General features: G+C 40.9%; 1 protein-coding gene and 1 pseudogene across 1 annotated transcript; one reads left to right on the forward strand and one right to left on the reverse strand.

The window, feature by feature from the left end:
• The first annotated feature begins 14,925 nt into the window (after nucleotides 1-14,925).
• Nucleotides 14,926-75,188, forward strand: TMX4 (thioredoxin related transmembrane protein 4). Its single transcript, XM_086335159.1, has 8 exons — nucleotides 14,926-15,224; nucleotides 32,505-32,620; nucleotides 41,329-41,374; nucleotides 43,460-43,588; nucleotides 51,231-51,276; nucleotides 58,768-58,869; nucleotides 69,119-69,182; nucleotides 70,807-75,188. Exons 1-8 carry the CDS (start codon nucleotides 15,046-15,048, stop codon nucleotides 71,169-71,171), a joined length of 1,047 nt encoding a protein of 348 aa, XP_086191285.1. The 5' UTR covers nucleotides 14,926-15,045; the 3' UTR covers nucleotides 71,172-75,188.
• A 10,510-nt stretch (nucleotides 75,189-85,698) lies between these two features.
• Nucleotides 85,699-87,724, reverse strand: LOC147361316 (Krueppel-like factor 17 pseudogene; annotated as a pseudogene).
• Nucleotides 87,725-144,179: the final 56,455 nt, after the last annotated feature.

A 144,179-nucleotide genomic window follows, 5' to 3' on the forward strand; every position in this document is an offset into this window, starting at 1 on the left:
AGATTATTTTGTTAGGTAAAAAGCAAAACATTCAATACCTGGCCTGCATTATCTAATATTTTAATGCCTATCTGTATTTAAGTTTAAAAAATATTTAGTAATTTATTTAGCTGCACCTGATCTTAGTTGTGGCACATGGGATCTCTTTCTCTGACCAGGGACTGAACCTGGACTCTAGATGACCAGGAAAGTCCCTGTCTGTTTCTAATTTTGGATTTTGAAATTGTGCATAATGACAGAGGGAGAGGAGTTTGAAATAAGGGTAAAAATTATACTTAGGAATATAAAGTTTATTAAATGGTGAACAGTTGTCTCTTTACCCTCACTGAAATGTAAACAAAACAAAAGGAAACACTATCTAAATACATTAATTAAGTCTTTGGGAAATATCTGGTTCAAATATCAAAAATATTACCAAAATGAGATCTGTAAAGTGAATTCTTGTATCAATACCAAGAACTGATGATTTAGTTAACAGGTTTTCTTGCCTTGAAGCTGAACAATAAACTCAAAGGACATCTTTGCTGCTTTCCAATTTCTTCTTTAGAGTAAAAACATATCTTGACTAAATGTGTTAAGTGCATGCATACAATTAGTTCCTGATTTCCCAGGTTTCAAATACAAAAGACAACAGATATTTGTTCATAATAAACATGGCTTAGATTTTTAGCTTTTCTCTTTAAGGTTGAGAGTTTGGAGGTTTTAATAGTTTCTTATTATCAGGGCATTATCTCCATCTGGAATTTTCTGTTTCTCTTCTTCATCTGTTCTATTCCTGTCTCCATATCCGAGTAGCTCTAAAGTGCAATATGGCATATTCTTAAGTCTTCCTACTACAAAATGCTCCCAATTCAGTTCAGTTCAGCCACTCAGTCGTATCTGACTCTTTGTGACCCCATGGACTGCAGTACCCCCAGTTTCCCTGTCCATCACCAATTCCCAGAGCTTGCTCAAACTCATGTTAATCAGGTTGGTGATGACATCAAACCATCTAATCCTCTATTGTCCCCTTCTCTTCCTACTTTCAATCTTTCCCAGCATCAGGGTCTTTTCCAGTGAGTCAGTTATTCGCATGAGGTGGCCAAAATATTGGAGGTTCAGCTTCAGCATCAGTCCTTCCAATGAATATTCAGGACTGATTTCCTTTAGGATTGATTGGTTGAATGTCCTTGCAGTGAAAGGGACTTTTAAGAGTCTTCTCCAACAACATAGTTTAAAAGCACCAATTCTTTGGCACTCAGCCTTCTTTATGGTCCAACTCTCACATGCATTCATGACTACTGGAAAAACCATAGCTTTGACTAGACAGACGTTTGTCAGCAAAGTAACAGCTTTGCTTTTTAATATGCTGTCTAGGTTGGTCATAGCTTTTCCTCCAAGGAGCAAGCGTTTTTTTCATTTCCTGGCTGCAATCACCATCTACAGTGATTTTGGAGCCCCCCAAAATAAAGTCTCTCACTGTTTTCATTGTTTCCACATCTATTTGCCATGAAGTGATGGGAGAAGATGATATGATGTTCGTTTCTTGAATGTTGAGTTTTAAGCCAGCTTTCTCACTCTCCTCTTTCAATTTCATCAAGATGCTTTTCAGTTCCTCTTTGCTTTCTGCCATAAGGTGGTGTCATCTGTACATTTTAGGTTATTGATATTTCTCCTGGCAATCTTGATTTCAGTTTGTGCTTCATCCAGCCTGGCAGTTCGCATGATGTGTTCTGCATAGAATTTAAAAAGCAAGGTGGCAATATACAGACTTGATGTACTCCTTTCCCAATTTGGAACCAGTTCATTGTTCCATGTCTGGTTCTAACTGCTGCTTCTTGACCTCCATACAGATTTCTCAGGAGGCAGGTAAGGGGGTCTGGTATTCCCAACTCTTTAAGAATTTTCCAGTTTGTTGTGATATAGACAGTCAAAAGATTTGGCTTGTTCATTAAGCAGAAGTAGGTGTTTTTCTGGAACTCCCTTGCATTTTCGATGATCCAATGGGTGTTGGCAGTTTGATCACTGGTTCCTCTGCCTTTTCTAAGACCAGCTTGAACATCTGGAAGTTCTTGGCTCACATACTGTTGAAGCCTGGCTTGGAGGATTTTGAACATTACTTTGCTAGCATGTGAGATGAGTGCATTTGTGTGGTAGTTTGAACATTCTTTGGCATTGCCTTTCTTTGGGATTGGAATGAAACGGACCTTTTCCAGTCGTGTGGCCACTGCTGAGTTTTCCAAATTTGCTGGCATATTGAGTGCAGCACTTTCACAGCATCATCTTTTAGGATTTGAAATAGCTCAACTGAAATTCCATCACCTCTACTAGCTTTGTTCATAGTGATGCTTCCTAAGGCCTACTTGACTTTGCATTCCAGGATGTCCAGCTCTAGGTGAGTGATCACACCATCATGATTATCTGGGTCATGAAGATCTTTTTTGTATAGTTCTTCTGCATATACTTGCCACCTCTTCTTAATATTTTCTGCTTCTGTTAAGTTCATACTATTTCTGTCCTTTATTGTATTCATTTATGCATGAAATGCCCCCTTGGCTCTAGGTGAGGGATCACATCATCATGGTTACCTGGGTCATTAGAGAGGAGAGTGAAAAAGCTGGTTTAAAACTCAAAATGTAAAAAACAAAGATCATGGCATCTGGCCCCATTACTTCATGGCAAATAGATGGGGAAACAATGGAAACTGTGACAGCTTTTATTTCTTGGGATCCATAATCATTGCAGATGGTGACTACAGCCATGAAATGAAAATATGCTTGCTCCTTGGATGAAAAGATATGATCAACTTAGACAGCATATTAAAAAACAGAGACATTGCTTTGCCAGCGATGTCCATCTAGTCAAAGCCATGGTTTTTCCAGTAGTCATGTATGGATGTGAGAGTTGGACTATAAAGAAAGCTGAGCTCTGAAGAATTGATACTTTTGACCTGTGGTGTTGGAGAAGACTCTTGACAGCCCCTTGGACTGCAAGGAGATCCAACCAGTCAATCCTAAGGAAATCAGTCTGGAATATTCATTGGAGGGACTGATGATGAAGCTGAAGCTCCAATAATTTGGCCACCTGATATGAAGAACTGACTCATTGAAAAAGACACTGATGCTGGAAAAGATTGAAGGCAGGAGGAGAAGGTTGGTTAGTAGAGGATGAGATCATTGGATGGCATCACTGACTCAATGGACATGAGTTTGAGTAAGCTCTGCAGATTGGTAATAAACAGGGAAGCCTGGTTTGCCACAGCCCATATGGTTGCAACGAGTCAGACACAACTGAGTGACTGAACTGATAAGATCTTTTCTTGTATAGTTTGTCTGTTTATTCTTGCCCCTCTTCTTAATATCTTCTGCTTCTTTTAGGTCCATGCCATTTCTGAGTAGAAGGACTTGCACTCATCTCCTCTTGGGAGAACTCCAAAATTGCAGCTCTCTGCTGAAAAACTATTGACAGGAGAAAGTTGGGTCCCACCAAATAAAGATACCTCATGTCCAAAGGCAAAAAGAAGCCCCAACAAGATGTTAGGAGGGGCAAAATCACCTTTAGGATCAAACCCCATTCCCTCCAGAGATGCTCAGAGGGCTTAAACAAAACCTTGTGTGCACCAGGACCCAGAGACCCCACAGAGACTGAGCCAGACCTGCCTTTGAGTGTTTAAATGTCTCCTGCAGAGGCATGGATCAGCAGTGGTCTGCCACAGGAACAGAGCCTCTGGCTGTAGCAGACCTGGTACATGCAGAGTGTGGCATAAACCATCTTGCAGGAGGTATCCATTAGCCCCTCAACAGAGCTGCTAAGCAGATGACCCATTAACTGCTGAACAATTATACCAAAGAAATTCTCACACTGTTCAGAAATTTCTAGGCCCCACAACAGATTTCCAAACCCGGGGATCCAGCAAAGGTACTGAGAACCCCCAGGGATTTGACTTTGGAAGCCAGTAGGATTTGATTACATAGTTTAGACAGGACTGGGGAAACAGACTCTTGAAGGGCACAAAGAAAATCTTGTGTGCACCAGGACCTGGGAGAAAGGAGCAGTGTCCCCACAAGAGATTGAGCCAGACTTGCCTGTGAGTCAGACTCCAGGAGTCTCCAGTGGAGGTGTGGGTCAACTGTGGCCTCCTGTGGGGTCAGGGGCACTGAATACAACAGTGCATGGATAAGTCTGTTTGAAGGAGGTCACCATTACTGACATTAACCCTACCATAGTTAAGCCTCAGGACAAACAACAGAGAGGAACACAATAGTCCTCCCACTCCCATCAACAGAATATTGGATTAAAGATTTACTGAGCATGACATCGCCCGTCAGAACAAGACCCCTACAATCAGTCTCTCTCATCAGAAAGCTTCCATAAGCCTCTTGTCCTTATACATCAGAGGGCAGACAGAATGAAAACCACAATCACAGAAAACTAACCAAACTCATCACATGGATCACAGCCTTCTCTAACTCAATGAAACTATGAGTCATGCCATGTAGGGCCACCCAGTACAGACGGGTCATGGTGGAGAGTTCTGACAAAATGTGGTCCACTGGAGAAGGGAATGGCAAACCACTTCAGTATTCTTGCCTTAAGAACCCCAGGAACAGTATGAAAAGGCAAGAAGATATGACACTGAAAGATGAGCTCCCCAAGTCAGCAAGTGCCAATATGCTACTGGAGAAGGGTGGAGAAATAACTCCAGAAAGAATGAAGAGATGGAATCAAAGTGAAAAGAACACCCAGTTGTGGATCTGACTGGTGATGGAAGTAAAGTCCGATGCTGTAAAGAGCAGTATTGCATAGGAACCTGGAATGTTAGGTCCATGGATCAAGGTAAATTGGACGTGGTCAGTCAGAAGATGGCAAGAGTGAACATCAACATTTTAGGAATCAGTGAACTAAAATGGACTGGAATGGGCAAATTTATTTCAGATGATCATTATATCTATTACTATGGGCAAGAATCCCTTAGAAGAAATGGAGTAGTCCTCATAGTCAACAAAAGAGTCCGAAATGCAGTGCTTGGGTGCAATCTCAAAAACTACAGAATGATCTCTCTTCATTTCCAAGGTAAATCACAAGGTAATTCACTATCATAGTAATCCAAGTCTATGCTCCAACCACTAATGCTGAAGAAGCTGAAGTTGAAAGGTTCTATGATGACCTACAAGCCCTTCTAGAACTAATACCCCAAAAAGATGTCCTTTTCATCATAGGGGACTGGAATGCAAAAGTAGGAAGTCAAGTGATACCTGGAGTACCAGGCAAGTTTGGTCTTGGAGAACAAAATGAAGCAACGCAAAGGCTAACAGAGTTTTGTCAAGAGAAGGCACTGGCCATAGCAAACACCCTCTTCCAGCAACACAAGAGGTGACTCTACATATGGATGTCATCAGATGGTCAATATCAAAATCAGATTGTTTATATTTGCATCTGAAGACGGAAAAGTTTACATTGAGTCAGCAAAAACAAGACTGGGACCTGACTGTGGCTCAGATCATGAACTCCTTTCTCTCTCTGGCTATCCCACAATTTGGGTTGCTATTTCACATTAGTTCCCTCAGATTGCCCTCCGGGCATTTGGGCCCAGTCCTTATCCTAAGCGATACAGCCCACGCCTTCCTGTTCAGTCCCCACTTGCTGGTGGTGGCTCCGAGCACTGGGAGTTGCTGTTAGGCACATAATCTGTGGGTTTTATTTATTTATTTTTCCTCCCAGTTATGTTGCCCTCTGAGATTCCAAAACTCCCCACAGACCCGCTGGTGAGTGTTCCCTGGTGTTTGGAAACTTCTCTTTTAAGACTCCCTTCCTGAGACAGATCTCCGTCCCTACCTGCGGGGAGCTGCCCGTGAGAACGGGGTCCTTTGTCTGAAGGACACAGCTCTAGGAGCTGCCTCAGTCCTTGAGTGTTTGCTTGCAAACATAGCTCTCTGTCCCGCCACCCCAGAGATTAGGCGATTATTTACTGCAGACACCTGGAGTTCTGGACAAACTTCTCACGCACACAGAAATGTTATCTGGTGTAAGAAATAATAACAGGGTGCCATTCCCATGCTCTCAAGATTTCTTGTAACTGTTTGTAAGATGTATAGGTCAACCAAGAAAAAAGTTAACTGTCTTGTCTGTCTCACGCTCTCCTGTATAAATATAAGATGCTGAATAAAGCTGGTGTCAGACCGCTTCCCTTCGTGGAGACGTGTCTGAACCTCTCGACCCCATCTTTGTTGTAGAATTCTTTTGCTGTAGTTTTCTTTCTCAGCTGCGCCGTGCACGTTCTCGGGACCTGATCGACTTTGCCGGCTGGCACCGGCACCTACCTCCTTTGTCTCTCTTTTTATCTTTTATATTTTGTCCTACCTCCTTTTGAAGACAATGGGCTGCGTTTCTGGGTGCCTGCTGTCCTCTGCCAGCATTCAGAGGTTGTTTTGTGGAATTTGCTTAGTGTTCAAATGTTCTTTCGATGAATTTGTGGGGGAGGAAGTGGTCTCCCCGTCCTATTTCTCTGCCATCTTAGGACCGCCTCCAGATCATGAACTCCTTATTGCCAAATTCAGACTTAAATTGAAGAAAGTAGGGAAACCACTAGGCAACTAGGTATGACCTAAATCAAATCCCTTATGATTATACAGTGGAAGTGACAAATAGATTCAAGGCATTAGATCTGATAGACAGAGAACCTGAAAAACTATGGATGAAGGTTTGTGACATTGTACAGGAGGCAGTGATCAAGACCGTCTTCAAGAAAAAGAAATGCAAAAAGGCAAAATGGTTGTCTGAAGAGGCCTTACAAATAGCTGAGAAAAGAGGAGACACTAAAGGCAAAGGAGAAAAGGAACGATATACCCAAAATGCTCTAGACCATTGAATATTTAATGTTTTCTGAGCATTATTTCAATCATTACTATTTAATGTTATTAACACCTCGCTCCTTAAGAGTGGAGACACACTTTTACTGATCTCATGGAACCTAGCACAAAGCCTACACACAATACATGCTCCACAAAATTTGTTGACTGAAATGAAGATATCAGCTGGTTTACTCCAATATCTAGGGCCTGATTATTATTAGAGACTACCTAACATCACACTTGATATCTAAACTTGATTCATGAGAGTTTTGTTTTTTCTTTTCATGTACAATTTGCCAGATTTGTAGCACACAATTGCTTTGAATAAAATTTATGCCCCTCTCATTTCCAGTTTCCACTTAACCCTACTTTAAAACTGACATGCTTGCCAGGTTCCCAAATATCATATAATCAGAGAATATAGTCAAACAGTGAGGGGATAAGTAGTTATAGAAAGGGAGCTATTGTATTTAGAGTTCACTGAAGAATTTTTATAATTTTGGGGTGGCTGGTCTTCATCACAGCAGTTTGTACTCCAAGGGAAATCACAGGGAATCATCAAATAAACTGCATTTGCCACTATGAAATGTCCTTTTTGTGACCTGCAGTATGTATCTACGGTTTTTCATATTCATCTGGCATTTGGATTTCTTCTCTGTATTTATATTCTTTTCTGTTTTCTTTATTGGGCTATATATCTTTTTATTAATTATTTGTAAAATTTCTTGAATTTCAGGAATACTAAACCTTTATGTGGTGTAAATATTTCAGGTCATTTTACAGTTTGGCTTTACTTAAAATTATCTAACTGGGTAGCAAATTTATCAGAATCCCTTTATGGATTTAGTGTTTCTTTTGTTACTCAGGAAGGTTTTCCCCATCAGATGATCATAAAAGTATCATCCCAAAACTTTTCCAAGAGCATTTACTATGGTATGCTTTTTTTACTAGTCGATCTGAAAATTATTTTGGTATATAGATTGAGTCAGAGGTATTTATTTTTTTCTCGAAGGAGAGGAAATTGTCCTAACATTATTGTGGATTCATCAAATTGCTCCCACAGATTTGAGATGCCGTTTCTGGACATTATTAGTGTGCATCAATATTCAAGCTCTCATGCATGACCACCCTTAGTATAAGTGCATGCTGAGATGCTTCAGTCATGTCTGACTCTATGTGACCCTAGGGACTGTAGCCCACAAGGCTCCTCTGTCCATGGGGTTCCCCAGGCAAGAATACTGGAGTGGGTTACCATGCTCTCCTCAAGGGCATCTTCCTGACCCAGGGATCGAACTTGCAGTCTCTTACATATCTTGCATTGGCAGGCAGGTTCTTTACCACTAGCACCACCTGGGAAGCCCATCCTACAAGTGAGGCAGTCATAATTAATTCTGGCCAGCGAATCATGAGCTGAACCAGGATGTGCTACTTCTGGACTAAGGAAGCCTGAAGCCCCTTGCAGCCCTTTTCTTTTCCCTTTCCCTGCTGTAATCACGGAGAAGGCCTTGCATTGAGATGGCAGAGTTGTGAGAATGAAGCAGCCTGGATTGTGTAGAGCCTGCGTAATGTTCAGTTTCCCCAGAGTATCTTAGACAGAAGTGGATTTTACACGACATAGAAAGGAGCTTTCTGAGTCAAACCTCCAAAATTTGGGAGGTTTGTTATTTGTTAATGCAACCTAAATCTACCTTATCTTGTTAACTATACCACCTTTAACATATATAAATATCCACATACATATAGTTTCATTTCTTGAGTCTTTACTTTGATCCATCCATCTATTTGCTTGTTCTTATACAAATACCTCCCTGCTTTACTGTAACTTTATAGCAGATTTAATACTCAGGCAAGACCTACATCACTGTTTTTGTTTTTTTTTTTTTTAATTCTGTTAGCTTGACTTAAGCATCAGCTTTTTAAAATAAAATTTTAGAATGCTAGGTAAAAGAACTTGGTTGCATTTTGAATCCTATTGCATTGGATTTATAGATTAATTTGGGAAAATTGACATAACCATACAAAATCCTCTAGCTTTCTTCATATGTCTTGCATGTTTCTCTCCTTCTTTCTTTAGGTAGTTTTATAGATTTTGTTGAGATGTTTGTCCATATTATATTTTAAAACTAATTCTTACTGGTATAGAAGAAGAGAATTGATCTGTGTCTATTTCTGTTGTATGCAGCTTTCACTGAACTCACTTATTAGTTCTGAAAAAAATTAATTGATTTTCCCAAGAGGTCATCCAGGAGTTGCTGTTTCTTAGAGGCCTAGCAAGGCTCCTTATGGGTTCATTTCTAGTCACTATCTTGGGACAACTCAGCTTATTTGAATCATCTATGGCTTCTTCTACCATCTGTTCCAGGAAGTGTCCTATTTAATAATTCTCCCTCTTGTTCCTATAAGACATTTAGCAAATCTGTTTGTGTAATTCAATTCCTGTGCTATTATTACTTTATGGACTAATTTTTACAGCACTGTGTAGCTTATTTAATATTTCCATACCAGTTTCCCCATCCTCTTGTGAAAACCACTGTGCGTTACTTCTATGCCCTATTATTACAGAGTTTACAACCTAAATACAATCTCCTCAACCCGCATTGATTATCTTCATAATATTAAGCCCTATATTACCAATTTTACCTTTTACCAAGGTCTTTGTTCATTACCATGTATTTGAACTTTCTACCATTGGACTATTTGTTACCTCACTTTCTTTTCCTATTAGGAACCATGCACTTTTGTATAACCATAGCTGCCTCATAGTGCCATCATTGGAAACTACCCTAGGGACAAAAACTCTTTTTCCCATTACCATGTACCAATCTTCTATAAACTGTGATCCCATGCTTTAAATGCAAAGAAGGATTGAACACTGGCATTTTATTTATCTCATTTAATCTTAAAGCCACCATCTGCAGTAGGCTCTATTATTACCTGCATTTAAACAGAAAACTGGTGTTAAATGATTTTAGCCCCAAGTCACAAAGGTAAGAAGGGTCAGGCCAGTGCCATCCCTCATGTATGCCACCCCACCACATTCACTTGCCCACACATTCTTGCTAGACACCTTCCTACTAACTCTAGTCTGAAGGCCATTTGTGTTAGAAATAAGAAAGAGCTTCAGCCATGATACTCTCTTTCACTTTGCAAATTTTCCAGCCTACACAAAGGTAGAGAGAATAGCAAAAATGAACTTAGATTCAGCTTTGATTGATGTGGTGCCACTTTTGTTTCATGCATCTTCCTTCTAACCCCCCAAATTTTATTTCTGCTGTACTTTAAAGTGAATTCTAGACATCATATCATTTTACTCATAAATAATTTACCATCTGTAACTAATAAAGACTTTATAACATATAGTCATAACACTATTATCACACCCAACAAAATTAATAGTAATTTCCTAATATCAGATTCTATTTTTAAGAAAAAAAAATTTTGCCAATCATATACATATACAAAAGAAAGACAGTGAAGTCACTCACTCGTGTCTGACTCTTTATGACCCCACTGCCAAGCTCCACTGTCTTGTGGATTTTCCAGCAAGAATCCTGGAGTGGGTTCCATTTCCTTATCCAGGGGATCTTCCCAGCCCAGGGACTGAACCAGGTCTCCCGCACTGCAGGCAGACTCTTTACCGTCTGAGACACCAGTGAAGCCCTTTACATATATAAGGGACACTGAAAAGAATAATAGAATTTCTGTGTATGCTATTTCTTTTTAAAAACAAAATATTTTCCACTGAGTTTATAGGATTGATCTGTAAAAGATAGCTGATTTTTGGTAACATTTATTTCAAGGACTTCATCCAAATTTGCAATGGTTTGTAAATTTGGGTCCTATACTTTGAGGATAAGGACTGATTCCAAATAGAATTGAGCAACTACAATTAACAACTAATTCAGGTATGATATCTTGACTTCCTACTTTTTCATTCCAGTCCCCTATGATGAAAAGGACATCATTTCTTTGGTGTTAGTTCTAGGAGGTCTTATAGGTCTTCACAGAACCATTCAACTTCAGCTTCTTTGGCATTTGTGGTTGGGGCATAGACTTGGATTACTGTGATACTGAATGGTTTGCCTTGGAAACGAACAGAGATCGTTCTGTCATTTTTGAGATTGCACCCAGGTATTGCATTTAGGACTTTTTGTTGACTATGATGGCTATTCCATTTCTTCTAAGGGATTCTTGCCCATAGTAGTAGATATAATGGTCATCTGAATTAAACTCACCCATTTCAGTCCATTTTAGTTCACTGATTCCTAAAATGCTGATGTTCACTCTTGCCACTCCTGCTTGACCACTTTTAATTTGCCTTGATCCATGAACCTAACATTCCAGGTTCCTATGCAATACTGCTCTTTACAGCATCGGACTTTACTTCCATTACCAGTCACATCCACAACTGGGTGTTGTTTTCACTTTGGCCCCGTCTCTTCATTCTTTCTGGAGTTATTTCTCCACCCTTCTCCAGTAGCATTTTGGCACTTGCCGACTTGGGGAATTCACCTTTCAGTGTCCTATCTTTTTGCCTTTTCACACTGTTCCTGGGGTTCTTAAGGCAAGAATACTGAAGTGGTTTGCCATTCCCTTCTCCAGTGGACCACATTTTGTCAGAAATCTCCATCATGACCTGTCTGTGTTGGGTGGCCCTACACAACATGACTCAGACTTTCACTGAGTTAGACAAGGCTGTGGTACATTTGATTACTTTAGTTAGATCTCTGTGATTGTGGTTTTCAGTCTGTCTTCCCTGTAACGAATAAGGATAAGAGGCTTATGGAAGCTTCCTAATGAGAGAGACTGACTGTGGGGGAAAACTGGGTGTTGTTCTGATGGGCGGGGCCATGCTTTTTAATCCAAATTTCTTTGATGGGTGGTGCTGTGTTTCCTCCCTGTTTGTTGGCCTGAGGCCAAATAACCCAGATAACCACAATGGTGTGATCACTTACCTAAAGCCAGACATCCTGGAGTCTGAAGTCAAGTGGGCCTTAGGAAAGATAACTAGGAACAAAGCTAGTGGAGGTGACGGAATTCCAGTTGAGCTCTTTGAAATCCTAAAAGATAATGCTGTGAAAGTGTTGCACTCAATATGTCAGCAAATTTGGAAAACTCAGCAGTGGCCACAGGACTGGAAAAGATCAGTTTTCATTCCAATCCCAAAGAAGGGCAATGCCAAAGAATGTTAAAAGTACCACACAATTGCACTCATCTTAAAGAAGAAAAGTTAAAATTTTACATAACCTCCCACTGCTTATGCCTCTATAACTCAGCCTGCTCCTTGCAAAGTCTGGATCACATAGGTCTCAGAAAATGAGGACTCACAATACAAGGAACTAGAGCTTATTTCACTCACCCTTGTCCTGCTGTTTGCAATCACCCAGCCCCTGCAGACCCACAAGCCTGCTTAATTATGCCTGTTCGTGTGTAAAAACTTTATAACTCCTTTGTTTGGGGCTCAGAGCTTGGATTGTTAACTCCTCTGGGCCAGCCGGCATAATAAACCTGAGATCTCCAACTCTCCAAGTGTGGTGCTTGGTTTCTCATAGTACTGGTTTCTGCAACAATCTCACATGATAGCAAAGTAATGCTCAAAATTCTCCAAGTGAGGCTTCAAAAGTCTGTGAACCAAAAACTTCCAGATGTTCAAGATGGATTTAGAGAAAGCAGAGGAACCAGAGATTAAATTACCAACATCCATTGGATCATTGAAAATGCAATAGAGTTCCAGAAAGACATCTACTTCTCCTTTATTGACTACGCCAAAGCCTTTGACTGTGTGGATTACAATAAACTGCAGAAAATTCTTCAAAAGATGGGCATACCAGACAGCCTTACCTGCCTTCTGAAAAATCTGTATGCAGGTCAAGAAGCAACAGTTAGAACCAGACATGGAACAGTGGACTGGTTCCAAATTGAGAAAGAAGTACATCAAGGCTGTATTGTTGCTGTAAGGAGAGTGCAGAGAAAAAAAGAGCAAGCCGGGCAGTCAGGCAAGAAAAGGAAATTTATTAGAGAGAAAAGAGAGGGCGACTGGCTCTTAAGGAGAACCAGCGTTCTCCCTTTATGACGGAGTCCTTCTTATACCCCACCAATGAAAAATTATTTGAAGGGATGGTCACATAGCCGGAGGTCTGGAATCTGGTCCTCTTGCAGATTTGAGAAGTTAGGCACCAGTGAAATAACATGATGCCATTTGGACAATTTGGTCAGTCTCACAGAACACTGTGATTTATTCTTTGTTTGCGAGGTTGACATAATGAGCCATTTTATCAATGAGACCCCATGTGGGTCCTATCAGTCATCCTGCTTATTTCACTTATGTGCAGAGTACATCATGAGAAACGCTGGGCTGGATGAAGCACAAGCTGGAATCAAGATTGCCAGGAGAAATATCAATAACCTCAGATATGCACATGACACCATCCTTATGGCAGAAAGTGAAGAGGAACTGAAGAGCATCTTGATGAAAAGTGAAAGAGGAGAGTGAAAAAGCTGGCTTCAAACTCAACATTCAAAAAATGAAGATTGTGCAATCTGGTCCCATCAGTTCATGGCAAACAGATGGGGAAACAACAGAAACAGTGACAGATTTTATTTTTTGGGCTCCAAAATCACTGCAGATGGTGACTGCAGCCATGAAATTAAAAGACGCTTGCTCCTTGGAAGAAAAGCTATGACCAACATAGACAGCATATTAAAAAAAGAGACATTACTTTACCAAAAAGGTCCATCTAGTAAAAGCTTTGGTTTTTCCACTAGTCATGTATGGATGTGAGAGTTGGACTATAAATAAAGCTAAGCACTGAAGAATGGATGCTTTTGAAGAAGATTCTTGAGAGTCCCTGTAAGGAGATCAAACCAGTCCATCCTAAAGGATATCAGTCCTGAATATTCATTGGAAGGACTAATGCTGAAGCTGAAGCTCCAGTACTTTGGCCACCTAATGTGAAGAATTCACTCATTGGAAAAGATTCTGATGCTGGGAAAGATTGAAGGCAGGAGAAGGGGATGACAGGGAATGAGATGGTTGGATGGCATCACTGACTCGATGGACATGAGTTTGAGCAAGCTTCAGGAATTGGTGATGGACAGGAAGCCTGGCGTGCTGCAGTCCACTGGGTTGCAAAGAGTCAGACACAACTCAGAACAACTCAGCTGTTGTTGTTATGTCAGCTAAGGTATGATTGTCTCTGCCGGCAAAATTCACCTTTCTCTTTCTCACCTGTAAGTACAGATTGGATACTGATCTCATGTTCCTTGCAATACTCTTAGTTGTATAGTTGTCTTTAAGCCCAGGACAGAAATGACTGTTTTTCATGATAAGTGGACCACACTATGCTTTACATATGTAATAAATTCTTTTAAACCACACTTTGTAAAAGCACACCTGGCCTCTAATGGTAATTGTCATACATTCTTGGGTGTGGTAATCTCAAGGTACAGATGCATCAAACGGGTATCTGGAAAGAGATTTGCAAATAATTTAAGGTTACTCTCATTTTGGATCTGACAAATGTGTAGCCAAGAGGAGCTCGAGGTCCATTTTATTGCAACTGGCACTATTCCTATAAACTGATTCATTTTATCTGTTAGCATCCATGCTTTAAACAATATTTTTTTGTGTGAAATTAAATTCATTTTTGTAAAAATTAAAACTGCACGGTCTGGTTTCATTATTTACTATTAGGCAGTGCTACTTCGTTATACACATGCAAAGAGTACTTAAAATTTCCTCTCCTTTTCAGTAAGGGATGCCCAACGCATCCCTTCTTTTTCATTACAGTAAAACAGTTTATTTGCAGTCCACTGTTGCTATTTTTGCTATCATTGAATAGAGGATGCATATTTTAATTATTGGCCACTTTTCTCTTTAGAAAGAAACCACATGCGCCAACCCGTTACTTGGCGGTAGCCAGTGAGGCTCTGATTATGCAACATTGGGTCACTGCTTATCTTCAACACTGCCGTCCGGAAGAAAGGACGGCCGTTGCCAAGGCAACCGACGCCCCGCGCAACGGCGAGTCTAGGCGGAAGGGGGCGTGGTCTCGGTGGCCCGGGCCTGTAAGAGGCGGGCCGCCGCCGGCGCAGCGGGCCGGGTAGGTCTGCGGGCCGGGCGGGCCTCTCGGCGCACCATCTGGGAAGGCCGGGTCTGCGAGCCCGCCGCGCCCTTCTCCGTAGCTCCGGGAAGAGCCCGGCTCTGCGTCCCGGTATGGCGGGCGGGCGCCGCGGCCCGCTGTTCGCGGCGCTCCTGGCCGCCTGGGTCGTGGCGGTGGCGGAGGCGGAGGCCGACCTGGAGCAGGCCGCGCTGCCGCCGGAGCGGAGCCTGGTGCGGCCCATGACAGCTTCCAACTGGACGCTGGTGATGGAGGGCGAGTGGATGCTGAAATTGTGAGTGTGCCTGCCCGCCCCCGCCGCACGGTTCCAAGCCAGCACTGCCCAAGGTCTCGACCTGGGCCCAGACCCACGCAGACAGGGACTTGCCTGGCCTGGCTGAGCCCAACCTCCCCGCTGCGCAGGCGTGTCTGGCCTGCCCCATGAGGGCCCTGGGTGTAGGGCGTCACCCTGCCTGGCTTCTCCGCTGCTTTGGGAGGAAGTGTTTTATGGCTGGGGTGGGTAAGCGGTTTACCCAGGGGATGAAGGGGAACAGAAATCCTAAGGGATTGGATTTAGGTCCTACCTGAATTGTCTAGTGGTTTTCCCTACTTTCTTCAATTTAAGTATGAATTTGGCAATGAGGAGTTCATGATCTGAGCCACAGTCAGCTCCCAGTGTTGTTTTTGCTGATTGTATAGAGCTTCTCTATCTTTGGATGCAAAGAATATAAACAATCTGATTTCTGTATTGGCCATCTGGTGATGTCCATGTGTAGCATCTTCTCTTGTGCTGTTGGAAGAAGGTTTTTGCTGTGACCAGTGCGTTTTCTTGGCAGAACTCTGTTAGACTTTGCCCTGCTTCATAATGTACTCCAAGGCTAAATTTGCCTGTTACTCCATGTATTTCTTGACTTCCTACTTTTGTATTCCAGTCCCCTATAACGAAAAGGACATCTTATTTGGGTGTTAGTTCTAGAAGGTCTTGTAAGTCGTCATAGAACTGTTCAACTTCAGCTTCTTCAGCATTACTTGTCAGGGCATAGACTTGGGTTACTGTGATATTGAATGGTTTGCCTTGGAAATGAACAGATCATTCTGTCATTTTTGAAATTGCATCCAAGTACTGCATTTTGGACTCTTTTGTTGACTATGAGGGCTACTCCAGTTCTTCTAGGGATTTTTGCCCACAGCACCTGAAGAACTATGGATGGAGGTTTGTGACATTATACAGGAGGCACTGATCAAGACCATCCCCAAGAAAAAGAGATGCAAAATAGGTGTCTGAGGAGGCCTTACAAATAGCTGTAAAAAGAAGAGAAGTGAAAGGCAAAGGAGAAAAGAAAAGATACACCCCTTTGAATGCAGAGTTCCAAAGAATATCAAGGAGAGATAAGAAAGCCTTCCTCAGTGATCAGTGCAAAGAAAGAGGAAAACAATAGGAAGGGAATGACTAGAGATCTCTTCAAGAAAATTAGAGATACCAAGGGAACATTTCAGGCACAAATGGGCACAATAAAGGACAGAAACACTATGGACTTAACAGAAGCAGAAAATATTAAAAAGAGGTGGCAAAAATACACAGAAGAACTATGTAAAAGAGATGTTCATGGCCCAGATAACCACGATGGTGTGATCACTCACTTAGAACCAGACATCCTGCAATGCGAAGTCAAGAGGGTCTCAAGTATCACTACGAACAAAGCTTGTTGAGGTGATGGAATTCCAGCAGAGCTATTTCAAATCCTAAAAGATGATGTTGTTAAAGTGCTGCACTCAATATGCCAGCAAACTTGGAAAACTAAGCAGTGGCCACTGGACTGGAAAAGGTCAGTTTTCATTCTAATCCCAAAGAAAGACAATGCCAAAGAATGCTCAAACTACCACACAGTTGCACTCATCTCACATGCTAGCAAAGTAATGCTCAAAATTCTCCAAGCCAGGCTTCAACAGTACGTGAACCGTGAACTTCCAGATGTTCAAGCTGGATTTAGAAAAGACAGAGGAACCAGAGATCAAATTGCCATCTGTTGGTTCATCAAAGCAAGAAAGTTCCAGAAATATATCTACTTCTTCTTTATTGATTGTGCCAAAGCCTATGACTATATGGATTACAACAAACTTTGGAAAATTCTTAAAGAGATGGGAATACCAGACCACCTTACCTGCCGCCTGAGAAATCTGTATGCAGGTCAAGATGCAGCAGAGAGGGCTGGACATGGAGAATGTTTGGGCTCTGATTCAGGATGACACTTGTAAGCTATATAGACACTTGAGGTCTTTTTAGAAGTTCTCTTTCCATCGAGTTCACTTCAGAATAGGTCAATACAAAGTGAGGCTATAAAGGAAAGAGGATTTAAACCATTATGTATATCCAAATTCAAGAATCTGTGTGCTTATCTTGAAGAAAATTTGGCTCTTTGTGATACTCCTTTGCCAAAATTCAACATTTAAAAAATAAAATTTAACTTCAGTACTATTATAGACCTACTATAAATTTCTAGGAATTTTTTCAAGCATCCAATAAGTTATCACTTTGTTTAGATGAACTGGTCAGAATAAATGGAGATTGTTAAGTATCCACTGGTGATATATTTAATATCTCTAAAGAAGAAAATTAGGAGGCTTTCTGATAATGTTAGGTTGGTGAAAATTTTGTTCACAATGGCCCAACCCAGTATTAAAATTTTAACATTATTTTGAATGACAGTTCTTCATTTGTTCATTTGTTTATATGCTACCTCTCCTCTGGGAATTTTTTCTTTTCTGTCCCAATTCGTACCAAGCTCCTATAACACAATTCTTGGTTAGATCAGTGTCAATAATTTATTTTTAAGGACTTAGCAGTGTCTGTTTTCTCCAAGATCCAAAAAAAACCCTATTGTAAAATTTAATTTGTTGTGTTTTCTTTGTCTTTCACTCAATTTTTTGTATCCTTGCAGTTGAATTTTCAATTTTTAAAAAAGCACTTCTCTGTTAAAGAAAAATATCAACTAAAACTATATTTGTTGTATTTACCATTTCTGTTCTGAAACCTTTTTTAAAACCTGAAAAATTCTCCCCCAAATATATATACATATATATATATATACACACACACACACACATATATATATATACATATATATATATATATATTTACTTTACAATATTGTATTGGTTTTGTCATACATCAACATGAATCCACCATGGGTGTACACGTGTTCCCCATCCTGAACCCCCCCTCCCACCACCCTCCCCATAGCATCCCTCTGGGTCATCCCAGTGCACCAGCCCAGAGCATCCTGTATCATGCATGGAACCTGGTCTGGCGATTCGTTTCACATATGATATTATACATGTTTCAAAGCCATTCTCCCAAATCATCCCACCCTTGCCCTCTCCCACAGAGTCCAAAAGACTGTTCTATACATCTGTGTCTCTTTTGCTGTCTCGCATACAGGGTTATCATTACCATCTTTCTAAATTCCATATATACGCGTTAGTATACTGTATTGGTGTTACAGATGGCTAACAAACACATGAAAAAATGCTCAACATCACTCATTATCAGAGAAATGCAAATCAGAACCACAATGAGGTACCATTTCACGCCAGTCAGAATGGCTGCAATCCAAAAGTCTACAAGCAATAAATGCTGGAGAGGGTGTGGAGAAAAGAGAACCCTCTTACACTGTTGGTGAGAATGCAATCTCGTACAGCCACTATGGAGAACAGTGTGGAGATTCCTTAAAAACCTGGAAATAGAACTGCCATACGACCCAGCAATCCCACTGCTGGACATACACACTGAGGAAACCAGAATTAAAAGAGACCCAATGTTCATCGCAGCACTGTTTATAATAGCCAGGACATGGAAGCAATAGATGTCCATCAGCAGACGAATGGATAAGAAAGCTCTGGTACATATACACAATGGAGTATTCAGATCAGATCAGATCAGTCGCTCAGTCGTGTCTGACTTTTTGAGACCCCATGAATCACAGCACGCCAGGCCTCCCTGTCCATCACCAACTCCCAGAGTTCACTCAGACTCATGTCCATCGAGTCAGTGATGCCATCCAGCCATCTCATCCTCTGTCGTCCCCTTCTCCTCCTGCCCCAAATCCCTCCCAGCATCAGAGTCTTTTCCAATGAGTCAACTCTTCGCATGAGGTGGCCAAAGTACTGGAGTTTCAGCTTTAGCATCATTCCTTCCAAAGAAATCCCAGGGCTGATCTCCTTCAGAATGGACTGGTTGGATCTCCTTGCAGTCCAAGGGACTCTCAAGAGTCTTCTCCAACACCACAGTTCAAAAGCATCAGTTCTTCGGCACTCAGCCTTCTTCACAGTCCAACTCTCACATCCATACATGACCACAGGAAAAACCATAGCCTTGACTAGAAGAACCTTTGTTGGCAAGGTAATGTCTCTGCTTTTGAATATGCTATCTAGGTTGGTCATAACTTTCCTTCCAAGGAGTAAGCATCTTTTAATTTCATGGCTGCAGTCACCATCTGCACTCAGCCATTATAAAGAATACATTTGAATCAGTTCTAATGAGGTGGATGACTAGAGCCTATTATACAAAGTAAAGTAAGCCAGAAAGAAAAACACCAATACAGTATACTAACATTTTCTTTAATGCTGTGGACTTTTTGTACATTCAGTTTTTCTGTTTGTATTTAATTTCATATATTCTTTTATACATTTTACTCCTGTTTCTGCCATGTTTCTATGATTGGCTTGCTGTTTGTTTCTCTTAACCTCTTTTGAAAAGTTTGTTCTTTCTTGGGTTAGGGAAGATTATCTAACCTTTAAATGCTCTTCTGATGTTTTATTTTCTCTATTCTCATTGTTTCATAATATTATTCATTCAATTGCCTTGTTCGGTTCATTTCAGTTGCTCAGTCATGTCCGACTCTTTGCGACCCCATGAATTACAGCACCCCAGGCCTCTCTGTCCATCACCAACTCCTGGAGTTCACTCAAACTCATGTCCATCGAGCCAGTGATGCCATCCAGCCATCTCATCCTCTGTCGTCCCCTTCTCCTCCTGCCCCCAATCCCTCCCAGCATCAGAGTCTTTTCCAATGAGTCAACTCTTTGCATGAGGTGGCCAAAGGACTGGAGTTTCAGCTTCAGCATCAGTCCTTCCAATGAACACCCAGGACTGATCTCCTTTAGGATGGACTGGTTGGATCTCCTTGCAGTCCAAGGGACTCTCAAGAGTCTTCTCCAACACCACAGTTCAAAAGCATCAATTCTTCGGCCCTCAGCTTTCTTCACAGTCCAACTCTCACATCCATACATGACCACTGAAAAAACCATAGCTTTGACTAGATGGACCTTTGTTGGCCAAGTAATGTCTCTGCTTTTGAATATGCTATCTAGGTTGGTCATAACTTTCCTTCCAAGGAGTAAGCATCTTTTAATTTCATGGCTGCATTCACCATCTGCAGTGATTTTGGAGCCCCCAAAAATAAAGTCTGACACTGTTTCCACTGTTTCCCCATCTATTTGACATGAAGGGATGGGACCAGATGCCATGATCTTCGTTTTCTGAATGTTGAGCTTTAAGCCAACTCTTTCACTCTGCTCTTTCAATTTCATTAAGAGGCTTTTTAGTTCCTCTTCACTTTTCACCATAAGGGTGGTGTCATCTGCATATCTGAGGTGATTGATATTTCTCCTGGCAATCTTGATTCCAGCTTGTGCTTCTTCCAGCCCAGCATTTCTGTCTATAAGTTAAATAAGCAAGGTGACAATATACAGCCTTGACGTACTCCTTTTCCTATTTGGAACCAGTCTGTTGTTCCATGCCAGTTCAAACTGTTGATTCCTGACCTGCATATAGGTTTCTCAAGGCAGGTCAGATGGTCTGGTATTCCCATCTGTTTCAGAATTTTCCACAGTTTATTGTGATCCACACAGTCAAAGGCTTTGGCATAGTCAGTAAAGCAGAGATAAATGTTTTTCTGGAACTCTCTTGCTTTTTCAATGATCCAGCAGATGTTGGCAATTTGATCTGTGGTTCCTCTGCCTTTTCTAAATCCAGCTTGAACGTCTGGAAGTTCATGGTTCACGTATTGCTGAAGCCTGGCTTGGAGAATTTTGAGCATTACTTTACTAGCATGTGAGATGAGTGCAATTGTGTGGTGGTTTGAGCATTCTTTGGCACTGCCTTTCTTCGGGATTGGAATGAAAACTGACCTTTTCCAGTCCTGTGGCCACTGCTGAGTTTTCCAAATTTGCTGGCATATTGAGTGCAGCACTTTCACAGCATCATCTTTCAGGATTTGAAATAGCTCAACTGGAATTCCATCACCTCCACTAGCTTTGTTCGTAGTGATGCTTTCTGAGGCCCACTTGACTTCACATTCAAGGATGTCTGGCTCTAGGTGAGTGATCACAACCATCATGATTATCTGGGTTGTGAAGATTTTTTTTTTTTTTTTTTGGTATAGTTCTTCTGTGTATTCTTGGCACCTCTTCTTAGTATCTTCTGTTTCTGTTAGGTCCATACCATTTCTGTTCTTTATCGAGCCCATTTTTGCATGAAATTTTCCCTTGGTATCTCTAATTTTCTTGAAGAGATCTCTAGTCTTTCCCACTCTGTTGTTTTCCTCTATTTCTTTGCATTGATCACTGAGGAAGGCTTTCTTATCTCTCCTTGCTATTCTTTGGAACTCTGCATTCAGATGGTTGTATCTTTCCTTTTCTCCTTTGCTTTTTACTTCTCTTCTTTTCACAGCTATTTGTAAGGCCTCCTCAGACAGCCATTTGCTTTTTCGCATTTCTTTTCCATGGACATGGTCTTGATCCCTGTCTCCTGTAAAATGTCATGAACCTCTGTCCATAGTTCATCAGGCACTCTGTGAATCAGATCTAGTCCTTTCAATCTATTTCTCACTTCCACTGTATAATCATAAGGGATTTGATTTAGGTCATACTGGAATGATCTAGTGATTTCCCCCATTTTCTTCAATTTAATTCTGAATTTGGCAATAAGGAGTTCATGATCTGAGCTATAGTCAGCTCCTGGTCTTGTTTTTGCTGACTCTATAGAGCTTCTCCATCTTTGACTGCAAAGAATATAATCAATCTGATTTCGGTGTTGACCATCTGGTGATGTCCATGTGTAGAGCCTTCTCTTGTGTTGTTGGAAGAAGGTGTTTGCTATGACCAGTGCGTTCTCTTGGAAGCTTTTACTATTTTACACACTTGCTTGCCCCCATCAAATAAGTTCTTGAGAATACTACTTTTGTTCTTTTTTGAAAGTATGCAATATAATACAATTTTCCATACTCTTCTGGTGGCTTTTTTCCCCAAAGACATCAATAGACATCCATAAAGCTTAGTTTTGGCCCATATACTTAAACGGATATCCAGAGGAGAAATGAGTCTTTGTGTTAAATTAACTTATGATAATGTTTCAGAATGGAAATTAGTGAGTCTGGTGATGGAGGAAACCCTGATTTATTTCCCTAGGATCTCTTGGATTTACCGTTGTTTCTCTAGTATCCTTCTTATACTTAGTCAGAGCATTGTTGCCTTAACTTACCCATGTTCAGTTCAGTTCAGTTCAGTTCAGTCACTCAGTCGTGTCCGACTCTTTGTGACCCCATGAATCGCAGCACGCCAGGCCTCCCTGTCCATCACCATCTCTGGAGTTCACTCAAACTCACATCCATCGAGTCAGTGATGCCATCCAGCCATCTCATCTTCTTTCGTATCCTTCTCCTCCTGCCCCCAACTCCTCCCAGCATCAGAGTCTTTTCCAATGAGTCAACTCTTCACATGAGGTGGCCAAAGTACTGGAGTTTCAGCTTTAGCATCATTCCTTCCAAAGAACACCCAGGGCTGGTCTCCTTCAGAATGGACTGTTTGGATCTCCTTGCAGTCCAAGGGACTCTCAAGAGCCTTCTCCAACACCACAGTTCAAAAGCATCAATTCTGCACTGGGCTTTCTTCACAGTCCAACTCTCACATCCATACATGACCACCAGAAAAACCATAGTCGTTAGATAGTTATAATTTCTTGCAGTTTCATTGATTGTCATGATTTGTTGATTGAAAGTATAAAAGATAGTCATTAGATGCCTGTGATGTGTCAGATTCAAAGTTAGGGACTTGAGAACATGAAGATGAATGAATTACACTTCTCAGTTTCAGGAGACTGGCAGTCTACTGTGTGTGAAGGAGATAAGTAGCATAGGAAGTACTTGTTTAGCAAATATTTAATGGGTGCTTCCTTTCTGTTGAGTGTTCCTCAGCAATTCTCACCAGATACTATTGACATTTTGGCTTACACAGCTGTTTGATATGTGAGGATGGCTCACACACTGCAAAACCTTTGGTACCCCTGGTATCCCATGACATCCTAGCAGTCATGTGACATCAACAAAGTTTTAGTCCATCCCCTATACACACTTCTAAGTGCTTCTGATTAGAAACCACTGCCCTGGGTACTGTTATGGATAAACATGCAAAAGAGGAGCTTATAGGCTAACATAGAAGTATCAGTATTTGATTTCAGATTGTTTCCACATCATCTCCATTGTCATCATTGTCATTTCAATCACATTAAACAGTTACATTGCTCACATCACATGTTCTGAATGCCCTGTCTCAGAATTTGAGCATTACAGCAATCTGGTGCAGTATCATTATTCTCATTCTCATTAACCGAGGAGTTAAAACTGGGAAGGTTAAAGCTGTAAGCTGTATCTTTGATAAGTGGTGGGTATGGCTAGGACTAGAATGCTCGCCTGAGCTTTACAGTCCCCAGTACAAGCTGAGGAGAGTAGCTATGCCATGGGGAAACCTGGAGGAAGGCACAGAGCCTGGCTGACTTGTGCTTAGGCTCTCAGTACCTGATGCATGTAAGGGGAAGCCTTTTCCCTAAAGGATTCAGAGGCCCACCTATGGATTTACCATCTCTCTAAATTCTGCAAATGAAGAGCATTGCTTTGAGCTCATTTCTGACACCTCACCATTCAGACAGGTGCCTGCCTTCCCTGTACCCCAACCAATAGGAAACTTCTTTCTCACTGTGCCTTTTTTGTATCTCAGATCAGATCAGATTGGTCGCTCAGTCGTGTCCGACTCTTTGCGACCCCATGAATTGCAGCACGCCAGGCCTCCCTGTCCATCACCAACTCCCGGAGTTCACTCAGACTCATGTCCATTGAGTCAGTGATGCCATCCAGCCATCTCATCCTCTGTCATCCCCTTCTCCTCTTGCCCCCAATCCTTCCCAGCATCAGAGTCTTTTCCAATGAGTCAACTCTTCGCATGAGGTGGCCAAAGTACTGGAGTTTCAGCTTTAGCATCATTCCTTCCAAAGAAATCCCAGGGCTGATCTCTTTTAGAATGGACTGGTTGGATCTCCTTGCAGTCCAAGGGACTCTCAGGAGTATTCTCCAACACCACAGTTCAAAAGCATCAGTTCTTCGGCACTCAGCTTTCTTCACAGTCCAACTCTCACATCCATACATGACCACAGGAAAAACCATAGCCTTGACTAGACGAACCTTTGTTGGCAAAGTAATGTCTCTGCTTTTGAATATGCTGTCTAGGTTGGTCATAACTTTCCTTCCAAGGAGTAAGTGTCTTTTAATTTCATGGCTGCAGTCACCATCTGCAGTGATTTTGGAGCCCAGAAAAATAAAGTCTGACACTGTTTCCACTCTTTCCCCATTTATTTCCCATGAAGTGATGGGACCGGATGCCACGATCTTTGTTTTCTGAATGTTGAGCTTTAAGCCAACTCTTTCACTCTCCACTTTCACCTTCATCAAGAGGCTTTTGAGTTCCTCTTCACTTTCTGCCGTAAGGGTGGTGTCATCTGCATATCTGAGGTTATTGATATTTCTCCTGGCAATCTTGATTCCAGCTTGTGTTTCTTCCAGTCCAGCGTTTCTTGTGATGTACTCTGCATAAAAGTTAAATAAGCAAGGTGACAATATACAGCCTTGACGTACTCCTTTTCCTCTTAGGAACCAGTCTGTTGTTCCATGCCCAGTTCTAACTGTTGCTTTCTGACCTGCATACAAATTTCTCAAGAGGCAGATCAGGTGGTCTGGTATTCCCATCTCTTTCAGAATTTTCCACAGTTTTTTGTTTGTATCTATCGTGGCCTTATTTCACAATTCATAAATTAATTTATATATTTTTGTACTTGATTTTTTTCTTATTCTTCCTGTAGACGATAAGCTTTTAAGTAGAGGAACAGAGTTTTTCTTTTTCCTGTTTATCTACAAAATCATAATAACTGTCAAATTCTAGGTGTTCAGTAAATACTTTTGACTCAGTGAATGAACAAATAATATATTTTAATCTTTAATCAAGATCTAGTGTATCACTGAAGGAACAGTGGTTTCCTGGTATCCTTGGTACCCGAAGATATTCACTGTCATCTCCCCTTTGTTCATTGATATAATACATATTTGTTGTGACCTGGAATGCGCCAGGCTCTGTTTTAGGTTACAAGCAAGGCACCAGTTGCTGCCTTTGTGGAGTATTAATTCTAGTGAAATTATTAAATTTCTCTAGCAGGTGTCATGGTTTTCACAGAGCTGTCAATTTTTATTTTTTCTCTACATTTTATGATAGCATGTCTTAGAAATGATCTTCTAAGAAAGAGAATTGAGCATAATACTTTCAACTCTTGGCTAATAAGAGTTTATCCAGATTTTCCAGAAAGAAGAATAGCACTTATAGTTAAGGCAGTATTTGTTGACATTGTGATTTGGTTTTATATAGAAAGATGAACCTAGTATATGGATGTTGTCTTCAATGTTACAGATTCTTCTGAGTATGTTGGTCAAAGTAAGTTCAAAGTGAAAATTAACTGTATCTGTCATGGTTCACGGAGAAGGCAATGGCACCCCACTCCAGTACTCTTGCCTGGAAAATCCCATGGATGGAGGAGCATGGAAGGCTGCAGTCCACGGGGTCACTGAGGGTCGGACACGACTAAGCGACTTCACTTTCACTTTTCACTTGCCTGCATTGGAGAAGGAAATGGCAACCCACTCCAGTGTTCTTGCCTGGAGAATCCCAGGGACAGGGGAGCCTGGTGGGCTGCCATCTATGGGGTCGCACAGAGTTGGACACGACTGAAGCGACTTAGTAGTAGTAGTAGTCATGGTTCATCTCATGTCTACAAGGATAAGAAACGAGAATGTACTGGGAAACACTGGTAAAGTTTAAGTCAAGACAAAAGAAAAATTGACCATTATTGGGGAATAAAAATTATTTTTCATGAAATTTTATTTCTAGAAAATATATTTAATTCTTTCTCTTGAAACGTTTAGTATGCTTAATGAAATCTCATACAAAATTCAGTGAGTTTATGCAGTCAGAGACTCAGGGGCCTTCAACCACCTTACATGTAGCAGATGTACACGTGTGATTTGTACGTGAATACCAGTATAGAGAACAAAAGCTCGCTGTTGAATTCTGTTTCCCAGTAATGGTTAAAAACACTAGACTGACACCTAAATTCATGGATTTAGCAATATTTTGCTTTCTGGAATATATAATACTTCAAATGTCTTTATGAAGCATACTAATTTTACATGCCACTGTCACCTTCAAAAAGTTTAAAAATGCTCTTTTCCAGTTTCCATGACTATAAAAGTACTAATTCCTCTTGGAGAATTTTAAAGGATTAATTTATATGTAAAAGACAAAATTAGAGCAGGTCAACTCTATTATAGTTCTTAGAAGACTGCCACTATGACCTGTTTTTTAATATAAATGTGTTCAGTCCATTGTAATTAGTCTTATTCGTGTATATGTACTTAAAACAAATTACATTTATCTATGCATAATGAGGGAGAGGAAGGGAGGGTGGGAACGAGGAAGAGACACAGAAGAGGGTAGGGGAGAAGAGGGAGAGGGAGAGAAAAGAGAAACATCATTAGGATCATGGTGCTTTTCCTTCTTTTTATTCTTTTGGGCCCTGGAGGTATTTTACTTATACTTCAGTTTAGTCACTTAGTCGTGTCCGACTCTTTGCGACTTCATGGACTGCAGCATGCCAGACTTCCCTGTCCATCACCAACTCCCAGAGCTTGCTCAAACTCAAGTCCATGGAGTTGGTGATGCCATCAAACCATCTCATCCTCTGTCATCCCCTTCTCCTCCCGCTTTCAATCTTTCCCAGCATCAGGGTCTTTTCAAATGAGTCAGCTCTTCACATCAGGTGGCCAAAGTAATGGAGTTTTACCTTCAGCATCAGTCCTTCCAATGAATATTCAGGACTGATTTCTTTTAGGATTGACTGGTTGGATCTCCTTCCAGTCCAAGGGACTCTCAAGAGTCTTCTCCAACACCACAGTTCAAAAGCATCAATTCTTCGGCCCTCAGCTTTCTTTATGGTCCAACTCTCACATTCATACATGACCACTGGAAAAACCATAGCTTTGACTAGATGCATCTTTGTTGGCAAAGTAAAGTCTCTGCTTTTTAATATGCTGTTTAGGTTGGTCGTAGCTTTTCTTCCAAGGAGCAAGCCTTTTAATTTCATGGCTGCAGTCACCATCTGCAGTGATTTTAGAGCCCAAGAAAATAAAATCTTATAGAATCTTGTAGTAGATTCTAAACTCAGCATTCAGAAAGCTAAGATGATAGCATTGGACCCCATCACTCCATGGCAAATTGAAGAGGGAAAAGAGGAAACAATGACAGATTTTATTTTCTTGGGCTCTAAAATCACTAAAGATGGTGACTGCAGCCATGAAATTAAAAGACTCTTGGCTATGACAAACCTAGACAGCATCTTAAAAAGCAGAGACATCACTTTCCAACAAAGGTTTGTATAATCAAAGCTGTGGTTTTTCCAGTAGTCATGTATGAATTTGAGAGTTGGACCATCAAGAAGGCCGAGCACCAAAGAATTGGTGCTTTCAAACTGCACTAGAGGAGACTCTTGAGAGTCCCTTCGACTGCAAGCACATGAAAACAGTCAATTCTAAAGGAAATCAGTCCTGAGTATTCATTGAAAGGACTGACGCTGAAGCTGAAGCTCCAATACTTTGGCCACCTGATGTGAAGACCTGATTCACTGGAAAAGACCCTAATACTGGGGAAGACTGAGGGCATGAGGGGAAGGGGACGACAGAGGATGAAATGGTTTGAAGGAAGCTTGGTGTACTGTAGACTGCACTGTGGTCCTTGGGGTGGCAAAGAGATGGACAAGACTTAGCAACTGAACAATGAACAACAGACTCTAAATGGGATCATTTAGATACAAAACAATATTAGTAACTTTAAAAGTTGCAACAACAATAGACCAGTTCCCTCATCTAAGACTCAGGGATGGTTTCTCTCCATTAGCAAAGAACACACTTGGTTAATGGATAACCTTGGTACATTCCAACACAATAAACTGATTAAATCTAAGAAATAATAACATTAAAGTGTCACAAACCACTGGGTAGCAGCTACAAAGAAAATGGAGTATCTAAAATTATCTCAATGATATTTGTATTTTTGAGGGTCAGTTTCACCCAAATCCTGATTTATATAATAATTTATCTGGAGATTAGGTACTAGGATTTCATTAGATGATGAAATTTGTATCATTTAATGATTACTGATATAGCAAAGGTGTCCATGAGTTGTATGCAAAAAGAGGTCTAGGGAAACAAAGCAAAAAATATCTAGAGTTCATTAAATTGTACTTCAGAATTTCATATATATATATAATGTATATATATATATAAGTGCATATGCTTAGTTGCTCAGTCATGTCCAACTCTGTGACCATATGCACTGTAGCCAGCCAGACTCCTCTGTAATGGAGTTTCTCAAGCAAGAGTAGTGGACTGGGTAGTCATTCCCTTCTCCAAGGGATCTTCCCAACCCAGGGATCAAACCTGGGTTGCCTGCATTGCAGGCAGATTCTTTACTGTCTGAGCCACCAGGTATGTCTTATTCCTGCTGTCTGTATGTCTGTCTCTCTGTTGGATCTTATTTTCCTTGAACACTTTTATCACAGGAATACCTCCATCTGGGTTCTTGCTCTGTGTGGTCTTAGTGACCTTCAGCAAGTCTCCCTGAACCTGTCTTGTGGCCTTACAGCAGTGAAGTTGTAAGGTTCGGTGAGTTCAGTCATTCAGTCATGTCTGACTCTTTGCAACCTCATGGACTGCAACATGCCAGGCTTCCGAGCCCATCAACAACTCCCGGAGCTTGCTCAAACTCATGTGCATCAAGTCGGTGATGCCATCTAACCATTTTATCCTCTGTCATCCCCTTCTCCTCCTGCCTTCAAACTTACCAGGATCAGGTCTTTTCCAGTGAGTCAGGTCATCACATCAGGTGGCCAAAGTACTGGAGTTTCAGTTTCAACATCAGTCCCTCCAATGAACACCCAGGACTGATTTCCTTTAGGATGGACTGGTTGGATCTCCTTGCAGTCCAAGGGACTCTCAAGAGTCTTCTCCAATACCACAGTTCAAAAGCATCAATTCTTCAGCCCTCAGCCACCTTTATAGTCCAACTCTCACATCCCTACATGACTACTGGAAAAACCATAGCTTTGACTAGATAGACCTTTGTTGGCAAAGTAATGTCTCTGATTTTTAATATGCTGTCTAGGGTGGTCATAGCTTTTCTTCCATGGAGTAAGCATCTTTTAATTTCATGGCTGCAGCCACCATCTACTGTGATTTTGGAGCCCCCCAAAATAAATCTGTCTCTGTTTCCATTGTTTCCCTATCCACTTGCCATGAAGTGATGAGACCAGATGACATGATCTTTTTGAATGTTGGGTTTTCAGCCAGCTTTTTCCTTCATCTCTTTCACTTTTATCAAGAGGCTCTTTAGTTCTTTGCTTTCTGTCATAAGGGTGGTATCATTTGTGTATCTGAGATTATTAATATTTCTCCTGGCAATCTTGATTCCAGCTTGTGTTTCATCCAGCCTGGCAGTTCGCATGATGCACTGTGCATATCAGTTAAACAAGCAGGGTGACAATATACAGCCTTAACGTACTCCTTTCCCAATTTGGAATCAGTCTGTTGTTCCATGTCTGGTTCTAACTGTTACTTCTTGACCTCCATACAGATTTCTAAGGAGGCAGGTAAGGTGGTCTGGTATTCCCATCTCTTTCAGAATTTTCTATAGTTTGTTGTGATCTACACAGTCAAAGGCTTTTGTGTAATCAATAAAAGAGAAGTAGATGTTTTTCTGGAATTCTCTTGCTTTTTCGATGATCCAGCGGATGTTGGCAATTTAATCTCTGGTCCCTCGCATTTTCTAAATCCAGTGTGAACATCTGGAAGTTCACAGTTCACGTACTGTGAAGCCTGGCTTGGAGAATTTTGAGCATTACTTTACTAGCATGTGAGATGAGTGCAATTGTGTGGTAATTTGAGCATTCTTTGGCACTGCCTTTCTTCGGGACTGGAATGAAAACTGACCTTTTCCAGTCCTGTGGCCACTGCTGAGTTTTCCAAATTTGCTGGCATATTGAGTGCAGCACTTTCACAGCATCATCTTTCAGGATTTGAAATAGCTCAACTGGAATTCCATCACCTCCACTAACTTTGTTCGTAGTGATGCTTCCTAAGTCCCAGTTGACTTCACATTCTAGGATGTTTGGCTCTAGGTGAGTGATCACAACATCATGGTTATCTGTGTCATGAAGATCTTTTTTGTACAGTTCTTCTGTGTATTCTTGCCACCTCTTCTTAATATCTTCTCTTTCTGTTAGGTCCATACCATTCTGTCCTTTATTGTGCCCAGTTTTACATGAAATGTTCTGTTGGTGTCTCTAATTTTCTTGAAGAGATCTGTAGTCTTTCCCATTCTATTGTTTTTCTCTTTCTTCTTCTATTGTAAGGTTCAGATGAGCTTGCTAATGCACCATAAAAATGTCTCTGAAACCAAACCACTTATTACAGATGTCATTTACTCTAATGATTTTCTTCATATGTGTCTGCTTTATATGCATCATCTAATCTCTCAATAACCTTCTAAGGTAGCTGCTGTTACTATCTCATTTAACATTTGAGAAAGCTGAGGCAGGGAGGGATTATTAACTTGCTCAAAGTCACATGCTTAATTTGTAGTTGGTCTTTCTGATTCCTTCAGCAGAATTCTTATCCAGTATATTGAAATCCCTCTTGAAATGGACTTAATAATAAAATGCTCCTTTTTACCCTAGAGTTTACCAATTGTTTACCCCAATCTAGTCTGCCATTTGGATATTTAGAAAATAACAAAGTTTCTCAGGTGAAGAATATAACTTTCTTTAAATTTGGCTCATTTTCTTATTCTGTAAACATTTATTGAGCACTTACTATATACCAGGATGTATTTTGCCTTGGAAATGTAGGGATAAAAGTGCCTATAGAAAAATCCACGTTCAAAGATGTCATGTCAGCAGATTGTTCCTTGGACTATGTTCTCTGGTCCCTGTCGCCTAAACATGAGGGTTTGGACAGTGAGCTGTAATAGCATGATTAGTGACTTTTTAGAATGATCTTGGACTTGGCTATTCTAGTCTTTTTTTAAAGATGGAACTAGACAGGGCTGGCCTTCTACCTCTTCTCTTTGCTTCCATCTTATTCTTCCCTGATCCATTATCCACAGAAGTGCTGGGTGAGTTTTACAAAATGTAAATCTGATCATAATTCTCTTACCTCCATAGGGCTAACCAGAGAGCTTCAAATATAGTGCTCACCCCTTATACAACTCTTAAATGCTCATTTCTCTGCATTTTCACATATATTGTTTACTCTGCTTTGATGAGGACATTCCTGATCCCTCTCTGGCTGCTAACTCCTACTTTAGCACAGATGTTCTTTTTCTTTGGGCCCTTCTGAGATCACCCAGCTTCTGAGGGTCTCTACAGCATCTTTTCTGTACTCATATTTGCCTCTTGGATTCTAATTACCTCTTTGAGCTGTAAAATCCATAAGGAGAGGAGATGCATTAGTCTTCTCCAGAGTTGTAGCCTTAGCTTCTAAGGTGGTCCTTGGAAAAAAATAAATGTAAATAGCAGAGTTCTAATTAAAGACACATGTTTTTCTAACTCTTTACTGTCAAGAGTTGGTTTAGCTATAGCTTATACTTTCTTTCTCAAAATGCTTTTCAAAACTGCCACAGAGCTTTGGAAGTGACTCACGTTCTGGGGACCCACTAGCTACAAGTCTTCTGGTCTTTGCTCATCACATTTATAGCTTTTATGGATTTGAAACTGGTTTAGCTAGTTTATGGGTATCCTTTTGAAAATTATCCTTCTTTAGTAGCACTTTCAAAATAATGTTCATCCTCAAATATCAAAAAGTATCTGTAAAGTGATAAAATTTGTGTTGATTATAGCAATAACATTGAAATAAAGTATTTTAAGTGTATAATAATTGTGAAAAATCTTAAACTTGGTGAATTTTTCCCTAGGAAATTGATATTCATGACATTAAATTCTAGGGGGGAAATATACTTCTGTATCAAGCAACTTTGGAAAAACTTGCTTTTGTGCCTCCTTTTAGTTAAGAATTTGTCAGTTTAAATACTCTGTTTCTCTATTTTGTTTTATTGATGTTTTTATGTGTATTGAATAGCTATTATTCTTTTATAGTTATGCCCCTTGGTGTCCATCCTGTCAGCAGACTGATTCAGAATGGGAGACATTTGCAAAGAATGGTGAAATACTTCAGATCAGTGTGGGGAAAGTAGATGTCATTCAAGAACCAGGTACTGTAAATGTTGAACATTAAATACAAAAGTGTGTTGCTTTTAATTTGAATTTTTTCACACATGCAGAAAGTTGAAAGACTAGAATATTGATTACCATAAACTACCTAAAATCAACAAACAATATTTTAGCATATATGTATCTGTTTATGTATTCATATTTACACATACAGATGTGTGTATATATTTTTATGGTTTTTTTGCTAAGTCATTTGAATATAAGTTGCAAACATCGTGAGACTTCACCCTTCAATACTTCAGCATATTAATGTGTCCTTAATTATTTTCCATGTCTTTTTATAGTTTTTTAAACCAGGATCCAGTCAAGATTCACCAGTTACATTTCATTGTTAAGTGTTTTTAGTCTCTATCAATCTAGAATACTCCGTTTTTTTTCCATGCCGTTATTATTCTGAAGAGAACAAGCTAGGGATTTTCCTAGATGTTTCTTTATTGGTGACATTTAACTTGCTCTTATATTTTCTGCATATTCTGTAAACTTGAACTTCTGTCTAAAGGGATGATTTGAGTTAAACACTTCCGGAGGAGTGATGCTGTGACTTTATATTGTATCCCATCAGAAGACATGTATAGTCATGTTGAGTTTGAGCACTTGGTTAAGGTGATGACACTACACATCTCAATTACAAAGAAAGACCACACTTTATAGCTGGCAGGTAATCTATGGGGTGATACTTTGGGGTTTTAAGATCTGTGATGATCTTACCTGAACAAGATATTTTATTAAGAGTTCCAGAATGGTAAGTTTCTAATTCTTTCACCACCTACATTCATTAGTTGTTAATGATGAAAATTAAATAATAATGAAATAATGAATGAATAATGGAAATGAATAATAATGAAAAAATTATAGTGATACAATTTTTCAAAAGAGGGAGATACAGACTTGAATTCTGAAAAAATACAATAAATTTGTATTTATAGTTTAAAAATAACTGTGTAATATATGTAAATTTAGAAGAGTTGGGTTTTTATGATTTAAATCTCAAATTTGACAATTTTCAAACTGTATAAGTAATTTTTTCCTATCTACATTTAATTTCTACCTGTTGCATCCTTTCACAGGAAAGAAAAAGATAGTAGATATAGAAATATAGCTCTTCCTTCTCTGTAGTAGCTGTGAGTCTAACAATCAAAAAATAATGAATTACCAGTTACATGGACAACAAAATGAATGGTGTCAGTTAATATCTATGTGTTGACAAACCCATGGAGAGAGATTTCTGCTACAAGCTCTGAGTCCTTAAGCCTCCGCCTTTTTTAAGCATTTAATCCAAAACCACTAATGCCTATCTGCTATTTAGAGATGGACAGTTACCATTATTGGGCTTCCCTGGTGGCTCAGACAGTAAATAATCTGCCTGCAAGGCAGGAGACCCGGGTTTGATCCCTGGACCAGGAAGATCCCCTGGAGGAGGGAATGGCTACTCATTCCAGTATTCTTGTCTGGAGAATTCCTTAGATAAATTAGCTTGGCAGGCTATAGTTCATGGGTTTGCAAACAGTCGGCCACGACTGAGGGACTAACAGTTATCATTATTAGTTGATGATTTGGGCTATTATATGGGCTTCCCTGATAGCTCAGTTGGTAGAGAATCCCCTGGTTCCATTCCTGGGTCAGGAAGATCCACTGAAGAAGGGAAAGGCTACCCACTCCAGTATTCTTGGGCTTCCCTTGTGGCTCAGGTGGTAAAGAATCAGCCTGCAATGAGAGAGACCTGGGTTCCATCCCTCAGTTGGGAAGATCCTCTGGAGAAAGGAAAGGCTACCCACTTCAGTATTCTGGCCTGGAGAATTCCATGGACTGTATAACAGTCCATGGGGTCGCAAAGAGTTGGACATGACTTTCACTTTGACTTTCTGCTATTTTAATGAGTTTTTATATTTGGAGATCAAATCATTACAATTACATATCTGCTGTAAACGTGTTTTTGTGTTTTTAAAAGTTTGAGTCCAGTAAAGTCAGGTGTAAGTCTTGTTAATTTGTGAGTACCAGACCCATTTTATGATGAGTTTCTTAGCAATGCAGCATCTGGCCTATTCTTATTTCAGCCTTTTGGGTTACCTGCTGGAAATTCACAGCATAGTTTGAATTAAACAAATTAAACAGCTTTGTGATGAATTCATAGATCTAAAACCTAACTATTAATAAGTATAGTCTTTCCTTCTAAAATGTAGACTTATAGCTATTTTTCCCTTATGAATGGATTAGATGTATAATGAAATAAGAGAAATTGACTATGACAAAATATTTTAAGAGCAAATTCATCATTGACTCATAGTATTAATATAAATATGATACATCTTCAGAGAAGGAAAAAAGTCACTGGTCTAGTGTTCCATGAAAATAGGGAAGAAATAAAGACCAAAAAAATCAAAATGTGGTTGTTTTATGTCTTAGTTTTTTTAAAGTAGAAACTCTAGAATTTTTTTAAATGGTAGCTACTGAACCTGTAACTGATTAAAAAAAAAATTAGGATACAAAATTCACACACATGACTGTGTGGCCTAGAGAATATTTCACTTTAGATTATATTATTTTATGCTTGTAATTGTACTTTAAAATACAAATGTAATGCTTTCAAATAATATTTTAATAGAGTTTAGAAATAATGTGTTTCTTCAACAAACTTTTGAGTTGGTATCATGCACCAAGCCCTGTTCTGTATACCAGCAATAAGATCAATGATGCAGGTAAATAAAGATGCAAATGAATAAGAAGGAAAAACGTAGTTTCGCATTGAGTTTACATTCTAGTGAAGGGTATAAACATTCACAAAAGTAAAATGGGAAATAATGTCTGGGGGTGGTAAGGGCTGTAATGAAAAAGAAAGCAAGGTAAAAATGTAAAAATGGTGGGAGCCACTGTTTTAATCGGATGTCCAGGGAAGGACTTTTTAACTGTAGGTCTTTACAGATTAATGAAATGAATTTCAATGAGGTTTAGGAGAGGAGCATTCCAGGTGGAGCAAACAGTATGTGCAGGTAGGGGTACTTGGCTTATTTGAGAAACAATATAGCCAGTGGGGTCCTTGAGACAAATGGGACTGGAGATGTAGCTAGAAACCAGATCATGTAGGCTCTGTTGGCCATGGCAAAGTGTTTAGGTTTTATATCAAGTATGATAGAAAGGAAGCTAACTGGAAGGTTTTTAGTGGGGGAGTTACATGATTTGATTCATGTTTTAAAAGTATTCATTTGGCTGCTATGTGAAAATTTGTAAGAGGTTGGAAGTATAAGCCAGAAGAAAATTTCAGAGGTCAGTTCAGTAGCCTAGAGTGGAGGGATGAGGGCTTGGATGGAAGCAGCAGTGTTAAGTGGGTGGATTGAACATACGCATTTGGCTGGAATACCCAGAAGGATTTCCTGATAGATTGGTTGCAACACTTGTGAAAAGAGTGACAATGGAAGAGACTAAAAGAGGATCAAGTTTGGAACGGGGTTTAGCTTTGAGATGTTTAGTAGAAATCCAAATAGAGATGAGCTAGAGAAAGACATTTAAGAATTATCAGGTAGATGGTATTTTAAGCAAAGGGTTGAATTGAGATTACCTAAGGAATGTGTGCTTCTCTGGTGGCTCAGTGGTAAAGAAGGAAACTTGAGTTTGATCCCTGGGTCAGGAAGAGCCCCTGGAGAAGGAAATGGCAACCCACTCCAGTACTGTTGCTTGGGAAGTCCCATGAACATAGCAGCCTGGTGGGCTACAGTCCATGGGATCCCAAAGAGTCGGACACAACTGAGTGACTAAACACCAACACCAGGGAATATATGCAGAGCAGTGTTTTCAGAATTGAGAATTGGGGCACTCTGACATTTAGAAGCTGAAAGGAGAAAAGCTGAAAAGGAGAGGCTAGTGAGGTAGGAAGGAGATGGAGAAGTAGGCAGTCCTGGAAGCGGAATGAAGAGAGAGTGTCTTATGTGGTACTGACTCATTGGCAAACCTCCGGGACATCTTGTCTGTATTCTTGGAAGCAAGTATTTGCTTCATTTTTATAAAATCTTACCTCTGGAATAAGCAGTGGGAAACCATTGCAATGATATTATTTTTCCCACAATTGAGATGTTTATTGGATATTTCTGTGTACAGTTGAAGAACTGGATGCAAATCTGCATTACTGTAACTTTCACCAGGATTGCCGTGTGCAGGAATGCTAGTAAGGGATAATTTCATTCCTTTTTAAAAAGAAGGGAAAGCAAGAATTTTTGAAGTGTTCATGCATACTCTTTAGCTATGCCTGTAACTCAACTGTTGGTGTTTTTAATAAGAGATTTTTTAGGTAGTTTAAGTAGAAAGTAAGATTTCAGGATTATAAAGACTGGAGATTATAAACACATTGCAGTTTTACATCTGAGATGTAGAAGTCAAAGAGAGCACAGGCCTTAGATTACATATGCTGCCTTTTTAATACTGTGTAGACCAGGTGATGTTTCAATTGACTTTGGAAAATTAAATTTAATGAGTGTCTACTTGAACCTTCTGTTTTATATGGATGAGCTTAATTGCCCAAGACAGAAAACAGCAGCTGCTCAGAAAACATCCATGGCTGTTGCACTAGATTAGAGGTAAAACCATGGCCAAGAGTAAGCATTGTTCTCAGAATCACTAATTTATTATAGAAACTAGTTTACTGTACTTCAGTTAGTGTTGACATTTTAATTTTATAATAATAAAAGTTATTTATATTCTATTATATTGACAACTTCATTTCAGTTTTGAAAGTAAGATTAGTTTTACTTAAAAAATTTTTTTTCCTTCTACTTTTCTCTTTGGTGATAATAACTAACATTTAGTAAGCATTTATTTCAGTCTGTAATTGTGTTGAGCACTTACATACATTTTAGCATCATTACAATCCTAGGAAGAACAAACTATTTATATATTACTCAGAAACAGGCTCAGTGAGGTTAATTAACAAAAGCTAATAGCTCTCCCAATCTAATCACATGGACAACAGCCTTCTCTAACTCAATGAAACTATGAGCTATGCCATGTAGGGACATTCAAGAAGGATGGTCATGGTGGAGAGTTCTGGCAAAACGTGATCCACTGGGGAAGGGAATGGCAAACTACTTCAATATTCTTGCTTTGAGAACCCCATGAACAGTATGAAAAGGCAAAAAGATAGGACACTGAAAGATGAACTCGCCAGGTGGTAGTGCCCAATATGCTACTGGAGATTGGTGGAGAAATAACTCCAGAAAGAATGAAGGGACAGAGCCAAAGCAAAAACATTACCCATTTGTGGATGTGACTGGTGATGGAAGTAAAATCCAATGCTGTAAAGAGCAATATTGCGTAGGAACCTGGAATATTAGGTCCATGAATCAAGGCAAATTGGAAGTGGTCAAACAGGAGATGGCAAGAGTGAACATCGACATTTTAGGAATCAGTGAACTAAAATGGACCGGAATGGGTGAATTTAATTCAGATGACCGTTATATCCACTACTGTGGGCAATAATAATTTAGAAGAAATCGAGTAGCCATCATAATCAACAAAACAGTCCAAAATTCAGTACTTGGATACAATCTCAAAAACGACAGAATGATCTCTGTTCATTTCCAAAACAAACCATTCAATATCACAATAATCCAAATCTATGCCCCGAACAGTAATGCTGAAGAAGCTGAAGTTGAATGATTCTTTGAAGATCTACAAGACCTTCTAGAACTAGCACCCAGAAAAGATGTCCTTTTCATTATAGGGAATTGGAATGCAAAAGTAGCAAGTCACGAACTACCTGGAGTAACAGGAAAGTTTGTTATAAAGCCTTGCAATACAGAATGAAGCAGGGCAAAGGCTAATAGAGTTTTGCCAAGAGAACGCACTGGTCATAGCAAACACCCTCTTCCAACAACACAAGAGATGACTCTACACATGGACATTACCACATGGTCAACAATGAAATCAGATTGATTATATTCTTTGCAGCCAAAGATGGAAAAGCTCTATACAGTCAGCAAAAACAAGACTGGGAGCTGACTGTGGCTCAGATCATGAAATCTTTATTGCCAAATTCAGACTTAAATTGAAGAAAGTAGGGAAAACCACTAGACCATTCAGGTATGACCTAAATCAAATCCCTTATGATTATACAGTGGAAGTGAGAAATAGATTGAAGGGATTAGATCACATAGACAGAGTGCCTGAAGAGCTATGGACAGAGGTTTGTGACATTGTACAGGAGGCAGTGATCAAGACCACTGCAAGAAAAACAAATGCAAAAAGGCAAAATGATTACTTGAGGAGGCCTTATAAATAGCTGTGAAGAGAAGAAAAGCAAAAGGCAAATGAGAAAAGGAAAGATATACTTATTAGAATATAGAGTTCCAAAGAAGAGCAAGGAGAGATAGGAAAGCCTTCCTCAGTGATCAATGCAAAGAAATAGAGGAAAACAATAGAAAGGGAAAGACTACAGATGTCTTCAAGAAAATCAGAGATACCAAGGGAGATTTTCATGCAAAGATGGACACAATAAAGGACAGAAATTGTATGGACCTAACAGAAGCAGAAGATATTAAGAAGAGATGGCAAGAATACACAGAAGAAATATACAAAAAGATCTTTATGATGCAGATAATCACGAAGGTGTGATCACTCACCTAGTCATTCATCCTGGAATGAGAAGTCAAGTGAGCCTTAGGAAGCATCCCTACCAACAAAGCTAGTGCAGGTGATGGAATTCCTGCAGAGCTATTTCAAATCCTAAAAGATGATGTTGTTAAAGTGCTGCACTCAATATGCCAGCAAACTTGGAAAACTCAGCAGTGGCCACAGGACTGGAAAAGGTTAGTTTTCATTCCAATCCCAAAGTAAGGCAATGCCAAAGAATGCTCAAATTACCACACAATTGCACTCATCTCATAGGCTAGTAAAGTAATGCTCAAAATTCTCCAAGCCAGGCTTCAATAGTACACAGACTGCGAACTTCCAGATGTTCAAGCTGGATTTAGAAAAGGCAGAGGAACCAGAGATGAAATTGCCAACATCAGTTGGACCATTGACAAAGCAAGAGAGTTCCAGAAAAATATCTACTTCTTCTTTATTGACTATGCCAAAGCCTTGGACTGTGTGGATCATAACAAACTGTGGAAAATTCTTAAAGAGATAGGAATACCAGACTGCCTTACCTGCCTTCTGAGGAATCTGTATGCAGGTCAGGAAGCAACAGTGAGAACTTGACATGAAACAACAGACTGGTTCCAAATAGGAAAAGGAGTACGTCAAGGCTGTATATTGTCACCCTGCTTATTTAACTTCTATGCAGAGTACATCATGAGAAATGCTGGGCTGAAAGAAGCACAAACAGGAATCAAGATTGCATGGAGATATGTCAATAACCTCAGATACGCAAGTGACACCACCCTTATGGCAGAAAGCAAAGAGAAACTATAGAGCCTCTTGATAAAAGTGAAAGAGGAGAATAAAAAAGGTGGCTTAAAACTCAATATTAAAAAAATTAAGATCATGGCATCTGATCCCTTCACGTCATGGCAAATAGATGGGGAAACAGTGACAGACTTTATTTTCTTGGGCTCCAAAATCACTGCAGATGGTGACTTCAGCCATGAAATTAAAAGACACTGTTCCTTGGAAGAAAAGCTATGACCAACCTAGACAGCATATTAAAAAGCAGAGACATTACTTTGCCGATAAAGGTCCATCTAGTCAAGGCTGTGGGTTTTCCAATAGTCATGAATGGATGTGAGAGTTGGACCATGAAGAAAGCTGAGTGCCAGGAATTGATGCTTTTGAACTGTGGTGTTGGAAAAGACTCTTGATAGTCCCTTGGACTGCAAGGATATCCAACCAGTCAATCCTAAAAGAAATCAATCCTGAGCATTCATTGGAAGGACTGATGCTGAAGCTGAAATTGCAGTACTTTGGCCACCTGATACGAAGAACTGACTCATTGGCAAAGACCCTGATGCTGGGAAAGATTGAAGGCAGTAGGAGAAGGGACGACAGAGGAATAGATGGTTGAATGGCATCACCGACTCGATGGACATGAGTTTGAGTAGGCTCCGGAAGGTAGTGATGAACAGGGAGGCCTGGCGTGCTGCAGTCCATGTGATCGCAAAGAGTCAGACACAATTGCACAACTGAATTCAACTGAGCTGAATTGTACATAGAATTTCTTGAGTGTACTTGCAAAATTTATGAATGTGCAAAGATTATACATGATTTCATTATGTCATATTTGTTATTTTTAAATATATGGCTGATTTAATATGTATAATTTATTGAATAATTTAATATTCAGAACAATTCAGCTAGGCTTTTATATCCCCATTTTATATATGAGGTAACTGATAATCAGAAAGATTAAGTCACTTTTCTAAGGACACAAAGCTAGTAAGTGGAGAATTTAGCTATTTAACCAAGGTTGCATGTCTTTACAACCTATTCTTTCAGCCACCATACAGTTCTTAGTATTATATAAGCCAGAAAACTCCAGTTTAACACATCGAAAATAAGCAAGTTTTATGTCAGTGACTGGAGAGTATTGGGTAAATAAAGATGGTTAAAATTTTATTTTAAAAAATAGTAAACGTGATTCAGTAATGGGAGCGATTTTACTTATGTGGTTGTAGTAAGATCAAGGCTGCTTGTTCTTAAAACCTAAGTTAGATGCTTGTGTTAGTCTGAGTTTGGCTTATAACTTTTTTGTTTCTGCTTCTTGTAGGTTTGAGTGGCCGCTTCTTTGTCACTACCCTCCCAGCATTTTTCCAGTAAGTTCAAATAATTTTCTGGTCCTGTAATGATTAGAAATTAGTAGGTGCGTGTGTAAAAAGTCTGTCCCGGGATTCTTTTGTTGTTGTCCATAACCTTCATTTGTTCAGCTTAGCGTTTGAAGGGAGAAAGACTAGTCTGCACTGAACGATAGTGATTAGAAGAGAGGGGTGTCCAGGTGCTACAGAGAATCTAATTTTAGGCAGCAAATAGGTGAGGAGGTCAAAGAGGGTTTTTTGACGATATGAAAGATGGGATGATTCTTAATAGATAACAGGTGTATGTGAAGCAGGTAAAGTAGAGAAGATCTTTCCAAATAGAGGATGTATCATGGAAAAGCCCAGGAGAAGAGGAGATGCCTTCTGAGAACTATAGCTGTTTCTCTGTGGCTTGCCTGAGAGGTACAGGTGGATCATCCCAGATGATGGCGCTAGAGAGGCTCAGGTCGTGAGGGGGAAGGAGACAGGCAGGGGTGGTTTCCAGAGATGCTGAGGAGGTGGGATCATTGGTGACTGGTTAGCCATAAGAAAGGGAAATCCTGTGCTGACTATTGTTTAACTAGCAAAGCTATTGAGAGGTTGTTAGAATAAAGTGCAGTTTGGAAGATAGAGACCAGAATGGAAAAGACAGTGTGAAGGTTTTATGCTAATTCCAAATGAGAAGTTTAGGTGATAGTTTAATTTTAGGATCATAAGAAAGGTCTAGACTGGAGGTACATACCAGGGATTAGATAACAGTTGAAATATATACAATGAGAGAATAGACACGGTGGGAAAAGAAGCAGGCTAAGGATTGGTGTGGAGAAGGCAATGACACCCCACTCCAGTACTCTTGCCTGGGAAATCTCATGGATGGAGGAGCCTGGTAGGCTGCAGTCCATGGGGTCGCTAAGAGTCAGACACGACTGAGCGACTTCACTTTCACTTTTCTCTTTCATGCATTGGAGAAGGAAATGGCAACCCACTCCATTGTTCTTTCCTGGAGAATCCCAGGGACGGCAGAGCCTGGTGGGCTGCCGTCTATGGGGTCGCACAGAGTCGGACATGACTGAAGCAACTTAGCAGCAGCAGCAGCAAGGATTGGTGACCACCATTAGGACATCTGCAAAGGGATACAAGAAGGAGCATGGAACTGAGAAGGATTGGAGAGCTCATGTCAGAAAAGCTTAGGGAAAGGAGGGAGGAAGGGACAGAGTCCAGGACACTCACAGAAGAAATGGCAGAAGAGTGCTCCAGGGACACCGCACTGAAGAGTCATTGGAGACCCCCAGTATGAGCATTTTCCATGCAGTCATGGAAACAGGACCCCTGATGGCAGGAGTAGTGAATGAGTTTCCATGCAGTCATGGAAACAGGACCCCTGATGGCAGGAGTAGTGAATGAGTTAACGTAAGAGGAAAAAATGTAGACTCCTCCCTTAGGAAACTTAGCTAGAGAGAAGGTGAGAGGGAGGGAAGACTGAAGGCATTTGCTATTTAGTCACTAAGGCATGTCCGACTCTTGCAACCCCATGGACTGTAGCCCACCAGCCTCCTCTGTCCATGGAATTCTCCAGACAAGAATACTGGGGTGGGTTGCCATTTCCTTCTCCAGGGGATCTTCCCAACCCAGGGATCAAATCCAGGTCTCCTGCCTTGACAGAATTCTTTACCACTGAGCCACCAGGGAGACCCAGTTTTCAGGGGAGGGACTTGGATGATATTGATTTGGAAATGTGGATAGAGTTTTTTAGAACTGCTGTTTTGCTGATGTAAGAGAAAAATTGAAATAATTTGTAGCAAAATTAATAAAAAGTAACTTGTCAGATTAGCCACTGCCAAGGACTTTGCTTACAGTTGCAAATTGTGTAGTGATAAAATAAAATGTTTAATTCTCTCTGCTTTGGAATTTCTCATTTGTAATAAGTATTTGTGCATGCTTTCTTATTTATGCCTAACTATAATATTTCTTTTTTTTTTTTTTTCATTTGAGTGAAGTTAAAATTCAGAGTGGAGTTCACATGTAAAACCAGTACTTATTTTCGTTTTTATTATCTGTAACACTTGTTATTTTAATTGGTTTATTTTTTGTTTTTATAATTTATAGTGCAAAAGATGGGATATTCCGCCGTTACCGTGGCCCAGGAGTCTACGAAGACTTGCAGAACTATATCTTAGAGAAGAAGTGGCAATCTGTTGAGCCTCTGACTGGCTGGAAATCCCCAGCTTCTTTAACGTAACTTGTTTTTTTAATAACAGAGTATTACTAATAGAACAGACAGTCTCAAGTTAACAACCCATAGACCTTGAAAGTCTACATTTCTTTTCATGTTCACTTCTGATTTCCCAGATGACACGTGCTTCTGCTTGGCCCATGGTGTGTTTCTGGTTTTGTGACCCCGTGTGTTTCAGCTGGTTGTTAGGATGCTAGGGTTTAGTATCCAGATTCAGGTGGGTTACAGAGACCTCTCCTCCAACTTTTGCACCGTCACCTCTTTTCGCTTTACTAAATATGGTATTGAACACTATTTACCATGCCTCCTTCTTTATAAATTATTGAGAAGGTAGAGGAGAACCTTTTTCTTGAATTAGAGTTCATGAAGGAATTGCTAAAGTATCTATCTGTGTGGAGAGTAAGACCTATGGTGTCTTTGGCTGCTTAGCAGAATACTGCTGGGGTAACCTTTGGCCATGATGGTAAATTATATAATGCTTGGTGAGGCAGATAATGTCAAGCAATAATACCTTAATCACAGTTTTCATTTGGAATGAATTGTGGTATTTGTAATTGATTTTATGTTGGTATATATAAGCATAAGGAGTATCCCTGCTTAAATAGGATCAAATCATGTTACATTTTAGGAATAAATGATCTGATAGCATCCATAGGAAATACATGGCTTATTCTAAAAGCAGCTCACCTCTGACGTTTCATTCTACAAATTTTCATTCTTTAAAATCAGTGAGCATTGATTTTATGCAGATACTATTCTTGGTGCTAGATGTTTAGCAGTCAACATGACAGATGTGACCCCTCTGGTCTCCTAGGGTGACTTACAGTAAGATAGATGATGAAAAAATTAGGGATGTAAAGAATCACAAAACAAAACAGAAAACAACTCTTACCAAGTCAGGGCTTGACTGTGGGAGCACGGGCCTCCATTAGATGAGTACTAGGAGAGCTGGCTCTGAGGGATCACTGCGGATGGGGTCTGCAGGGCCGCAGGGCCTGGCCAGGTGAGGAGCAGGTGAGGACTGTTCCAGGAATGGAGGTAGCATTCGCACACGCCCCTCATTGGAAAGAGCTCAGTGTATTGAGGAAGAGTCAGGTGGCCAGGGTTAGAGGCACAGTGAAAGAGAAGGGGGAGCAGTATAAACAGAGGGCAGAGAGGGCAGGGGCAGACAGTCAGGCCTGTGGCTGCTGAGAAGCCGGGGTGTGAGCAGTGTAGGCCATGAGCAGAGGCTGGAGGGGACTGTGGGGAGTGGCCTCGCCCAGGGATGGTAGCATGGACCAGGCTGGAGGCAGTGGGAATGCAGAGCATGGGTGGATTTAAAACAGGTTTAAACCTCAGTCCCGCATGCTGGAAGCCAGCTTGTGCTGATGGCAGGGCCCCTGCCACTCTGTGTCCCACCCCTCGGATCCCCGCGGGGTCATCGTGAGACCAGCTCGCCTAAACTTTGAGGGAAATTTTGAGTCACTGTATTTTGCAGAACTTGCTGAAAAGCAGCCATGGTGGCCCAAGGTGTTTGGACAGGAATCTGGGCCTTCAGCCGAAAAGTGTAGCATGGCAACCCAGCTGTTAATTGGAGGTGTCACTGGATGATGTACAGGTTTCATACTACAGAAGGTTAGAAAGTGAGCTGGAAAAGGGACTGATCCACAGGATTTTGGGGACTTCATGAATTCTGAGGATGCAAAGAACTTAGAATTAATTCTTAAACTTGCAGGTGATCCCTTGCAAAATGTATGGTTTTAAGGCATTCCTTTAAAAATGTTTGTCTTTTAACTTGGGACTGATGTATTGAATTTGGAAACTGTAGCTACTAGTAGATGTACATGGCACCCCACTCCAGTACTGGGAGCCTGGAAACTCCCATGGATGGAGGAGCCTGGTGGGCTGCAGTCCATGGGGTCTCGAAGAGTCGGACATGACTGAGCGACTTCACTTTCACTTTTCACTTTCATGCATTGGAGAAGGAAATGGCAACCCACTCCAGTGTTCTTGCCTGGAGAATCCCAGGGACAGGAGAGCCCGGTGGGCTGCCGTCTATGGGGTCACACAGAGTCGGACATGACTGAAGTGACTTAGCAGCAGTAGATGTGTGGAAATTTTAGAAATTCATCCATTTACATTTTCTCCTTATTACAGTAGTATTTTAAGGGAGTGTGTTATTTTGCTTGTAAAATGTATAAATCATACGAAAATCATAATGGTATGAGCCACTTTGTTCCAAATTTTTGTACAAGAACTCAAAATTTTTTTTCACTTTTTATTACAGAAACTTTCAAATATACATAAAAATACAGAAAATAGTATAGTAAACCTCCGTGTACGTATCACACACCTATTATGACCATCAAATTATAGCTTGTTTTATCAATTGTTTTGAAACAAATACCAAGTATGTCATTTTATTATATTTTGGTATGTGTCTGTAAAAGGTAAGAACTCTTTTTAAAAATCGTAAATATAGTACCCTATTATTATGCAATCTGACCCTACTCACGCCAGTGGAATGAGGGCTGCGAAACCTAGCTGAAGTGCCCTGTGCCCCTGTGGGTTGCAGGTGGAAGGGCGTGGCCTCTCTCGTGGAGTGGGAGTGGCTTTTCTCCATCAGTTCTTCCTGTGATTATTGGTGATGACAACAAAGATTAGATGTTGCTCTAAGCTGCTTAGAGTGGGTTATAATAGATATTAATACTAGACTGAAATAGGATTCTAGCTTCCTCCTCAGGGACATGGTTGAAGGCAGTAATGCAGATTGGCCTCGTCCTATCGCAGTGAGAGTGGCTTTGTGTTCTGCTTGCTGAGCAGGGCCATTGCTGGTGGTAGTGCAGAGTGGGTGCTGAGTTTAACAGTGGCAGTACTCTGTTGCACAGCACTGGTGGCCCTTAGGAGAACTTCCTCAGGCGTTAGGGGAGCCTCTTAATGGAAGCCCTGTTGCCTTGTTGCAACTTTGCTTCAGGTGGTGAAGTGAGAGAGATTCCCCACAGAACAGCTGCTGCCCTTCCTGCAAAACTGAGATACCAGGAGCAAGCCCCACACCCGTGTGTGCTTCGTTCTCTGACTGGAAAGGCATGCATTTAACAAGGAAGGCGTGCATTTCTTTTTCCAGTACCGAGAATCCAGTAACATCCTGGGCCTCCTTCTTAGTCATGGAGGCTGAAGAGACAGTGACTTTTCTCGGATGGAGGGATTAAGTGGTTTTAGTCTTCACTCTGACTGTGTTCAGGGCTCAGCTTCCCTTGCTCAGGGCTTTGTACCTGTGGTTTGGCCTAGAGACCTCTGACAGCTTCTTGTCAGAGCACCTGTGAGGCTCTTCTGCATTTTCACTCCTTACCCAGAGCCTCCCTGTGCTGCTCCAGTGCCCTCCCAGCGTCCCTGCCACTCTGAACCCTTGGATCCAGTGTCTCCCCACCACCCTGCCTCGTGATGGCCCTGCTAGGGTGGGGAGCTGTGAGCAGAAGAGTGGAGAGGGATCCAGGGCACTCTCACTTTCCAGCTGCTGCCCACTCAGGCCCACAGGTAGACTCCTGGGTTTATAATCTTGCTGAGACTGAAATGGTTCACATGAGCAGCCCCACTGTCATGAGTTCACTGTCATTATTATAACAAACTAGACTTCCCTGCCCCTGCCCTTGTCTGCTCCCACCTCTCACCTCAGCCTCATGTCTCAGCCTCAGGGACGGTCATCAGTAGGTCTGGGGTGCAGAGTGTTGACTCTTGCACCTGACCTGCCAGCTGGGCGAGAGTCCTCCCTGCTGAACCTGCAGAACACAGGACTAGTTAAAGGAGTGAGTCTTACATAATTCTAGTTAACATACCCTTGTGGTATGGTTTTGAAATGCCCAACTATTGTAAAGATATTTGTTGGACATTGGCCAGAAAGATGGGCATGACTAATGCTTGGGCTTTTATTTGAAACTTTTACATTTGTATAGTTTGGAAAATGGAGTAAATTTCCAGTTGGAAAAAAAATGGTGTAGGGATATATTTGAACTGAGTATCATTAGTGTTTCATGATGATGTCAGTTTGCTCTCTGAGGGAAATTTACTTAAGACCAGTTTTAGACCCTGTAGGCCAAATTAGAGCTGTCTCTGCTCCCTCCATAAACTAATCAGCTTTATTTCTTAGTCATGGATTCCAGGTCTGGGGCCTTCTTATTCACTTATAAAATATTAGTGTGATCTCTTTGAGAACTGGGCAGAAAATATACCCTATTGTGGACCTGATTTCCCAGAAATCATACAGTGTGGCTTACATCTGTGATGTTGGGTTCTTCTTAAGGAGGCATGAGTATCAAGAGCACTAGTTTTCTAGTGAAAACTGACAGTGTTGCACTTTCTTCACATTTTCAGAAAACTGTAAAGTCAGCTTATTGATTCGCCAAAACTCTACCTCTCTGAATTTGAAATGGTGTGCGTGTGTGCGCGCGTGCTAAGTCACTTCAGTCATGTCCCGGTCTTTACAATGCTATGGACTGTAGCCACCAGCCTCCTCTGTCCATGGGATTCTCCAGGCAAAAATACTGGAGTGGGTTGCTGTGCCCTCCTCCAGGGGATCTTCTCAACCCAGGGATCAAACCTGTGTCTTTTATGTCTCCTGCTTGGCAGGCTGGTTCTTTATTACTAGTGCCACCTGGGAAGCCTTTTGAAATGGTAAGAATTGCAATTGCGATGATTGAAAGCAGTGATTTGCATTCTCACTTGCCCAGGGGAATTACCTGTGGACTTTTGAAAACTACCCACACATGGCTACTGTCCTAGAGACTGTGCTGATACTGGTCAAGCAGCCTCAGGTGTTTCTGTGAAAGTCACTCAGTTGATGGCAACCCCACGGGCTATATAGCCTGCCAGGTTCTTCTGTCCCTGGAATTCTCTAGGCCAAAATACTGGAGTGGGTAAGCCGTTCCCTTCTCCAGGGGATCTTCTCAACCCAGGGATCGAACCTAGGTCTCCTGCATTGCAGGCAGATTCTTTACCGTCTGAGCCACCAGGGAAGCCTCAGATGTTTCTGAGAAGCAGCCAAAGTTGGGAACCACTGAACTACAGATTTGGAAGTGAAGTGAAATGAAAGTCTCTGTCGTGTCTGTTTGTGGCCCCATGTACTGTACAGTCCATGGAATTTTCCAGGCCAGAATACTGGAGTGGGTATCCCTTCCCTTTTCTAGGAACCAGTGAAGTTGCTCAGTCGTGTCTAACTCTTTGTGATCCCATGGACTGTAGCCTACCAGGCTCCTTCATCTATGGAATCCCCTTCTCCAGGGGATCTTCCCAAACCAGGAATTGAACCCAGGTCTCCTGCATTGCAGGCAGATTCTTTACCAGCTGAACAAGCTCCTGCTAATAAAATTACAGTTCTGCTGTTAACAAATGACTGCTGAACAGGCCTTTAAAGCTTTTAAAGTTAAATGCCATACAACTTCAGATGCCTTCTGAATACTGAGTATAAGCACAGTTTTCCAGTTAAGTGTTATAGGAACTGTGTGGATTGGATGTGTAAGAGTAGCCTCATGGCAGACCAGGGCTTTTGACATTATGGATTTAAAACTCTTAGAAGTTTGTGGAGTAATGGGGCATTCACATGGTGCCAACATATCACCCCACAAATGACCTAGCCATTATCAAGTGAAAACCACCTTCCAGTGGAGAGGTCTGTCTCAATCACTAACCAAGTGACTTAGCATCACTCAGGCTTCTTAGTCTCTATATGGAGATGAGATCATAGTCCTCACCTTCCCAGCTCTTTCCTGAAGACTGAGATTCAGTGCTAGTCATGGCCCCAAATAAAAGACACTTGGTAAATGTTAGGCTTCTTTGATGGCTTTTGTTTCCCTGTATATCATAATTATAGCTAAGAAGAAAAAGATTGAAACCAATGTCTGTTAATAGATGTTGAATTAAACTCAGACAGGACTGAATTTAAAGATAGGAACAATTGTTTGAAGCTGTAGGAGCCCTAAAGAAAGGAATATACCTAGGGAAAAAATTAAAGCATTCTGAAACTTGAGTAGTTAATAAAAATAAATTTTGTAATAAAGCGCAAGAAAGCAGTCTCTTTGATCATGTAATGATTGCTAATGTGAATCCAACACCACTATCAGTTGATACTTTTAAATGAAATTTAGGTTTGTATATAGTATAAATGTAGTTGTTAAATGTTTTAATAATTGTTTCACTATTAAAAAATAAAATAGGTTTTAAAGGTAGACTCCACTAAGGTGAAGGAAAGGGAAGATCCATACACAAACAGACACATACGCCAAATATGCACACACACACACAACTCAACTCCTGGGTTTTTGGTTTGAGAACTTGATGGTCTTGGTACCAGTTACTGGTTTGAGCAAAAGAAAATCAGGGGTTCAGCATTGGGCATATTAAGTTTGAGATGCAGACTTCTTTGTAGAGCTTCCAGTTTGGATGCATGAAGATAGGTCTCCATGGAGAATTCAGGAACACAAAAGGCATATAGATGGTATTTTAAGTTTTAGAAGGAAGGGGGTCACCTGGAGAGAGAGAAAAAGAAAAGTGCTTGGGGCTGAGCCACAAGACAGTCCAGAGGTAAGAAGCTGAGTAGAGAAGGAGTCAGCAAAAGAAAATTGGAAATGAGTGCCAGGGAGGCAGGAGGGCAGGCAGGGGTGTGCGATTTCCTGAAAGGCAAGTAGAAGGTGCACGAAGGAGAGAGTAGTCCCTCGTGTCTCATGTCTACAAGGGGTTAGGGGAGATGAAGTCTGAGACAGGACATTGAGTGATGGGATGTGATGTCATTGTGGCCTTAACAGGGAGTCAGGGAGTGCAGCAGTGAGGACAGAAGCCGGATCTGAGTGGGTTAAAGGTAAGGCGAGGAAGAACGAGCAGCAGGTGTAGGCACCTCTTTGGAGATTGAGAAGCTGAGTTGGAGGCCATCTGCGGTCCAGTGATGCTCCTTTCAGAAGATGAGTGAGAGTAGAACGTGTTTTCATGCAGTGAAATGGTCCATCAGAGAGGGAGCAATTGCTGATGCAGAAAATGGGGTGAAAGGAAAAACCAAGTCATTAGCAAGACAGAAGGGATGGGATCCAAGGCACAAGTGGAGAGTTTGGACTGTGGTTGGGGGGATAGTTTCCTCCACTGGAACAGAAGAAGCTGGATGCAGGTGAACACCAGGCTAGACGTGCTGCTGAGAAAGGCCACCTGCCAGCTGCTGGCTGCACAGTGACAGATGAGTGTGTGTTAGCTGAGGGCACGGGGTGGAGAGGGTGTGTACAGTTTGAAGGGAGAGAAAGGACATGAGCTCCCATCTCTAGTATGAGCCTAGAGGATTCTAGCCAGACGGTGCCCTCTCAGGTGCCCACTGAGCTTGTGGCCGTGAGGGCAGAGTGTGTGACTTTTCCCCTGAGACCTGCAGCTGCTCAGTGTTAGGAATGTTGCCAGGCACGCACCATGCAGCAAGAAAGGACCAGCTGACCTGATTGGGTTTACTCCTGAGTAATCCAGAACCTGGCCCTGGGGTCTAAGCTCTGTCAGAACAGAAGAGAATCCAGGAGAGAGCATGATGTCTTGCACAAAGTGGAGGAGGAGTCCTTGTGACTTGAGGTTTTGTTTTGTTTTGTTTTTATTCTTTATTATGCTATCCATCACCAGTGATTCTCCTTACCTTTATTTTTTTTTTAGGATGTCTGGAATGGCTGGGCTTTTTAGCATCTCTGGCAAGATATGGGTGAGTAAATAAGGCCTTTTATGATTATATCAGCAGAGGGGTTTTTAAGAGTGAGAAGGTAGCTTCTAAATAATAGGAAAATGAATACTTATAAATGGTTTCATAATTTCACTTTTCTTCTTAAGCCACACAACTACTCTTACCTGGAGTCATAGTGGGAATGTGTCTTTGTGTAGAAGGACTTAAATTGGACAGGGACCAAAAGACCAAAGTCATATTTTCATAGATCAGTAGTGAATCCCTTTGTCAAAGCTGAAAGGGCTTCTGTGGTTTCACTTGCTCTTATTTCTCATTGTCATGCTGCTAAGTCACTTCAGTCGTGTCCGACTCTGTGAGACTCCAGAGACGGCAGCTCACCAGGCTCCCCCGTCCCTGGGATTCTCCAGGCAGGAACACTGGAGTGGGTTGCCATTTCCTTCTCCAATGCATGAAAGTGAAAAGTGAAAGTGAAGTCGCTCAGTCCTGTCCGACCTTTAGCGACCCCATGGACTGCAGCCTACCAGGCTCCTCCGTCCATGGGATTTTCCAGGCAAGAGTACTGGAGTGGGGTGCCATTGCCTTCTCCGTGTCATGATCTCTCTACGAATCAAAGATCTGTTGGGGATCAGCAGACTTCAGCTTGTGAGCGGGCTGGGCTGCCTGTTTTGTTTAATAATGTCTTGTTGGAACATAGTCACATTCACTTATTACCTATTTTCTGTGACTGCTTTCACAGTACAGTGATAGAGATGAGTTGTTGTGACAGAGATCATATGGCCCACAAACCTAAATATTCATGATGTAGCCCTTTAAGGAAAAATTTGCAAGCCCCTTTTATGTGGCTCAGACAGTCTGACTTTTTGTGACCCCATGTACTATAGCAGTCCACCAGGCTTCTCTTTCCATGGGATTCTTCCAGCAAGAATACTGGAGTGGGGTTCCATTTCCTCCTCCAGGGGATCTTCCTGACCCAGGGATCGAACCCATGTCTCACGTCCCCTGCATTGGCAGGCGGGTTCTTTACCACTAGCGCCACCTGGGAAGCTGCTATGTGTGATTATATCATTTTACTGAGTCTTCTCAGTAACTTAGAACTGTTATTATGGTTAAAATGCTGAACTTTTATATAATACTGAATGTATCACGTAACCTTTGCTCCTCTCTACATGTAGGATGATCTAAATCCTGCCAGATTTGACAAAATTGTCAGGGAATTAAGTATATATTTTTAAAGTATTTCAGAAGATCTTTAGATCTGATTACCTCCCTTTATTTGTCTTTTCTAAGTTATGATTATACATCATTTGTCATTTTGGAACTTAATATTCAAGGAAATATTAACAAGACATGGCAAGAATACACAGAAGAACTATACAAAAAAGATCTTAATGACCCAGATAACCATGATGGTATGATCACTCACCTATAGCCAGACATCCTGGATTGCAAAGTCAAGTGGAACTTAGGAAGAAGCATCACTGCGAACAAAACTAGTGGAGGTGATGGAATTCAAGATGAGCTATTTCAAATCCTAAAAGATGATGCTGTGAAAGTGCTACACTCAATATGTCAGCAAATTTGGAAAACTCAGCAGTGGCCACAAGACTGGAAAAGGTCAGTTTTCATTCCAATCCCAAAGAAGGGCAGTGCCAAAGAATGTTCAAACTACTGCACAATTGCACTCATTTCACATGCTAGCAAAGTAATGCTCAAAATTCTCCAAGCCAGGCTTCAACGGTACGTGAACCGAGAATTTCCAGATGTTCAAGCTGGATTTAGAAAAGGCAGAAGAACAAGAGAACAAATTGCTAACATCCATTGTGTCATAGAAAAAGCGAGAGAGTTCCATAAAAACATCTGCTTCACTGAGTGTGCTAAAGCCCTGAACTGTATGATCACAGCAAACTGGGGAAAATTCTTAAAGAGATGGGAATACCAAATCACCTTACCTGCCTGCTAAGAAATCTGTATGTAGGTCAAGAAGCAACAGTTAAATCCAGACATGGAACAACAGAGTGGTTCCGAATTGGGAAAGGAGTACATCAAGGCTGTATATTGTCACCCTGCTTCTTTAATTTATATGCAGAGTACATCATGCAAAATGCCAGGCTGAATGAAGCACAAGCTAGAATCAAGATTGCCAGGATAAATATCAATAACCTCAGATATGCACATGATGTCACCCTTTTGGCAGAAAGCAAAGAGGAACTAAAGAGCCTCTTGATGAAGGAGAAAGAGGAGAGTGAAAAAGCCGGCTTAAAACTTAACATTGAAAAAAATGAAGATCATGGCACCTGGTCCCATCACTTCATGGCAAATAGGGAAACAATAGAAACAAGTACAAAATCACTACAGATGGTGATTGCAGCCATGAAATTAAAAGACGCTTGCTCCTTGGAAGAAAAGCTATGACCAGCTTAGCATATTAAAAAGGAGAGGCATTACTTTGCCAACAAAGGTCTGTTTAGTCAAAGCTATGGTATTTCCATACAAAGTCATGTATAGAGTGAGAGTTGGACTATAAAGAAAGCTGAGTGCTGAAGAATTTATGCTTTTGAACAGTGCTGTTGGAAAAGACTCTTGAGAGTCTCTTGGACTGCAAGGAGATCCAACCAGTCCATCCTAAAGGAGATCAGTCCTGGGTGTTCATTAGAAGAACTCATGCTGAAGGTGAATATCCAATACTTTGGCCACCTGATGCGAAGAGCCGATTCATTATAAAAGACCCTGCTGCTGGGGAAGTTTGAAAGCATGAGGAGAAGTGGATGACAGAGGATGAGATGGCATTACAAACTCAATGGACATGAGTTTGAGCAAGCTGTAGGACGTTGTTAAAGACACAGAAGCCTGGTGTGCTACAGTCCCATGGGTTCGCAGAGAGTCGGACACGACTGAGTGACTGAACAACAACAGTTCATGAAGCTCATGAAAGCTCTGCTTTTTGTGCATATTAGTATATATTTGGAGAAATTTAAAAAGAACTTTTATATCTCAGTTTTTCAGTTGTATTATAGTTTTTGCTTTTTGAGATATACCTACTTTAGGTTTTTTTTTTTTTTTTTTAGCAACAGAAAATAAATTGGTGACTTGAACTTAATCTTTTTTGTTTAAATTCTGTTAATTGTCTTTTTTTGACATTTGTATATCATATTTGGAGAAGGCAATGGCACCCCACTCCAGTACTCTTGCCTGGAAAATCCCATGGACGGAGGAGCCTGGTAGGCTGCAGACCATGGGGTCGCGAAGAGTCGGACACTACTGAGCAACTCCACTTTCACTTTTCCCTTTCATGCTTTGGAGAAGGAAATGGCAACCCACTCCAGTGTTCTTGCCTGGAGAATCCCAGGGACGGGGGAGCCTGGTGGGCCGCCATCTATGGGGTCGCACAGAGTTGGACACGACTGAAGCGACTTAGCAGCAGCAGCAGTATATCATATTAAAAAATAACTAGCATTTGTCTTCTTTTCATATAGTTTCAGTTTCATTTGGTTTTCTTCTGATATTTTCTTTTATTGGTGAGAAGTTTATTCAAAGGTTGAGAATTTTGCATTGCAAACCAGGAACTGAGAGTAAGGATTCAGCCTATTGCAATATTTTGACACTAAATATATTTAGGAGTCATATATTTTGATAGCTATCTGAAAACCTTAAGACATATACTCTCTAAACCAACAGGATAATTATAATAGGTGTCAGGAATCTCCAAAAGCTTAGCAAAGAATCTGTTACAACTGCAGGTCAGGAGAGAATTTGTTCTGAGGGTTAAGAAGAGATTGGGAAATTTGCTCAGTCATGTCTGACTCTTAGCAATCTCACGGACTGTAGAATACTGGCGTGGGTAGCCTTTCCCTTCTCCAGGGGATCTTCCCAACCAAGGGATCGAACCCAGGTCTCCAGCATTGCAGGAGGATTCTTTAACAGCTGAGCCACATGAGAAGCCCAAGAATACTGGAACCCCTTCTCCAGTGGATTGTCCTGACCCAGGAATCAAACTGAGGTCTCCTGCATTGCAGGAGAATTCTTTACCAACTGAACTATCAGGGAAGCCTTAAAAAGAGATTAGATGGAAGTTAATTGTGACCCTCACACATTGTTATAAAGTAGTTTTCTTTTCAAAGACAGTACCAGGGAAAATAAATAATTGTTCAAACTTCTGACAGCTTGAGGAGACTCTTGAGAGTCCCTTTTTAGACTGCAAGGAGATCCAACCGGTCCATTCTAAAGGAGATCAGTCCTGGGTGTTCTTTGGAAGGACTGATGCTAAAGCTTAAACTCCAGCATTTTGGCCACCTCATGCGAAGAGTTGACTCATTGGAAAAGACCCTGATGCTGGGAGGGACTGGAGGCAGGAGGAGAAGGGGACGACAGAGGATGAGGTGGCTGGATGGCATCACCGACTCGATAGACGTGAGTCTGAGTGAACTCCGGAGTTGGTGATGGACAGGGAGGCCTGGCGTGCTGCAATTCGTGGGGTTGCAAAGAGTCAGACACGACTGAGCGACAGAACTGAACTGAACTGAACTGAACTTATAGTTTGAGTGATAACAAGGAGTTGCCATTTTTCATTATGTTATGCAAATGATTTCTGTGTGTGACATTTGGAGCACATGAAGGCCAGGAGTTGATGTTTTACCTCTGTAGGCACAGGGCACAGCCTTGGGCAGCATGGATGGATTCTGTGTGAATGCATTGGACTGCAGAGAAAAGGCTGTTTGAAGAGCAGAACATGATCCATCTCTGAATAACCAGTTAATATATTCTTATTAGTGACTGAGAAGTACAGTATATATGGTATATATATGTATATTTGGACTTTCCAGATTTTTTTTAAAAGAACAAAAAGTTTAATTTTATAAGAAATTGCAAAATTTGACACATAGCAATTGGATTTACATTCTATAAGGTCATTTTTTCCTAATATTAATACTGTAATTTTTTCTTTCTGGTTAGTGCCTACCTGGAATTGTTTTTTTCAACTTTCAACCTTTCTGTTATGTTTTGAGTGAATCTTATAAAAAGCTCCACCTCTGAACCTTGGACACATTATCCTGGCTCCATTCCTCAAATCCATCTGACCACTGGTTGGAATGTCCTCCTTTTTTTCTGCTGTAAACAGTGTCTTCATGTAGTCCTCTCATTCAGATCTGTTCATAGCTAAAAATTAGCTTTAATTCAGTCACTTATTACAAAAATATAATATTATAAGATATTGGGCCCAGCAGGTGACATTTGCATGCATTTTAAGGAAATAATATGATGCTTCCTTGTAATGAGCACATATAATATTGACCTCGGGTCAATATTTTCCACAAGTGAAGAGTTACTTTGCCTGGCAAAGAAACACAGAAATCTAAAACTGAAATAGGTCGGTTTTAATCAGTTATTGCTTGGAAACATGTATACAGAAAACTTCATGTGCCTAGTACAGGAACCCTAATAGTCTTAAAGGTATTCTGAAACTGTTGTGGACTCAGACAAAGTATACGATAAAGATTTGTGGCTACAGTTTTGAAAACACAACTTGATTAATGAGGCTTTAGTAATTTTTTAGTAATCACCTAAAAAGACCACAAGATGGCAGAGTTTCTCTAAGAAGCTCAAGCAAATTCCTTAGAGTATGACAGTACAAGAAAATTGAAGTGGAATCTGTAAGAGGATGTTTTTGAATGCACTGAGAATATGACTTAATGCAGTGATTCAAAGGCACATCATTTACTGAATTCTAGAAAATAACTTAAAAAATTTCTTAAGCATTTCTTAAATCATTTATTTTGCAAAAGGGCTTAAGACACTGTCCAGATGGACTTATAACTGGATGTGTTGTTATTCATTCCAACTATATGGGCAGATACTACTTATAAAGCAAGTTACAGAATTCATATGTCCATGGGTCAGCACATATGCACACTGGCTTTCCATGTCTTCTAATTCCTTGGCCCATTTCAGAGTTTAATTTTGATGATGACATTGAATAATCAAGACAAGCATAAATAAGCTATGTTCAATATGCCAAATTTCCTAGAGAACTGTACAATGCATCTTAAAACTTCCACTGAACAGAGTTTGAGCAAAACAACCTTTTATATCCTAAATATCTCTTTTGCCTACTTGGGCTGCAGAGTACTATTCTTAGATAGTTGCCCTGGCTGAAGATAGAGCAATGACCAGTGCCATCAACAGAAGACGGATGACAGTTTTATAAGTCAGGAGTTGTGTGCATTCCTGTGAATAGTTTAAGGATTTGCTAGTGTATTTTATTTATTCAATAAGTATTTATTGAACACTTTAATTACATGTGTCAGTATTTAAAAACTTGAGGAGTCTTTAGATGTGTCTCTATTGCTGAATAAACAATTGGAGAGAAGAGATCTCAGACTATTCTAGATCAGTTAACAATCTGTTTTGTTTATTCAAAATTAAGCCAGAAGCAGATATATTATCTAATTGTATTGACAGTTACAAACGAGAAGCCAATGGGAGATACTTGAGTGACTTCAGTTTTGAGAACTATTTAAATAAAATCTTGGACTAGTTTTCATTAACCTCATCAGTTCTGAGCAAGTCATTCAGTCATTATTTCTGTTTGCTGGTGGCATTTAGTTTGGAGCCATTTCATTCTGTGCCCAGTAATTTTGTAGATAAACTATCTATAGACATAAAAATATCATAAAACTATTGGCTTTTTAGTGAATTTTTTTGAAGCTAAAAGGGCCTAAAATAGATGATTATAAAGCCGTCATGAGGCAACATGGATCCTTCAAGTCCATGTCTAAATGGGCTTTGATTCCACACTAGCAAGTTCCTATCTGTAATAACTGTATGATTTAGCATGTGATACTTCTAGCTCAGATCGTATCTCCTCACTCATTTTTTACTGTTCGAGTGAAAAATAGAGTCCCAGGGGATAGTAAACAAGAAGGAATGTGCACTTTCTTCAAAGGCTGATGATATCTTATTTGCTCATAATGAATTAAATGAAAAATGTCAATTTTATGGTGATTAGGAAATTTGTAAAGGATCGCTGGGTGTCGAGCAATAAGAATATGACTAGAAAAGGAAAGTATGGAAACATTTAAATGGTTGATGTTCCATAAGTAGTAATTTAGTTCTACTTAAAAATTGATTAAGGCCCAATTAAAAAAAAAGTTTAATTTTTTATGGATATCATATTAGTAATCATTAAGGTATATAAGTTGTTAGGGGATAGTGACCAAAAAAAAAATCTCATGATGGAAGAAGGATAAACAATCCTACCAGAGTTCTGTTTGGTCATGAACTTCAAAGAAGTATAACTCTTACTAGATACGACCTTGATTTTTACTCTCAGATTCTCAGTGTTATAAAATCTGACTTGCTTTTGAAAAATAATATAGATGCATAATCTTTGTGGGAGCTCATATAAATAGAACTGTAGACATGAGTAAAGTGGTAAAGAGATTCAAACATTTTTAGTTCTCTTTATAAATATGTTTTTTTTGTTTTTTTTTTTTTACTTTTTTCTTCTGTTTACAGCATCTTCACAACTATTTCACAGTGACCCTTGGAGTTCCTGCTTGGTGTTCTTACTTCTTCTTTGTGATAGCCACCTTGATTTTTGGCCTTCTCATGGGTCTGGTAAGAGATAACGTGAATCTCTTGTCTTTAAAGCCAGTTGGTTTCATGCAAAACTAGAAAGCAGCCAAGAAAGAAAAAGCACATAAACAAACATCATTTTGTGTATAATCTAAGCAGTTAAATAACATTTGCTTGTATGATACTACTTTCAATGGAAACTTGAGATATAGTGGAAAATTCATTAAATTATTATCCCCCAATCCCCTCTCTTAAATATTCTGAAGATATGTGCCACCCAAAATATAGGCAGTGTTGAAGAGAGAAATAGAGACGTAACTTGAGTTGATAAGTTAGTTTCCAAGACAACTGAGTCAGCTGTGAATTCACACATTGCCTACTTGATTAGAACACTGTTGTGATAAGGCCAAAGCTGTGAATTTGTTCCTTGGATGAGCAAGATGATTTTTCCTATTTGTATCCTCAAATTGAAAATCTAAATGTAACCAGCTTATTATACTCCAGTTTTCCCAAGGTAGATTTTGTAAGATAATGTGGATTTAAAAAAAAAATCACAATCATTGTTACATGAAAAAATGAGATGTAAACCATATCACTATGTCTTCTTTGGATTTGAAAATCCCTATCCATTAGGTATCTGTATACTTTCTTCCTAGAGTTTTAGATAGGGCTTGGAATAATTTTATACTTTATACTTAATTATGTGGGAAATGTAAATGCTTAAGTGTGTTTTTCTCTTGGTTATATATTTTTGAAATCTTTTTCTTTACCTACTCTTGATCAATTTGAGCTTTAAACTTGAGAAGTTCATAGAAGTTATTATACTATATACTAATCACATAGCTCTTAAACACTATATTATAGATAGGAATAATTGATGACTAAAAATTTATAGAAAAAGGATCACCCTTTAGGTAAGTTTGTTAGAGTCTGTCCTTACATTTTGTAATGTATTTCAGCTCTTTTCACAGTCTTTTAAAAAATAAACTTAAGGAAAATGTTAGCAGTCACCTTTATAGCAAGCCATAACTTGGTGCTACAAAGTCATATTCCAGGGTGCCAGGAAGGCTTGCTTTTATTTTGCCATGAGTATGCTTACCTCATATATGGTTTGTATTTGTCATTTGACTGCTGATGTTAACTTCATGGATAGGGATAGAACTTAAGTGGTCCTGGGTAATTCAGTAGTCCTGGGTATGTTCCATTCTGCTGTATTGATCTTATTGCTAATTAACGTGTCCTTAGTCCTCTGGCCTAAAATAATTTGACTTTGGATATAACTTTGTGGATATCAATGTATTTCTCCCATCTGCTGTCTACTCTGGAGCTGCATGAGTGTGTGGCTTCTGTAGGAGAAACAATATGAGATCCTGGGTGATTCTGAGATGGAGTTATTCTGGATGTAGTTGAGTATGGGCCTATTGGAAGTGAAAGTGAAGTCGCTCAGTGGTGTCCGACTCTGTGTCCCCAAAGACTGTAGCCTACCAAGCTCCTCCGTCCATAGGATTTTCCAGGCAAGAATATTGGAGTGGGTTGCCATTTCCTTCTCCAGGAGACCTTCCCAACCCAGGGATTGAACCCAGGTCCTCCTGCGTTATAGGCAGATGCTTACTGTCTGAGCCACCAGGGAAGCCCAAACATTGAAAACTCTTCTCACATAAATAGTTTAGAATTTTATTTTTGAGGTTGACTTTAAGTTGAAAAAGTCAGGCCTATCTGGGCCCTAAGTTTATTTGGAAACTGAGTCAAATTATCAGTGTAGGAAGGTTATTAGAGACTTGATCTGAAGAAGGGAGTTGATTCTAGACTATTCAAGTGACCAAGTGATACTGTTCCTTTAAAGAAGTTGGGAAGAGAACGTTATTTAAGGAAATAATAATTCCAAAGCAGTAATAGACTCATACGTTTTCTATTAATACATTTCCGTAAAACAGCTAGCGTGTATCTCTGCTCAGCGTGCATTTTCTGTACCTCTAATGTGTGTTGAAAGTGACACAACAGCTAGAAGCTTTGCCTTCAGTGAGGTCTCAGGTTCACTGATCCCTATCACCTTTGCCTTTAACTGGGGACTGAAAGCAAGGCGTGGGTGTCATCATGTGAAGCTTGATCTCCATGACCTCATAGGGTCTCCTTCCTTCTGTGAGTCATCAGTTCAGTTCAGTTGCTCAGTCATGTCCGACTCTTTGCAACCCCATGGACTGCAGAACGCCAGGCCTCCTGGTCCATCACCAACTCCTGGAGTTTACTCAAACTCACGTCCATCGAGTTGGTGATCCATCCAACCATCTCATCCTCTGTCATCCCCTTCTCTTCCTGCCCTTAATCTTTCCCAGCTTCAAGGGATTTTCTAATGAGACAATTCTTCGTGTCAGGTGGTGAAAGTATTGGAGTTTCAGCTTCAACATCAGTCCTTCTAATGAATATTCAGGATGATTTCCTTTAGGATGGACTGCTTTGATCTCCTTGCTGTCCAAGGGACTTCTCAAGAGTCTTCTCTAGCACCACAGTTCAAAAGCATCAATTCTTTGGTGCTCAGTTTTCTTTATAGTCCAACTCTTATGTCCATACATGACCACTGGAAAAACCATAGCTTTGACTAGAAGGACCTTTATCGGCAAAGTAATGTCTCTGCTTTTTAATATGCTGTCTAGGTTGGTCATAGCTTTTCTTCCAAGGAGCAAGCATCTTTTAATTTCATGGCTGTAGGCACCGTCTGCAGTGATTTTGGAGCCCAAGAAAATAAACTCTGTCACTGTTTCCATTGTTTCTCCATCTATTTGCCATGAAGTGATGGGACTGGATGCCATGATCTTTGTTTTCTGAATGTTGAGTTTCAAGCCAGCTTTTTCACTCTCTTCTTTCACTTTCATCAAGAGGCTCTTTAGTTCTTCTTTGCTTTCTGCCATAAGGGTGGTATCACCTGCATATCTGAGGTTATTGATATTTCTCCTGGCAATCTTGATTTCAGCTTATGCTTCATCCAGCCCAACATTTTGTGTGATGTACTCTGCATGTAAGTTAAATAAGCAGGGTGACAATACACAGCCTTGACGTACTCCTTTCCCAATTTGGAGGCAGTCTGTTGTTCCATTTCCGATTCTAGCTGTTTCTTTACCTGCGTACTTGAGATTTCTCAGGATGCAGTTCAGGTGGTCTGGTATTCCCATCTCTTTAAGAATTTTCCACAGTTTATTGTGATACACACAGTCAAAGGCTTTGACGTAATTAATAAAGCAGAAGTAGATGTTTTTCTGGTATTTCCTTGCTTTTTCAGTGATCCAGTGGATGTTGGCAATTTGATCTCTGGTTCCTTTGTCTTTTCTAAATCCAGCTTGAACATCTGGAATTTCACATCTGGAACAGTACAGTTCCTGTACTGTTGAAGGCTGGCTTGGAGAATTTTGAGCATTACTTTGCTAGTGTGTGAGATGAGTGCAATTGTCTTGTAGTTTGAACATTCTTTGACATTACCTTTCTTTGAGATTGGAATGAAAACTGACCATTTCTAGTCCTGTAGCCACTGCTGAGTTTTCCAAGTTTGCTGGCATATTGAGTGGTTATCTGGGTCATGAAGATATTTTTTGTGTATCAGATCAGATCAGTCGCTCAGTCGTGTCCGACTCTTTGCGACCCCATGAATTGCAGCATGCCAGGCCTCCCTGTCCATCACCAACTCCCGGAGTTCACTGAGACTCACGTCCATTGAGTCAGTGATGCCATCCAGCCATCTCATCCTCTGTCGTCCCCTTCTGCTCTTGCCCCTAATCCCTCCCAGCATCAGACTCTTTTCCAATGAGTCAACTCTTTGCATGAGGTGGCCAAAGTACTGGAGTTTCAGCTTTAGCATCATTCCTTCCAAAGAAATCCCAGGACTGATGTCCTTTAGAATGGACTGGTTGGATCTCCTTGCAGTCCAAGGGACTCTCAAGAGTCTTCTCCAACACCACAGTTCAAAAGCATCAATTCTTCAGCGCTCAGCCTTCTTCACAGTCCAACTCTCACATCCATACATGACCACAGGAAAAACCATAGCCTTGACTAGACGGACCTTTGTTGGCAAAGTAATGTCTCTGCTTTTGAATATGCTATCTAGGTTGGTCATAACTTTCCTTCTAAGGAGTAAGCGTCTTTTAATTTGATGGCTGCAGTCACCATCTGCAGTGATTTTGGAGCCCAGAAAAATAGTCTGACACTGTTTCCACTGTTTCCCCATCTATTTTCCATGAAGTGATGGGACCAGATGCCATAATCTTCGTTTTCTGAATGTTGAGCTTTAAGCCAACTTTTTCACTCTCCACTTTCACTTTAATCAAGAGGCTTTTGAGTTCCTCTTCACTTTCTGCCATAAGGGTGGTGTCATCTGCATATCTGAGGTTATTGATATTTCTCCTGGCAATCTTGATTCCAGCTTGTGTTTCTTCCAGTCCAGTGTTACTTATGATGTACTCTGCATATAAGTTAAATAAACAGGGTGACAATATACAGCCTTGACGTACTCCTTTTCCTATTTGGCACCAGTCTGTTGTTCCAACTCATGTCCAGTTCTAACTGTTGCTTCCTGACCTGCATACAAATTCTTGCCACCTCTTCTTAATATCTTCTGCTTCTGTCAGGCCCATACCATTTCTGTCCTTTATTGTGCCAGTCTTTGCATGAAATGTTAATATATGCATTGCCCAGGAAGGGCACGACGTTTCCCATAGAGAAGTGATTTCCTGATCAAGTCTTTGTTTCCTATAAGCTTCACCATTACATCTTTCTTTTCTTCCATAATTTTAAAAGATGGGAAGTCAAAGTAGGACTGCTAGTTTGGTTTTTGTTTGCTGTCTTTATTGAGACTAGTAATGGTTGAAATATTTTTCAAGTGTTATTTTTTTTTTGTTAATTAATTTATTTTAATTGGAGGCTGATTACTTTACAGTATTGTAGTGGTTTTTGACATACATTGACATGAATCAGCCATGGGTGTACATGTGTTCTCCATCCTGAACCCCCCCTCCCACCTCCCTCCCCATCCCATCCCTCAGGGTCATCCCAGTGCACCGGCCCTGAGTGCACTGTCTCATGCATCAAACCTGGACTGGTGATCTATTTCACATATGGTAATAAACATGTTTCAATGCTATTCTCTCAAATCACCCCACCCTCTCCTTCTCCCAGAGTCTAAAAGTCTGTTCTTTACATCTGTGTCTGTTTTGCGGTCTCGCATATAGCATCGTCATTACCATCTTTCTAAAGTCCATATATACATGCATTAGTATACTGTATTGGTGTTTTTCTTTCTGGCTTACTTCACTCTGTATAATAGGCTCCAGTTTCATCCACCTCATTAGAACTGATTCAAATGCATTCTTTTTAATGGCTGAGTAATATTCCATTGTGTATATGTACCACAGCTTTCTTATCCATTCATCTGCTGATGGACATCTAGGTTGCTTCCATGTCCTGGCTATTATAAACAGTGCTGCAATGAACACTGGGGTACATGTGTCTTCTGGTTTCCTTGGTGCGTGTGCCCAGCCGTGGGATTGCTGGGTCATATGGCAGTTCTATTTCCAGTTTTTTTAAGGAACCTCCACACTGTTCTCCATAGTGGCTGTACTTGTACCATGTTATTTTTCATATGTAACCCAAGGGCTCAGTTTTAGAAATGAAGTTTCTATATTCTATAGAATATATTTCCATATATTTTTCTGTTTCTATATTCTGCACTTTAAACCAACATGGGGAAGGCCTGTAAATGTACATCAGATTGCTCTGGTTGCATCACTTTCTGATGGCAACTCTGCTTTGAAGGATGGAAAATAGCAAAGCTGCGGACAGGCAGAAAAGCCATGGAATATACGGGCAGCAAACTTTTGCCTGTCTTATCTGATCTCCATTTCAGTTGCTGTAGATACTGTCTGAATTTTGCAACTTGGGTGAACCATTTTTCTATTGCGTTGGCCAGTAGTTCATTTGGGTTTTCCCCAAGATCTTGTGGGAAAACTGGAATGAACTTTTTTGGTCAACCCAGTATATGCTGCTGACCGCTTCCTAGCACAGAGCTTCCACAGAGAGGGTCTCCAGTATCAGGAGGTGTAGCTCTCACTCTCTATGAAAGATGGCAAATCTGTCTGCTCTCCTCTTTTAGATGCCTGGCTGTCTGCTAAGCTGAAACCTGAAAATCTAACTGTTGGAGGGAAGAGGGACAGGAGGGTACCATTCCTGTATAGGCCCTGTTTGTAAACAGCGCCATGTTTAGTGGTTCAGAAAGTGTCCCATCACAAGAGAGTGGTTCTTTAGATTGGAAAATAGATCCTGAACTGATGGAACAAGAGGATTTTCCTCCCAATTTCTGGGAAGGATGATGGTGTAATGGAGTTATGTATGTAGTGTTAGAGACATGAAGCAGCCCTTAGTGGTAGACTGACCCCAGACTTGTCCTTTTGAGAGAATGCAAGTCATGGGAAATAGATGGGGAAACAGTGGAAACAGTGTCAGACTTTATTTTTGGGGGCTCCAAACTCACTGCAGATGGTGACTGCAGCCATGAAATTAAAAGATGCTTACTCCTTGGTAGAAAAGTTATGACCAACCTAGATAGCATATTCAAAAACAGAGACATTACCTTGCCAACAAAGGTCCGTCTAGTCAAGGCTATGGTTTTTCCAGTGGTCATGTATGGATGTGAGAGTTGGACTGTGAAGAAAGCTGAGAGCCGAAAAATTGATGCTTTTGAACTGTGGTGTTGGAGAAGACTCTTGAGAGTCCCTTGGACTGCAAGGAGATCCAACCAGTCCATCCTAAAGGAGATCAGTCCTGGGTGTTCTTTGGAAGGAATTATGCTAAAGCTGAAATTCCAGTACTTTGGCCACCTCATGCGAAGAGTTGACTCATTGGAAAAGACTCTGATGCTGGGAACGATTGTGGGCAGGAGGAAAAGGGGACGACAGAGGATGAGATGGCTGGATGGCATCACCGACTCGATGGACATGAATTTGGGTGAATTCCGGGAGTTGGTGATGGACAGGGAGGCCTGGCGTGCTGCAATTCATGTGGTCACAAAGAGTCGGACACAACTGAGCGACTGAACTGAACTGACTGAAGTGAGAAAACAGTTAAGTGACTTGCCCAGCGTCATACAGCTGACAGGGTTGAGGCTGGTGTCCCGTAAGTCTCTTCTAGGCCCCCTTATGTGCATTCTAGATGGCCCAGGTATCTCACAGGTGGGACTTACTCCCTCCCAGGCTTTGTTGTAAATGCCAATTATTTGTGACTGGAAGGTGTTTCTTCTTTCCTTTGCAATGTGACCAAACCAAAAATTTCTGCTTCAGTTGGTATTAAGAAAGGCAAAAGGAAAAAGAAAGTCACAAAAAAGCATTATGTTCAGTGAATAGCTACTATAAGCATGTGGCTATCATTTGGTTTTCAGACTCTGTCTTTTCAGGTGGAAGTGTTTTCCTCTTTGTTGTTCACATCAGTTTAAGAGCTTGGAGCTTGCTCCTCTCCAACACTCGGTGCTTCGTGCATCCCACTGCCCTGCACGTGGGTTTCCTCTGTCTGTCATTTAGGCGTTTCTCTGGATCCAAGCTCCAATACTTTGGCCACCTGATGCAAAGAGCTGACTAATTGGAAAAGACCCTGATGCTGGGAAAGATTAAAGGCGGGAGGAGAAGGGGACAACAGAGGATGAGATGGTTGAATGGCATCACCGACTCAATGGACATGAGTTTGAGTAAACTCTGGGAGGTAGTGAAGGACAGGGCAGCCTGGCGTGCTGCAGTCCATGGGGTCACAGAGTCGGACATGAGTGAGTGACTGAACAACAGCTGGATCCAACAGCCTCTGTGTGCTGCGTGGTGCTGCTTACATGAGTCAGACCACTGGTGGTGCTCGTCCTCTCCTAACCGTGTCCAAGGCCCCAAAGGCCACCTCTCTTAAGTGGTCATTCTGGATCCTTCCCCACCCCCAGGACTGGTTGTTGTCTCTGTATCTCTGAAGAGCTTTCTTCATTTTTTTATGAGTTGCCTGATACATATTGCTTTACAACTTCTTTTTTTATCTTTTTCTGAACCCTTCCCCCCAGATTTTAACATGATATCTTAAATGTAATGAACCAAGTATTAAGTAAAGTAATAAATAACTATGCAGGTGGGAATAGTCAAAGTGAGTTACTCATTTGATGTTTATAACATTGAATCAAAAGGACATGACTTTAGAGTTTTAAAAGTTTTGAACCCCTTAAATTTATGAAGTACTGTTCCTATTTTAAAGATTGGGCAGTTGTTCACAGTGAAGGTGAAGCCCAAGAGTTAGTTCGGTACAGGAGGACCAGTGCAGCCCTTCTCAACGGGCGGCTTCCTCCCATGCTGGTCTCTCTCTGCTGCGCAGTACTGTGCGGAGGCCGTGCGGAGGGTGTAGGGAGTGAGGGACCCCGACTGCCTCAGTCCCATTTCACACATCGTCCCATCAGTTTCATCACCGCAGCACACGATCCGGGTGTGGAACATGAGCCAGAATGAACCTTCCTCTAGGAAGCTTGTAGTTTATCAAGGGAAACAGCTTAGTAGTAGTAAGTAGAAAGTGAGTCAATGCTGCAGTCAAGGTTGGAGGTGAGGCCAGTCACTCTTTAAAATAAGATCTAGTTCACATCATTGATATGTTTTCTCAGTTTGTCCCTCTAGTAATTTCTTCTTTAAATTATTATTATTATTTTCCCACTGCTTTTTTTTTAAATTGGAGGCTAACTACTTTATAGTATTGTGGTGGTTTTTGCCATACATTCACATGAATCAGCCATGGGTGTACATGTGTTCCCCATCCTGACCCTCCCTCCCACCTCCCTCCCCATCCCATCCCTCAGGGTCCTGCCAGTGCACCTCTAGTAATTTCTTACAGCACTCTTAGTAATTCTACACCCTGAAATACTCTTCCACATAATCAGGAGTTTCCCACTGGTGAATGACAACCCATATACAGACTCATTTTATTTATCATACTGTTGTTCAGTCACCAAGTCATGTCCGACTCTACACGACCCCATGGACTGCAGCACTCCAGGCTTCCCTGTCCCTCACCATCTCCCTCAGTTTCCCAAGTTCATGTCCGTTGACTCAGTGATGCTATCCAACCATCTCATCCTCTGTTGCCTGTTTCTCCTTCTGCCTCAGTCTTTCCCAGCATCAGGGTCTTTTCCAGTGAGTCAGCTGTTCGCATGGGGTGGCCACAGTATTGGAGCTTCACCTTCAGCATCAGTCCTTCCAAAAAGTGTTCCAGGTTGATTTCCTTTAAGACTGACTGGATTGACCTCCTTGCAGTCCAAGGGATTCTCAAGAGTCTTCTCCAACATCACAATTCAAAAGCATTAATTCTTCAGTGCTCTGCCTTCTTTATTGTCCAGCTTTCATATCAGTACATGACTACTGGGAAAACCATAGCCTTGACTATATGCACCTTTGTTGGCAAAATGATGTCTTTGCTTTTTAACACTATTATCTAGGTTTGTCATAGCTTCCCTGCCAAGAAGTAGTCATCTTCGGATTTCATGGCTACAGTCACCGTCCTCATTGGTTTTAGAGCCAAGAAGAGGAAATGTGTCACTGCTTCCACCTTTTCCCCTTCTGTTTGCCGTGTAGTAAAGGGACGGCTCAGAGATTAAAGCGTCTGCCTGCAATGCAGGAGACCTGGGTTAGATCCCTGGGTCAGGAAGATCCCCTGGAGAAGGAAATGGCAACCTGCTCCAGTATTCTTGCCTGGAGAATCCCATGGATGGAGGAGCCTGCCAGGCTACAGTCCACGGGGTCACAAAGAGTCGGACATGACTGAGCGACTTCACTTCACTTCACAAAGGGACCAGATGCCAGGGTCTTAGTTTTCTGAATGTGGAGTTTTAAGCTGGCTCTTTCACTCTCCTCCTCCATCTTCCCTCATCAAGAGGCTCTTTAGTTCCTCTTTGCTTTCTGCCATGAGAGTGGTATCATTTGTCATAGTAGGGTTTTTTAAAGGATCACTTCAGACTTGGCTGAGAGTGTCTGTTTTCTTATACTTGCTTATTATTTTTAGTGGACTGTGTGTATACATTTGACTTTGTGACCTCTGTTTGAAATTAATAGTATTTTCCAGCATTATATCCACATTTGAAAAATAGAAAATTCTTAATTATACCCTTGCCTTGTTTTTTTGAGGACTTTTGACCAATTGCTCTGTATTTATCTATGAATATCTGGTTATAGAAGCAAGGCCTAACTTTAAGGTTGTTTGGTAATAAATGTTCTATTTACTCACTGTTAAATCACTGTTTTCCCTCCAGGTCTTGGTAGTAATATCTGAATGTTTCTACTTGCCACTTCCAAGGAATTTATCTGAACATTCTGGTAAGTATGACAAGTTTATGAGATAGAGTATCTTTAGAAGTCTGTGGTATGCCCTTCTGTGCTCATAGTGAATTTTCCTGTGGTTTGCTGGTGACCAAACATTCACCACCACCAAATTCCTTGAAATGTGTTCTCTAGATAGATTTGAGCAAGCATTCTTTTTTTTCCTCTCTTACATTAAAGAACATTTCATTTTGGCCATTACTTTTTCCCTTGAATTGTATGCTTTTCATTAATCAGTTGACATGTTTTCCTTCATTCAAACTGGGATGAGCAAGGCAGGAGGGGAAGTGGCACTTACTGAGTTTCTCCTGTGTACCAGTAATGACTCTGAGCCATTAAAGCAGTCTTCCCAAATCCTTTCAGTACTTCACACTGTTTCTGGGACCAAATACCTCTGGATTTCCATGTTTTATTCCTGTTGTTTGCAGGAAGACTTTGTTTTTTTGGCCATACTTGTGTCCTGTGGGATCTGTCTTTCCTGACCAGGATTGTACCTGCACTTCCTGAAGGGGAAGTGCAGAGTCCTAACCATTGGACTGCTAGGGAAGTGTTGAAGACTCATGAGACTTTGTAATTGTTGAATTTTATGTGAATTTAACTAAATAAGCTTATATTTCTTTTTTAATTCTTAAAGTTTTTAAGGCTTTCAGACTTCCATATATAATTATAAACTATGTTATATTCCTTAGAATTCTTAAAAGTAACAAAATCCCGGTTTAAAGTAACTTAGGGGAAGAAAGAAAAATCTATTAGTTTACAAAGCTGAAAAATCCAAGGATGTTCTGGTTTCATGCTCAGCCCAAAGATGATCGCTTTCTGTCTCTGTGAAGCTGATTCAGTGGCTTTAAACAGCCCCAACTCACATTTCATCAGTTTAACAATCCCTGTAGAAGGAGAGAAAGTTATCCTCCTCACTCTGGCCAAAAATTCCTGGACAGGATTCCAGCTGGCTCTGCTTAAGTCAGAGTTTGAACCAATTACCATGACCAGTGAGTGTTTTGCTGAGCATTCTACAAAGTGCATAACACAGAGCACAGAGGAATCTTTGCCCTCCATGCCCCTGGGCTGTGCCCAAGTCAGCTCGGTCAGCGAGTGTCCAGAGAGAGGTGGAGACACCCTGGATGGGGCTAGGATGCCATCCAGAGATCTGTCCTTTGCAGTAACATGGTTTCATGATGGAGAAAGCCATCCTGTACCCCATTGTTTCATTTTACAGCAAAATGCAATCGACTGCTGAATGACCTTTTTAAAATTGAAGTATAGTTGGTGTCCAACGTTGTATTTGTTTCAGGTGTACAATAGAGTTGATTCATTATTTTTATAGGTTATACTCCATTTTAAGTTATGATACTGGTTCTATCTCTATGCTGTATATTACATCCTTGTATCTTGTAGATTTTATACCTTGTAGCTTGTACTTCTTTTCCCTTCCCCTGTCTTGCCCCTCCAGTTGGTAACCACTAGTTTGTTGAATCAGTACAAAGCATTAGTTTGTATGAGTCTGTTTCTGTTTTATAATATTCATTCGTTTGTTTTATTTTTTTAGATTCTACATACTAGTGAAAGCATTTTGAATGCCCATTGTTTAATCAGAGAATGTTCCCCTCTCTTTCTTCCACAGAGCAGAATCTCAGGTCAGAGGAGGTTCATTTAACTGAACAGTTGCAGGATGTAGAGGAGGAAAAGGATGATTCAAATGAAGAAGAGAACAAGGACAGCCTTGTAGATGATGAGGATGAGAAAGAGGACCTTGGTTACGAGGAGGAAGCAGAGGAGGAAGAGGAGGACGGCCCAGCTGCTGGCGGGGACGAGGAGAAGAGTGATGCCCGGGACCCGGAGCCCCCGAGGGAGGCCCGGGAGGACGAGGGGTCCAGTGAGGTTGGAGATGACAGCCTGGAGCAGCCCCGCCCGGCTGGCACAGAGGCGCTGGGAGACTCGTTGAGACAGCGCAGAAGTCAGCATGCTGACAAGGGACCGTCGGCCTGAGACTGGAATACAGACCAAAAGAATATGTTAACTTCCCCTTTTGTCTGCAGTTTAAACCAAATTCTTATTTTCTTTTTGAATGAGCAAGCTTCTCTTAAACAATAATCTTTAGCCATTTAGTCTCATGGCATTAAGCCTCGTGTATGTTAGGGAGAATCTTTCAAGCATGACAATCAGGATACAGAAAAGCAAACATGGTGCTGGGGTCTGTTTGGGGCCGGGGGTGAGCACACGTTTACTCGGGGCTACAGAGCTCTGACCAGAGAACGCAGTCCCCAGCGTCAGGAGCACTGTCACGGGCACAGACAGGGCTGCAGGCCCTTACCGTGAGAGCAGGGCAAGCTGAGCACCCCGAGTGTAGCAGCCATCTTGGTTCCTCTTGTTTGAATATTGATTTTTGTCAAACTGTAAGAAACATCAGGCCATCAGGCACCATATAAAGGGGTACTTTTTAGAGATAGAAGTTGAGAGGGCCTTGGAGATTATTGTAGAAAAAAGCTTGGAAATGTTTCTAACTCTGAACCTCCCTTCTTGTGTTTTATTTCTTACCTTTAACATTTCCAGTTTTCCCACCATGGGCCTGTGGGCTCCCCATCCTCTGAACAGTACTTCCTCAGTGAGAGGACTCGGGCAGCAGTCAGCTTGATATTAGCTGTATTTATTTTGCCTTAAGGGTTTAGATAATCAAGCAGCACAGCCCATGAAGCCATGACTGCCAAGGGTCTCAAACAAAATGTTGTAACCTTCAGAGATTCAAAAAGAAGTAGCGGTTTTACAGGAGAGATTTTGGTTGTTTTAAGCCAAAACGTGGTATTTTTAAATTTTTTTCCAAAAGCTCCTTTAGCAATATTCTTTGAAGCCAGAAATCTCCTACGTCTTTGCCAGTACAAGGTAATCTTATGATGAAACCTTGAATACTGTATTGTTTTGTTTCCATTTCAAGGGGTTCCCTGGCTCTTGAACCAGTTTAATAATAACTGAAAAAACATTTCTGATTTTCCTTCACTGATACGCTTTTGATGAAAGAACTAATGAAATTGTGTATCTGAAAATGAAAGGTTTGATTTCGTTTCCTTCTTCCTTAATCTTGTAAAGAATTTTATTTCCATACATCTCAATATTTAGTCTGCTAAAAGTACCCAGGGGGCCCAATGTCCTTTAGAAAATCCATCCATCTATCTGATTTATGCCTTAGAATAAATTCATAATATTAGATTCCAAGCTTATGAAAGGTGTCTAAAGTTTATTGTACACCCCTTGAGTCCAGATGGAATAATAAGTAGTACAGGTTTATGGAATTCAAAAAGCTTCTGTCATTTTTTTCTTTTTAATTTATTTTTTATTGAAAGATAATTGCTTTACAGAATTTTGTTGTTTTCTATCAAACCTCAACATGAATCAGCCATGGGTATACATATATCCCCTCCCTTTTGAACCTCCCTCCCATCTCCCTGCCCATCCCACCCCTCTAGGTTGATTCAGAGCCCCTGTTTGAGTTTCCTGAGCTATACAGAAAATTCCCGTTGGCTATCTAGTTTACATATGGTAATGTAAGTCTCCATGTTACTCTGTAATCTTTAAGAAGAAATATGCAGTACACTCCTATCTGCTGTTTAGATAACCCTTACCTTGCATTAACTTTGAACATGGGCTTACTGGAGGAGGGGGAGGTTCTGAAACTCTGCCCTGATGTGGCTGAATGAGCCTATTGCAAGCCTCACACAAAGGGAGTTTTTATTCTGACAGAATCCAGTTTTTAGAGTTGGTTATTTTTCATCTTTCCCACTTAGTCACCTGATAGTCTCATCCCCCAGTGTGATGACATTAAGAGTTGCCGATAATTTTTCTCTTTAGACAGCAACACAATCTCAAGTTTGAGGCCATCACAGAACTGACAGGCTGGGAAAACCTTGACTTGTGCTCACTTCTCGCCCGACCACCATCTGGGGCTCTGACACCTCACCCAAAGTCCCAGTTCCAGTGGTACCTCCAGGGAGGCAGCTCCATCTCCCTGATACCAGGAAGCCTTTCTGGAGCAGAGACAAGCTGAACCTGCCCTCCTGGCACTGGATTCTGTTTCTTTTCTAATCAGCTGAAACAAAATTTTCAAAGATAATTGAATTCAAGTTCAATAGTATTGGAATAAGAAAGGCTTCATAGTTTGGCTTTTCTGTATGATACTTCTCCCCAACCCCCTGCCCCCATATTGAAATAATTCTTTTTCTGTCAGTGAAGTATTTTACTAAAGGGGATGGAATGAAGAAATAAAATCTACTTTGGCTTTTTATAAATGTAAGGCCAATTTCCAGTTGGACTTCTGATAGTATTTAATTATATAATAAGAAAAATGTATTTTCTTTCTCAACAATACATAAAAAAAATAGAGGAAGAGGAGAAAACAGTTTGGAGATGTGGATTCATTAAAAGTTGAAGTATTTGCTATGGGGACTGTTTTTACAGTTTTTTTTTTTTTTTTTTTTTTAATATTCTGATGAGAGATGCACACAATCGAATTTAATTTCTTTCTACTTGCAACTTTTAGGTTCATTTTAAGTTCTTCCTGAATATAAAACTAAAGGAAAATACCAACCCAAAATAATTTAAAACTAGATTAACATTTCAATAGGAGTTGATAGATTTTTCCTGTAGGTAATAAGTAGTCCTTAATCCAGAAGTCAAGTGCATAGAAATATGATTTTTATTCAAAAAATAAATTATCGTACCTCCCTGTATTGCAATATCAGTTACTTAGTTATAGAATATCAAAGTTAGGTAAATTAAATAAACTGTTCATTTGGGAATGGGTGCAGTGCCTTCTGTGTGAGAAGTGAGAGCAGAATGCCTGTTCACTGGTTAGAGGGAAAGTTTGAAACCTCCAGTTACTGTTTCCTTGATTTCTTCCTTTTATTATTTATCTCTTGGCGAACAACCCCAGCTTGCTTAGAGTTCTCATTCTGAAGCAACATGTAGGCAGTCTACTTCTTTCTTTCCCATTAAACTGTAAGTGTGAATGGATGAGAAGCTGGTTCATTCAACTCACATGGCTTGAACCCATGAGTACAAACCCGCCGCTTTATCTTGGCACAAGATCCCAGTTAGCCACAAGCTTCTCTGATTACAAGAAGAAATCCGAAATTACTACTGTGATAAAAAGCAAGCAAGCTTTGGTCAGGCTGACTCTGATGGTGGAGAAAGCCAAATTTTGACTCTTATGGCCCAAATCCTTGTTGATAGCTGTGGTATTTCTATAAGATTTGTGTATGTGTGATTTGGGTAGATGATAGAAGTGTCTTTTAAGGCAAGTACTTGGCATGTGACTTATTACCAAGTCCTTTAAGAGTGGAGCCTGATTTACAGAATGAGAAACATTAAAGAGTCCAAAGAAGAGTTGAAATGATAAGACGTACCTGAGCTTTTAGCCTAAAACCTTAAATTGGCATGAAGTAAGAAAAGGAAGGGGAGACTGGTGCTTTTTATAATGTGTATCAGTAGTTTCATTATGTCCTTTATCTCAGTGTTAAAGTGTTATTTCTGCCAGTCTTATAAATGTGTGGTTCACCCATCCTTTCAAATAATAACATTTGGGAAAATGGTGATGTAAATCTTCTGTGCCAATAGAAAAGTTCCTTCTTGTTCAGTATCTGTTTATATCAGTCTACATTATGATCCCCTTTAGAAGATTATAGCTTATCTTGAAAACCAAAAGTGGAGTCAAGTCAGATCGATCTGGATGGGGCAGCTTTTTGAGCATCTTTCCTGAGCCAGGAGGTTTGCTTGAAAGGCCTTTGATAGTTTCAGATCAGGACACATGGCCTTCAGATGGCTTATTCTCAGCGAAGCTTCTTGTGAACTGTGACATTGTATATATGTGACTCAAACAACTTTAACATGTTTCTGGTGTATTTTAATCATAATTGTTACTAAACAGTGCAAATGTAGCTTCTTCATGCAAATGTAGCTTTATACTAAAAATACTATTTATTTGTACTGCAATCCATTATAAATTTGTTATTTATATTCTTGTAATTGTCTTAATTTTTTAGCCTAGTGATACTTATTTTTCTCTTCATCTGTATTTTCCTCAAATGGCATCAGCAGCACCTGGAGTAGGAGATCAAGATATGAGCCTCAAGCGTACATTGCCTGAATTACAGATCACCTTATCACAGAATTGTATGTGATCCTTGATGCTATTTGTTTTCATTTTATTGTAAATTTCCACTTGCATCAAAACATAATGATGGTGATAACTAAGTAAAAAGAAAACAAAACAAAAGTTCTTTTTCATACACGAAATTCACAGAAGTCATTTGCCTAGGCAGTGAAAAATATTACTTTGTTAAAAAGTAATTTTCATGTGTCCATCCTCCATCCTGTCTGTTCATTGTTCCTCTCTTCCTCCTCCTTGACTTGATGCATCCCGAACCCTTGCTTTAGCTTCTCTGAGAGGTTCACAAAAACTCAGGAATGAGTGCAAAGATCCAAGGCTTTCTCCTCATCATAGTTGTGTTGTCTGTGGAAACTCACTGCCCTCAGGTCCCCTCTTTCCTGAGGTCTGGAAGTGGCCGGCAGTGGAGCAGATGGCAAGGGATGCTACTAACCCTTTGGGATACTGAACTGACCTGGTCTCCTAGGGCATTCAGAATACTGCATCTGACCCTTCCTGTCAGTATAGCAGTGGAAAAGCCCAAAGGACAGACTCCCTCAGAGACTGGGGTGAAATAATGGAATTAGAGTTTTCATTTTTGAAAGATAGTAGGGACATGTGTGGGCTTTCCTGGTAGCTCAGCTGGTAAAGAATCTGCCTGCAATGGAGGAGACCCCAGTTCAATTCCTGGGTCGGGAAGATCCCCTGGAGAAGGCATAGGCTACCCACTCCACTATTCTTGGGTTTCCATGGTGGCTCAGATGGTAAAGAATCCACTTGGAATGCGGGAGACCTGGATTCGATCCCTGGGTTGGGAAGATGCCGCCCTGGAGGAGGGCATGGCAAACCATTCAGTATTCTTGCCTGGAGAATTCCATGAACAGAGGAGCCTGGCGGGCTGCAGTCCATGGAGTCACAAAGAGCTGGACACGACTAAACAACGAAGCACACAGGGATGTGTAGTAAGAAAAAAATGATTAAACTTCCGTACGACCAAGTCCGTAGAGAAACTTGCTCAGCATGCTAATGGAAGAACGTCCACTATGTGGTATCTTGACCTACTTGAACTTGGTCATACGTCCTTAGTGGGAGCAAAGCCTGCAGCTTTTTAAACCAACACTGAGGTGCAATCCCCTTCTTTGCTCCAGTCTTTGAGGTTCTTTGAAATTTATTCTACAATAATAGGTTAAGTCTTCTTAGGACATGTGACCCTCTTCAGACTTAGAACAGGATTAGGCAGTCTAGCCTGTGTTAGTTCAGTTCAGTTCAGTCGCTCAGTCATGTCTGACTCCTTGCGACCCCATGGACTGAAGCATGCCAGGCCTTCCTGTCCATCACTAACTCCCGGAGTCTACCCAAACTCATGTCCATTGAGTCAGTGATGCCATCCAACCATCTCATCCTCTGTCATCCCCTTCTCCTCCTGCCCTCAATCTTTCCTACATCAGGGTCTTTTCAAATGAGTCAGCTCTTCCCATCAGGTGGCCAAAGTATTGGAGTTTCAGCTTCAACATCAGTCCTTCCAATGAACACCCAGGGCTGATTTCCTTTAGGATGAACTGAGTTTCAGCTTCAACATCAGTCCTTCCAATGAACACCCAGGGCTGATTTCCTTTAGGATGAACTTGAGAGTCCAAGGGACTCTCAAGAGTCTTCTCCAAAACCACAGTTCAAAAGCATCAATTCTTTGGTGCTCAGCTTTCCTTATAGTCCAACTCTCACATCCATACATGACTACTGGAAAAACCACATGGAACCACAGACTGGTTCCAAATAGGAAAAAGAGTACATCAAGGCTGTATATTGTCACCCTGCTTATTTAACTTATATGCAGAGTACATCATGAGAATCACTGGGCTGGATGAAGCACAAGCTGGAATCAAGATTGCCAGGAGAAATATCAATAACCTCAGATATGCAGATGACACTACCCTTATGGCAGAAAGTGAATAAGAACTAAAGAGCCTCTTAATGAAAGTGAAAGAGGAGAGTGAAAATATTTGCTTAAAGCTCAGCATTCAGAAAACGAAGATCATGGCATCTGGTCCCATCACTTCATGACAAATAGATGGGGAAACAGTGGAAACAGTGGCTGACTTTATTTTGGGGGGCTGCAATGCCGAGGTCCAGCCCCAGCTGATCCAGGGTATTCGAAGGAGAGACGGCATAGGCGAGGATCAGGATACAATACCTTCAATTAGATATTAATTAAAGATATAAAGAGTAATAGAATAAGGATAGCTCAGTAGGAAAATTCAGTGGAGAAAAGAGGCTGAGTGGCTTGGTTTATGCGGGAGACCAATAAAACTTCAAGACAAGAAGTTTGCACCACTTACGTAGGCCACAGGCGTCCTTCCGTTCTCCCAAAGGAGAGGAGACACTGAGGCCTCCCCGGTCGGATCTTAGAAGCCCAGGCATAATTAGTAAGCATGGTGGGTTCCACGCTCCAGATGGAGACTCAGCCAGAGTGGGAGAGAGAGCGACATGGGGAGACCAGTATTTCGAGAAACTGATCCCAATTCTTTATTTTCCATGGTCTACTTTTATACACTGAGATGTTATGCAAAAGTCACGCGGGGTCAGCAGTCCTGACTTTTATCAAAGTCAGGTGCTTCATACAAATGTATACAGAGGTCTTAGGGGTGTTACATCATCTTCTGGCCAGGGGGGGCCTGCTGACAATTTACGACCCTCTCCTTGTGACAGCGGTCAGTCAATCAGGACACTTATTCCTCCAGGGCTGATTATTCTCAAAACAGACGCCACCCAAATAAAGTTACATTCCTACAGGGTGAGGGTGTAGTGGGTTTTAGTTAAGGAAAGAATTTACTTAGCCTAAGGTCTAACGTGATTAATATCAAAGGTTAATTCTATATATTCATTAATGTGTGTAAGGGCAGGGGATATGGAGACTTAGCAACAAACATTGGCTCAACAAATGAAAAACCCTTCACCAACACAATTTCTAATTAGCCCATTATACTTATACTAATAGTTTTCTAACTTTTCTAAGGAACCTGTTTTTAGAAGGTTTAAAGCATCTTGTGCTGTGAGCGATCACATGTGGCCGGACAAGCCTGTCAGGCAGGCCAGAGAACCTTCAGAGGAGTTTGTAGGTTAAAACACTCTTATCACGCCCAGGAATTATTATTAACTGGAGCTCTAGGTTAACTCCTTCTCCGAAAGAGGTGGTGGGGGACAGCCCCCCGTAAAGTCAGAGATGTAGGTGAGAGCACAAAGTAGTAAAGTAGGCAGGCTCTGGTTATGGGGGTAGACGCTCGAGGATTTCCAGGGGGACTCCTGAGGCTCAATCCCGCCTTTGCGTATGTCGAGCCTCCTTCCTCATGACCTTTGTCACGGGCGGAGTACCTCACTCTGGCCCCCAACACCCATCGATTTGCCATGAAGTGATGGGACCAGATGCCATGATCTTCGTTTTCTGAATGTTGAGCTTTAAGTCAAATTTTCACTCACTTCTTTCACTTTCATCAAGAGGCTCTTTAGTTCATCTTCACCTTCTGCCATAAGGGTGGTGTCGTCTGCATATCTGAAGCTATTGATATTTCTCCCAGCAATCTTGATTCCAGCTTGTGCTTCTTCCAGTCCAGCATTTCTCATGATGTACTCTGCATATAAGTTAAATAAGCAGGGTGACAATATACAGCCTTGACGTACTCCTTTTCCTATTTGGCACCAGTCTGTTGTCCCATGTCTAATTCTAACTGTTGCTTAGGACAAGCTTAGGATTAAGGATAAGTTTGGAAGATGAGCCCTCTCTCTGAGGCTGGGGTTCACATCTCATTGAAGAATATAGTTGCAGAAGGTGGATGGCAGAAAGTTTGCAGATTTGTAGTCATTGCAGAAGCAGAGCTGGTCCACAGTCACTGATAAGCAACAAGGAAACTCAAGGATGCAGGTGAGCTGTCGACAGGGCTTGGGTGCCTGAGAGGGAATGGAGGTATTAGTGTGGGCCTGAGGCACAGAATACACAGTGTCCATGGTTGGGGGAATCAGAGGAGACAACCCTGGGAGTTAGCAGAGGGACTGAGGGCACTGATGTGGGTGGGAGGCCTGAAGTGTGCAGTGTCTGCATTGACAGGGCTGTGGGAGGGTGATCAACAGGCTCTGCTCTGTCTGCAAAGTCAACAAATAGTAATGTGGAACCAGTGGATGAGGAGACGGGTCAATGGGATAAAATAGAAAGTCTATAAATAAACACAAGGATATTGGGGAATTAAGTATGAAAACAAATCACTGGAACAAAAATGAACTTTAAGAAGTTCTGGGACTGGAGGGAAGGGAGGTGCTAGTGTGTGCCTGAGGCACAGAATACACAGTGTCCAAGATGGGAGGGCTGTGGTGTTTGGGGAGTCAGAGGAGACAACCCTAAGAGTTAGCAGAGGGACTGAAGGTGCTCTGGTGACCCAGTGGTTGAGAATCTGCCTGCCAGTGTAGGGGACACATGTGCAATCCCGGATCTGAGAAGATTCCACATGCTGTGGGATAACTAATCTTGTGTGCCACAAGTTCTGAGCCTGTGCTCTAGAGCCTGTGCTCTGCAACAAGAGAAGTTACTGCAGGGAGAAGCCCACATTTCAACTAGAAGGTAGCCCCTGCTTGACGGAACTAGAGAAAGCCTGTGAAGCAACAAAGACCCAGAGTAGCCAAAAATCAATCAATCAGAATTTTTTTTTTTTTTTTAAAGAGGGAATTCCCTGGCGGTCCATTGGTTAAGACTCTGGATTTCCAAGTAGGGGGCATGGGTTCAATTCCTGGTTGGGGAACTAAGATCCCACATGCTGTGCAGAATGGCAAAAATGAATAAGTAAATAAGAAAAGAAATTGTTCTGGGATAGCTGCTTACCCTACCAGCAAAAGTTGATATTAGATCTATAGCTGATTCCATGAGTAAAACTAATCTCAAATGGATTGAGAATCTAAAAGTAAAATATTCAAGATACAATTACTAGGGGGAAAAATAGGTGAATTCCTCTCTAAACAGAATTTAGACAAAGGGTTCTAACTATGATTCAAATCCAGATTCGATAAAAGTAGGTGACGAAAATTGCATGAAAATAAAAACATTTTACATGGCCATAAGTATATAAATAGTTGATATAATCAAAAGGCAACTCAAACTCTAAAAATGAGGGGAAATGCAAAGACTGATGCTGAAGCTTAAGCTCCAATACTTTGGCCACCTGATACAAAGAATTGACTCACTGGAAAAGACCCTGCAGCTGGGAAAGATTGACAGTAGGAGAAGAGGGTGATGAAAGATGAGATGGTTGGATGGCATCACCGACCCAGTGAACATGAGTTTGAGCCAACTCCAGGAGACAGTGAAGGGCAGGTATGCCTGGTGTGCTGCAGCCCATAGGGTCATCAAGAGTCAGACACAACTGAGTGACTGAACAACAACAGAGGGAGAAAAATAGTAAGTCTCAAAGAGATTCAACTAATTTCAAGCAAAATTCACGCCAGAAATAAAAGCTAACACCACACTTAAAGGAATAAAACAATCCAACAATCAACAATGTAAATTTAAAATTTTCTGACATCCAGAAAAAAATTGTCAGCCATTCAAAGATGGAAAAAAATTTGAATATTACTGATCTTTGGGACAATGCTTCTCAGGTGGCACTAGTGATAAAGAACCCACTTGTCAATACAGGTGACACTAGAGACGCTGGTTCGATCCTTGGGTTAGGAAGATCACCTGGAAAAGGGCAAGGCAACCCACTCCAGTATTCTTGCCTGGAGAATCCCATGGACAGAGGAGTCTGGTGGGCTATAGTCTGGAGGGTCACAAAGAGTCGGACACGACTAAAATGTCTGACTTTAGTCGGAATGTATGTCAGACTATGTGTCTGTATGTCAGAAGGAGAGGAGTGATGACAAAATATTGACAAAATGATGGCCAATTTTTTTCCCAAACTTTATTAAGACAATAAAACTTTAGAGAAACTTAATGAACCCCAAATAGAATAAACACAAAATTCAAAACTACATAAAACCAATCATTATATTGTTTAAGAATACATATATAGTAAGAACAACAAAGAAAAGCAAAGACAAGATCAACCAAAATTCAGGATAGGATGAAGAGTGTATAGAGAGGGGAACTCAAAAGTCTTCAAATGTATTAGTGTGTTCTTTTTCTCAAGTGTCATAAAAGCAAATAAGTTTTTAAAAATTATTTTTAAATATATATATATACATATAAGATTTTTTGCACATATTAAATATCACAATAAAAATAAATAAATGATCTTCATCCAGTTCCCTTTCTGTGTTACTTGCAACACAAGCCAGAAACCTGGGTGTAAGTCAAACCATTTTTTAATGTGATTAGCTCTGTCTCTCTTGAGCTTGAAACTATTAATCTGGCCTCACTGCTATTTGAAGCAGAGATAACTAATTTGCCCAAGGGCTTCCCTGGTGGCTCAGATGGTAAAGAATCTGCCTGCAATGTGGGAGACCCATGTTTGATCCCTGGGTTGGGAAGATCCCCTAGAGAAAGGAACTGCAACTCACTCCTGTATTCTTGCCTGGAGAATTCCATGGACAGAGAAACCTGGCAGGCTACAGTCTATGGGGTCACAAAGAGATGGACACGTCTGAGTGACTAATACACAACACACACACAAACACGCATGCGTGCGTGCGTGCGCGCGCACACACACACACACACACACACACACACACACACACACAGGGTGTGGCAAAGGCAGGATTAAAACCTAGACTTACTTGAGAGCCCAGTGTCTTATCCATCCATTATCCTGCCTTGTGTCAAAACCAAGGTAACATTGGGAGATGCTTAGCCACACCTGCCATAATCACTGAATATAAAGGATAGATTTATTTCTTCTCCAATTATCCTCTTACCTCCTTTATCTTCCTAACTCCTCCTTAATTCTTAACTCTGAGATCAAACTACACTTCCTATGGAATGTCTTCCTAACTCCTATGGCCTAGTATAGTCACCTTCAGATACTTGTCCTCACAGCATGCTGTACATTTCCTACATCCCTCCTCTATGAGGTTGTGACCTCCAAGGGGTGGAGGCCTGTCTTTCCCACCATTGCAGCATACATGGCACAGTCTCACCCACTGATTCCTACCTGCTTCCATTCCTCAGTAAAAGTGATGGGTCACCAACAGATCTTTCTTGTATCCCAACAAACAACTTGTCCTGCTGACCCTACCGGCAGGGCTGCCAACAGAGACCAACCCTGGCCCACTGAGTCTGGGACACCCCACTCCATGGAAGGGACCCAGTGCTCAGGTGGAAAGCAAAGGGACTTCGGATACCTAAGACTCCTGTCCCTGGGGCCAGAAATTAGTCACAAAAGATTCCCCTCTGCCCCCATTTTTTAAAATCAGATTCACTACCTTGGCTCACATTTAGGGTGGAAGCCACCAGGATGTCAGGCTCAGGTATGAGGGGGTCACTTAGGAAACAGACCAAGGTGTCCTGTAGGACAGGGTCAGGGTGGAAGGGGGAGAGGCTGGCACAACCAAGGCTATGAAAATACCCCCAGATACCCAGAAGAAGTCTGAGTCCACAGAGGTTTGACTCTTCTCCTTGGTAGCATGGAGCACTTTCAGAACTTTTGCCCATGATCTTTCTGCCCTCCAGCAAGGCACTGTCATTCTCTGAGTCCTTACTGTCCAGCACAGGGCATGACCAAAGGTAGACATCCAGGAAATGGGAGGCCCAACTAGCCACCATAAACTGTTTAGGTCTGATTTAGGCACTTCTTTGAGAAGTCTTTCTTCCCTGACTCATCCTTTCATTTTCTCTGTGCCCCTCACTATGAGTTGTCCTTACAGCTGTGGTGCTGTATTGTGGGTTAATTTGTATGCAGGTCAGGAAGCAACAGTTAGAACTCGACATGGAACAACAGACTGGTTCCAAATAGGAAAAGGAGTACATCAAGGCTATATATGGTCACCCTGCTTATTTAACTTATATGCAGAGTACATCATGAGAAACGCTGGACTGGAAGAAACACAAGCTGGAATCAAGATTGCCGGGAGAAATATCAATCACCTCAGATATGCAGATGACACCACCCTTATGGCAGAAAGTGAAGAGGAACTCAAAAGCCTCTTGATGAAAGTGAAAGAAGAGAGTGAAAAAGTTGGCTTATAGCTCAACATTCAGAAAACGAAGATCATGGCATCCGGTCCCATCACTTCACGGGAAATAGATGGGGAAACAGTGGAAACAGTGTCAGACTTTATTTTTCTGGGCTCCAAAATCACTGCAGATGGTGACTGCAGCCATGATATTAAAAGAGGCTTACTCCTTGGAAGGAAAGTTATGACCAACCTAGAGAGCATATTCAAAAGCAGAGACATTACTTTGCCAACAAAGGTTCATCTAGTCAAGGCTATGGTTTTTCCTGTGGTCATGTATGGATGTGAGAGCTGGACTGTGAAGAAGGCTGAGCACCGAAGAATTGATGCTTTTGAACTGTGGTGTTGGAGAAGACTCTTGAGAGTCCCTTGGACTGCAAGGAGATCCAACCAGTCCATTCTAAAGGAGATCAGCCCTGGGATTTCTTTGGAAGGACTGATGCTAAAGCTGAAACTCCAGTACTTTGGCCACCTCACGCGAAGAGTTGACTCATTGGAAAAGACTCTGATGCTGGAAGGGATTGGGGGCAGGAGGAGAAGGGGATGACAGAGGATGAGATGGCTGGATGGCATTACTGCCTCAATGGACGTGAGTCTGAGTGAACTCTGGGAGTTGGTGATGGACAGGGAGGCCTGGCGTGCTGTGATTCATGGAGTCCAAAAAGTCGGACACAACTGAGTGACTGAACTGAACTGAACTGAGCTCAAGAACATGTGCTGAATGAAAAGAAGATTGGAGATTGACTCTCCTCAGAGCAGATTACCAGATCCAGTTTCCCTCTGCTTGGACTTCTCTTTTTTCATCTGATGGGTTTATTTCAACACTAAGGGGTTACTAGATGTTACATACCCTCACTTACTGAGCTCCAGGGTCACCTCCTCCAGAAAGTCTTTGACCTTCCTTCTTCAGGTATTCCTCCTCTCCATGGCCACTGCACCAAGGTGGACCTCTCAGTCCCTAAACCAAGATGGTCCCTGGGCCACAGAAACCAGACTGGACTCATTTCACTGTGGCAATCTCCTGGCAGTGCTGGGCCCAGGAGACACCTGTAGAAGATATCACCTCTAAGGTAAGAGATCCACCTCTGAAGTGGTCAGCTCCTGGTTGGGATCCCAGCCCTGCTACTTGAGGACTTAGGCCAGTTTCTATTAGTTTGCTGGTCAGTAAAACAGCCAGCTGAGGTCCAGAAATAAGGTTCCAAACGAATTGTGGTTGAGTTGCCAGGGCAGTCATTATGCCCTTAACCCCAGGGGAGGGGCAGGGCAGAACAGGCCCTGTGATAGCTGATTTTTAGAAGTCCAGGTACCTGGGCTTGGTGGGGTGCAGAGAGGAACTTACAGTGGGTTTCATCCTTCTCTGTCCCTGTCTAATGTCCTCCACCCACAAGTCACCTAGAAAACAGAACCTGGAACATGACTAAGTATCAGTGTTTTATTTGGGTGACAAAAACTGAGGGCATTGAGGATGAGAAAAGAGACACAATGTAAGGTGACAACACACTGGGTCTGCTTCATGACAAGCCTGGAAGAAGCACAGAAGCTGTGTGCACTGCCTGCCTGGGAGGTCTCCCCACTGGGAGAAATGGTCTCCTTGTTGGGAGAAATCTTGCACCAGTTCAGGAAAGGGAGGGAAAAAGAGGGAATTTATCTGCTTGGATTTCTCCCAACTCCCAATAGTCAAACACTATGCCTGGAGCATTAACTCTTTCACACTCCTGGGTTGCTAGTGGCTACTTGAGATGTCAGATCCCATGTCTTGTGAGGAGCTTTTCATCCAAGTTTGGAAATGATGGGAGGAGACAAACTGGATATGTGGCTAGTGAGTGCCATAAGATGTGTTCACAACAGCCTGATACTGTTTTTCTCATTTATCAGAAGAGGAAACCTGGCATAATGGTCAAAAACCTTTCCCAAAGTCACATGGCTAGTAAGTGGTAAATTCAGAATTTGAACATAGTCTGGTTCTGGAAACTGTCAAAGACCAAGATAAGGAACTTGGATTTTGTGTAGCAGGCAAAGGAGAGTCGCTAAAGGGTTTCAAGCTGGGAGTGACATAAAATAAAGAGCTTTTGAATTAAGCTCCCATTCTTTACTTTGCTCCATCTTCCCATGTGGATGAACTTGGCACAAGTAGATGGCCTCAGAGATGTGAAGACATCCAACACAGTTTCTGAGGAGCCCTGACTGGGTCCAGAGCTCATATGGGCTTCACCATTGCCTCATAATCTTAGTGTCTTCATCAAAGCCTACAGCCACCAAAGAGATTACCTGGTCAGAGGCAGGCAGGATCTGGGTGGAGAAGCCGAAATGAAGGGAAGAGCAGATTGACATAAAGGCCAGGAGTAGGAGGAGGACCAGCCATACATCCATTGTCAGCTGGTGAGTCTGGAGATCTTGGCATCCCCATATGAGTCCTTTGGTGTTGCCTAAGAGGGTGAGATCTCATGAACCATCAGCCACACTGGTCATATTTATGTGGTCGATGTTTGGTGTGTATCTGTGTGTGTATGTCTTCCAAGTTCATCAGAACAGAAGAAGGACCAGGTACAGGCTTCCCATGTGCATTTATATGAATGGTCCGTTCACCTGGGGAATGACAAGGAAGAGAAGGAATTTAGAGGAACAGTCTAGCAGGTAGGAAGAAAGGGGTCTGACTTGATGAAGCAGAGCCGTCAATGTTGATCAAAGGTTTTCCTTCTGATTTTTATGTAGGAAAGCAGTGAGGAGATGGCATAACTAGCAGTCTCCATCATCCCAGTACAGGCATACCAGACTGTGGGAAAGCAGGTCAGTGGGGCCAGCAGAGCTTGATCCCAGCCTTTAAAGATAACAGGCTAAATCCAAACCATTACAAACCATGGATCCCCCACAAGTCTAATACCCAGAGATTTCTCCACCCACCCCACATGTCTGATACCTCATTTACCTGTGTTTGCATTGGTGACTCACGAGGTGGGAGTGCTTAGGGTAAGCTTTCTCACAGTTCTCATAGTCACAGCAGTAAGGCCTTGAAACTGGGGATCTCCTCCTGGGAGCCTTTTCCTGGATCCTAGCGTACTGCTGCTCTGCTCTTTGTGGAACAAGTATGGGCTGCTTAGGTAGGAAGGGGTCTTCCTGGGAGACTGGCTGGTTCACAAAAGAGCCCTGGAATTCCAAAGCCAGCAATAAGGGATATACACCTGGGGGCATCCCAATATTGTGGGGCTCTCTAGGAGGCAACATCTGAGCCATAGAAGGGAGCATTGCTTGGGCCTCAGTGGAAGGCACGGTTGGATTTATCAGGCGAGTGTAATCTCCTCGGTTCTGTCTTGTCTCAACAAAAATTTGAAGCTGCAGACATTAAAGCCTTCAGTGTGTCACAGCTCTTGGACAGACCATGTTATAGCTCTCGGGTCTCAAACAGACTGTGTTATAGCTCTTGGACAGATCAGTGTTACAGCTCCGTGTTACAGCTCAGTTTTATTTAGAAAATAGCAGGAAAATACATCCTTGAGGCGTGAGGGCATTCCGACCCAAAGACGCGAAGAGAAGAGAAAGCCCTGGCCCTTTGGCTCGTCTTTTTTATATTTTCTCCTCCCCCTGAGCCTGCCCTATGTAAATTGGCAGTGCTGTTTGTTCTACCTGAGGTCTTCACTCCAGTCCTCGGACCTTCCTTTGACCTTCCTTTGTTCTATTTTCATGGGCTTTTCCTTTCCTTGTCTTTTAGCCACCACCATTTTGGATTCCTGTTTCCTATTCTAACTACCTAACGGATTTAATAACGTTTTAGGTGGTAAAGGGTCTCTGTTAGAAGCTACTGTTGGGAGGCCAGGATAAGATATTCGCATTCTGATGTAGGAAATCATTGGGATTCCACTGGGAGGTGAGGCTGGTGGCATCCTTAGATTCCCACCAAAGGTCAAGGCCATCCTGGAATATTGGGTTCTCCTAAGGGCATCGTCTGGGGTCCCTTTAAAATCATCATTCCTGGCTGCAAATGAGACATTCCTTGAGTGAAAATCATCTGGGAATGGGTGAAAGTCAGTTGAGGGCAATAGCTCACATGGTGGTCAGACAGTGCCATACTGAACTGTGGCCCCATTTCACTGGAGTTCTGCCTGGGTGCCTCAGCAGAAGCCAAGGGGATCCTCTCCAGCTCTGTGCACTGAGGGACATGTTGAATGCCTAATGGACTATGGTTCCAAGAGGTGTGCATTTCACTGCTTCCAGCAGATGAAGACATAGTCAAGTTGGACACTGACTTCTCAGCATCCTTGGAGAAAGAAAGTCAGGGGGATTCACCATAGCTTAAACCACACTTCTTCATGTCCCCATTTCCAGACCTCACCTTAATCCAAGCCCTCATTATCTCTTGCCTGAATTATCCCACCTTCAGGCCATTCTCCAGTTTGGGTTTTCTAAAATGCAAGTCTGGGGGGGACTTACCCAGTAGTGCAGTAGTTAAGACTCCTTGCTTCCACTGCATGGAGCTTGGGTTAGATCTCTCTTCAGGAAACTAAGATCCCACATACCACACAGTGTGGCAAATAAATAAATAAAATTCCAGTTTGGCTGACAGAAGCATGGTGGAAGCCTAGAAGTGACTCATGCCACTCTACCTGCTTGTCATGCTTTTAGCTTTATTTCATAATGTTAGGTAGTTAGAATAGGAAATGGGAGTCCAAAATGGCAGTGGCTAAAAGACAAGGAAAGGAAAAGCCCATGAAAATAGAACAAAAGAAGTTCAAAGGAAGGTCTGAGGACCAGAGTGAGGACCTCAGGTAGAACAAACAGCACTCCTGGCTAGCCCAATTTACATAGGGCAGGTCCAGGGGGGAGGGAAAAAAAAACAACAACATATAAAAAGAAGGGCCAAAGGGCCAGGTTTCTCTCTTCTCTTCACATCTTTGGGTTGGCATGCCCTCACACCTCAAAGATGTATTTCCCTGATATTTTCTAAATAAAATTGAGCTGTAACATGGAGCTGTAACACTGATCTGTCTAAGAGCTATAACACAGTCTGTTCCAGACCTGAGAGCTATAACACAGTCTGTCCAAGAGCTGTGACGCACCAAGGGCTTTAATGTTCGTCGCTTCAATTTTTTGTTGAGACGAGACAGAACAGAGAAGATTACACTCGCCTGACAATAAAAAGTACAGAGACCATAAAATATTCCACAACCTGCACTTTCAGCTAAGACTCTGCGAAAACTCTCAAATTCCATATTATGTTTAAGTGTGAGGGTGAAAGATCATCCCAAACTAGCAGAACAGGTTCAGAAAACCATAAAGGTAAGAAGAATGGAGGGTTCAAATAGGTCTTGGCTTTGGCAAAACTTAGAAACCATTCACAAATATTTTCCTACAGAAGAGGCTCTCAGGACTTCCCTGGTGGTCCAGTGGTTAAGAATCCACCTGCCAATGCAGGAGACACAGGTTGGATCCCTGGTCCAGGAAGATCCCATATGCTACAGAGCAAGTAAGCCTGTGCACCACAACTACTGAGCCCACTCTCCTAAAGCCCCTGCTCCAGCAGAAGTCATTGCAATGAGGAGCCCACTCACCACAACTAGAGAAAGACTGTGTGCTGCAACAAAGATCCACCACAACCAAAAATAAATTGTAAAATTTTAGAGGTAATAATTTAGGGAAAGAAAAAAAAAAAAAGGGCCCTCATCTGAGTAGGAATGTAGTGGTTAAGTCTGAGACCAAGCATTGGAGGAAGTAAAGAAAAGGGGAAGACTTTTAAGAGCACTGTTTAAAAGTGTCAGGGATTGTCTTGGAAGTCAAGGGCAGTATTCCTTGACTGATTGATATTAAGGGAAAATAGAAGAGATTGGTGGTAGTTCCAATTACAGTTCCAATAGAGAGAGCTCTTGAGCTGAGAAACTGGGAACACAACCCCAATATCTCTCCAGAAAAGACCAACACATTCAAATATGAAGACCAAAACATGATTAAAATACAGTATCCACAAACAGAAATGGAAGATTGTAACTTCTCAAAAGAGAAAGAAAATTCACCAGAAAAGTGCTGTTGAATATCAAAGAAAGATTAACAACATTCAAACACAAATTAAAAAAAAAAAAAAAAAAGGAAAACAAAACTTAAGAAAGTAATTGCAGCTTTTACCAATTACAGGAACACCACAAGGCAGACAGAGGAATTCAAAGAAGTTATGTCCAGACAATAGGCTATGAGTAATAATAGAGGGGAGGGAGGCGAGGAGACAATGATAAGAGAAACTATAGGGGGATCCCTGGTGCTAACAATGTTTCCTTTTTTTTTTTTTTTTTTTCCTAACAATGTTTCAAAGGTCTTTATTCTGTAATAATCTATTAAACTGTGTACTTACATTCACTTTTCTGTTTGAGTGCTATTTATCACAATAAAAAGGTTTTAACACAATACTGTGAGAAATCCGGATTTTCAGCATAAGTGAAATTATAAAAATCAGAAACAAAAATAATGCTATATTGAAATAGGAAATGTTTTATACAAACACAAACACCTCATGCTCAGATCTTTGCCTTCAATTCCATTCCTTACTAAAAGGAAGAGTCGGGAGAATTTCCTGACTTCAAGTCTGGAACAAGGAATGAATAAGTGAACTTGGTGCTTCTTATTGTGCCAGAAAATAAGGGAACTTCACAAGATAATTAGGACTGTGTCAAATGGACACAGCTGAAGTGACACCAGGGAAGATAGTCAAGTAGGAAGTACCAGGAATTAACATCCCTGACTGAAGAATTTGCCTGATATAATTACTTTGGAATAATGGAGTCTATTCAATGCTTGTGACTTCAAGGGAAGTTGGGGAAGGTATACTGCAGTTAATTACAATCAGTTTCAGCTCTTAGGTAGTTAGTAGCTATCCCCAAACATCCTGGGTCCCATACTACAAAGCTGTGCACACATTTCTGGAGCAGCCTGTCTCAGCTTGTGGGAGTCAGAATGGGCAATGAAAACCTTGGGTTCCAAACCATGAGTAATCTGTGTTCTAATCACTAATTGCTGCTTCTGATCATGTGCAGACAGAGGTGGGAAGCCATTGTTGCAACTCCCACTGCAATCATAAAAAACCTCTCCCCCTCCAAATGATAGAACCTACAGGGTATTTCAAAGGACTTGCACCTGTTTCTCTCTCTCCCTCTGACCATGTCACATGGCTTGCAGGATCTTAGTTCCCAGACCAGAGACGAAAACTGTGCCCCCTGCAGTGAAGGCACAGAGTCTTAACCAGTGGACTGCCAGGGAAGTCCCTGGCATGTTTCTTTCTCCCTTCATTTTCCCCCTTTTCACCTTTTCAGAACCATACATTTAAGAACTAGTATACTCAAAGGCTTCTCAGGTGGCTCAGTGAGTAAAGAATCTGCCTGGAATGCAGGAGACACAGGGGACAAGTGTTCAATCCCTGGGTCGGGAAGATACCCTAGAGGAGGAAATGGCAACCTGTTCCATTATTCTTGCCTGGAGAATACCATGGACAGAGGAGCTTGGTCTGCTACAGCCCTTGGGGTCACAAAAAGTCAGACACGACCGAAGCAACTGAGTACACACACACACACACACACACACACACTCAAAAGCGACCACATATATGAAAAATTTAGAAAGTCACCACATATACATAAGAAAAGATCCAGACTCATAAAATATCTGGGAAAACTTAAGCTTACCTCTCAGGCTGATGCTGTTATAGAGACAACATACACCAATTTAAATAAACTATAAACAAAATCAGTAAACCCTGAGGAAGAGGAAGAATTTGATTTCCAGAGTTCCTACATCATAAGATTCAAATGTCCTGCTTTCAACAAAAAAAGCTCATGAGTCATAAAAGGACAGGAATGTTATGACCCATTCAAAGGGGGAAAAAAATAAACAAATGTCTAAGAAAGACCAGATGGTGAACTTCCTACACAAAGAATTTAAAACAACTGTCTGTCTTAAAGATGCTCAAAGAGCTAAAAGAAGATGTGAACAAAGTCACAAAACTGATGTATGAACAAAATGATAATTCTGATAAAGAGACAGAAAACCTAAAAATAAACTAAAAAGACATTTTGAAGCTTAAAAATATAACTAAAATAAAACTGACTATAGGGATTCAAAAGCAGATTTGAGTAGGCAGAAGAATCAGCTACTTTGAAGATAGGATAATTGAAATTGTCAAATTGAGGACAAAGAAGAAAAAAAGATTGAAGAAAACTGAAATGAACACCTAAATGACCTGTGGGACAACATCAAGCGGATCAACATATGCATTGTGGGAATCCTAGAAGAGAGGGAGAAAGGAGCAGAGAGACTGCTTGAAAAAATAATGGGTGAAAACATCTCAAATGTGATGAAAGACATACACATAGCCCTCCAAAGAGCTCAGTGAACTTCAAGTAGGATAAAATCAATCAAGGAAACCCACACTGAGACACATTATAATCAAACTGTCTAAAGACAAAGAGAATTTTGAGAGCAGTAAGAAAGTAACTCATCACATATAAGGGATCCCAGATAAGATTCTTAAGAGATTTCTCATTAGAAACCTTGGATGCCAAAAGGCAGTAGGTTGACATATTCAAAATACTGAAAGAAATTGTCTAACCACAAATCTCCTAACTGGTAAAACCGTCCTTCAAATATGAAGGAGATATTGTCATTCCCAGATACATACTGGAAGAGTTTATTACCATTACAGCATCTTTTGTTCTAATGAGGTGACTTTTGGTGACCTTCTGGATAGGGGCTGGTCACCAGAAAGACCAAGCCATCATTAGAAGCTTGGACTTTTGGGCCCTATCCCTCATTCTCCAGAGACAAGAGAGGGCCTAGAAAATGAATTAATAATTGATGATGTCTCGGTGATCAAGTCTCCATAAAAATTCCCAAAGTACAGAGCTCAGAGATCTTCTGGGTTGTTGAACATATGGAGGTGCTAGGAGGGTGGTATACCTAAGAGAGGGAATGGAAGCTCTGTGCCCCTTTCCCATACCTCACCCTCTATGTAGCTCTTTACCTGGCTGTTCAATTGTTTCCTTTAAGGTATAATTTTGTAATAAATCAGTAATAGTAAGTAAACTTTTCCTAGGATCTGTGAACTGCTCTAGAAAATGATCAGATCTCAGGAAGAGGTCGTAGAAACTGGTCCCAATTTACAGACAGTCAGTCAGAAGCCAAGGTGACAACCTGGACTTGTGATTGGTGTCTGAATCAGGGGGTAAAGACTTCCTTGGTTGTCCCGCGGCTAAGATTCAATGTTCCCAATGCAGAGGGCCTGGGCTCCATCCCTGGTGAGGAAACTAGATGCCACATGCTGCAACTAAGAGTTCCCATGCCACAACTCAAGGTCCCACATGCTGTAACTAGAGGATCTTGTATGCCTCAACTAAAAATCCTGCATGCCACAACTAAGATCCAGCACAGCCAAATAAAAACAACAGGGCTTCTCTGGTGGTTCAGTGGTAAAAAATCCACCTGCCAATGCAGGAGACATGGGATCGATGTCTGGGCTGAGAAGATTCCACATGCCATGGAGTAAATAAGCCTGTGCACCACAACTACTGAGCCCGTGTTCTAGAGTCCAGGAGCTGTGACTGCTGAGCCCATGTATCACAACTACTGAAGCCTGAGCTCCATAAAGCCTGTGCTCCACAACAAGAGAGTCCACTTCAATGAGAAGCACTCAAACTGCAACTAGAGAAAAACCTACGCAGCAACAAAGACCCAGCACAGCCAAAAATAAATAACATAAATAAATAAAATTATTTTTTAAATTTAAAAATAAATATTAAAGAAAAGAGGAAATAAAGGATAGGGGACAGTCTGTGGGATTAAGCCCTTAACCTGTAGGACTGGGCACTAACTCCAGGCAGTTAGTTTCTTGTTGTAGAAAACCCACATATCTGATGTCATAAGTGTTGTGAGAGTGAGAATGAAGGAAAACAGTTTTCTTAGGTACCAATGCATAAAAAAATGTGACTACTTTGTATTTTTGGACTCTTAATACATAAAGATGTAACTTTGTGACATTAATAACTGAATTGGAATGGGGACAGGACTGGATGGAGCTTTTATTTTAATCACATTAAAGTGGTAAAAATTCAAATTAGTATGGTATAATTTGGGGATGTCAAATTCAATCCCTACAGTGAACACACACACAAAAAATAGTTATATGATATATACAAAAGGAAATGAGAAGGGAATTAAAGTTTCACTACAAAAAAAATCAACTAAATACAAAAGATATAATACAGGAAACAAGGGGCAAGAAAGCTAAATGCATAGTGAAAACAAAGAGTAAAATGACTGAAGTCCCTCCTTATCATTACTTTAAATATAAACAGTTTAAACTCTCCAATCAAGACAGAGGTTGGAAGAATGGATTCAAATTTATATGTTGTTTACAAGAGACTACTTTAGACCCAGAGACAAAAATAGCCTGAAAGTGAAAAGATGGGAAAAGATATTCTATGAAAATAGTAAACAAAAGAGTTGGCATGGCTATACTAGTAGCTAGCAAATATAATAGACTTTAAATAAAAAAAAAAAGTTTGCAAGAGACAAAGGATAATATATATCAGTATATTAATAAAGGTTAAACACAGCAAAAAGATGCATAGTTATAAAGATTTACACCTAATAATAGATTAAAGTATCTGAAACCAAAATTGAAGAATTGAAGGGACAAATAAACAGTTCTAAGTAACAGTTGGAGATGTCAATATCTCACTCTAAATAACAAATAGAACAACCAGACAGAAGATAAGTAGGGAAACAGAAGTTGAACAACACTTAAATCACTAGATATAACAAACATATACAGAACACTCTACTCAACAACAAGATACACACATTCTTCTCAAATGCACATGGTGCATTCTTCTTCAAAATAGATCACGTCAGGTCACAAATTAAGGCTCAAGAAATTTTAAAAGACAGAAATCAATAATGGCAATAATGCTGGAAAATGTCCAAATTTATGGAATTAAACAACATACTCTTCTTTTTTTTGTGTGTTATACTGTTTTATTTTTAAAAACATACTTAAGATGCTAATATTAATAGCTCTTAGTTCTGGATAGCAAGTATCTGGGGTATTCTATTATTTCCCAGAGTTCAGGCTTCCCATAACAGCATGCAGTCAGGGTATGGGTGTGAGCACGGGTGTCCATGACTCATGGTCCTTTTTTTTTTTTTTTTTAAATTTTATTAACAACATACTCTTAAACAACCAATAGGTCAAAAAAGAAATCACAAGGGAAATTAGAAAATACTTGGACAAACAAAAATGAAAACAACACTAGAAAACTTGCAAGGTTCAGTGAAAGCAATGCTAAGAGGGAATTTATAACCATAAATGTTTATAATTTTAAAAGATCTCAAGCCAACAACCTAGTTTTATGCTTTAAGGAACTAGAAAAAGAATAAAATTAACCCAAAGTTATCAGGAAAGAAATATTAGAGAAATATCACTGAAACCAAAAGTTGGCTTTTGGGAAAGATTAACAAAATTTCCAAACCTTTAGCTAGACTGATCAAGAAAAAGAGAAGACTCAGATGACTGGTAGCAGAAATGAAAGTGAAGGCATTACCACCAATTATATAGAAATGAAAAGAATTGTAAGAATAGAGTACTATGAACAGTTGCATGCCAACAAATTGGATAACCTAAATGAAATGGATAAAATAAGAGAAAAACAATACATACCAACACCAAATTATGAAAAAATAGAAAATGTGAATACACCCACAACTAGTAAACCAGTAACCAAAAACTTCCAGGACAAAGAAAGATCCTGAACCTGATGGCTTAATGCTGAATCGTACACTAAACATTTAAAGAAAAATGTCAATGCTTCTCAAATTCTAACAAAAAATTGAAAAGGGGACTTGCCTGGTGGTCCACTGGGTAAGAAACCACCATACAATGCAGGGGAGTCAGGTTCAGTCCCTGGTTGGGGAATTATCTATACTCTTCAGGGCAACTAAGCCTACGTACTGCAACTACTGAGCCCACGCTCCACAACTAGAGATCCTGAATGATGCAACGAATATTCCAAGTGCCACAACTAAGACTCAATGCAGCTAAATTAAAAAAAAAAAACAAAAAAAAAACCTGATAAAAGGGGAATACTTCTTAATCTATTCTATGAGCTAAGCATTGCCCTGATACCAGAGCTAGACAAAGATATCACAAGTAAAAAAAAACTATAAACCAACATTTTTATGAATATAGGTACAAAAATCCTAAAAAAAAAAAAAAAAAAAGCAAAACCTAGCAAAACAAATCTACCTGCATGTTAAGCAGATTATACAAAATGACCAAGTGGAATTTATCTAAGAATGCAAGACTGATTCAACATACAAAAAGCAATCAATATAATAGACAACTTAAGTAAAATAAAGGTGAAAAAAACACATCATCTCAACTGATGCCAAAAAAGCACTTGAAAAATCCAATACTATTTCATGATTAAAAAAAAAAAAAAAAAAAACTAAAAGAAACTAGGGATAGGAAAAATAAAGTTAACATGAAAAACCCACTGCTAACATCACAGTAAATGGTCAAAGACCAAATGCTTTCCCTCTAAGATCAGAAAAAAAAAAGACAAATTTGCCTGCCTCCATCACTTCTATTCACATAACAATGGAAGTTCCAGCCAAAGCAATTAGGCAAGAAAAATAAATACAAGGCATCCAAACGGGAAAAGAAGTAAAACTATCTCTGTTCCCAGATGATACAATATTACATGTAGAAAATCCTAAAGATTACAGACATACAGACCTGTTAGAACCAATAAATAAGTTAAGCAAACTACCAGGATACAAATTAAGCACAAAAAATTCACTATTTCTGTATGCTGCAATGAATAGCTTAAAAATGAAAGATGGAAAATAATGTACAAAAGCATCAAAAATAATTACTTAGGGACTTCCCTGGTGCTCCAGTGGTTAAGAATAATCTGTCTGTCTATGCAGGGAACAAAGGTTTGATCCCTGGTCTAGGAAGGGATGTGCCATAAGGCAACTAAGCCCATAAGTCACAACTATTGAAGCCTGAGTGCCCTAGACCTAGTCCTCTGCAACAAGAGAAGTCACTGTAATGAGAAGCCCACACACTGTAACTAGAGAAAGACCTAGTGCAGCCAGAAATAAATAAAATTTAAAAAATAATTACTTAGAAATAACCAAAGTTTAACTTAATCACTGAAAACAACAAAATACTGCTGAAGGAAATTAAAGACATAGAAAAAAGGGAAGAAATAATATAGCCAAAGCAATATACAGTTTTAATGCAATCCCTGTCAAAACCTACTTTTTGCAAAAATAGAAAAAAAATCCATCCTGAAATTTATATGGAGTCCCAAATATCCAAAAACAATCTTGAAGAGAAAGAACAAAATTGGAAAATTCACACTTCCTGATTCAAAGTGTACTATAAAACTACAGAATCAAAAGAGTATTTTTGGCATTAAGGGTAGACCAACAGAAAGGAAGAAAGCCAAGAAATAAATCGTTGCATGTATGGTCAAATGATTGTCAAAAGATGGCAAGACCATTCAATAAGGGAAAGGACAATCTTTTCAATAAATGGTGCTGATATAATTGGATATCCACATGGAAAGAAATGAAGTTGGACCCTTACCTAACACCATATACATGTATTTCCCTGGTGGTGGACACAGTGGATAAGAATCCACCTGCCAAGGCAGGGGACTTGGGTTTGATCTCTGGTCTGGGAAGAGTCCACATGCCTCAGGGCAACTAAGGCCATGCACCACAACTACTGAGCCTGCAGTCTGGAGCCACAAGCCACGACTACTGAAGCTTGTATGCTCCAGGGTCTCCAAGCCACAACTAATGAGCCCCTGTGCTGCAACTACTGAAGTCAGTAGACCTAGAGCCTGTGCTCCACTACCAGAGAAGTGATCACAGCTGGGGAGTACCCCCCTGCTCTCTGCAACTAGAGAAAGCCCACATGCAGCAATGAAAACCCTGCACAGCCAAAAATAAACAAATAAATGATATAAATAAATAAATATAACAGTGTGTACATGTTGATCTCAGGCAAGAGTTTAAAAATTTTTAAAAATACAAAATTAACTCAAAATGGATTAAAAAATCTAAATGTAAGAACCAAACTATAAAACTCTTGGGGAAAAAACAGAAAAGTTTCATGATATTGGATTGGCAATAATTTCTAAGAGATGATACTGAAGGCACAGGTAACAAAAGAAAATATAGACAAAATTGACTTTGTCGAATTTTAAAATTTTCTGCATCAAAAGACACTATCAAAAGAGCCTAAAAGCAACCCATTCAAAAGCAAGGACTGGAATAGATATTTGTACACACATGTTCAAGAATTATTCACAATAGCCAAAATGTTGAAGCAAGCCAAGTGTCCATCAACAGATAAACAAAACATGATATATGCATACAGTAGAATATCATTCAGTCCTAAATTGGAAGGAAATTCTGACACAGGCTTCAACATTAAGACATTAAGCCAAGTGAAATAAGCCAGTCAAAAAAACGATGTATGATTCTATTCATGAGATATTTAAGGAAGTCAAATTCAAGGAGACAGAAAGGAGTAATGTGAATGTGTCTAATCCCACTGAACTATATAAACATCACTACCTGTATATTATCATATGTGAAATGGATCGCCAGTCCAGGTTTGATGCATGATATGCTCGGGGCTGGTGCACTGGGATGACCCAGAAGGATGGTTAGGGAAGGGAGGTGGGAGGGGACTTCAGGATGGGGAACATGAGTACACCCGTGGTGGATTCATGTCAATGTATGTCAAAACCAATGCAATACTGTAAAGTAATTAGCCTGTAATTAAAATAAATACATCTATATTAAAAAAAAAAAAACACATCACTACGTATAATATTTTTATGATATACAGATTTTACCATAATTTTTAAATGTTTAAAAAGGGGCACAAAAGGGGTTCCCACTGGCCAAATTTGTAACAATTTGAGAATTAAAAAGAACAATTGTTGATTTTAAAAGGTTAAATATATTAAAATTCATGAACCAAAAGTGACAATGGGTCAGCTATTATCCCAGCTCTGAACATTGTGAACGGAAGTGAAAAATTAAGCATTTATTCTGATAGGAAACCATTATTTCAAATTCACCAAATGATTCCCGTTGTTTAAAAATATCCTAATTTACAGAAGAGTACAAACTAATACATACAGAAGGAATGGTGGAAATGGAAAATCAATTTACAACTACCACACAACTGCACTCATCTCACACACTAGTAAAGTAATGCTCAAAATTCTCCAAGCCAGGCTTCAACAATATGTGAACCGTGAACTTCCAGATGTTCAAGCTGGTTTTAGAAAAGGCAGAGGAACCAGAGGTCAAATTGCTAACATCTGCTGGATCATGGAAAAAGCAAGAGAGTTCCAGAAAAACATCTATTTCTGCTTTATTGACTATGCCAAAGCCTTTGACTATGTGGATCACAATAAACTGTGGAAAATTCTGAAAGAGATGGGAATACCAGACCACCTGACCTGCCTCTTGAGAAACCTGTATGCAGGTCAGGAAGCAACAGTTAGAACTGGACATGGAACAACAGACTGGTTCCAAATAGGAAAAGGAGTACGTCAAGGCTGAATATTGTCACCTTGCTTATTCAACTTATATGCAGAGTACATCATGAGAAAAGCTGGGCTGGAAGAAGCACAAGCTGGAATCAAGATTGCCAGGAGAAATATCAATAACTTCAGATATGCAGATGATGCCAGCCTTATGGCAGAAAGTGAAGAGGAACTAAAAAGCCTTTTGATGAAAGTGAAAGAGGAGAGTGAAAATGTTGGCTTAAACCTCAACATTCAGAAAACAAAGATCATGGCATCTGGTCCCATCACTTCATGGGAAATAGATGGGGAAAGAGTGGAAACAGTGTCAGACTTTATTTTGGGGGGCTCTAAAATCACTGCAGATGGTTATTGCAGCCATGAAATTAAAAGACGCTTACTCCTTGGAAGGAAAGTTATGACCAACCTAAATACATATTGAAAAGCAGAAACATTACTTTGCCAACAAAGGTCCGTGTAGTCAAGGCTATGGTTTTTCCAGTGTCATGTATGGATGTGAGAGTTGGACTGTGAAGAAAGCTGAGCGCCGAAGAATTGATGCTTTTGAACTGTGGTGTTGGAGAAGACTCTTAAGAGTCCCTTGGACTGCAAGGAGATCCAACCAGTCCATCGTAAAGGAGATCAGTCCTGGGTGTTCATTGGAAGGACTGATGCTGAAGCGGAAACTCCAATACTTTGGCCACCTGATATGAAGAGTTGACTCACTGGAAAAGACCTTGATGCTGGGAGGGATTGGGCACAGGAGGAAAAGGGGACGACAGAGGATGAGATGGCTGGATGGCATCACCGACTCGATGGACGTGGGTTTAGGTGAACTCCAGGAGTTGGTGATGGACAGGGAGGCCTGGGATGCTGCAATTCATGGGGTTGGAAAGAGTCGGACTTGACTGAGTGACTGAACTGAAGGGAACTTTTGATTAAGGAAAAATTAGTACTTGTTTAAATGAAAATGAATAATTAGTGGGGAAGGGGACGTTTGGATGGATCCAAGGTAAAATTATAAATAACTTTCTGACAATAAAGCTGAAATATAAGTTCAAATAGATCAGTGAGGCTTTTCTCTGCCCTAACACAAGAGCCACACCTAATGTCATCAAAGGTGGGAGCCAGATGTATCTTTGAATAGTACCTTTGAGACATCTTTACCCCAAATCAAGGATCCAGTTAGCTTTAAGATCTTTATAGAGAGAATACAGTATATAATAATTTATATCAAGCTAAAACATAATGATGAAGGTGAAAGAGGAGAGTGAAAAAGTTTGGCTTAAAACTAAACATTCAGAAAACTAAGATCATGGCATCTGGTCCCATCACTTCATGGCAAGTAGATGGGGAAAAAATAGAAACAGTGACAGACTATGGGCTCCAAAATGACTGCAGATGGTGACTTCACCCATGAAATTAAAAGACGCTTGCTCCTTAGAAGAAAAGTTATGACAAACCTAGACAGCACACTAAAAAGCAGAGACATTACTTTGCTGACAAAGGTCCATCTAGTCAAAGCCTTGTTTTTTTTTTCCAGTAATCGTGTATGGATGTGAGAGTTGGACTATACAGAAAGCTGAGCACTGAAGAATTAATGCTTTTGAACTGTGGTGTTGGAGAACACTCTCTAAAGTCCCTTGGACTGCAAGGAGATCCAACCAGTCCATCCTAAAGGAAATCAGTCTTGAATAATCATTGGAAGGACTGCGTCTGAAGCTCCAATACTTTGCGAAGAATACACCTGATGTGAAGAACTGACTCATTGGAAAATACTCTGATGCTGGGAAAGATTGAAGGTGTGAGAAGAAGGGGACGACAGAGGAGGAGATGGTTAGATGGCATCACTGACTCCCTGGACATGAGTTTGAGTAAACTCTGGGAGTTGGTGATGGACAGGTTGGCCTGGTGTGCTGCAGACCATGGGGTTGCAAAGAGTCATACATGACTGAGTGACTGAACTGAACTGAAATCATACCACAAGAAAGCAGTCTGATAAGTCCACAAGGAGGAATAGTCTACAAGACACAAGTTAATATGAAACGTGAATGATCAGTCAGGGGAAAAAAAAAAAACTCTAATTTCAAAGAGACTTAAATTGGATTTTGGTTTGAATACACTAACGGGAAAGGGCATTTTAGGAGCAACTAGATAATTTGCATAAGAATTACATATAAGTAAACAACAAGGTGCTCCTATATAGCACAGGGAACTATATACAATATCCTGTGATGTTGCAAGAGGGCACAGAGGGCAGGCACACTGAAACCATACTCACAGAAAACTAGTCAATCTAATCACACTAGGACCACAGCCTTGTCTAACTCAATGAAACTAAGCCATGCCCGTGGGGCAACCCAAGATGGGTGGGTCATGGTGGAGAGGTCTGACAGAATGTGGTCCACTGGAGAAGGGAACAGCAAACCACTTCAGTATTCTTGCCTTGAGAACCCCATGAACAGTATGAAAAGGCAAAATGATAGGATACTGAAAGAGGAACTCCCCAGGTAAGTAGGTGCCCAATATGCTACTGGAGATCAGTGGAGAAATAACTCAAGAAAGAATGAAGGGATGAAGCCAAAGCAAAAACAATACCCAGCTGTGGATGTGACTGGTGATAGAAGCAAGGTCCGATGCTGTCAAGAACAATATTGCATAGGAACCTGGAATGTCAGGTCCATGAATCAAGGCAAATTGGAAGTGGTCAAACAAGAGATGACAAGAGTGAATGTCAACATTCTAGGAATCAGCAAACTAAAAAGGACTGCAATGGGTGGATTTAACTCAGATGACTATTATATCTACTACTACGGGCTGGAATCCCTCAGAAGAAATGGAGTAGCCATCATGGTCAACAAAACAGTTCGAAATGCAGTACTTGGATATAATCTCAAAAATGACAGAATGATCTCTGTTCATTTCCAAGGCAAACCATTCAATATCACAGTAATCCAAGTTTATGCCCCAACCAGTAATGCTGAAGAAGCTGCAGTTGAACAGTTCTAAGACCGACAAGACCTTTTAGAACTAATGCCCAAAAAAGATGTTCTTTTCCTTCTAGGGGACTGGAATGCAAAAGTAGGAAGTCAAGAAACACCTGGAGTAACAGACAAATTTGGCCTTGGAATATGGAATGAAGCAGGGCAAAGACTAATAGAGTTTTGCCAAGAAAATGCACTGGTCCTAGCAAACACCCTCTTCCAACAACACAAGAGCAGACTCTACACATGGACATAATGAGATGGTCAACACCGAAATCAGATTGATTGTATTCTTTGCAGCCAAAGATGGAGAAGCTCTATACAGTCAACAAAAACAAGACCAGGAGCTGACTGTGGCTCAAGTCATGAACTCCTTATTGCCAAATTCAGACTGAAATTGAAGAAAGTAGGGAAAACCACTAGACCATTCAGGTATGACCTATATCAAATCCCTTATGATTATACAGTGGAAGTGAGAAATAAATTTAAGGGACTAGATCTGATAGAGTGCCTGATGAACTATGGCATGAGGTTTGTGACATTGTACAGGGGACAGGGATCAAGACCATCCCCATGGAAAAGAAATTCAAGAAAGCAAAATGGCTGTCTGGGGAGGCCTTACACATAGCTGTGAAAAGAAGAGAAGCAAAAAGCAAAGGAGAAAAGGAAAGATATAAGCATCTGAATGCAGAGTTCCAAAGAATAGAAAGAAGAGATAAGAAAGCCTTCATTGGCGATGAATGCAAAGAAATAGAGGCCAACAACAGATGGGAAAGACTTGAGATCTCTTCAAGAAAATTAGAGATACCAAGGGAACATTTCATGCAAAGATGGGCTCGATAAAGAACAGAAATGGTATGGACCTAACAGAAGCAGAAGATATCTAGAAGAGGTGGCAAGAATACACAGAAGAACTGTACAAAAAAAGATCTTCACGACCAAGATAATCACGATGGTGTGATCACTGACCTAGAGCCAGACATCCTGGAATGTGAAGTCAAGTGGGCCTTAGAAAGCATCACTATGAACAAAGCTAGTGGAGGTGATGGAATTCTAGTCGAGCTATTCCAAATCCTGAAAGATGATGCTGTGAAAGTGCTGCACTCAATATGCCAGCAAATTTGGAAAACTCAGCAGTGGCCACAGGACTGGAAAAGGTCAGTTTTCATTCCAATTCCAAAGAAAGGCAATGCCAAAGAAAGCTCAAACTACCATACAATTGTACTCATCTTACACGCTAGTAAAGTAATGCTCAAAATTCTCCAAGCCAGGCTTCAGCAATACGTGAACCGTGAACTTCCAGATGTTCAAGCTGGTTTTAGAAAAGGCAGAGAAACCAGAGGTCAAATTTCCAACATCCGCTGGATCATGGAAAAAGCAAGAGAGTTCCAGAAAAACATCTATTTCTGCTTTATTGACTATGCCAAAGCCTTTGACTGTGTGGATCACAATAAACTGTGGAAAATTCTGAAAGAGATGGCTCTTGAGAAACCTATATGCAGGTCAGGAAGCAACAGTTAGAACTGGACATGGAACAACAGACTGGTTCCAAATAGGAAAAGGAGTTCGTCAAGGCTGTATATTGTCACCCTGCTTATTTAACTTATGTGCAGAGTACATCATGAGAAATGCTGGGCTGGAAGAAGCACAAGCTGAAATCAAGATTGCCAGGAGAAATATCAGTAACCTCAGATATGCAGATGAAACCAGCCTTATGGCAGAAAGTGAATAGGAACTAAAAAGCCTCTTGATGAAAGTGAAAGAGAAGAGAAAAAGTTGGCTTAAAGCTCAACATTCAGAAAACGGAGATCATGGCATCTGGTCCCATCACTTCATGGGAAATAGGTGGGGAAACAGTGGAAACAGTGTTAGACATATTTTGGAGGGCTCCAAAATCACTGCAGATGGTGACTGCAGCCATGAAATTAAAAGACGCTTACTCCTTGGAAGGAAAGGTATGACCAACCTAGATAGCATATTCAAAAGCAGAGACATTACTTGGCCAACAAAGGTCCGTCTAGTCAAGGCTATGGTTTTTCCAGTGTCATGTATGGATGTGAGAGCTGGATTGTGAAGAAAGCTGAGCACCGAAGAATTGATGCTTTTGAACTGTGGTGTTGGAGAAGATTCTTGAGAGTCCCTTGGACTGCAAAGAGATCCAACCAGTCCATTCTGAAAGAGGTCAACCCTGGGATTTTTTGGAAGGAATGATACTAAAGCTGAAACTCCAGTACTTTGGCCGCCTCATGGGACGAGTTGACTCATTGGAAAAGACTCTGATGCTTGGAGGGATTGGAGGCAGGAGGAAAAAGGGACGACAGAGGTTGAAATGGCTGGATGGCATCACTGACTCGATGAATGTGAGTCTGAATGAACTCTAGGAATTGGTGATGGACAGGGAGGCCTGTAATGCTGCAATTCATGGAGTCACAATGAGTCAGACATGACTGAGCGAATGAACTGAACTGAACTGAACTGAATAACCTATCATGGGAAAGAATCTGAATCACTCGGCTGTACACTTGAAACTAACACAACATTGTAAATTAACTATACCTTGATAAAAAGCAAATAATCCTTCCATTTTTGAGGCTTATGGAGACCAGTTTGAAAGCTAAAGAAGGTCTCCAAGAAAGAGAAGTCATTGTTCAGTGGCTGGGGGGAGGTGGTGGTAATAGTCATTAAAGAATATTTTAGAATTTTAAAAGGTGGGACTTGGTAGTAGATTTGAATGGTAAAGGACTGGGAGGAAAAGAGGAATTAAAGGTGACCCTTAGATTACTGAGGAGGCAACCAAGTGCTGACTGCTCCATTTGTTAATACTGAAAGATAGGAATTTGAGAAGATATAGAGGCTGCTGAGACAAGAATGCCACTTTAAACATGTTGACTTGGAGATGACTTTCCTGGTGACTCAGAGGTAAACAACCCACCTGCCAATGGCAGGAGATGCGGGTTTGATCCCTGGGTCGGGAACATCCCTGGAGAAGAATATGGTAACCCACTCCAGTATTCTTGCCTGGGAAGTCCATGGACTAAGGAGCCTGGTGGGCTACAGACCACGGGGCTGCAAAAGAGTCAGACATGACTTAACAACTAAAACAAACAACAAACAAATTAAATATGCTCAGAGAGAGATCAGGGGTGTAAATGTAAATTTAGGTGTTGTCAGCATAGAGATTGTGGTTTTAAGGTCATAAGAAAGGATGATATCAACTAGGGAGATAACAGGATAGAACCCAAGTGCCCTCTACATTTAAAATCAGGTATAACAGTTAGGTCATCCAAAGTCACTGAGAAATAACCACCAGATAGAGGAAAAGTCAGGAAATTATATTTCAAGAAGCCAAGAGAGAGAATTTCCTGACAGTCCATTGGTTAGGACTCTGGGCTTGCATTGTAGGGGGCCCAGATTCCACAAGCCATGTGGTGGGAGGGAAAAAAAAAATCAAGAGAAACATGGGTGTAAAAGAGGAAATGTTAAACTACATCAAATATTGCTAAGAACCAGGTAAGAGCCTTTTAGATTTGACAAGGTGGAGATCCTTGGTGACTTTGACAAAAGCAGTTATAGAGGAGATGGAAGCCCGACTGGAGTAAGTAAGAAGGGAACAGGTGCTGATAAGGTACAGACACTGTCTGGTAAACAACTTTTCCCAAGGAGTCTGAAACTGACATTTAAGCAGAGAGAGGGTTTAATTATAGGAGTGACAATGATAAGGGAAGAACAGACAGGACCCAAGGTACAGATAGACAAGAGAGCTTTTGGTGAGAGCAGGGACTTCTGCTCTATTGTAACAGGTGAGATAATAAGTCTTAAGAATCAGTGTCTTCACTAAGAAGTGTGTGACTGAGAGCAGGCCCTTGAGAAATAGTGCGCCAATGCTTTCATAACTAACACCTGCTCAGGTATCAGCTCTGGTATCACCTCTTTATGGGCCTTCTCTGACTCCCATTTGATGCCTCTTCCAGTTACCATACACCTAGTGTTTCTTCTAACATGGCACTTAGAAAATATTTGTGGAATGAATCATATTTGACAGAGTCCATAATTTTTTAATACCTCATTCCTCTATAGGACAAAATTATTTCATAAATCAAATGCATTAATTAACTTCATGTTAATTTAATAACTGGCTTTGAGATTTGGGATTTCTGACTTAATCTTCCTGATTCTCACTATTAGCAACCAACACTTGAGAGGATTAGCTCTATGATTTATGAACAATCCATTCATGTCTTTATTTCATCAGCCCCCCTTCCCCCAGGGTGAGGCATGACAGGACAGAGACAACTCACCCTTAAGTCTTTTAATGTAGAACATATTTTTGTTGTGGACATCTGGAACACCAGGGACTGGAGAGGAAGAGATTACCCTGGGGTCCTGCCTCCTGCCCCCACCTAAAACTACACTCATGTTCTGCTGACTGTCCTAGAAAAACATGCCCCAGGCCTGGGAATGACTCAGGGGCAGGCATGCCCCCCTATTTCCCCTCAGCCTGGGTCGTTCTGGACTCCAGTCTTGGGTCAGCAGCCTGTCCCTTCACCCATCCACCCCACCATCCAAGGTAGCTCTGATTCTTGTGAGTATTCCAAACACACAAAAAACATGGTAGCAAGCACGTTCCTTCTTTAAAAAAAAATTTTTTTTTTAATTTAAGGTCATACTTTATTTAACCTAATATATCCATATTATTATTTCAAAATGTAATCAATATAAAGATTAAGATATTTTAAATTGCTTTTCATATCATGTGCAAACTGATATGAATACCTTACAATACGTGTCTGTTGGACTAGCCTCATTTCAACTGCTCAATTGTTAAATGGAGCTATGCCCACCTTATTAGATAGTGCAGATCTAGACTAGGAAATACATGATCATTAAACTCAATAGGGGGATGGGGAAAAGTTCTAATAAATATAAAATTTTGTGTGAAGTTTCAATTAAAGAAATTGGCTTTGGGAAAAACTATTTAGAAAAAGAAAGGATGAACACTGGTGAGCTGCTGGGAAGAACTGCTTTAAAAAAAAAAAGAAAGAAAGAAAAGGAAAGGAAAGGATAATGAAATACAAACTCTTATTGGTGGAATGGGAAACGTTTCTTCTTAAGGAAAGGCAACTAGAAATTGAAGAAAGTAGGGAAAACCACTAGACCATTCAGGTACAACTTAAATAAAATCCCTTATGATTATACAGTGGAAGTGAGAAATAGATTGAAGGGCCTAGATCTGATAGATAGAGTGCCTGAAGAACTATGGAATGAGGTTTGTGGCATTGTACAGGAGAAAGGGATCAAGACCATCCCCATGGAAAAGAAATGCAAGAAAGCAAAATGGCTGTCTGGGGAGGCCTTACACATAGCTGTGAAAAGAAGAGAAGCGAAAAGCAAAGGAGAAAAGGAAAGATATAAGCATCTGAATGCAGTGTTCCAAAAAATAGCAAGAAGAGATAAGAAAGCCTTCCTCAGCGATCAATGCAAAGAAATAGAGGCAAACAACAGAATGGGAAAGACTAGAGATCACTTCAAGAAAATTAAAGATACCAAGGGAACATTTCATGCAAAGATGGGTTCGATACAGGACAGAAATGGTATGGACCTAACAGAAGCAGAAGATATTAAGAAGAGGTGGCAAGAATACACAGAAGAACTGTACAAAAAAAGATCTTCATGACCCAGATAATCACGATGGTGTGATCACTCACCTAGAGCCAGACATCCTGGAATGTGAAGTCAAGTGGGCCTTAGAAAGCATCAGTATGAACAAAGCTAGTGGACGTGATGGAATTCCAGTTGAGCTATTTCAAACCCTGAAAGACGATGCTGTGAAAGTGCTGCAGTCAATATGCCAGCAAATTTGGAAAACTCAGCAGTGGCCACAGGACTGGAAAAGGTCAGTTTTCAGTCCAATCCCAAAGAAATGCAATGCCAAAGAATGCTCAAACTACCGCACAATTGCACTCATCTCACATGCTGGTAGAGTAATGCTCAAAATTCTCCAAGCCAGGCTTCAGCAATATGTGAACCATGAACTTCCAGATCTAGAAAAGGCAGAGAAACCAGAGATCAAATTGCCAACATCCTCTGGATCATGGAAAAAGCAAGAGAGTTCCAGAAAGACATCTATTTCTGCTTTATTGACTATGCCAAAGCCTTTGACTGCGTGGATCACAATAAACTGTGGGAAATTCTAAAAGAGATGGGAATACCAGACCACCAGACCTGCCTCTTGAGAAACCTGTATGCAGGTCAGGAAGCAACAGTTAGAACTGGACATGGAACAACAGACTGGTTCCAAAGAGGAAAAGGAGTACATCAAGGCTGTATATTGTCACCCTGCTTATTTAACTTATGTGCAGAGTACATCATGAGAAATGCTGGGCTGGAAGAAGCACAGCTGGAATCAAGATTGCTGGGAGAAATATCAGTAACCTCAGATATTCAGATGACACCACCCTTATGGCAGAAAGTGAAGAGGAACCAAAAAGCCTCTTGAAGTGAAAGAGGAGTGTGAAAAAGTTGGCTTAAAGCTCAACATTCAGAAAACGAAGATCATGGTATCTGGTCCCATCACGTCATAGGAAATAGATGGGGAAACAGTGGAAACCGTGTCAGACTTTATTTTTTTGGGTTCCAAAATCACTGCAGATGGTGATTGCAGCCGTGAAATTAAAAGACGCTTGCTCCTTGGAAGGAAAATTATGACCAACCTAGAGAGCATATTCAAAAGCAGAGACATTACTTTGCCAACAAAGGTCCGTCTAGTCAAGGCTATGGTTTTTCCACTGGCCATGTATGGATGTGAGAGTTGGACTGTGAAGAAAGCTGAGCGCCGAAGAATTGATGCTTTTGATCTGTGGTGTTGGAGAAGACTCTTGAGAGTCCCTTGGACTGCAAGGAGATCCAACCAGTCCATTCTGAAGGAGATCAGCCCTGGGATTTGTTTGGAGAGAATGATGCTAAAGCTGAAACTCCAATACTTTGGCCACCTCATGTGAAGTGTTGACTCATTGGAAAAGACTCTGATGCTGGGAGGGATTGGGGGCAAGAGGAGAAGGGGACGACAGAGGATGAGATAACTGGATGGCATTACTGACTTGATGGACGTGAGTCTGAGTGAACTCCGGGAGTTGGTGATGGACAGGGAGGCCTGGCGTGCTGCAATTCACGGTGTCTCAAAGAGTCAGACACGACTGAGGGACTGAACTGAACTGAACTGATCTAGAAATTAGAATGGAGAAAGACAAAAGTAGTTTTCACTCCTGATATATAACTCCCATGCTGTATGTTGGGGTCAGTAAGTTCTACAAGTAAAAATGTGTGTAAATAGAGTCTTTAGGTGTTTTTTTTAAATAATTAATTAATTTATTTTTTTAATGGGAGGCTAATTACTTTACAACGTTGTAGTGGTTTTTGCCATACATTCACATGAATCAGCCATGGGTGTCAATGTGTTCCCCATTCTGACCCTCCCTCCCACCCTCCTCCCAATCCCATCCCTCAGGGTCATCCCAGTGCACCAGCCCTGAGCACCCTGCCTTATGCATGGAACCTGGACTGGTCATCTATTTCACATATGATAATATACATATTTCAAGGCTATTCTCTCAAATCATCCCACCCTCACCTTCTCCCACACAGTCCAATAGTCTGTTCTTTACATCTCTATCTCTTTTGCTGTCTCGCATATAGGGTCATTATTACCATCTCTCTAAATTCCGTATATATGCATTAATATACTGTACTGGTGTTTTTCTTTCTCACTTACTTCACTCTGTCTAACAGGCTCCAGTTTCATCCACTTCATCAGAACTGATTCAAATGCATTCTTTTTAATAGCTGTGTAATATTCCATTGTGTATATGTACCCGCGCATTTCTTATCCATTTATCTGCCGATGGACATCTAAGTTGCTTCCATGTCCTGGCCATTGTAAACAGCGCTGTGATGAACATTGGGGTACACGTGTCTCTTTAAATTCTGAAAGAGAGGATAGGATGCCTAGGATTTTCTCACGGGTTCATTCTATTGGTAAATTCAAAATGTAAGAGTGGGAATAGGTGTGGAAGAAAGGAGGAAACAAGATGTCAGGGAGGGTCCAGCCCATAAAGATAGAAAGGATAAACCTAGGCTATGTCTGATAAGATTGTTCACCCCATAGTACTCAGCCACTGGGGAACTGGGGGATGGACTTTCATTCAGGGAAAATTGCTCATTGTAATGATTCTGGATGTTCCTGCCCACCAGACACCCAATCTTGCAAGACCATCATTAAAGCCTTTCTTCCCATTGCACCTCGAGTCTCCAAGTCCATTCTTTGAGTTTGGGCTGGTGAGCGTGTTTCCCACATTAATTAACAATAATCTTTTGATGCTCAGAAAACCTGTTCCTTGCTACAAACTTCTACATAACCTAACACCTACCCCTACCTCCTCAGAACAGTTCTCTCTGGGTCACTTGAGATGCTGTCTCCTGGGCTTGAAGTCCTAAAAACTGTCACCAAATAAAACATAACTCTCAACTTCTAGGTTGCGACTTTTTTTTAATTATTATTATTAAGTCAATAATAGGGAATTGAAGAGTGGGGAAGAAGGGGTGAGAGCATTTTAAATGACACTCAGGCCAGAGTCTGGGATATCAGACTCTCCATACTCTCACAGCCACTGAATCCTCAGTACTGTTCTTTCTTGCCAGTTCAGTTCAGTTCAGTTCAGTCGCAAAGTCATGTCCAACGCTTTGCGACCCCATGAATCACAGCATGCCAGGCCTCCCTGTCCATCACCAACTCCCGGAGTTCACTCAGACTCACGTCCATTGAGTCAGTGATGCCATCCAGCCATCTCGTCCTCTGTCATCCCCCCCCTCCTGCCCCCAATCCCTTCCAGCATCAGAGTCTTTTCCAATGAGTAAACTCTTCGCATGAGATGGACAAAGTACTGAAGTTTCAGATTCAGCATTATTCCCTCCAAAGAAATCCCAGGGATGATCTCCTTCAGAATGGACTGGTTGGATCTCCTTGCAGTCCAAGGGACTCTCAGGAGTCTTCTCCAACACCACAGTTCAAAAGCATCAATTCTTTGGCGTTCAGCTTTCTTCACAGTCCAACTCTCACATCCATACATGGCCAGTGGAAAAACCATAGCCTTGACTAGACGGACCTTTGTTGGAAAAGTAATGTCTCTGCTTTCGAATATGCTATCTAGGTTGGTCATAACTTTCCTTCCAAGGAGTAAGTGTCTTTTAATTTCATGGCTGCAGTCACCATCTGCAGTGATTTTGGAGCCCAGAAAAATAAAGTCTGACACGGTTTCCACTGTTTCCCCATCTATTTCCCATGAAGTGACGGGACCAGATGCCATGATCTTCGTTTTCTGAATGTTGAGCTTTAAGCCAACTTTCTCACTCTCCACTTTCACTTTCATCAAGAGGCTTTTTGGTTCCTCTTCACTTTCTGCCATAAGGGTGGTGTCATCTGCATATCTGAGGTGATTGATATTTCTCCCGGCAATCTTGATTCCAGCTTGTGTTTCTTCCAGTCCAGCGTTTCTCATGATGTACTCTGCATATAAGTTAAATAAGCAGGGTGACAATATACAGCCTTGATGTACTCCTTTTCCTATTTGGAACCAGTCTGTTGTTCCATGTCCAGTTCTAACTGTTGCTTCCTGACCTGCATACAGGTTTCTCAAGAGGCAGGTCAGGTGGTCTGGTATTCCCATCTCTTTTAGAATTTCCCACAGTTTATTGTGATCCACGCAGTCAAAGGCTTTGGCATAGTCAATAAAGCAGAAATAGATGTCTTTCTGGAACTCTCTTGCTTTTTCCATGATCCAGAGGATGTTGGAAATTTGATCTCTGGTTCCTCTGCCTTTTCTAAAACCAGCTTGAACATCTGGAAGTTCACGGTTCACGTATTGCTAAAGCCTGGCTTGGAGAATTTTCAACATCACTTTACTAGCATGTGAGATGAGTGCAATTGTGCGATAGTTTGAGCATTCTTTGGCATTGCTTTTCTTTGGGATTGGAATGAAAACTGACCTTTTCTAGTCCTGTGGTCACAGCTGAGTTTTCCAAATTTGCTGGCATATTGAGTGCAGTACTTTCACAGCATCATCTTTCAGGGTTTGAAATAGCTCAACTGGAATTCCATCACATCCACTAGCTTTGTTCATACTGATGCTTTCTAAGGCCCACTTGACTTCACATTCCAGGATGTCTGGCTCTAGGTCAGTGATCACACCATCGTGATTATCTGGGTCGTGAAGGTCTTTTTTTGTACAGTTCTTCTGTGTATTCTTGCCACCTCTTCTTAATATCTTCTGCTTCTGTTAGGTCCATAGCATTTCTGTCCTTTATCGAGCCCATCTTTGCATGAAATATTCCCTTGGTATCTCTCATTTTCTTGAAGAGATCTCTAGTCTTTCCCATTCTGTTGTTTGCCTCTATTTCTTTGCATTGATCGCTGAGGAAGGCTTTCTTATCTCTCCTTGATATTCTTTGGAACTCTGCATTCAGATGCTTATATCTTTCCTTTTCTCCTTTGCTTTTCACTTCTCTTCTTTTCACAGCTATTTGTAAGGCCTCCCCTGACAGCCATTTTGCTTTTTTGCATTTCTTTTCCATGGAGATGGTCTTGATCCCTTTCTCCTGTACAATGCCACAAACCTCATTCCATAGTTCTTCAGGCACTCTATCTATCAGATCTAGGCCCTTCACTCTATTTCTCACTTCCACTGTATAATCATAAGGGATTTGAATTAGGTCATACCTGAATGGTTTAGTGGTTTTCCCTACTTTCTTCAATTTCAGTCTGAATTTGGCAATAAGGAGTTCATGATCTGAGCCACAGTCAGCTCCTGGTCTTGTTTTTGTTGACTGTATAAAGCTTCTCCATCTTTGGCTGCAAAGAATATAATCAATTTTATTTTGGTGTTGACCATCTGGTGATATCCATGTGTAGAGTCTTCTCTTGTGTTGTTGGAAGAGGGTATTTGCTATTACCAGCGCATTTTCTTGGCAAAACTCTATTAGTCTTTGCCCTGCTTCATTCCGTATTCCAAGGCCAAATTTGCCTGTTACTCCAGGTGTTTCTTGACTTCCTGCTTTTGCATTCCAGTCCCCTGTAATGAAAAGGACATCTTTTGGGGGTGTTAGTTCTAAAAGGTCCTGTAGGTCTTCATAGAACCGTTCAACCTCAGCTTCTTCAGCCTTACTGGTTGGGGCATAGACTTGGATTACTATGATATTGAATAGTTTGCCTTGGAAATGAACAGAGATCATTCTGTCATTTTTGAGATTGCATCCAAGTACTGCATTTGCCAACCCTGGGCAAAAAGTCACCATCCCACCTAGTCCTTAGGACCCTGCTTCCTATGTTTAACCCTCTGAACCTCCCCAGTTAGAGCCTCCTCATGCCACCCTTCGGGTGACTTGTCTTAAATATCTAGCCCCTAACTTTTCCATTTCCCCTGTCAAGTGAAAGTAACATGTCTGATCTCTATAAAAAGATACTTTATTTGAAAGGATTATTAAAGAGAAGGTACTATTGAAAGGGAAAGAGGATGCAGCAGAGGGAAAGTACTCTAACCATAAAATCTCTGTGTCTCAATAATTAGGCAAAGAGGGGTTTGTCTTTAAAGGTAGAAAGATAAAAAGAACAGGGGTAGGGACTTAAGATGAAGGGGAGTGACAACATCAGGCTATTAGATGATATTTTACCCTGAGGCCAGGATCCTGTCAGGAGGGGCTGTTGAGGAGGGGCTGTATGTTGGTTCAGGCTGAGCATGGGTCAAATTTCAGGGAACTGAGGGAAGGAGAGAATCTTAAGCAAAGTTTGGTTAACAAGCATTTTGATGATTGGGGGCAAGCGGGGCATCTGGGGGTGTGGGGGGTCTGTGTCTGCTCAAGGTGGAGGTCGCATCTGTGATTCTTATCTAAGTCTTATGGAGAAGGGATCATGGCAGTGTGTCTGAAAAAAAAAAGCACAATCTAAAAGTTAAGAATTCTGTCTTATTTGGCAGATATTCTGAGGACTGAAGCCCAGAAAAGAACCTCCTGTAGTGCCTGCCCATGTAGGTAAAAATTGTGGGTTTGAGCCCTATGTTGGGACGATCCCCAGGAGGAGGGCATGGCAACCCTCCATTATTCTTCCTGGGGAATCCCATGGACATACAAGCCTGACAGGCAGCGGTCCATAGGATTACACAGAGTCAGACATGACTGAAATGACAGCATGCACTCATCCAAAGCCCAGAAAATAGCTTCTCAAATCACTCTGAGGGACTGTGCCAAAGAGATAAAGGAAGAAGAGCCAGAATATATAGGAGTTTTGCAACTAAACTAAGTAGTCAGAATATTAAATATATATATATATATATTATTGCTAATTAAAGAAAAGCAGACATTCTCAGTTATTTAATTTGGTGTTGTTCTATGTATGGGAGAATGCAAGAGTCTTGGCTCATTGAAATCATTCCTTTGATATACACGTTAGTTATCAAGGCGAATATCCTGCTTCTCTCCATCCTGAATCCCTATGGGGTGCACAGTTGGGGGTGAGTGCAGTGGCTGAGAGCTTGGCAACAGAGAGCTTGTTTGTTCCATCCTGAGTTCCCTCAGGGTTCACCATCAATAGTGGCTTTAGTGGTTGATGACTTGATAGACTGCTCATATGGCTGGTAAATTTTTTCATCCATAGCTGCACCTACAGGTCAGCAAGCTCTTTCCAGACTCAAGACATAAGAAAGAGCCACAGACAGCAACAGAGACGTCAGAGATTATTAGACAGGGGTTATTACATGTCCAAAGCAAGATCCTGAGCAACAGCTCCTGTATACAGCCTACAGCAGGACAGGCAGGGCATAGTAGCAATCCATGATATGGGAGTGAGTGCGTTACAGTTATATTCCTTTCATATATGCATTTTCTTTCATATGCACATCATCTATCTGGGACCAATATCCTGTTTTTTACATCCTGAGCTTCCTCAGGGCTCACCATAGGGAGTGGCTGGCTGCAATCTGATGTCTGTTAGATGGCAGGTATTCTTCTCCTTTCCGAGTGCCTTTAGGAATCACCAGCTCATATTTGAGGGCTTCAATCACTGATGACTGTGACATTCTTGTTTATTGATATTGCAGGAAATATTTCATTTTTTAACCCTCACGACTTAAACTATGATCCCCAGAACCACAGCAGTTCCTTCTGGGAATGCAGTAGAAATTCCAGGCACCACCTCAGACCTGCTGAAGTGAATCTGCATTCGGGTGAGATCCCCTAAGAGCACTGTAGCTTGAGAAGCACTGTTCTTAATGAACAGCACAGATCTCACACCTGGGTGCACATTAGAATTACCTGGGAGGTACATTTATTCTTTCAGGGAAGAAGAAATTTTCCTCTACCTTTCTCGGTTCTTCTGGCTGGTTTAAGAATCAAGCTGACATGAGACGATCAACAGGAGAAAATCAAACAAAATTTTAACAACATTTTAAATTGGACAGACCTAGGAGTAACTCACCAAAATGGCCAAAACCCTCACTTTAAACACCAACCCAGCCCTACTAACCCCTGACTTAGCAATTCAGTAGAGTTAAGTAGGAGGAGGGGAAAAGAAAAGTGGTCTGGCACCTACAGCCATGCTGCAGTGAATTGGTCACCTGAGGGCCAGATTACCTGGAGAAAATAGCCCCTTACCTTCAGAGTTGCAGAAGTGGGGGCAGCAAAAGCCTGCATAAGTGAAACTGCTGAGATTGGAATCTTACACTTCCATTTCCGCTAGTGGCTCACAGTTGACCTGGAAACTGGGTCTTTTCAACCAAACCCCCAGGAGATGTCAAAGCTCCTCACATAGTGTATCAGAAATGAAATAATTCCTGCCATATCAGTAAACAAGGATGTCACAATCGTCAGTGATTTCAGCCCTCCAATGTGAGCTGGTAAGCCCTGAATGGACTCGGGAAGGAAAGAAAACCTGCCATTTGACAGACATTTGATAGACATCAAATTACAGCCACTTCTGGGGTGAACCCTGAGGAAAGGAAGCTCAGGATATGAAAACAGGATACTGGCCCCAGATAGGTGATGTGCATATGAAAGGAGTAATTTCAGTGGGCAAAGACTCTTGCGTCTTCCCATACATAGAAAAATGCTAATTTCCTTAACTTGGGATATCTGGTTTTCTTTAATCAACAATAATCTTTTGATGTTCAGACTTACCTGCCCTTTGTTGCAAAACTTCTATATAACCTGGCTCCTCTCCTTCCCTCCTTGGAGCAGTTCTCTCAGGGTCACTTGAGATTTTGTCTCCTGGGCTTGAAGTCCTAAAAATTCTCACTGAATAAAGCATAGCTCTCAACCTTTAGGTTGTGAATATTTTTTAAGTCAACAGGGTCTAAAACAATGGCTCCACATCAGAATCCCATGGGAGCTTTAAAAATTATGATGGCTAAACCCACCCCTAAATCTGAACTAATCATTAGCAAGGCCTAGGCACTAAGGATTTTAAGGAACTGTAAATGCTCCCTAGGGGATTCCAGTGTGCAGCCAGAGTTGGGAATTGCTGATCTAAAATGATGGGATGCTGAGATATCCCTGGGCATCCAGTGGTTACAACTCCACACTTTCAAAATGGCAGAGGAATAGGTCAGGAAGACCAATTCCCCCACCCCCACACAAATACATCAAAAGAGTATCCACATGCAGAGCACCTCCCACAGAACAACTTCTGAATGGGGACCCCAGATGCCCAGAAAAGCAAACCAATCTCTTAAGAATAAGGTAGGATAAAGAATGAAGAGAAAAAGGGAGATAAAGCATTTCAAGATGGAGATCTATCTTTTGGAAGGAGCCATGGAGAAGTTTGCACACACTAGGAGACCCTCTCACAGTTGGGGTCAGTGGGGAGCTTAGGAGAGACGCATAACCAAGAAAATTTGCCACCAAAGGCATGCCAAATGTTAAATACCAGCCAAAAAGCAGCTCACAAGCTCATATCCACCAGCACTGAGTGGGGGCTGGATGGGGAGACTTGATCTATGTCATTGGTCCACCAGTAAAGAATCAGGGTTGAACGCCATGAGGACACTCTGGGGGACTAATGTGATATAGCACAAGTGGAACAGGGAAAACCCAAACTGTGGGATCTTCAGAGAAACAAAGAAAAACAAAGGATCATTCCTTCAAGAAAGCTCTAGCACTGCACTCTAACCCCTGGAGTGCTCATAGAACAAAGGATTGTGCCCTAATGAATACCAAAGGAGGTTGAGCTGGTTGCCCAACCTCAGAGGCAGAGAGGCAGATGTACAACAGCCAGAGGCAGAAGAAAAGAGGCTGCTGAAATCTCGGCCTCAGAGGCCACATCTGCCAAACTATGAGCTGACTGCCAGTCACTACCAACATCTTCCTGGGATCCTGGATGGCTCATATCTGCTGGGAGTGTTACAGCCTGAGACTAGCTTCCCTGAGGAGATGCACAGCCCACCCGGGAGAGTGCCCTTGTGGTGCACACAGGAGACTGAGCTCCTTGGACCTGGGAGTTGCACACCCACATTGGGCGGTGGCAATCCCTGCGTGGTCCAATCCTGCCAGTGCTCCCTATGCATGCCAGCAACAATTGCTTGCAGTGTCCCTCCCTCTCCACAGCACAACTGAGCACATGAACCCAAATAAGTGGTCAGTTTCACCCTCTCATGTCAGGGTGGAGATCAGACACTGAGAGAGAGATTTGCAAATCGATGCATCCAACCTAAGCAAAGAAAAGAAGGAGAAATAGCCCCAGATGTGGCAGATGCAATAGATTAAAATCCTGCAGTTAAACTAAGACTGTGCACTTGAGGGGCAACTATAGACTTTGAGAATAAGTACAAGCCAAAATAAGGGAATATCTAGCATTGAACTGAATTCTACACTGCCCACAACAGCTCCTAGAGACCTTTCTAGATATACTGGAGGATCTTCTGAGTAGGAAATTTGATTAGAACAGAAAAATGGAGGAATCACAAATATTCATCTTACTATCAACATATATATCTCCCTACCTCCTCTAAAAATTTTTTCTTATTATGATTTCTTAGTTTTTCAACTTTATTATTTTAATTAATTTTTATCCTTGTTTTTCATTGTTTTTCCTTTCTTCCCTTCTTTTTTTATTTCCCTCACACTGTCCTAATAGAGTTCTTTATTATTCCTTTACTTTTGTTTTTTATAGCCTACTTTTACCTTTCTTTTAAAAAAAATTTTTTTTTAAAAAGAAATTCGATACTTTAAAAAAAATTTTGTGTTCAATTTTGTTTTTTTTATATTGTACTTTTAAGAGTTTAATTTTTATAATAGTTTTTTTTTTTAATTTTTGCTTCTGGATCCTTTATTATTAGTTTTGTATCTTTAAGACTCTAATTTTTACTATCTATTATAACTTAGGGATTTGATTATAGGCTTGATGGTTCTCTTTTTTTTAATATAAATTTATTTACTTTAACCAGAGGCTAATTATTTTACATTTTTGTATAGGTTTTGCAATACATTGACATGAATCCTCCACGGGTGTACATGTGTTGCCCATCCTGAATCCTCCTCTCACCTCCCTCCCCATCCCATCCTTCCTTTTGGGTCATTCCAGTGCACCAGCCTTGGGCACCCTGTCTCAGGAATCAAACCTGGACTGGCGATTCATTTCACATATGAAAATATACATGTTTTAATGCCATACTCCCAAATCATACCCCCCTTGCCCTCTCCCACAGAGTCTAAAAAGATTATTCTATACATCTGTGTCTCTTTAGCTGTCTCACATACAAGGTTATCATTACCATCTTTCTAAATTCCATATATATGCACTATTTTACTGTATTGGTGGTTTTCTTTCTGACGTACTTCACTCTGTATAATTGGCTCCAGTTTTATTCACCTCATTAGAACTGATTCAAATGTATTCTTTTTTATGGCTAGGTAATACTCCATTGGATGCAATCTCAAAAATGACAGAATGATCTCTGTTCGTTTGCAAGGCAAACCATTCAATATCACAGTAATCCAAGTCTATGCCCCAAGAAGTAAGGCTGAAGAAGCTGAAGTTGAATGGTTCTATGAAGACCTAAAAGACCTTTTATAACTAACCCCCCAAAAAGATATCCTTTTCATTATAGGGGACTGGAATGCAAAAGCAGGAAGTCAAGAAACACCTGGATAGATAGAGTGCCAGATGAACTATGGATGGAGGTTCGTGACATTGTACAGGAGACAGGGATCAAGACCATCCCCATGGAAAAGAAATGCAAGAAAGCAAAATGGCTGTCTGGGGAGGCCTTACACATAGCTGTGAAAAGAAGAGAAGTGAAAAACAAAGGAGAAAAGGAAAGATATAAGTATCTGAATGCAGTGTTCCAAAGAATAGCCAGAAGAGATAAGAAAGCCTTCCTCAGCGATCAATGCAAAGAAACAGAAGCAAACAACAGAATGGGAAAGACTAGAGATCTCTTCAAGAAAATTAGAGATACCAAGGGAACATTTCATGCAAAGATGGGCTCGATAAAGGACAGAAATGGTATGGACCTAACAGAAGCAGAAGATATTAAGAAGAGGTGGCAAGAATACACAGAAGAACTGTACAAAAAAGATCTTCATGACTAAGATAACCACAATGGTGTGATCACTCACATAGAGCCAGACATCCTGGAATGTGAAGTCAAGTGGGTCTTGGAAAGCATCACTACGAACAAAGCTAGTGGATGTGATGGAATTCCAGTTGAGCTATTTCAAATCCTGAAACATGATGCTGTGAAAGAGCTGCACTCAATATGCCAGCAAATTTGGAAAGCTCAGCAGTGGCCACAGGACAGGTCAGTTTTCATTCCAATCCCAAAGAAAGGCAGTGCCAAAGAATGCTCAAACGACCACACAGTTGTACTCATCTCACACGCTAGTAATGCTCAAAATTCTCCAAGCCAGGCTTTAGCAATACGTGAACCGTGAACTTCCAGATGTTCAAGCTGGTTTTAGAAAAGGCAGAGGCACCAGAGATCAAATTGCCAACATCCGCTGGATCATGGAAAAAGCAAGAGAGTTCCAGAAAAACATCTATTTCTGCTTTATTGACTATGCCAAAGCCTTTGACTGTGTGGATCACAATAAACTGTGGAAAATTCTGAAAGAGATGGGAATACCAGAGCACTTGACCTGCTTCTTGAAAAACCTATATGCGGATCAGGAAGCAACAGTTAGAACTGGACATGGAACAACAGACTGGTTCCAAATAGGAAAAGGAGTATGTCAAGACTATATTGTCACCCTGCTTATTTAATTTATATGCAGAGTACATCATGAGAAATGCTGGACTGAAAGAAACACAAGCTGGAATCAAGATTGCCAGGAGATATATCAATAACTTCAGATATGCAGATGACATCACCCCACAGTTATGGCAGAAAGTGAAGAGGAACGAAAATGTCTCTTGATGGAAGTGAAAGTGGAGAGTGAAAAAGTTGGCTTAAAGCTCAACATTCAGAAAATGAAGATCATGGCATCTGGTCCCATCACTTCATGGGAAATAGATGGGGAAACAGAGGAAACAGTGTCAGACAATTTGGGGGGGGGGGCTCCAAAATCATTTCAGATGGTTACTGCAGCCATAAAATTAAAAGACGCTTACTCCTTGGAAGGAAAGTTATGACCAACCTAGATAGCATATTGAAAAGCAGAGACATTACTTGGCCAACAAAGGTCCGTCTAGTCAAAGCTATGGTTTTTCCAGTGGTCAGGTATGGATGTGAGAGTTGGACTGTGAAAAAGCTGAGCACCGAAGAATTGATGCTTTTGAACTGTGGTGGTTTTGGAGAAGACTCTTGAGAGTCCCTTGGACTGCAAGAAGATCCAACCAGTCCATTCTGAAGGAGATCAGCCCTGGGATTTCTTTGGAGGGAATGATGCTGAAGCTGAAACTCCAGTACTTTGACCACCTCATGCGAAGTGTTGACTCATTGGAAAAGACTCTGATGCTGGGAGGGATTGGGGGCAGGAGGAAAAGGGGACGACAGAGGATGAGATGGCTGGATGGCATCACTGACTTGATGGATGTGAGTCTGAGCGAACTCCGGGAGTTGGTGATGGACAGGGAGGCCTGGCTTGCTGCAATTCACGGGGTCACGAAGAGTTGGACACGACTGAGCGACTGAACTGAACTGAACTGAATACTCCATTGTGTATATGTACCATAGCTTTCTTGTCTGTTCATCTGCCAATGGACATCTAGGTTGCTTCCATGTCCTGGCTATTATAAACAGTGCTGCAAGAACATTGGGGTATATGTGTCTCTTTCAATTCTGGTTTCCTCGGTGTGTATGCCCAGCAGTGAGATTGCTGGGTCATAAGGCAGTTCTATCTCCACTTTTTTAAAGAATCTCCACACTGTTCTCCATAGTGGCTGTACTGGTTTGCATTCCCACCAACAGTGTAAGAGGGTTCCCTTTTCTCCACACCCTCTCCAGCATTTACTGCTTGTAGACTTTTGGATAGCAGCCATTCTGACTGGTGTGAAATGGTACCTCACTGTGGTTTTGATTTGCATTTCTCTGATAATGAGTGATGTTGAGCATCTTTTCATGTGTTTGTTAGCCATCTGTATGTCTTCTTTGGAGAAATGTCTGCTTAGTTCTTTGGCCCATTTTTTGATTGGATTGTTTATTCTTCTGGAATTGAGCTGTAAGAGTTGCTTGTATTTTTTTGGATTAATTCTTTGTCAGTTGCTTCATTTGCTATTATTTTCTCCCATTGAAGGCTGTCTTTTCATCTTACTTATAGTTTCCTTTGTTGTGCAGAAGCTTTTAATTTTAACTGCTAAGTCATTTCAGTCGTGTCTGACTCTGTGACCCCATAGACAGCAGCCCACCAGGCTCCCCCGTCCCTGGGATTCTCCAGGCAAGAACACTGGAGTGGGTTGTCATTTCCTTCTCCAATGCATGAAAGTGAAAAGTGAAAGGGAATTTGCTCAGACGTGTCTGACCCTCAGCGACCCCATGGACTGCAGCCTTCCAGGCTCCTCCATCGATGGGATTTTCCAGGCAAGAGTACTAGAGTAGGGTGCCATTGCCTTCTCTGTTTAATTTTAACTAGGTCCCATTTATTTTTGCTTTTATTTCCAGTATCCTGGGAGGTGGGTCATAGAGGATCCTCCTGTGATTTATGTCAGAGTGTGTTTTGCCTATGTTCTCCTCTAGGAGTTTTATAGTTTCTGGTATTACATTTAGATCTTTAATCCATTTTGAGTTTATTTTTGTGTATGATTTTTCCCAGCACCACTTGTTAAAGAGATTGCCTTTTCTCCATTGTATATTCTTGCCTCCTTTGTCAAAGATAAGGTGTCTATAGGTGTGTGGATTTATCTCTGGGCTTTCTATTTTGTTCCATTGATCTATTTCTGTCTTTGTGCCAGTACCATACTGTCTTGATGACTGTGCTTTGTAGTAGACCCTGAAGTCAGGCAGGTTGATTCCTCCAGTTCCAGTCTTCTTTCTTAAGATTGCTTTGGCTATTCGAGGTTTTTTGTATTTCCATAAAAGTTGTGAAATTATTTGTTCTAGCTCTGTGAAAAATACCATTGGTAGCTTGATAGGGATTGCATTGAATCTATAGATTGCTTTGGGTAGTATATTTATTTTCACTATATTGATTCTTCTGATCCATGAACATGGTATATTTCTCCATCTATTTGTGTCCTCTTTGATTTCTTTCACCAGTGTTTTAGTTTTCTATATATAGGTCTTTTGTTTCTTTAGGTAGATATATTCCTAAATATTTTATTCTTTTCATTGCAATGGTGAATGGAATTGTTTCCTTAATTTCTCTTTCTATTTTCTCATTATTAATACATAGGAATGCAAGGGATTTCTGTGTGTTGATTTTATATCCTGCAACTTTACTATATTTATTGATTAGCTCTAGTAATTTTCTGGTGGAGTCTTTAAGGTTTTCTATGTAGAGGAGGATCATGTCATCTGCAAACAGTGAGAGTTTTACTTCTTCTTTTCCAATCTGGATTCCTTTTATTTCTTTTTCTGCTCTGATTGCTCTGGCCAAAACTATGTTGAATAATAGTGGTGAGAGTGGGCACCCTTGTCTTCTTCTGGACTTTAGGGAAAATGCTTTCAATTTTTCACCATTGAGGATAATGCTTGCTGTGGGTTTGTCATATATAGGTTTTATTATGTTGAGGTATGTTCCTTCTATTCCTGCTTTCTGGAGGGTTTTTATCATACATGGATGTTGAATTTTGTTAAAGGCATTCTCTGCATCTATTGAGATAATCATATGTGTTTTATCTTTTAATTTGTTGATATGGTGTATTACATTGATTGATTTGCAAATATTGAAGAATCCTTGCATCCCTGGGATAAAGCCCACTTGTTCATGATGTATGATCTTTTTAATATGTTGTTAGATTCTGCTTGCTAAAATTTTGTTAAGGATTTTTGCATCTATGTTCATCAGTGGTATTGGCCTGTAGTTTTCTTTTTTGTGGCATCTTTGTCAGGTTTTGGTATTAGGGTGATGGTGGCCTCATAGAATGAGTTTGGAAGTTTACCTTCCTCTGCAATTTTCTGGAAGAGTTTGAGTAGGATAGGTGTTAGGTCTTCTCTAAATTTTTGGTAGAATTCAGCTGTGAAGCCATCTGGACCTGGGCTTTTGTTTTCTGGAAAATTTCTGGTTACAGTTTCAATTTCCGTGCTTGTGATGGGTCTGTTAAGATTTTCTATTTCTTCCTGGTCCAGTTTTGGAAAGTTATACTTTTCTAAGAATTTGTCCATTTCTTCCACGTTGTCCATTTTATTGGCATATAATTGCTCATAGTAGTCTCTTATGATCCTTGTATGTCTGTGTTGTCTGTTGTGATTTCTCCATTTTCATTTCTAATTTTATTGATTTGATTTTTCTCCCTTTGATTCTTGATGAGTCTGGCTAACGGTTTGTCAATTTTATTTATCCTTTCAAAGAACCAGCTTTTGGCTTCGTTGATTTTTGCTATGGTCTCTTTTGATTCTTTTGCATTTATTTCTGCCCTAATTTTAAAGATTTCTTTCCTTCTACTAACCCTGGGGTTCTTCATTTCTTCCTTTTCTAGTTGCTTTAGGTGTAGAGTTAGGCTGTTTATTTGACTTTTTTCTTGTTCCTTGAGGCATGCCTGTATTGCTATGAACTTTCCCCTTAGGACTGCTTTTACAGTGTCCCACATGTTTTGGGTTGTTGTGTTTTCATTTTCATTCATTTCTATGCAAATTTTGATTTCTTTTTTGATTTCTTCCGTGATTTGTTGGTTATTCAGCAGCCTGTTGTTCAGCCTCCATATGTTGGAATTTTTAAAAGTTTTTCTCCTGTAATTGAGATCTAATCTTACTGCATTGTGGTCAGAAAAGATGCTTGGAATGATTTCAATTTTTTTCGAATTTACCAAGGCTGGATTTATGGCCCAGAATGTAGTCTTCCTGGAGAAGATTCCATGTGCGCTTGAGAAAAAGGTGAAATTCATTGTTTTGGGGTGAAATGTCCTATAGATATCAATTAGGTCTAACTGGTCCGTTATATCATTTAAAGTTTTTGTTTCCTTTTTAATTTTCTATTTAATTGATCTATCCATAGGTGTGAGTGGGGTATTAAAGTCTTCCACTATTATTGTGTTGTTGTTAATTTCCCCTTTCATACTTGTTAGCATTTGTCTTATATATTGTGGTGCTCCTATGTTGGGTGCATATATATTTATAATTGTCATATCTTCTTCTTGGATTGATCTTTTGATCATTATGTAGTGTCTTTCTTTGCCTTTTTTCACAGCCTTTGTTTTAAAGTCTATTTTATCTAATATGAGTATTGTTACACCTGCTTTCTTTTGGTCTCTATTTGCATGGAATATCTTTTTCCAGCCCTTCATTTTCAGTCTGTATGTGTCCCTTGTTTTGTGGTGGATCTCTTGTAGACAACATATATAGGTGTCTTGTTTTTGTATCCATTCAGCCAGTCTTTGTCTTTTGGTTGGGGCATTCAACTCATTTACGTTTAAGGTAATTATTGAAAAGTATGATCCCATTGCCATTTACTTTATTGTTTGGGGTTCGAGTTTATACACCCTTTTTGTGTTTCCTGTCTAGAGAAGATCCTTTAGCATTTGTTGGAGAGCTGGTTTGGTAGTGCTGTATTCTCTCAGCTTTTGCTTGTTTGTAAAGCTTTTGATTTCTCCTTCATATTTGAATGAGATCCTTGCTGGGCAGTACAGTAATCTGGGCTGTAGGTTATTTTCTGTCATTACTTTAAGTATGTCCTGCCATTCCCTCCTGGCCTGAAGAGTTTCTATTGAAAGATCAGCTGTTACCCTTATGGGAATCCCCTTGTGTGTTATTTGTTGTTTTTCCCTTGCTGCTTTTAATATTTGTTCTTTGTGTTTGTGCTTTGTTAATTTGATTAATATATGTATTTGGGTGTTTTGCCTTGGTTTTATCCTGTTGGGAACTCTCTGGGTTTCTTGGACTTGGGTGATTATTTCCTTCCCTATTTTAGGGAAGTTTTCAAGTTTTCCTCAAGTATTTTCTCGTGGTCTTTTTTTTTTGTCTTCTTCTTCTGGGACTCCTATGATTCGAATGTTGGGGCATTTAACATTTCCCAGAGGTCTCTGAGGTTGTCCTCATTTATTTTAATTCATTTTTCTTTTTTCCACTCTGTTTCATTTATTTCTACTATTCTATCTTCTACCTTACTTATCCTATCTTCTGCCTCCGTTATTCTACTGTTGTTTCCCTCCAGAGTGTTTTTGATCTCATTTATTGGATTATTCATTATATATTGACTCTTTTTTATTTCTTCTAGGTCCTTGTTAAACCTGTCTTGCATCTTCTCAGTCCTTGTCGCCAGGCTATTTATCTGTAACTCCATTTTGTTTTCAAGATTTTGGATCATTTTCACTATCATTATTTGGAATTCTTTATCAGGTAGATTCCCTGTCTCTTCCTCTTTTGTTTGGTTTGGTGGGCATTTATCTTGTTCCTTTACCTGCTGGGTATTTCTCTGCCTTTTCATCTTGTTTATATTACTGTGTTTAGGGTGGCCTTTTCGTATTCTGGCAGTTTGTGGTTCCTTTTTATTGTGGAGGTTCCTCACTGTGGTTGGGATTGGGCGGGTGGTTTGTCAAGGTTTCCTGGTTAGGGAAGCTTGTGTCGGTGTTCTGGTGGGTGGGGCTGGACTTCTTCTCTCTGGAGTGCAATAAAGTATCCAGTAATGAGTTTTGAGATGTCAATGGGTTTGGTGTGACTTTGGGCAGCTGTATATTGAAGCTCAGGGCTATGTTTCTGTGTTGCTGGAGAATTTGTGTGGTATGTCTTGCTCTGGAACTTGCTGGCCCTTAGGTGGTGCTTGGTTTCAGTGTAGGTAAGGAGGCATTTGATGAGCTGCTATTGATTAATGTTCCCTGGAGTCAGGAGTTTTCTGGTGTTCTCAGGATTTGGACTTAAGCCTCCTGTCTGTGGTTTTCAGTCTTATTCTTACAGTAGTCTCAGGACTTCTCCATCTATACAGCACCAATGATAAAACATCTAGATTAAAGATGAAAAGTTTCTCCACAGTGAGGGACACCCAGAGAGGTAAACAAAGTTACATGTAGAAGAGAAGAGGGAGAAGGGAGATAGAGGTGACCAGGAGGAGAAGAGGAGAAATCAAAAGAGGGGAGTGCAAGCTAGCCAGTAATCACTTCCCTATGTGCTCTCCACAGTCTGGATCCCTCAAAGCTGTTCACGGAGTTACACAGAGAAGAGAAGAGGGAGGAAGGAGACAGAGGTAGCCAGGAGGATAAAAGGGGGAATCAAAAGGAGAGAGACAGATCCAGCCATAGTCAGTTTCCTAAGTGTTTGCCACAGCCCAGAACACACAAAGAGATTCACAGAGTTGGGTAGAGAAGGGAAGGGGGAGGGAAGAGATAGAGGTGACCTGGTGGAGAAAAAGGAGAGTACAAAGGGCAAGAGAGCAGTCAAGCCGGTAATCTCAGTCCCAAGTAAAAATTGGTACTGAAGATTGGGTTCTTAAAGGTACAAAATTGATTAAAAAAATTTTTTTTTAATACCAAAAAGCAAAGATTTAAAATCTAGAGTAGAGATTGGATTCTCAAATATATAATATTAAAGAAAAAAACAAAGTCACAAAAATTATAAAATATATATATATGAAGTTTCCTTTAAAAAATAGGGTATTTTTTTGCAAAGTAATAGTAGGTTATAAAACTGAAAAGTAAAGGAGTAATAGAGAACTTAAAAATTAAAAAAAAATTTTAATTTAAAAAATGATAATAGTAAAAATATATCTAGGACTTTCTCTGGTGGTGTTGTGGAAAGTGTAGGGTGAGTTCATTTTCAGGTAGTTCCTTGATCTGGCTTATACTTCTAAAGATCTACAGGCACCTTCCTATGTAGTCGGTGCTAATTACAGGGTTTTAATCTATTGCACCTGTCACTTCCAAGGCGGTTCCTTCTGTTTTAGCTTCTTCTGTTTGTTGTTCTCTTCAGTGTCTAATTTCCACCTTGACACAAGATGGCAGTGGTGGTCACTTTTTTAGGCTCACTTGTTCAGTCGTTCTGTGGGGAGGGAGGAACACTGCCAACAAATATCACTGGCATGTGCTTGCAGTGTCTTGACCACACTGGGTTTGCCCCCGCTCACGCCATGTGTGCTTTCCCAGCCTACACTGCTTAGGCTCTAGGTTGCTCTGCTGGGAACTGTCTGAGGTGGGCCCTGCACTGTATGCACTTCACAGGTCTAAGCCACCCAGGTTCAGGTTTTCGGGTACTCCACAGAGGTGCAGACTTGGTTGGGCCTGCGTTTTGTACCCTTCCCAGGTTCAAGCAGCTCAGGAGACCAGGTGCTTGGTGAACACAGTTGCCCCCCAGGTGGGCGCTGAGACTTATCGCCTCTCCCATCCCTTCCCGTTTGGTTTTCTGGGTGTTTAACCAGCACGCCTTCTCAGGTGTGCCGTGTGTCTCTTCTGGGGAGCTGATTTCTGGCTGCAACCCTCCCAGTGTATGTTGACTGTCCAGAATCCCAGGAAATCTTGGTTAGCAATGAAGCCTGCTTGCAGTTTGGTAGAGGATGCCTCTCTGGGCAGTGATTGCCCTCTTCTGGCTCTGGCTGCCCTTGCCTGCCTGTCTCCGGCGGGGGATGGGCCAGTCCACAGCCGCTAGCTCTACTCAGTTCTTTGTTCTGTGAGCGGGCCTGGTGGTGTCTTAGGTTAGGGCTTTTTGCGGAATAGCTATCCCACAGTCTAGGTTGCTATCTCAAGCTGCTGCTGCTGCTGCTGCTAAGTCGCTTCAGTCGTGTCTGACTCTGTGCAACCCCATAGACAGAAACCCACCAGGCAAGAACACTGGAGTGGGTTGCCATTTCCTTCTCCAATGCATGAAAGCGAAAAGTGAAAGCGAAGTCGCTCAGTCATGCCCAACTCTTAGCGACCCCGTGGACTGCAGCCTACCAGGCTCCTCCGTCCATGGGATTTTCCAGGCAAGGGTACTGGAGTGGGGTGCCATTGCAGGGGCATTCAGGCCCAGTCCTTACTCTAAGCAATGCAGCCTACACCTCCCTGTCCAGCCCCCACTTGCTAGTGGCCGATGCAAGCCTCTGCACTGCTTGTCTGCCGTTAGGCACGTAATCTGTGGGGTTTTGTTATTTATTTATTTTTCCTCCTGGTTATGTTGCCCTCTGAGGTTCCAAGGCTCGCCACAGACTCGCCAGTGAGAGAGTTTCCTGGTGTTTGGAAACCTCTCTTTTTTAAGACTCCCTTCCCAGGACGGATCTCCTTCCCTACCTCTTTTGTCTCTCTTTTTATCTTTTATATTTTTTCCTACCTCCTTTTGAAGACAATGGGCTGCCTTTCTGGGTGCCTAATATCCTCTGCCGGCATTCAGAAGTTGTTTTGTGGCATTTACTCAAGAGCGTTCAAATGCTCTTTCAATGAATTTGTGGGGGAGAAATTGGTCTCCCCATCTTATTTCTCTGCCATCTTAGGACCGTCCCCCAGCTGCTCTCTTTCTGATTCTCCATTTTCTCCTCCTGGTCACCTCATTATCCTTCCTCCCTCTTCTCTTGTCTACATAACTTTGAATCTCTTTGGTTGTTCTTGGCTGTGGAGAGCTGTTTCACCATTAACCTAGGGGTTTTGTCTTCTGTGCTGTGTGGACTGAGAAGTCTTGACACTACTGTAAGAGGCCAAGACTGAAACCCAGAGGCAGGACACTCAACTCCAGAACTTTGTGCCATTATAGAATTCTTGACATCAGGGAACATTAACAGACAAGAGCCCACCCCAAAGCCTCCATACCTATACTGAGACCAAGCTCCACCCAAGAGTCAGCAAGCTCCAATGCAAGACACATCATGCTAATCCTCCAGCAAAACAGGAACACAACCCTGAGCATTAATAAACAGGCTGCCTAAAGCCATGCCAAATCCATAAACACCCTAAAACTCACTACTGGTACTATACTGCCCTCCAGAGAGATGAGATCCAGATCCACCCACCAGAACACAAACACAGGTTCCCTAAACCAGGAAACCTTCACAAGCCACTGGTCCAATCATACCCACAGGGAACAGACCCTCCAACATAGAGGAACAATGACCCTCCAGCCTGCAGAAAGGAGATCACCCCAAAAGCAAGCTAAAAGGCAGAGAAATATCCAGCAGGTGAAGGAACATGTTAAAAACCCACCAAACCAAAGAGGAGATGGCAAGTCTACCTGAAAAAGAATTCAGAATAATGATAGTAAAGATGATCCAAAATCTTGAAAATAAAATGGAGATACAGATAAATGGACTAGAGATATGAATTGGGAAGATGCAATAAATGGTTAACAAGGACCTAGAAGAAATAAAGAATAACAATCAGCAATGGACAATATAATAACTGAGATTAAAACCACTCTGGAGGGAACCAACAGTACAGTAACTGAGGCAGAAGAAATGATAAGTGAGCTGGAAGATAGAATTGTGGGAATAAATGAAACAGGGTGGAAAAGAAAAAAGAATAAAAAGAAATGAGGAAAACTTGGAAGAACTCTGGGGCAATGTTAAGCATCCTAATATTTGAATCATAGGTATGCCAGAAGAAGAAAACAAAAGGCAAGAGCAGGAGAAAATATTTGAGGAGATAATAGTCAAAAATATTCTCTAAAATGGGGAGGGAAATAGCCACCCAGGTCCAAAAAGCCCAGAGAGTCCCATACAGGATAAACCCGAGGAGAAACAAGCTAGGACACATATTAATCAAACTAACAAAAATTAAACAAAGAACAAATATTAAAAGCAACAAGGGAAAAGCAGTCTATAACATACAAGGAGGTTCCCATAAGGCTAACAGCTGATCTTTCAACAGGAACTCTGTAGGCAAGAAGGGAATGGCAGGATACACTAAAACTGATGAAAGGGGAAAATCTATAAAGAAGATCACTCTACCCAGCAAGGATATCATTCAGATTCAAAGGAGAAATCAAAAGCGTTACAGACAAGCAAAAAGCTAAGAGAATTCAGTCTCACCAAACTAGCTCTTCAACAAATGCTAAAGGAAATTCTCTAGACAGAAAAGGTTTATAAAAATCAAACCAAAACAATAAAGCAAATGGTGACAGGATCATACTTATCAATTATTACCTTAAATGTAAAAGGGTTAATCATTTCCACCAAAAGACAGACTGGACCAAAAAATAAGACCACTATATAGGCTGTTTATAAGAGACCCACCTCAAACCTAAGGACACATACAGACTGAAAGTGAGGGGCTTGAAAAAGGTATTCCATGCAAATGGAAACCAAAAGAAAGTGGAAGGAGCAGTACTCATAGCATAAAAGATAAACTTTAAAATAAAAACCACTATAAGAGACAAAGAAAGACACTACATAATGATCATGGGATCAATCCAAGACGAGGACATAACAATTATTAATATACATGCACCCAGCATAGGAGCACTTCAATATATAAGGCAAATGCTAACAACCATTAAAGGAGAAATCAACAGTAGCACAATAATAGTGGGGAAGTTTAATACCCTAAAGTTGGGGTCCTTTAATGGACTGGAACCTGGTGGTCCAGAGTTGAAGATTAAAAAGTGAAAGAAGGAAAGAGGCTAATATTCCCTGGGTTACACAGTAGGCCTCCACACTCCAGGGAATCAGCCAGAAAGAGAGAGAGAAAGAAGGACACGGGGACCCAAGTCTCTGATGGAACAAGGGTGCTTTATTGAAATCTGTGTGAGTATATATACCGTATTACAAGGTAGCTTCTTCAGATAAAGATCAAAAGACTAGAATTTACAAGTTACCAAAGAAACAAGGAGCAATAGAGGCCATAAGGCCAAAAGGCAATCCATATCAAAAGAGGGTCATAAATACTCCCTTTCACCAAATGCAAAAGCTAATGAAGGAAATCCTATGCAAGCATCCCATCTCTATGATCTCAGTCCTGGGAGTGGCTTGCTGCTCCTCTCGCCCCTGACAGGGACTGATAAGGAACAGAGGGCTCAAGAGAGATAGGAAACAGCACACAGGAATCCTACTGTTAAACATTCCCTGACACCCCACTCACACCAAAGGACAGATATCTGGACAGAAAATTAACAAGTAAACGCAAGTTTTAAATGACTGTTTTTAAAGATTTAGACCTAATTGATATCTATAGGGCATTTCATCAAAAACCAATAGATGCTACGTGTTTTCTCAAATGCACAAGGAATATTCTCTAGCATAGATCACATCTTGGGCCACAAATCAAGCCTTGGTAAATTTTTTAAAAATGAAATCATTTCAAGCATCTTTCCTGATCACAGGCTATAAGAGTACATATCAACCACAGGGGAAGAAAATTACTAAAAACACAAACACGTCGAGGTGAAACAACATGCTTCTGAAAAAACAACAGATCACTGAAGAAATCAAAAAGGAAATCAAAATATGCATAGAAACAAATGATATGAAATGAACAAATGATACATGAACAAATGATAATGAAATGAAACAAATGATAATGAAATAACTTCTCCAGGGGATCTTCCCAACCCAAGTATTGAACTCAGATCTCCCCATTGCAGGCAGATTCTTTACCAGTTGAGCCACAAGGGAAACCCAATAATGAAAACATGACACCTCAAAACCTATGAGATTCAGTAAAATCATTGCTAAGAGGGAATTTCATAGCAATACAAGCCTACCTCAAAAAAACAAGAGAAACATCAAATAAACAACCTAAACTTACACCTAAAGCAGCTAGAAGAAATAACCAAAAAATCTCCCAAAGTTGATAGAAAGAAAGACCATAAAGATCAGAGCAGAAATAAATGAAAAAGAAATTAAGGAGACTATAGAAAAGATAAATAAAGCTAAAAGCTGAGTTTTTGAGAAGATAAATTAGACAAACCATTAGCCACAATCATCAACAATAAAAGGGAGAAGATTCAAGTCAATAAAATTATAAATGGAACAGGAGAAGTTACAACAGATAACACAGAAACAGAAACAATAATAAGAGATTACCATGAGCAAATGCCAAAAAAAATGGACAACTTGGAAGAAATGAACATATTCTTAGAAAAGCATAATCTTTCAAAACTGAGGCAGAAAGAAATAGAAAGTATGAACTGATGACTCACAAGCACAAAAATCAAAACTATAAAAAAAAAAAAATCTTCAAACAAAGGGAGAAAAAGAAAGACATAGCCATCTGAATGCAGAGTTCCAAAGAATAGCAAGGAAAGATAAGAAAGTCTTCCTAAGTGAATAATGCAAAGAAATAGAGGAAACCAATAGAATGGGAAACACTAGACATCTCTTCAAGGAAATGCAATACAAAGGGAACATTTCATGCAAAGATGGGCGCAATAAAGGACAGAAATAGTATTGACCAAACAGAAGAAGATAAAAAGAAGACGTAGTAAGAATAAATAGAACTATTAAAAAAAACTTAATCTTTACATAATTGTATTAGTTTTGCCAAATATCAAAATGAATCCGCCACAGGTATACATGTGTTCCCCATCCCTTAGGAAAAAAAAAAAATCTTAATGACCTAGATAACCACGATGGTGTGATCACTCACCTAGAGCCAAACATCTTGGAGTGTGAATTCAAGTGGGCCTTAGGAAGCATCACTATGAACAAAGCTATGGAATTCCAGCTAAGCTATTTCAAATTCTAAAAGATGATGCTATGAAAGTGCTGCACTCAAAATACCAGCAAATTTGGAAAACTCAGCCACGGCCACAGGACTGGAAAAGTAAATTTTAATTCCAATCCCAAAGAAGGGCAATGACAAAGAATGTTCTCATCTCAGATCAGATCAGTCACTCAGTCGTGTCCGACTCTTTGCGACTCCATGAATCGCAGCACGCCAGGCCTCCCTGTCCATCACCAACTCCCGGAGATCACTCTGACTCACGTCCATTGAGTGAGTGATGCCATCCAGCCATCTCATCCTCTGTCGTCCCCTTCTTCTCCTGCCCCCAATCCCTCCCAGCATCAGAGTCTTTTCCAATGAGTCAACTCTTCGAATGAGGTGGCCAAAGTACTGGAGCTTCAGCTTTAGCATCATTCCTAAATCCCAGGGCTGATCTCCTTCAGAATGGACTGGTTGGATCTCCTTGCAGTCCAAGGGACTCTCAAGAGTCTTCTCCAACACCACAGTTCAAAAGCATCAATTCTTCGGTGCTCAGCCTTCTTCACAGTCCAACTCTCACATCCATACATGACCACTGGAAAAACCATAGCCTTGACTAGACGAACCTTTGTTGGCAAAGTAATGTCTCTGCTTTTGAATATGCTATCTAGGTTGGTCATAACTTTCTTTCCAAGGAGTAAGAGTCTTTTAATTTCATGGCTGAAGTCACCATCTGTAGTGATTTTGGAGCCCAGAAAAATAAAGTCTGACACTGTTTCCACTGTTTCCCCATCTATTTCCCATGAAGTGATGGGACCAGATGCCATGATCTTCGTTTTCTGAATGTTGAGCTTTAAGCCAACTTTCTCACTCTCCACTTTCACTTTCATCAAGAGGCTTTTTGGTTCCTCTTCACTTTCTGCCATAAGGGTGGTGTCATCTGCATATCTGAGGTTATTGATATTTCTCCTGGCAATCTTGATTCCAGCTTGTGTTTCGTTCAGTCCAGCATTTCTCATGATGTACTCTGCATAGAAGTTAAATAAACAGGGTGACAATATACAGCTTTGACGAACTCCTTTTCCTATTTGGAACCAGTCTGTTGTTCCATGTTCAGTTCTAACTATTGCTTCCTGACCTGCATACAAATTTTTCAAGAGGCAGATCAGGTGGTCTGGTATTCCCATCTCTTTCAGAATTTTCCACAGTTTATTGTGATCCACACAGTCAAAGGTTTTGGCATAGTCAATAAAGCAGAAATAGATGTTTTTCTGGAACTCTCTTGCTTTTTCCATGATCCAGAGGATGTTGGCAATTTGATCTCTGGTTCCTCTGCCTTTTCTAAAACCAGCTTGAACATCTGGAAGTTCATGGTTCATATATTCCTGAAGCATGGCCTGGGGAATTTTGAGCATTACTTTACTACCATGTGAGATGAGGGCAATTGTGCAGTAGTTTGAGCATTCTTTGGCATTGCCTTTCTTTGGAATTAGAATGAAAACTGATCTTTTCCAGTCCTGTGGCCACTGCTGAGTTTCCCAAATTTGCTGGCATATTAAGTGCAGCACTTTCACAGCATCATCTTTCAGGATTTGGAATAGCTCAACTGGAATCCCATCACCTTCACTAGCTTTGTTTGTAGTGATGCTTTCTAAGGCCCACTTGACTTCACATTCCAGGATATCTGGCTCTAGGTCAGTGATAACACAATTGTGATTATCTGGGTCATAAAGATCTTTTTTGTACAGTTCTTCTGTGTATTCTTGCCACCTCTTCTTAACATCTTCTGCTTCTCTTAGGTCCATACTGTGTCTGTCCTTTATCGAGCCCATCTTTGCATGAAATATTCCCTTGGTATCTCTCATTTTCTTGAAGAGATCTCTAGTCTTTCCCATTCTGTTGTTTGCCTCTATTTCTTTGCATTGATCGCTGAGGAAGACTTTCTTATCTCTCCTTGATATTCTTTGGAACTCTGCATTCAGATGCTTATATCTTTCCTTTTCTCCTCTGCTTTTCACTTCTCTTCTTTCACAGCTATTTGTAAGGCCTCCCCTGACAGCCATTTTGCTTTTTTGCATTTCTTTTCCATGGGGATGGTTTTGATCCCTGTCTCCTGTACAATGTCACGAACCTCATTCCATAGTTCATCAGGCACTCTATCTGTCAGATCTAGGCCCTTCAATCTATTTCTCACTTCCACTGTATAATCATAAGGGATTTGATTTCAGTCATACCTGAATGATCTAGTGGTTTCCCCTACTTTCTTCAATTTAAGTCTGAATTTGGCAATAAGGAGTTCATGGTCCCACTCCCCTAAGCCCAAGGCCAGGGGCAGTGGCCGGAAGGAGCAATCCCACACCTGAGACCAGGGGCGGTGGCCGGGAGGACCGACCCCATGTCCAAGGAGCTGTGGCTGCGTGGGCGAAGGAGGGCCTAGAGGAGCTATCCCACATTGAAGCTCAGGAAGGGCGGCGGTGAGGAGATAACCCTCATCCAAGGTAAGGAGCAATGGCTGCACTTTGTTGGACCAGCCGTGAAGAGATACCCCACGCCCAAGGTAAGAGAAACCCAAGTAAGACAGTAAGTGTTGCAAGAGGGCATCAGAGGGCAAACACACTGAAACCATACTCACAGAAAACTAGTCAATCTAATCACACTAGGACCACAGCCTTGTCTAACTCAATGAAACTAAGCCATGCCCGTGGGGCAACCCAAGATGGGCGGGTCATGGTGGAGAGATCTGACAGAATGTGGTTCACTGGAGAAGGGAATGGCAAACCACTTCAGTATTCTTGCCTTGAGAACCCCATGAACAGTATGAAAAGGCAAAATGATAGGATACTGAAAGAGGAACTCCCCAGGTAAGTAGGTGCCCAATGTGCTACTGGAGATCAATGGAGAAATAACTCCAGAAAGAATGAAGGGATGGAGCCAAAGCAAAAACAATACCCAGCTGTGGATGTGACTGGTGATAGAAGCAAGGTCCAATGCTGTCAAGAACAATATTGCATAGGAACCTGGAATGTCAGGTCCATGAATCAAGGCAAATTGGAAGTGGTCAAACAAGAGATGGCAAGAGTGAATGTCAACATTCTAGGAATCAGCGAACTGAAATGGACTGGAATAGGTGAATTTAACTCAGATGACCATTATATCTACTACTACGGGCAGGAATCCTTCAGAAGAAATGGAGTAGCCATCATGGTCAACAAAAGAGTCCGAAATGCAGTACTTGGATGCAATCTCAAAAACGACAGAATGATCTCTGTTCGTTTCCAAGGCAAACCATTCAATATCACAGTAATCCAAATCTATGCCCCAACCAGTAACGCTAAAAAAGCTGAAGCTGAATGGTTCTATGAAGACCTACAAGACCTTTTAGAACTAACACCCAAAAAAGATGTCCTTTTCATTCTAGGGGACTGGAATGCAAAAGTAGGAAGTCAAGAAACACCTGGAGTAACAGGGAAATTTGGCCTTGGACTACGGAAAGAAGCAGGGCCAAGACTAATAGAGTTTTGCCAAGAAAATGCACTGGTCATAACAAACACCCTCTTCCAACAACACAAGAGAAGACTCTATACATGGACATCACCAGATGGTCAACACCGAAATCAGATTGATTATATTCTTTACAGCCAAAGATGGAGAAGCTCTATACAGTCAGCAAAAACAAGACCAGGAGCTGACTGTGGCTCAGACCATGTACTCCTTACTGCCAAGTTCTCATCTCACATATGAGGAAAGTAAAGCTCAAAATCTCCAAGCTAGGCTTCAACAGTATGTGAACCAAGAACTTCCAGATGTACAAGCTGGATTTAGAAAAGACAGAGGAACCAGAGATCAAATTGCCAACATCTGCTGGATCATAGATAAAGCAAGAAAATTCCAGAAAAACATCTACTTCTGCTTCATTGACTACTCCAAAGTCTTGGACTGTGTGAATCACAGCAAACTGTGGAAAATTCTTCAAGAGATGGGAATAGCATACTACATTACCTGCCTCCTGAAAAACCTGTATGCAGGTCAAGAAGCAACAGTTAGAGCCAGACATGGAATAATGAATGGACTGGTTCCACTTGGGAAAGAATACATCAAGGCTGTGTACTGCCATTCTGCTTATTTAACTTACATGCACATTACATCATTCGAAATGCTGACCTGGATGAAGCACAAACTGGAATCAAGATTGCTGGGAGAAATATCAGTAACTTCAGAAATGCAGATGACACCACCATTATGGCAAAAAAAAAAAAAAAAAAAAAAACAAAGAACTAAAGAGCCTCTTGATAACAGTGAAAGAAGAGAGTGAAAAAACTTAACATTCAAATAATGAAGATCATGGCATTCAGTCCCATCACTTCATGGCAAATAGATGGGGAAACAACAGAAACCGTCAAAGACTTTATTTTCTTTGTTTCCAAAATCAATGCAGATGGTGACTGCAGCCATGAAATTGAAAGAGGCTTGCTCCTTGGAAGAAAAGTCATAGCCTAGACAGCATATTAAAAAGCATAGACATTACTTTGTTAACAAAGATCCGTCTAGTCAAAGCTATGGTTTTTCCAGTAGTCACGTATGGATGTGAGAGTTGGACTGAGAAGGCTGAGTTCCAAAAATAATTGATGCTTTGAAATTTGGTGTTGGAGAAGACTCTTGAGAGTCCCTTGGACTGCAAGGAGATCAAACCAGTCAATCCTATATGAAATCAGTACCGAGAATTCGTTGGAAGGACTAATGCTGAAGCTGAAGCTCCAGTATTTTGGCCACCTGATGTGTCAAGCCAACTCATTGGAAAAGATCCTGATGCTGGAAAAGATTGAAGGAAGCAGAAGAAGGGGACGACAGTGGGCTGGATGGCATCAATGACTCAATGGACATGATTTTGAGCAAGCTCCAGGAGATAGTGAAGGACAGGGAAGCCTGCATGCTGCAGTCCATGGGGTCACAAAGAGTCAGACAGGACTGAGTGACTGAAAACAACAACCAGACTCAAGGCTGAAATCTTGAAATGAGACTTCTCTGAGGCCTCTTTGTCCATGTATTTGTGTCTTTGTCTTTGGATACCATTGCCCTATTAATTTGTAAAAGAGCTCTATTTAATTAGCTTATAGAAAAATAAGTGCTAATAAATCAAGTAATTCTAAATACAAGAAAAATTAAGCTAAAATGAGTTTCAGGTCACATGAACTAAAAAATACATAATGTTAAATTAGTGACTGGTATTAATGTTTATTTGTTTTTACACATTTGTCAACAAGGAAAGTAATTGTGATGTGAAGAAAATTTATGGAAAGAAAATGCAAATAAGAGTTTTGAGTGAACTTTTAGTGATAATTATCTCTCCACATATTCCATAACTTGAAAGTTAAAAATTGTGCTAAAATAAGTTAAGTGATCAATTAAGATTAACTAAGTTTAAAATACATTTAACTGAGTAAATGAACTTTAAAAGTAAGCTGGTGCAAAACTCTAATTTGACTTCTCTGTTAGAAAGACAAGTTCTCTTAAGATGCCTTTGATAACAGATTTGAAGTTTCTTTACCTTGTAAATGAGTTGTCCTGCATTTGCCTTTGAAATCTTTTAGTGTTACTTTGGCTTTGTGACCTATGATCCTGTTGTGTTTTAAAATCTTTTGATGTTCTTTTGACAGAACTTCCCAAATCAAATTGTTTCTTTGATCTCTAACTAACATTGGGATGCTTCAAAGGGTCCTTGAAGCACCCAAAAGATATATTAATTAATTAGGTTCACTTGTTAAATTTCAAGGGAAGAATTATCAAATAAACAATATATTTTCTCAGTTTATATTGTATGGTAAATAATACAGATATTCTAGAGATTATATGAAATTCTGATAAATCACATCAGTAACTGGATTGCCTTGTCAATTGCTTTGTTGTTGTTCAGTCACTAAGTCATATCAGACTCTTTGCGATTCCATGGATTGCAACATGCCAGGCTTCCTTGTCCTTCACGATCTGCTCTCAATCTTTCCCAGCATCATGCTCTTTTCCAATGAGTCAGCTCTTCTCATCAGGTGGCCAAAGTATTGGAGCTTCAGCTTCAGTCCTTCCAATGAATATTCAGGTTTGATTTCCTTTAAGACTGACTGGTTTGATCTCCATGCTCTCTAAGGAACTCTCAAGAGTCTTCTCCAACATCACTTTGAAAGCATCAATTCTTTGGTGCTCAGCTTTCTTTATAGTCCAACTCTCATATCTGTACTTGACTACTGGAAAAACCATAGCTTTGACTGGATGCAACTTTGACTGCAAAGTGATGTCTCTGATTTTTAGTACCCTGTCTAGATTTGTCATAGCTTTTATTCCAAGGAGCAAGCGTCTTTTAATTTCATGGCTGCAGTCACCATCTCTCTTGATTTTGGAGCCCCCCAAAATGAAGTCTGTCACTGTTTTCAGTTTTTTTCCCATATACTTGCCATGAAGTGATGGGACCATATGCCAATAATCATAATTTTTTTAATGTTGAGTTTTAAGCCAGCTTTTTCACTCTCCTCTCTCTCCTTCATCAAGAGGTTCTTTAGTTTCTCTTCACTTTCTTCCATTAGGGTGGTGTCATCTGCCTATCTGAGGCATTGTTATTTCTCCTAGCAACCTTGATTCAGCTTGTCATTCATCCAGCCCAGCATTTCACATGATGTACTCTCAGTATACATTAAATAAGCAGGGTGACAACATACAACCTTGAAGTACTCCTTTCCCAATTTGGAACCAGTCCGTTGTTCCATGTCAGGTTCTAACTGTTGTTTTTTGACCTGCATACAGGTTTCTCAGGAGGCAGGTAAGGTATTCTGGTATTTCCATCTCTTTAAGAATTTTTCACAGTTTGTTGTGATCCACACAGTCCAAGGCTTTAGTGTAGTCAATGAAGCAGAAGTAAATGTTTATCTGGAATTCTCTTGCTTTTTATTATGATCCAACAGATGTTGGCAATTTGATCTCTGGTCTCTGCTTTTTCTAAATCCAACTTGTCCATCTGGAAGTTCTCAGTTTATGTAATATTGAAATCTAGCTTGAAATCTTTTGAGCATTACCTTACTAGCATGTGAGATGAGCACAATTGTGTAGTAGTTTGAATATTTGGGGGCATGGTCCTTCTTTAGGTTTAGAATTAAAGCTGACTTTTCCATTCTTGTGTCCACTGCTGAGTTTTCCAAATTTGCTGGCATATTGAGTACAACATTATCTTTCAGGATTTTAAATAATGCAGCTGGAATTCCATCACCTCTACTAGCTTTGTTCATAGTGATGCTTCCTAAGGCCCACTTGACTTCACACTCCAGGGTGTCTGGCTCTAGGTGAGTGGCCACACCCTCGTGGTTATCGAGATCATTATGACCTTTTTTGTGCAGTTCTGCTGTATATTCTTGTCATCTCTTTTGCTTCAGTTAGGTTCTTACCATTTCTGTTCTTTATTGTGCCCATCTTTGCATGAAATGTTCTCTTGGTGTCTTTAAGTTTCTTGAAGAAACTTAGTCTTGGAAACTCTAGTCTTTCCCATTCTATTGCTTTTCTCTATTTCTTTGCACTGTTCACTTAAGAAGGATTTCTTATCTCTCCTGCTATTCTTTGGAACTCTGCATTCAGTTGAGAATATCTTTTCCTTTCTCCTTTGCCTTTCACCTTTCCTCTTCTCTCAGCTATTTGTAAGGCCTCTGCAGATAACTATCTTGCTTTCTTGCATTTCTTTTTCTTTGAAATGATATTGATCACTGCCTCCTGTACAATGTTAGGAATCTTCACCCATAATATTTGAATTGTAATCAGATTTAAATATGCTTTCTTAAGTCTTTGTCATTGTAGATAGTTATAGTTACACTCTGATCCCTTTACAAAATCCTTCCCCTTCGAGATTTATGAAAAGAACTTTTGGATAAATGCATGTAATTCTAATGGGAAAACTGATGGCTTCATAAAGTTGTTAATGAAAAAGATTAGTTACAGGGGACTGAGTGAACTGGTAGATATATGTGTAACTTTTATGGTTTCCATCTGAAAAATATGGCTGGTCTAAATCTGTGTCTTCCAGGGGTAAGGGGAATCTTCCTCTTAAACTAATTAATAATTGTTTTAATTTGTTCCTTGTTTCAAATTGTTTGTGTTTTGTACCCCCATGCTGCACTATGTCCTTTTCAATATCACTAACTGCATTACTTATATCTTGTCTAATTTATAAGATTGTTGTGTCTCTTATAGTACTCAGTGTATAACCAAGCCTCCAACAAAACATGTGGCTAAAAAAATTACATAAAATAATTTTAACAGTGTAATTATACATATGGGAAGAAGCAACAAGCAATGTCTCCTGGATCATAATTAGGTAACAGATCTAGAGAGTCTTTAGATCCAAAATTTAACATCTATAGTGGCATATCCATTTTCTCTTGATCTGGGATGAGGCTTCCGGCATTGTACTTCCAAATATTGGTCAAATTGCTTGCCATGAGAGGAGGACCTGAGAATTGGAATATTTCCTGCCATACCAGTCACCAGCAAATTCAACATGAGCTAGTGAGCCTTGAGGAAACTCAGGAGAATGCCTGCCATCTAGCAGCCATCACACTGCAGCCACTCCCTGTGATGAAACCTGAGGAAACTGGGGACATGAGAATACAGGATTACAGGCCTCAGATAGCTCAAGTATAATTTTAATGAGCCCTGACTCTTGCCTCTTCCCATACATAAAAAAACACTGAGTTCCTTATGCTGCCTCCTGGGTTTGAGGTTCAATATTTCTAAGTGAAGTAGACACACTTTCCAAAGAGGAGAAAAGAAGACAAATCTCAGCATTTGGAACACTGAACCAATGGGGAACACTGAACCAATGGTGAACACTGCCAGAAAGATCTGATTAAGCAGTTAGAATAGTTGTCATCCACTTTGCCTACAACTGTGGATTGGATATTGACAGTGGGGAATTCTTGCAAGGAAGAGTCAAATCTGACTCCATGATAGATCTATCTCTTTGACTTTAATCTTTGTTTTTCATTGCTTTTGTTTTTATAATCATACTTAATGACCTGCCTTTGGTAATAAATTTGCTACTGAGTCCAAGCTTGGGCTTCCTTGATGGTTCAGATGGTAAAGAATCTGCCCGCAGTTCAGGAGACCTGGGTTTGATCTCTGGATCAGGAAATTCCCTGGAGAAAAGAATGGCAACCCACTCCAGTTTTATTGTCTGGAGAATCCCATAGAGTGAAAAACCTGGGGGGTTACAGTCCACAGGATCGCAAAGAGTCAGACACAAGTGGACGACTAACATTTTCACTTTCCAAGTTTTGTCTGCTTAATGCATGACAGGCCAGTTCAGTGAGAGACAAAGTGTTGAGGCAAAGAATATGACTTCATTAGGAAACCTGGCTGACCAAAAAGAAGTCAGAGTAATGTCTCAAAATAACCATCTTGTCAGAGTCTGGATGCCAGTTTCTTTTATAGGACAGAATGGGGAAGGAGTTGAGGAAGACCATTACCCTGCAACTATCTCCTGGTATGGCCAACCTCAGGGTGGGCAAAGTGCTAATCTCTTCAAGCAGAGGTGCAGGGTTCCCTTAGGCACATCATTACGTATGATTATAATAACAAAAAGCAATGAAAAACAAAGGTTAAGATGGTGGAGGAGCAAGACATTCCTGTATTACTGGCATCACCAGCCTCCCAACAAATACATCAAAAACTCATAAAGATATGGAACGACTCCTACAAAGCAACCTCTAGGCAACAGTAGCAGATTCCAGGCCTCCAGGGGAATGGGCAAAGCTCCCTAAACTGAGGTAGGAGAGAGGATGAAGACATAAAGAAGGAAAGGACTGAGAACTTCTGGATGGGTGCTTGTGCCCCTAGGGATGGAGGGAGTTCTGAAACAGGAAAAGTTCTGGTGCACAGGGAATCTCCCTTGCAGGCGGGCCCAAGGGGGAGCTGCAGAGTCTCGGAAAACTAGGCAAAGCAGGGATTTAGGGGGCAGATAATAGAGAAAGTTGCATTTCTCAGCCTATGAACAGCTCATGGACTGTGGCCCCAACCAGATGGTGGGCTCAGGGAACTGAGAGAAGCCCATAGAAACCCCGTGGCACAGAGGGCAGGCCTGGGTAGCCGAGAGTGGGGAGGCATACAAAACTCCAGCACACACAACCCTTGCAGTGCAGAGGGTAGGCCCAGGGTGCTGACAGAGGGGAGGCGTACAAACCTCTGCAGCACACACAACACTCGCAGCACAGGGGGATGGCCTGGGGAGCCAAAAGAAGAATACATAAGCCCCGCAGTGGGCCGGATGAAACAAGTGCACACAAGCCCCGCGACACAGAGGGTGAGCTCTGAGGGAAGCCCACACAAGTCTCCGTGATTCAGAGGGCATGATCAGGGAGCCAAGAAAAGATCCACACAAGCCCCTACCTAGCAAGTTTGGGACAGCAATGCAGGGCGGGACCAGGAACAGAAGCACCAGCCTTGATTTTAGGGACAAGTAGGGGGCTGGTGGCAGTGAAGATATACTGAGAGGGCTACTTTGAAGTGGCTGTGGAAATAGATTAGTCTAACACTTCCAAAGCCAGGACTGCCCAAAGACATTCTGAACACCCCAAACTCTACTACTGGACACTGCACTGCCCTTCAGAGAGACGAGATCCAGCTCCATCAACCAGAAAACACACAACCCAGCCCCCCACCCCCGCCAACTAGGAAGACATCAAAGGACACTAACCCAACCCCATCCATGGGGGCAGACGCCACAACCAAGAAGAACGATGAGCTTGAGAACATTTTTTTTTTTCTTTTTTCTTATAAATCATACTATTTACTCCCCCTAGTATTTCTGCCTTTTGTGGTGCTGTGGAGTTTTTCTTTTCTTTTTTTTTTCTCTATGCTTTTCTTGTGAAAAAAGTTCATTTTAAGATTTTTTTTTCTTTTTTTGTTCCTTTTTCACCCCTCTCCTTTTGGGTGATTTTTCTTTTGATACATTCAACTGCT

The sequence above is a fragment of the Bos grunniens genome, chromosome 13, assembly GCF_055505025.1.
Source record: "Bos grunniens cultivar Pamir isolate PY7600 chromosome 13, Bosgru_T2T1.0, whole genome shotgun sequence".
Taxonomy (NCBI): Eukaryota; Metazoa; Chordata; class Mammalia; order Artiodactyla; family Bovidae; genus Bos; species Bos grunniens.

Excerpts from the sequence above, each read along its gene's own strand:
- TMX4 (XM_086335159.1), top strand. The coding sequence starts at position 15,046 with ATGGCGGGCGGGCGCCGCGGCCCGCTGTTCGCGGCGCTCCTGGCCGCC. Across the intron at positions 43,589-51,230 it reads AAATCCCCAGCTTCTTTAAC|GATGTCTGGAATGGCTGGGC; the intron begins GTAACTTGTTTT and ends TTTTTTTTTTAG. Across the intron at positions 51,277-58,767 it reads GCATCTCTGGCAAGATATGG|CATCTTCACAACTATTTCAC; the intron begins GTGAGTAAATAA and ends TTCTGTTTACAG.